The 142,911-nt window shown below is 34.8% G+C and overlaps 14 protein-coding genes and 1 long non-coding RNA gene across 21 annotated transcripts; 5 read left to right on the forward strand and 10 right to left on the reverse strand.

The window, feature by feature from the left end:
- Positions 1-2,429: 2,429 nt before the first annotated feature.
- On the reverse strand, positions 2,430-3,538 carry LOC116112116 (VQ motif-containing protein 22). The gene has a single exon (XM_031398305.1). It carries the CDS (start codon positions 3,470-3,472, stop codon positions 2,729-2,731), a length of 744 nt encoding a protein of 247 aa, XP_031254165.1. The 5' UTR covers positions 3,473-3,538; the 3' UTR covers positions 2,430-2,728.
- A 6,754-nt stretch (positions 3,539-10,292) lies between these two features.
- On the forward strand, positions 10,293-16,783 carry LOC116112057 (cytochrome P450 97B2, chloroplastic). Its single transcript, XM_031398236.1, has 14 exons — positions 10,293-10,571; positions 10,878-11,058; positions 11,531-11,638; positions 11,762-11,846; positions 11,953-12,191; positions 12,408-12,581; positions 13,198-13,245; positions 13,387-13,446; positions 13,837-13,923; positions 14,118-14,206; positions 14,824-14,915; positions 16,015-16,076; positions 16,288-16,437; positions 16,528-16,783. The coding sequence occupies exons 1-14, from the start codon at positions 10,426-10,428 to the stop codon at positions 16,750-16,752; spliced, it is 1,746 nt and encodes a 581-aa protein (XP_031254096.1). The 5' UTR covers positions 10,293-10,425; the 3' UTR covers positions 16,753-16,783.
- Positions 16,784-16,953: 170 nt separating this feature from the next.
- On the reverse strand, positions 16,954-20,769 carry LOC116112056 (protein FAR1-RELATED SEQUENCE 2). 4 transcript variants are annotated; one of them, XM_031398233.1, is made up of 9 exons: positions 20,660-20,769; positions 18,160-20,322; positions 18,012-18,068; positions 17,835-17,903; positions 17,673-17,738; positions 17,504-17,572; positions 17,338-17,403; positions 17,184-17,258; positions 16,954-17,095 (listed from the first exon to the last, which is right to left on the reverse strand). In XM_031398233.1, exons 2-9 carry the CDS (start codon positions 20,263-20,265, stop codon positions 17,021-17,023), a joined length of 2,583 nt encoding a protein of 860 aa, XP_031254093.1. In that variant the 5' UTR covers positions 20,266-20,322; positions 20,660-20,769; the 3' UTR covers positions 16,954-17,020. The 4 variants fall into 4 exon arrangements, with proteins under 4 accessions (XP_031254093.1, XP_031254094.1, XP_031254092.1 ...); XM_031398234.1 differs by having other exon boundaries at positions 17,184-17,252; positions 18,160-20,306; positions 20,660-20,765; XM_031398232.1 differs by having other exon boundaries at positions 18,160-20,306; positions 20,660-20,765.
- Positions 20,770-21,363: 594 nt separating this feature from the next.
- LOC116112078 (protein FAR-RED IMPAIRED RESPONSE 1) lies at positions 21,364-25,691 on the reverse strand. The gene is made up of 8 exons (XM_031398267.1): positions 25,531-25,691; positions 22,948-25,177; positions 22,760-22,819; positions 22,517-22,585; positions 22,341-22,409; positions 22,178-22,243; positions 22,022-22,069; positions 21,364-21,932 (listed from the first exon to the last, which is right to left on the reverse strand). The coding sequence occupies exons 2-8, from the start codon at positions 25,096-25,098 to the stop codon at positions 21,876-21,878; spliced, it is 2,520 nt and encodes an 839-aa protein (XP_031254127.1). The 5' UTR covers positions 25,099-25,177; positions 25,531-25,691; the 3' UTR covers positions 21,364-21,875.
- A 677-nt stretch (positions 25,692-26,368) lies between these two features.
- LOC116112069 (protein FAR-RED ELONGATED HYPOCOTYL 3) lies at positions 26,369-32,787 on the reverse strand. Of its 2 annotated transcripts, none has more exons than XM_031398254.1 (9): positions 32,642-32,787; positions 28,078-30,295; positions 27,933-27,989; positions 27,587-27,655; positions 27,426-27,494; positions 27,258-27,326; positions 27,127-27,177; positions 26,954-27,031; positions 26,369-26,851 (listed from the first exon to the last, which is right to left on the reverse strand). In XM_031398254.1, exons 2-8 carry the CDS (start codon positions 30,250-30,252, stop codon positions 26,975-26,977), a joined length of 2,547 nt encoding a protein of 848 aa, XP_031254114.1. In that variant the 5' UTR covers positions 30,253-30,295; positions 32,642-32,787; the 3' UTR covers positions 26,369-26,851; positions 26,954-26,974. The 2 variants fall into 2 exon arrangements, with proteins under 2 accessions (XP_031254114.1, XP_031254116.1); XM_031398256.1 differs by lacking the exon at positions 32,642-32,787 and adding an exon at positions 31,852-32,053.
- Positions 32,788-36,744: 3,957 nt separating this feature from the next.
- Positions 36,745-46,343, forward strand: LOC116112091 (probable protein S-acyltransferase 19). Of its 2 annotated transcripts, none has more exons than XM_031398288.1 (9): positions 36,745-37,169; positions 41,233-41,346; positions 42,241-42,645; positions 42,988-43,056; positions 43,164-43,235; positions 43,321-43,449; positions 43,544-43,624; positions 43,908-44,108; positions 44,873-46,343. In XM_031398288.1, the coding sequence occupies exons 1-9, from the start codon at positions 37,125-37,127 to the stop codon at positions 45,962-45,964; spliced, it is 2,208 nt and encodes a 735-aa protein (XP_031254148.1). In that variant the 5' UTR covers positions 36,745-37,124; the 3' UTR covers positions 45,965-46,343. The 2 variants fall into 2 exon arrangements, with proteins under 2 accessions (XP_031254148.1, XP_031254147.1); XM_031398287.1 differs by lacking the exon at positions 36,745-37,169 and adding an exon at positions 40,134-40,346.
- Positions 46,344-48,052: 1,709 nt separating this feature from the next.
- Positions 48,053-53,956, forward strand: LOC116112175 (gamma aminobutyrate transaminase 3, chloroplastic). The gene is made up of 19 exons (XM_031398351.1): positions 48,053-48,206; positions 48,717-48,847; positions 49,049-49,133; positions 49,249-49,321; positions 49,509-49,606; positions 49,823-49,915; positions 50,120-50,193; positions 50,293-50,331; positions 50,413-50,501; positions 50,588-50,664; positions 50,764-50,838; positions 51,546-51,593; positions 51,704-51,787; positions 51,881-51,968; positions 52,044-52,122; positions 52,605-52,695; positions 52,791-52,869; positions 52,978-53,093; positions 53,766-53,956. The coding sequence occupies exons 1-19, from the start codon at positions 48,147-48,149 to the stop codon at positions 53,838-53,840; spliced, it is 1,554 nt and encodes a 517-aa protein (XP_031254211.1). The 5' UTR covers positions 48,053-48,146; the 3' UTR covers positions 53,841-53,956.
- Positions 53,957-54,100: 144 nt separating this feature from the next.
- On the reverse strand, positions 54,101-54,638 carry LOC116112021. Its single transcript, XM_031398188.1, has 2 exons — positions 54,476-54,638; positions 54,101-54,381 (listed from the first exon to the last, which is right to left on the reverse strand). The coding sequence occupies exons 1-2, from the start codon at positions 54,569-54,571 to the stop codon at positions 54,268-54,270; spliced, it is 210 nt and encodes a 69-aa protein (XP_031254048.1). The 5' UTR covers positions 54,572-54,638; the 3' UTR covers positions 54,101-54,267.
- A 4,636-nt stretch (positions 54,639-59,274) lies between these two features.
- LOC116112026 (putative leucine-rich repeat-containing protein DDB_G0290503) lies at positions 59,275-67,066 on the forward strand. Its single transcript, XM_031398193.1, has 7 exons — positions 59,275-59,397; positions 61,695-61,805; positions 62,295-65,540; positions 65,630-65,872; positions 65,986-66,144; positions 66,306-66,449; positions 66,578-67,066. The coding sequence occupies exons 2-7, from the start codon at positions 61,731-61,733 to the stop codon at positions 66,836-66,838; spliced, it is 4,128 nt and encodes a 1,375-aa protein (XP_031254053.1). The 5' UTR covers positions 59,275-59,397; positions 61,695-61,730; the 3' UTR covers positions 66,839-67,066.
- A 1,397-nt stretch (positions 67,067-68,463) lies between these two features.
- On the reverse strand, positions 68,464-71,074 carry LOC116112193 (pentatricopeptide repeat-containing protein At5g61990, mitochondrial-like). Of its 2 annotated transcripts, none has more exons than XM_031398368.1 (3): positions 69,219-71,074; positions 69,032-69,130; positions 68,464-68,630 (listed from the first exon to the last, which is right to left on the reverse strand). In XM_031398368.1, exon 1 carries the CDS (start codon positions 70,899-70,901, stop codon positions 69,477-69,479), a length of 1,425 nt encoding a protein of 474 aa, XP_031254228.1. In that variant the 5' UTR covers positions 70,902-71,074; the 3' UTR covers positions 68,464-68,630; positions 69,032-69,130; positions 69,219-69,476. The 2 variants fall into 2 exon arrangements, with proteins under 2 accessions (XP_031254228.1, XP_031254227.1); XM_031398367.1 differs by having other exon boundaries at positions 68,464-68,645.
- Positions 71,061-80,339, reverse strand: LOC116112150 (pentatricopeptide repeat-containing protein At5g61990, mitochondrial-like). Its single transcript, XM_031398329.1, has 4 exons — positions 79,009-80,339; positions 76,308-77,190; positions 75,990-76,209; positions 71,061-72,559 (listed from the first exon to the last, which is right to left on the reverse strand). Exons 1-4 carry the CDS (start codon positions 80,337-80,339, stop codon positions 71,082-71,084), a joined length of 3,912 nt encoding a protein of 1,303 aa, XP_031254189.1. The 3' UTR covers positions 71,061-71,081.
- A 6,907-nt stretch (positions 80,340-87,246) lies between these two features.
- On the reverse strand, positions 87,247-89,035 carry LOC116112019 (scarecrow-like protein 23). The gene has a single exon (XM_031398186.1). It carries the CDS (start codon positions 88,901-88,903, stop codon positions 87,554-87,556), a length of 1,350 nt encoding a protein of 449 aa, XP_031254046.1. The 5' UTR covers positions 88,904-89,035; the 3' UTR covers positions 87,247-87,553.
- Positions 89,036-93,525: 4,490 nt separating this feature from the next.
- On the reverse strand, positions 93,526-94,157 carry LOC116112167 (60S ribosomal protein L27). The gene has a single exon (XM_031398343.1). The coding sequence runs from the start codon at positions 94,077-94,079 to the stop codon at positions 93,672-93,674; it is 408 nt and encodes a 135-aa protein (XP_031254203.1). The 5' UTR covers positions 94,080-94,157; the 3' UTR covers positions 93,526-93,671.
- Positions 94,158-97,173: 3,016 nt separating this feature from the next.
- LOC116112192 lies at positions 97,174-98,145 on the reverse strand. Its single transcript, XR_004125182.1, has 3 exons — positions 97,820-98,145; positions 97,599-97,734; positions 97,174-97,492 (listed from the first exon to the last, which is right to left on the reverse strand). It is a non-coding gene; the product is annotated as an uncharacterized LOC116112192 (long non-coding RNA).
- A 12,572-nt stretch (positions 98,146-110,717) lies between these two features.
- Positions 110,718-112,668, forward strand: LOC116112151 (leucine-rich repeat receptor-like serine/threonine-protein kinase BAM3). Its single transcript, XM_031398330.1, has 2 exons — positions 110,718-110,740; positions 111,201-112,668. Exons 1-2 carry the CDS (start codon positions 110,718-110,720, stop codon positions 112,666-112,668), a joined length of 1,491 nt encoding a protein of 496 aa, XP_031254190.1.
- Positions 112,669-142,911: the final 30,243 nt, after the last annotated feature.

The raw sequence follows: 142,911 nt of genomic DNA on the forward strand, positions 1-142,911 counted from the left end.
ATCATTATTCTTAAAATATTATTTTATATTTTTTAATTTCTTTTAAACCTTTTTAAATTTGTTAATTTAACTAAACATTCCCAAATATTTTTTTTAAATTACAAAAACACTCCGACTACCCTCCGACGGTGGTGGCCAGCTGTCCGTATTTAATTGACGGGTTAGAGGTATTTTTGTTAACTTTTAATACTTTATTATAGGGGTGTTTAGTAAATAAATAAACATATGGGGTATTTTTGTTAATTTTTAAATCCTACATCGTAATACCTACCCAATTTAACTTTTTTCAAAATATTATTCTAAAAACTATTATAATAATGAACCAAACGGACCCTAAATATCTGCAAATTCTGAATCTAACATTACAGAGTTATCCATAAAGTTATAAAAAGAGTTCATAATATAACATAATGAGGATTTTTTTTTTTTTTGTGTAATATAGAATGTCGAAGGTCTAATGTAAGTATCCGATCAGTCACAACATGTTAATATACATAACGTACGTGTGTATGTGTATATATATATTAGTTGTTCAACTGCGACAGATCAGCATGTGTGATACATTCACGTGCCGTGATTGGATCATCGCACATACATTAACCTAATTGAAAGAATTTCTCAATAACCTATAGAATACTTGTGTAAATTAATCAGGTTCTTTTTCATAGGTTGAATATTTTTTTGCCAAATATATATGAACCGAATTTTTCTTCTCCTTCATTAATAAAGGCCTTTATATTATGGTCAAATCCAAACCCTTTCCTTTAATTAAATAAACCAATAATTTGCGTCAACAAGCCCAATTGGGAAATACAAAGCCCAATTTCCATCCAAAAGTGTTTTCATTTTCCTTTGGAATTTGGCAACATTTCAATTTCTTGTCTTACAAAATGACACCACCAACAACAATACAAAACCAGAAAGTGACAACATGTTGTTCAACAACATTTGTGGTGCTATTTCAGTCTAAGCAAAGGTGAACTTGTTCATCACCAATCCATTTTATAATTAATTAGTTAAATTTTATTCTTGTATTATTATTAATAATACGCTTAATCCAAATTTAATAAACTACCAAACGATATTTTGTTTAAAAATGGTCATCAATAGAGACATTCTCCTACTACTAGTTTATTTAAAAAATAAATTAAATGAGGGTTTCAACAATCTAATAGCAATTTAATTATTGTATCAAAAATTGAAGTGGTCAAATTCCAAAACTAATCTTAAATAATAAAAGGTTAACGGGTTAAAAGGTCAAGACGGCTACACCTTTGATGAGTCACGAGGTCAAAAATAATCAAAACTTTAGGTTTAAAAAATGCACGTGCTTGACATAATACAATTTGAAAATAGAAGAGGGATTATTAAATTAATGGATATATTGTAATGTTGTAGTATTAGGCAATTAGCCAATTAAAATAAGTTGTAATCTTACAAAATCAAAAGGCACCAAATTTTAATTTCAAATAACCAAAGATTAAGGCATATTTATTTGACTTTATGATATGAATTTTCTCCTTTTAGATGCTTTTTGGACCCCATCAAACGCTCACATTCACCCCCTCTTCCCGCCCCATTTCTCACTCAAACCAAGTCCCTTTCAATCTAGTATTACTGATTAATCATCAACTTTATATTTTTATATAAAGGATATTCTCGGGTGCGAACGTTCGTATTTTAAAAAATACAATCCTATATTTATCAACGGTAACTAACGTTCACACGTATTTTATAAAATACAGTCTTATGTTTGTTGACGTGCCATAACTAACACTAAATCGGTTCATATTTATTTAGGAACATTTGAAATGTTTTTTACATTCAAAAGTGTTTTGTAAGAAAACATATATATATATATATATATATATAGTACCTTTTAAGAAAATACTCTTATGTATATATATTTCTTATTAAAAAAGCAATTTTCTACATTTTAACCAAATTTTATATAAATGATATACACATTTTTTACTATTTAAAATGCACCTACCTTTGACATGCTAAACTTATTCTAGAATAATCACCATTAGTCTTTCTTATATACGCAATCCATCGTTAGATATTGAAAAATAAAAAGCAAGGAGAAGATAACCGATAATATGACATATTCTCGTTAACTGATTGTTAGAGATTGAAAAATAAAAAGCAAAGAGAAAATTACCGATAATATGACATATTCTCGCAAACTAATTGTTAGATATTGAGAAATAAAAAGTAAGGAGAAGATAACCGATAATATGACATATTCTCGTTAACTAATTGGATGTGTAACCGATATACATAAAGATTTCTTTAAATTAAAGATAATAAGGAAAAATTATTGTGCATATACAAACAACCAATTATATAGAAAATGTTTTTTGTTCGTACTGGTATCAACACTCTTATAAACTGATTGTATATGCAACGGATAAACAATAACATGATGAAATGAGAACCCAACTTGTGGGTTTATATATTATATAGTTTTAATATCAAACAATAGATTGAGGTCCACTTCAACAAATAAATTCCCAAGAAAGGCACATGGTTTTTCCAAAGCAAACAGCAAAAACAAAGAAAATAAAAACAAAAAAACAAAAATTAAAAACTTAATTAGTCCCCCCCCGCAATTAGATTAATGTAGCTAATTAACTATCATGTGTAATGAAAAAGATTTTTATTTACACAAGTCAATGGTTCTCCCTAAAGACAAGTCAGTACCTAACTTTCTCCTTTCTCTCTCTTAAAACATGAAACTGTTACCCCTATTCTCATTGGAACCAGGCCTTCCAGGATTTGGATTTCCACCTACTTGTGAAGAAGAAACATTACTATTCATGTTTTCCATCATAAACCCATCTGAAATCTCCATGTTTGGCCTCGGATTTCCTCCCAATCTCTGAAAAAACCCATCTCCTCCGGAACCTGGAATGTTACTATTCCCCAGAGAAATCATGTACCCACCGCCGCCCTGGTTTTGTTGCTGCTGGTACCGCTGCGCCTGCGCCTGCGCCTGAGCCTGATACTGAAAATGATAACCTGGAGGCACCATAACGTTTCCAGGGTTGTTAACCTGAACCTGGCGACCTCCTCCAAGCCCAAAATTGAACCCTGAAGGCCCTCCGGGGTGCGGCCCGGATGCGAAAGGAGCTGTCGGGCCGCCTGTGAATTGTTGCACCATGGCCCGGAAATTGGTCGTGTCTGTGTTAAGTAACGTTGTGGGGGTTCTCCGGGAGGCCCTGGAACGTCTCCGTACGGGCTTTGAGACTCGGCCATCGGGGCTGAGGTTTCCGATATTTGACCCCGAGGCAGCTGCAGCTGAAGCTGAGGATGAAGCGAGAGAGGTAGTGACAGAAGTAATCATGGAATCGGAAACGGGAGAGATTCCTGAAGAGGGTCGACCTGGAGGGTTCATTTGGCCCGAACCTGAAACATTTTGCTGGTAGAATTGAGTCCAATCGCCTGGAGAAGACATGGTTTCACTCATGGCCTGAGGGGCCAATTAATTTAAGAAAGTGTGAAATGTATTTCTTTGGTAAGAAGGAAGGAATGCTAAAGGCTGATGGTGTATTTATGGTGGCTTTCACCTTAGTCAAAAATATGACCATATTGAGAAATCCTGACCCTTGATTTCATATCAATGGAGATTCCATTAGGTGTAACGTGATTAGCACGTGGGGCTGTGGTTGAAAATCAAATTTCTAGTTTCCTCCCTAAAGGTTTCCTTAATTCCGAACAGAACGACTACTTTTCATATGTGAAAAGAATAATACTAGATAGTAGATACAGATAAGATTTAAAGTCATCGAACTATGAGACTTAATATAATCACAAAAATTTCCACAAGGTTTTCGAAATAACAAAAACCCTCCTACTATTACTAGACTGTTAATGAGCCGTCACAATTTACACTATTATTATTTCAGAAACACCAAATGGATGTTTTCAAGGGGATTAATGTTATTTACTCTATTAGATTTATAAACTGTTTATACAACCTAGTGTAACACAAATAAATATAAGAGTGTATATATATAATTGATCAATAAAAATTCAAGAAACGATAAAAAGTTATTGCATTATTCTTTGTAAAATGGGTCAAGATTCCCTTATGGTTAGATCATAAGAAAATTAATAAAAGAATATACTTTGATCACATCATGTATAGAAATAGATCCTTACCATAAGAATGTTCTAAGTTGAGTTAAGAAAATAACAAAATTCTCTAACAATAAGCAAGAACCTTCTAATGAAATTGTTCATCTTCTTCGTTTACTTATTATATTTGTTTTTCATGTTGAGTTGTTATATGTATAGAACCACCATTTTTTTTTTTTTTGATAATCGAGGTGTTCATACCAATTTGTGCGTACCTCAAACCCAATGAGCTAGGTCAGTCCCAAATGTGATAGATAATCACTTTGCAAGACTCGAATACAAGACCTCTAGATAACTCACTCACATTACTAAAGTCATGTCGTCCGGCCACAAGGCTAGTGGTTAAAACTACTGTTTTTTGAAATGATATCTATATGAGATTTTTTAAAAGGAATGAGGCAAATGTGTAATTAAACAAAAAGTAAAGGGGTTGGAAAACAATAGATTTGTGGGTTGGTTTGTTAAGGTTCTGGAAGTTTTTAATTAAATAAATGAAAATAGGGTTTAATTTATTTATTTATAATTTTATAAATGCATGGTTGATTTCGGAGAAGGAAAGAATGGCAAAATCATGGTGATGTAATGGAGAAGAGTGGCCACGTCATCAGTGGATGACTGGTGGTGGTAGGTGACTTGTCTGACTTGGAGTCTTTACGAAACTCCTAAGTACCTTCCAAGCTTATCAAAGAAACCAAATTTTATTAAAATTAATTAAAAATTTGATTATCATGATTATTAATTACTGTTTAGTTATCATAACTGTTAATTAAAAGCAATTTTAATGCTTTCACTCATGGACCACCCATCATAAATTCAATGGTTAAATTCTTATAAATATTTAACTAAATAATTAAAATTCACACCATTAATTAATAAAAGGAACCCAAAATCCCTAACTATAATATTAGAATAGTTTTAAATCTAATATATTTGTTTATAATCTAGAAAATCCTTAACCTCTTTCTGCGAACCTTTGTTTAAAACCGAGTCTCCGTCAAACTCAAAGGATTCAAAAGAGGAAAACAATGATTATTGATAGTAATTCTAAGAGCTACTATAATGGAATAAGTCTCACTAACAACCGCCCAATAATGATTTTTTTTTTTTTATAACCAAGGTGGTCGGCCCAGTAATCTACTACCATGACCCCCTCACTTAAATCGCAGATGCTCAGATAGGAAATCAAATCTAAAACCGTGCATATGTTCACACTATCCTTAATTTATCTTAACCATTTGGGCTATCCACATATGAGTTATGTCAACACGCATGTGTAACACCGACTTTTTTTATTGGGGCGGTTATACATGCAACTATGCACGGGTAAAATTGTAATGTGAAAAAGGGTTACGAAAACATCTCTCAAGTTTTTTATTATAAAAAATGTGATATTGGGGAATCACTATCCGCAAAACATGTAAACTTTAGAAACTATAATGAAGCTTGACTAACAATCCATCCAACTTTTCCTTTCATTAATTGCTACAAACTTGCCACTGAATTTTGTGAAAACCTTAAGAGTTTAGAAACACTAATGTCTCATTAATGCCATCATGATACTAAAATCTAAAGGTGATCATGGAAGGTTGCTTGCTTAATTTAAAGTTTTAATAACCACTTTGCCAACAACACAATTAACCCTAATTAAATCCCACCACAATCATTCAAATTCTCAACATATACATAACACGGATTAGAATCATTTTCCAGATTCAGAGTTTTACTTTAACTTTTACCCGATGATAGTATGTATACATTAATGAACTTTATATTTTCTTTACATAAAGATCTTATTAGAAGAGAACCCTTGTGTAAAGATTTCATATGAAAACGAAACTTCTCTTGCTGAGTTGGTTTTACAAAAAATCCTCGAATTTACTTCCAATCGAAGTTTACTATATTTAGGAAACGAAAACCTATAAACCCTAATCCCTAATACCCTTTTGAAACTAGATTTAGAAACCTATGATACAAAGCTCAAGAAATTCCACCAAACAAAACTAGATAGTGTTGATTTGTTTAATAGTTTTTTTGTTTGGTCAAAGAAGAACAAACTGCTCAAGTATTAGAAGGAAAAAAAAAAAATCAATGAATAATAGTCTTGTAGAATTCGAAGACGTATACTATGCTGTGAGTGAGAGCCACTTGTTTTGACTCATTCAATTTAAATTGCAATATTGTAATGTATTGTCTCCTTTAACGCCACCTCTTCTTCCTCAATCTATGGCAACCTTAAATTGACTGTCGTTTGTCCTAAGCCATCAAACAAGGTCTCAACCAGTTTCTGCCCCATTTAGCTCCAATTTCAATGCTCATATAAAACTCTAGCTTAAACCGTTGAATTATAATTTATGATTGACAATGAATTAATGTCTCAAATTAAGTCAAAAGGTTCAATTAATATAGTCTTATCCTTTACGTATATATATGAATATGACTACTAAGATAAAACGTGGGTTTGAGTATAGTTTCCTTGAATCTGTTAGGGTGTATTTAGGAGTTTCATGGTAACGGTTATGAGGGTAAATTATTATAGTGGTTTTGATGATAAACCATTATAACAGTTTTTAAAACATCCAACTTATGGTTGGGAGTTTATTTTTCAACGATTCTGACAATTTTTTAAAATGATAAATTTACATATACGCTCATAAATATACATCAACTTCAACTGGTACTTGAGAGTTTTGTTTTTTCTATTACAAGGTAAGGGTTTATTATTTGTTTTCTACTTATTAGTATTTTATAACTTCAAATATGATAAAGTCTCCTTATCTTTCTTCATCATTNTAAAAATTAAAGAAAGAGATTTGGAATATGGAAATTGGAAATATGAATTGAAAATTGCAAAACCTAATAAAAATTAAAATAAGAGCAAATTGATAACAAAAATATTAAGAGAATAAATGAATAATTGAGACTTGAGAGTTGAGAGAATAGAGATTAGAATAGAGAATATGAGAAAATGAGAGAATTTGAGTTGTGAGAAAAATATGAGAGTTTAGGGCCAATTTATAGAAAAAAATAGGAAAAAAAATGACGAAAAAGACCCCTCCAACGGCTATATTTCAAGGGTAAAAGTGTAATTGAAAAAAATAAAAAAGATTTACATTTTTTTTTTTTGTGGGCCAACCCGGCGGGTTGCGGGCCTCTTGCAAAGAGGACAAATTAGCAACCCGCGGGCCGCCGGGTTACCATTGTGCAACCCGGCCCTCCTGGGGGTTGCTGGCGGGTTGGGCTCAACCCGGCCCACCATTAAGGCGGGCCGATTTGAGCCCTCTTTTTTACGGGCCGGGTTAGGGTTGGCCCGCCTAACCCGACCCATTTTTTCCACCTCTAGTTAGGAGTTTATTTTTCAACGATTCTCACAATTTTTTAAAATGATAAATTTACATATAGACTCATAAAAATACCTCAACTTCAACTGGTACTTGAGAGTTTTGTTTTTTCTATTACAAGGTAAGGGTTTATTATTTGTTTTTTACTTATTAGAATTTTATAACTTCAAATATGATAAAGTTTCATTATCTTTCTTCGTCATTCTTTGCAGCATCTGGAATGATTGACAAATTATAGGTCTACTTCTCCAAGAAAGCATCTAGAATTGAGATTTTAATAATTTTTTTTATTATGATTGCTTAAAATTATTTTATATTTAATATGGTTAGAGATGCGCATAATATGGTTAATTTTTTTTTCTATAATTGCGATAGTTTTGTAAAGGATAGAGTATTTGTGGAATAAAATTTTAAAACCAACTAAACACCCCGATTTGGAGGTTTTATAAACCCCTAAAAAATACACTACATTGATTCTAGAGGGTTTTTGAACCAATTAAAACCAGTGCATAAAAATCTGGCAAGTAATGGTTTTAGAATGCCTCAAAACCAGTCTAATTAAAAATCCTCCAAAACCACTATGACTACTAAGATAAAACATCGAGTTTGAGTGTAATTTCCTTGAATCTATTAGGATTTTACCTCTCCCCTTGTAACTGGATGGTAAATCAAAAATCAGTGTTCTGAAAACCAGACCGCTAGCCAGCGGCATATCTGGTATGGTATCCTCTAAAAACCAGCATTTTCAATCAAACCGGATTGAGTCGTCGTTGGACCGTCGGAATAGTATCGATTCGTGGTTCAATCGCAACTCAATCCCACCAGATTCCGGCATCGTTCGAGGGNAATTAAAAATCCTCCAAAACCACTATGACTACTAAGATAAAACATCGAGTTTGAGTGTAATTTCCTTGAATCTATTAGGATTTTACCTCTCCCCTTGTAACTGGATGGTAAATAAAAAATCAGTGTTCTGAAAACCAGACCGAACCTTCCAGTCAGACTGGTTCGACCGGTAGCTAGCGACATATCTGGTCCGGTATCCTCTGAAAACTGGCATTTTCAATCAAACCAGATTGAGCCTTGGTTGGACTGTCGGAATAGTGTCAATTCGCGGTCCAATCGCAACTCAATCCCGCCAGATTCCGGCATCGTTTGAGGGAGAAAACACCACCATTAGACTTGACGACATCTCCATGACAAAACCCAACCATTTTCAGTGGCCATCGTCCAACCTTCGTCGCTCGCCGTCCACCTATAGTTCACGTGACCGTCGGACTTCTTTCTTGATTTCGGCGAGTTCCGATGGCGATGGAACTCCCTAACACCACCATCAGATTCACTGGCACCTATACATCAAAAGCTCCATGATTCCAAACTTCGATTGGCCATCGATCGTCGCTGTCGCCACCATCACCAGTCTCTTCGCGCGACAAGGGTGTTTTGGACAGATTTCAAACCTTAAGGGAGTATTATAGGAGTGTTTTTGATGAATTTCAAACATTTGGGAACTAAAAATAATTTTACAGAATACGGTCTAATCGACCGATCCAACCGGTCAAACCAAAAACTGGACCCTTGAACGGGTCATAGTCCAGTCCGGTTTTCAGAATATTGGTAAACCCTTTAGCCACTTGAGTCAGTTATACTCAGAGGTCTTATATTAAAGTCACAGGAAAGACGATTACCTATTTAGGGTTTTAAAACGAGTCCCACCTGTTTAATTTGTTTTTATGAAATCATTATTGATAATTGAACATTTTTTAATTTAAAAAAAAAAATAGAATATCTCTACTTGGACTCAGAACTGTTAACATCTCTTGCATTGATGTGTTGATGATTCATGGATGTCTCATTTTTATTCTTGATTTTTAGTTTATAATGAATTGTAGACAATGGTAAAAGCAATTCAATTCTATAGGCTTGATCTTAGTGAGCCCAAAACAACTGCAAGGCCCATTCACTAGTTTAAATGAAGGCCTTGAACAATATAAAAATTTTCAATGAATTTTTTTTTTTAATTGATAAAAGATGGAATGATATATATAATATAATATATATATTTTGGGTGACCAGGGGTGTCCAGGTAGCTTGTGCGCAAGCTAAATAATCACAAGACCTTGAAGTTGACAGCGGATAAATCCCGGAATGGTCACCCCTATTAACAACCCATGTGAATCGAATTCAGGACCTCTTAAGAAATACATCTAAAAGTCCTAGTTGACCGTGATACCACCCAATGGTAATTGATGGAGTGAATATTTAATCCTCACTTGCTCACAAGCTTGTTCCTTTCTGTTTGAGCAAAATATATTACACAAAATATTCATACAAATTGATATAAACTTAAGTGTTTATTATTTATATAATTTATCACAATTTTTTTTTTGTTTTTTTTTTTTTGACATAAAGGCATAAAACGAGAAATAAACCACAAACCCCAGAGTTGAGTGACCACGAACCACATAACATTAAAAATAAACCACAAACGTAAAATATGGATGAAGCTCTAGTAGGTTATCACAGTTTCATATAAAGAAAACTTCGACTTATTTAAAAAAGAAAAAAAGATAGTACATGATTTGTCTCATATGTATAAATGGGAATTGGGAAGTTCACCATTTTTTTTTTTTTTTTAAAATCCTAACATGCAAAGCATTTACCTGAAAAAGATTATTACTATATATATGTATGTTGTGTAAACTGCAAAGTGGGGAGAGCACTTATGTAGGTGTGGATTTGTGTTAATGTGGTTTGATAATGTGGCCGGTTAGGCTGAGACAATTTAGAGGTGCGGTTTATTTGGTGGGTTTGTTTTATTTTCATTATCTGAAGGATAAAGAGAGTGGCGGTTTAAGCGCTTCACATGGTAGACATGACATCACACTTCACTTATTTATAAGTCAGTGGCTTTCCCAAAACCTGTCGAGTAAATTTTGTTTCAATGGCAACTTCAATTTGTGCCTTACACCTCTCTTCAACTGCCTCTTATGGCAGTTTTCAGACAGCACAATCTTGGTTTAACTTGTGTTGTCACTCAAATATTGTTCATCTTCTCGCTTCCAAGCCAAAAGGGTCTTCTTCTATCAGGTTCTTTGTTAAGTTCCCTTGAGAAATTGTTCTGAGTTCTGGGTTGGACTTTGTTTTTGGTTTCATTTTCGTTTTCCTTTTGCCAATTAAGTTCTGGGAAAGTTTAGTATGTGGAGATAAAAATCTGGTACCATTATGGGATTATTAGTTTTAGTAACTTACAGTGTCGAGAAGCAACCAGATAGTAGAAGCAAAATATGAGTTTTAAGCGTAATTTTGCATGTTAATTGCCGATGTTGTTGTGAAAATTCATTGAAGTTGCTGTATTTGTGTGTCGAATTCATTGAACTATTTGTGGTGTTGTAGATGCCAGTCCACCAGCACTAATCAGCAGAAAACAAAAAGGAATCTTTTTGACAATGCTAGTAACCTTCTCACCAATTTGTTAAGTGGGGGAAATCTTGGTTCAATGCCTTTAGCTGAAGGTGCTGTTTCTGATTTGTTTGATCGCCCTCTCTTCTTCTCCTTGTACGACTGGTTTTTAGAGGTATTATGATACTTAAACTCTTTGCACTTCTTTTGTAAATACATACCTTTTTTTGTTATTTTTGGGTGTCCAGCCGGCTTACGCGGCGCTCAATTAATTCTCCAGTATCCTGAAGTTAACAGTCGGGTAAATCCTCTCGGCTACTACTATTAGTAGCCCAGGTGGATCAAATTCAGGTCATCTTGAGTAGTACACCCAAATGACCGGTGGGCATACTACCCAGTGGTGGTTTGTAAACACATACTTTGGTTGGCATGCTAACTTCCCATCACTAGTTTTTGCGGTGTGAAGATTCAATTGGATTTTCACTAGCTTATTTTGTATTGATATATAACAAATTGTAGCCTAATTGTTGCACATAGGTTATTGCTGCCTCTTGCCGCACGCTACATGTTTTGTCGTTGGTTATAGTTGATATTTGTTGAGAATCCTATGTTTTGTCCTCTTTGTTGACATCTGTAACCTCTGGCAGCATGGTGCGGTGTATAAACTTGCGTTTGGGCCAAAAGCTTTTGTTGTTGTATCCGATCCTATTGTTGCAAGGCATATTCTTCGAGAAAATGCATTTTCGTATGACAAGGTAAATCTTAGAATTTGCTTGTACAATTCCTCACCTTAGAAAGATTTTGTTTTTATTGTTGCATTATAATCAAAGGTTTGCATTTTTTTAATCCATTTACGTAAAGTTTCATATTTTAATTAGGGGGTTCTTGCTGATATTCTAGAACCAATAATGGGGAAAGGACTTATACCTGCTGACCTTGACACTTGGAAGCAAAGAAGAAGAGGTGAGCAGAACAGAATTATGTTTTCTCGTACCTATGCCTACAAAGACACATTGTATTTAGTTGTTGTAGCTAAGTTCATTTGCTTTGTTTCAAAAATAATGTGCAGTTATTGCTCCTGGGTTCCATTCCTTATACCTGGAAGCTATGGTCAAAGTGTTTACAGATTGTTCAGAAAGAACAGTGTCGAAATTTGAGAAACTTTTAGAAGGAGAGCACTCACGTGGAGGAAGTGCAATTGAGTTGGATCTTGAAGCAGAGTTTTCAAGTTTAGCTCTTGATATTATTGGGCTTGGTGTCTTCAATTATGACTTTGGTTCTGTTACAAAAGAGTCTCCTGTGATAAAGGTTTGAGAAAAAACTTTATATTCTTAAGATTCTGCCGTGTTGTTGCATTCATATTCCACTGAAATTTTAACATGTTTCGCTTAATAATAATGACATAATTTTGGTAAAGTAGAGTAATATTGATTTTTTTCTACTCACAACTAGCCTTTCTGAAATTGATGTAAGCTGCAATTTGTTGTAACAATTCATGCTTGCAATTACACAAATGCATTCCAGGCAGTTTACGGTACTCTTTTTGAAGCTGAGCATAGATCAACTTTCTACATTCCTTATTGGAAAATTCCTCTAGCAAGGTGGATAGTACCCAGGCAACGAAAATTCTACAATGACCTTAAAGTTATCAATGATTGTCTGGATGGACTCATCAGAAATGCAAAAGAGACTAGACAGGTGAGAGTGTAATTTTTTTTACTTTAAAAATGATCATATGATAGTTGATTATACTGTAAGTGTTTTTGTTCTTCCTTTTTAGGACACTTATAAAGTTGCTGTTGTTGGACTTAGGAAGTTGCATGTTGCTACTCTAGAAATGCCCAAATACCACTCACTAGTATAGCTCAAGAGTCTTCAGAGGAAACAAAATAGGAAGATTTTTTTGGACGTAATGAGACCTAAAGTGACACTGTGTATCAACCATACTAGGGTGTCTATAGTCTCATTTGGGACTCTTTCAAATAAATTTGGTTGGTATGAGTTTTTGGTTGTCTACTCCATAATAGCTTTTCAACAGATGAACTGTCAAGTCAAAAGACAAACAGGGTAAAAAGGATAAGGAAAAGCAAAATGCAATAAATTATTATGTTTTCTTCTCAACAACCTAAACTCGCCTTACTATATGATATGGGTATACTTTTAATATAGTATTTCTTGGTATCTCATGTACAATAATATGACCTGGCCCTTGTCCATGTTAGTTGAAGCTAATTGCATGTACCATGTGCATAAGCAGCCTGAATAATTTAATTGGACAGATTGCTTATACCCTGATTTTGATTGCTTGTGACAGGAGACAGATGTTGAGAAACTACAGCAGAGGGACTACTTGAATATTAAGGTGGGCATATATCCTCATATATTGTCTTCTTAGCTAAATTCGTTTGTTACTTAGTACATGGTTATAATGTAGGTTCTACAATCTATATTCTACTTATTTATTTATTTCAAAACTCCGGCAGTATAACTATAAGTTTTGCAGGATGCAAGTCTCTTGCGTTTTCTAGTTGATATGCGGGGATCAGACGTTGATGATACTCAGGTAAATATCTGTAAGTGCCCAAATTTTTTTTTTTTTTTTTGGGTAGGTTAGTGCCCAAATTCAATGCTCCCACAAATGGCGTTGCTGGCTGCAGTATTCAGTTGATTGGACATACCAATACCATAAGTGCTTGTTCATCACCTTATTCTGGTTCTCAGGACAGCATCTATAAATTTTATCTTTTAATGTCATAGCTAGCAAATATGGATAGGTTTAAAATTGTTTGTGCATGTGACAGTGTCAATCCACTTTCAGAGGGGAACCTTTCTTAAGCATACTTGTTCCCTTAATGCATTTTCTTCACTTATTTGGAGAACAATCACATGTGAAACTTTGCAAACCTTTGGTTCTTATTAATCCTTCATTTAATTTTCTATTTTTTTTCAACAGCTAAGGGATGATCTGATGACAATGCTTATTGCTGGCCATGAAACGACCGCTGCTGTCCTTACTTGGGCAGTTTTCCTTCTAGCTCAAGTATGATTCTTTATACCACCTTCTGAATACAATTCTTTTTCTCAAATAAACTGTCGTAGTTTTGACTTCTTTTTGGATCTTTTCTTCCAGAAGATTTATATCTCGTGAGTCGAGTGAGCATATTGTTACTCCAATAAATAATAAATAAAGATTTTGAGACCATGCTGATGCATGTTAAATTTCCTATACTGCAGAATCCCTCCAAAATTAGGAAAGCTCAAGCTGAGATTGATGCAGTGCTGGGACAGGAGAAACCAACTTATGAGTCGCTTAAAAAACTGCAGTAGGTCTCCAAGTCATTCACTTCTATTACTTTATTGATGGTAGCCATGTCATAAATTTGTTTTCTGTGTATTCTTAGAAGGTTCTTCAAGAGACATTATGGGACAACATTGTTCCATGATCCTCATCTATAATTCTGGTTCTTTACTTATCTATATCATTTGAATGCTATCTAACGTCTTTAGTCTAATAATTTTTCCTTAATTAATCATTCATATCTCAGTTCTGGGAAAACTGTAAGACAAATTGGATTCTATTTTGAGACATCGCTTGAGATAGAGAATAAAGGATTTTTTTTTTTTTTTTTGTTTCACTCCTTGTATAGTAGCTGATGGAAACTTATTCCCTAGGTTTTTCAAGGTTCTTTATCCAAAAGAAATAAAAATAAAAATAGAGTATTTGCTAAAACTTTTAATTTTTAAGGCCATATTTCTTCTTCTTTGGTACGAGCTGCGGCCAATATCTATACTGTAGCCAATAGCTATACCTGTATAGATAACTTGTCCTGACTGTTTTTGGCTAAATGAATTAGGCAATGCAAAAGTCCATTTTTTTGGTTTTAATTGGCTATAGTAGCTCAAAATAAAAAGATATATATGATATGTTCCATGTTTTTAGGTACATAAGAGTTATTGTTGCAGAGTCGCTACGGTTGTATCCTCAGCCCCCATTACTTATTAGACGTGCCCTTAAACCAGATTTATTACCAGGTATTTTTACTGCCAACACTTGTATGATTCCTTCTTGGAATTCCTAAATATAAATTTATTCTCTCTGGTTTCTTGCCTTTTTTTTCCGTTTTAAAAGGTTGTGAACTTGCTTTTTGGTTTGTTTAAGGCAGTGTCGAAATGCCACATATTCACATCCTTCCTTCAGATTTCACTTTTAGTTTATGTTAATTGATGAGTTTATGCCTAACATTTCCTAATTTCTAAAAGTTTTATTCATCGATTCTATTTTTATTAGTGACTTTTGTACTATCCGTTTTAAGAGTTCATATTCCTCCCTCAAATAGGATTGCCACAGGGCAGTATCAACATGTTTAAAGAATAGCAATAAATAGCATGCTAAACAAACAAAGAATGATGAAATCTCAGAAAAAAAGTAAAAAAAAAAAAAAAACATTGGTAGGTCGGACTGTAGGAGCATCATGTCATATGTGCACTTGTCTAGCAATATAACATCATATATGTATTTTTTTTTTTCTCTTTTGTCCAACTAATCAGAATCATGATTAGTTGGCTTTAAAGTGAATGCATATGTGGTGCAATATTATTGGAAATTAAAAATCTTAAGTAGGACAGATGTAACACGTCGTCGATATGTTTATCCAATAAAATCCCATTATACATGCATTTTTTGTTTTTTGCATGCTCTTTCACCTAACTAACCAGATCATGATTGGTTGGTTTTAAAATGAATATGTATGTGGTGTAATATTATTGGATAGGAATACGGATGACGTGATATGTCCGTTCTACTTAAGACTTTCACTATAATCTCAAGCATTGCTCTTTGCTTTGTCATATAAATGAGAAAATCTTAGGTGAGACTGACATATAATGTCATTCCAATAAAATCCGGCAGAATATTTATTTATTTCAAACTAATCCAATCATAGTGGTAATCAAGTGAAACATACAGAGGTTAAATGTGTAGGATTTTAGAGGATAACCTGTTACACCGTCTTACCCAAAAATTTTCCTTCACATATTTAACTCATGGCTCCCTCCCTCAACCCCATAGGTCTATCATGTGTTCGATATTTGTCTCATTAAATCTATGATAAGCCACAGACTTATTATGCAGGAGGATACAAGGGTGACAAAGAGGGTTACCCAATTCCTACTGGGACTGATATCTTCATTTCTGTAAGTAGCAGCAGTTACATTTGCATTATTTGTTTATTAATCACATTTGCATTATTTGTTTATTAATCACATTTGCTATGCATATCTGAGTAATGTTTGCGAGAAGTAATTCATAAACTTGGAATTTAACTTGTTGCTCGCAAGCTCTTTCCTCCGGTTTCTTATTCATAACATTTTGTAGATAGCTTTGGTTATTAACACATTCTTTCAGGTGTATAATCTCCATAGGTCGCCTCACTTTTGGGATCGACCCCATGAATTTGAACCAGAGAGGTTTTTAGAGCAAAGGAAGAGTATAGATATTGAAGGATGGAATGGTTTTGATCCATCTCGAAGCCCCGGAGCATTATACCCAAATGAGGTTATGCCCTAGTCTTTATATGCTTGAAGCCTTAATATCTTGAACTCAACATTCTAAGATCAAGTTTGTTTTGATGGTTGCAATTACCAGGTTGTATCAGATTTTGCTTTCTTAGGCTTTGGTGGTGGACCAAGAAAATGTGTTGGAGACCAATTTGCTGTGATGGAATCAACTGTTGGTCTGGTAATGTTGTTACAGAAGTTTGATGTTGAGCTGAAAGGACCTCCAGAGTCTGTGGAACTGGTTACCGGCGCAACGATCCATACAAAGAATGGGTTGTGGTGCAAATTGACCAAGAGATCTAATGTCCATTGAATTGTACTTATAATTGTGCTCCATTCCGAATAAAGAATATTGTAACAGTTTGCAATATCAAATTTTCCCACTTCCATTCCAAAAAAGATCCGAGTCTCATTCTCATATATTGTTCCTAAATTGTAGATATTTAAAGACAAGATGATCTTGTACTAACTTATACAACAAAACGATTTTCTACATTTATATGTGCAACTTTTGAGAGATAAATTTACATCTAGAGGATTAGTTGACAAAAATTCTTGTGTATGGATGCCAACTGTTTCAACTACCGGGAGAGATGCTTCTCATGCAAATGCTTTGATGCAATGCCCTGAAACTGGGTGGAGTCTGGGGGATTTTGCTGTATTTAGAGAAAGAACCAAATTAGGAAAACAATCAAAGAGAACATTTCCAAATTAAAATGAACAATTGATTCATATGTAACACACCATATCTTGTAAACTATCCTGAATGTCAAAACACCCGTGCATGGTAGATGTTCTAAAACCAAGCTGTCCCTGCAACTATAGAAATCTCAATACATGAGACATTTATAAAGCCAAGTTGCTGCATGAAAACACAATAATCTTTTCTATCAATTACCAGTCCCTGTAAGCTCTGTTGAGTTCCATAGTGACTAACACGCGCTGGAATGGAATGTAATTGTCCCTGAATAGTAGCAAAATGAAATTGTCAGAACTAGATGAACTATACTGCTAGTGTTATATTATGTGATATATCAAAGACATAATAACAGCAACCACCATACCAGTCCCTGTATGCCCTGTTGATTGCCATAATAACCTTCCCGGATAGGAGAAACCGAGTTCAATTGTCCCTACAATAAGTATAAGATGAGGCTTAACCATCACCATGTACAAGACACAAAATTATATTCTTGACTTATATATTTGTAGTTACGACCAGAGATTCCATACCATGCCTTGCATACTTTGTTGAGAATCATAATAACCATCAAGAGTTGGTGCTCTTGAGGCTGCTTCCTACAAGAAGCCAAAATGAAAAACACTAGAATTAGAACCACACAGCAATTAAGTACATGGAAATGAACTTTTTCTCGCAATACATTATGGTCATACCATCTCTTGCATGTCCTGCTGAGGAACATAGCAATTATTAACAGTATGCGCTCTTGAATTCATCAACTCCTACATATAGCAAAACCCACAAGTTTTATAGTTATATAGCAACTGATGGCCTTTAATGCTTACGAACATAAACTACACAAAACTTCTATAATAAGTATTAATGCAAACCATCTGCTGGCAGCTGTCTTGCAATCCAATAACTGTTCTCCCAGGCTCTGGACATACCTAAAATATATAAAAGAAACCTAGCTCAAAGGCCAATTATATAATACAGCAAAGGAAAAGTTATATCATCAAAACTGAACTCTTGATAGACCTTTCTTTTCTTGTATGCTTTCTTTTTCTTGGATGACTTGGCCATATTGTTGCCTCGACTCTCCTCTTCAATGTCAAGAAAACCCTGACCAGACAATGTGTTTGCCTCCAAAATACCCTTGACAGAATTGTTCACACCCACACAATGTTTCAAGGCTTCTTCTAGTGCCTGAAATGCAATATCATATGCTACTTGAGATAAAGAACCTTCTTCACCCAATCTGATAGCTCGTTTACAGAGATCATTAAAACGCTGCACCCGGTAATGGAGTCTACTTGATATTTCACTAACATTTTGACTCATCTTTGCATCTCTGGTCCAGCGCTTTAGCATATAATGAGATGGGATTTCACAAAAACCAGACATTTGGAGAACAAGAATTGCATGCTTGCAAAGAAAGCCTCTATATTCAAATGAATGACATAAACAACATATATCCAACTCTGCTTCATTCCAAGCCACATAGAAATTCTGGCGTTCTTCAAAATCGTCAACTCGAAAGACTGCAGTTGTCCCATCTTCACTTTCCTTTTGCAGACGACAAGAAACCGCTCCTAAAACTTCAACCTGAAATTTCTTGAATATTGCATCTGTATAAATCGTTGACATTTGTTTCTCAAAAGCTGAGAGTGATCTTAATCCAGGTTGTTTATTTCGAGATTCATGATCAGCTTCAGCTTCCATTTCATATCTATATTGCAAAAATATTTTATACTGCCCAATGAACTCTTTGAATGTAGCTTCCTTGTTCATGTACTTGTCAAAGAAAGAAGTGATGCTTCCAGATCGCTCAGCCGTAGACATTCCAGCTAAAAATGCATTCTGCAGGTAAGTTGGGACCCATTTTCCACGATCTTCATACAATGAGTGCACCCATTCATTTTCCCTGAGTTCAAATTTATCAACCATCTTCGACCATCTCTTTTCAAACTGTTCATCCGTCCAAGATCGATAAATGCATTTATTAAATTTTGCCATGAAATTTTCATATTGATTTATAACACAACCCAAATTTGCAGAAATCATACTTAATACATGCCATAAACAAAAACAGTGTCGAGTGTTTGGAAAGACTTCTGCAACTGCTTCATTCAAGCATTTATCTTGGTCAGTGATAATCACTCTAGGAGCCTGGCCACCCACTGCTTTAAGCCATGTCTGCATTAACCAAACCAAAGTTGAAGTAGTTTCATCCCCAATTAATGCACATCCCAGCAAAATGAACTGGAAGTGATGATTTACTCCAATAATAGGAACATATGGAATTTTATAGTTGTTTCTGACATAAAAAGTATCAAAGAAGACTACATCGCTGAAATAGCTGTAATCATGCCTACCTTTCGCATCAACCCAGAAAACACTTCTCAAACGTTTTTCTTGATCCAAATCTATCGCATAATAGAAGTTAGGATTATCATTCTGCATACACATAAAATGCTCAAGCAACACTTGTAGATCTCCTTCATCAAGAGCCAGCTGCAAACCTTTCTTTTGAGAAGCAACTACACCAGATTGCTTGTTCCGCCCTCTCATAGCATGATAAAAATCATCCGGACAAATCTCATGATTGTGCTCTTTCACAAAACTATATATAACCCATTTTTCATCCTGCCTCCTCTTCATATGTAAGCCTGCATTACAGCCTGTCTTGGGACAAGATCGTGGATTGACAGTGGTACCAGACTCTCGCTTGCTTCCAAATCTAGAACATGCAATTTTCACATCAATAAACTTTCCAGACCTTTTTGAGCGTCTACTTGCTTTTATTGTGATGCCAAATCCCACAGACCGAGCATATTCTCTGTAGAAAGAATAAGCTGCCTCCTTCGTTTCAAATTCCAAACCATTCTGGGGCTCACAAATTAACCCTTTATGAACAACATTGGCTCCCACCGCATTCACATCCACCTGATCCCCACCACCAGTAACACCTTCACTTGCGCTTGGCACGCAGCCTTCCTCAACAGGTTCACTAGTCGAAGGAGAATTCATATCTCCATCCAACACATGTATCCTATCCACTCCATCCATAAAATCCTCATTTCTACTTGACCCATTCTCTAACTTCTCCTGCTCACGTGAAGGAAGTTCAAGATCTATCTCCATGAAAAATAAATAAATTTTTCACATCATTTCACTATAGCCACCTGAAATATATATATTTTTTTATAGAAAAATAAAATAAGAGATTGAAATTAGCCATGTCAAGAATTAATCATCAGCACAATATTTAACGCAAATATCATTTATTATCAAATTTTGTTTATCTCACACAATAACTATCATTGTTTTAAATGAAATTAACAAGAGGCTGCACTATAAAACTAGTTCTTTAACTAAAATCTCTTCCAAAACTGAATGGGTTGTTCTCAAAAACTTCATAATCTATAGATACGACCATATGCAGGAAAATGAACAATACCCAGTTAAGAGAAATGCAAAACTGAGACATCTAAATGGAGTTAGGGTTAGAACTTGACAGAATCAGTTTAAAACTTACTGTGTTGAGGAAGAGACTTCTATTGAGAAAATATTATGCGATTAAGAAAGAAAGATAGCCATTCTTCTTCTTCTTCTTCTTCTTCTACTCCCGCAAAAACACTAAAGAATCAAATAATTTATATTAATTCCAAGGTTTTATCTTATAACATCTAATTTAATATATATAATAATATCATAAAATATATATTTTTATGAGTTAAAATAAAATTTACATTAATCATGTTATAAAAATATAAATATGAACTTTAGGAGTTCAAGCTGTAGATTTTATTTTAATTTAAATAAATAAAAATTAATTGCATAAATAATGTTTTATTTGGTAAACATACCATTAACCCACCTAAAATGTGTGAGATGGTCCCATATGATTAGGGCAAATTTGAATGTATCCGATTTCAGGTTCGATTCTCCGTCTAAACATTTGCAATTTAAGAGAAGTTTAAATGGAGTGAAGATCCGTGACGGTGGATTGTTATACTCCCCAATATTAGTGAAGATGTGCATAACTTTATTAATTGATTATATGTGCAGTATAAAAAGGCTAGCTTGTTAACCTGACCAATAATGAAGGCATTACCTCTCTTTGTTTACTAGAAAGTAGAAATATGAGGCATAATCTAAAATCTTACTATCAATGTAATGAGAAAAATAGGCAATCAATCTGTTTATATCAAAAGGTAGCATAAATGCTATAAAGGGCATTCGACGTATAAATATTTCTGCATTGCTAAACTATAAATTCCTGGTACCAATACAAAATACACTTCAGAAGACAATAAAAGAGTTGGAAGAAAGGAGGGTTCTGATTAGAGTTACATGTATAATATACCACAACATCACATTAAATTTTCGAACATAGCTCAAATACAAACACCATTTACACAGATTATTGCAAAACTATATTAATGGCGACCAAACAACTGAATTCCCTGCATTATTGAATTTTTCCGAAAGACACGAGGTGTCGTCTAGCATTTGACGATTAGGGTTGATATAGGTTGCTCAAGTTCCAGACAGCAACTTCCTGTAAAGAATCGACTAGGAAGCCTTGTATCTACTGAGTTAGATATTAAAGATTTTGGTTCAACTAGAGTAATTGTATTGATCTTCTGCTGCCCGTTTATTGGAGGCTTTAAACTATTATTCTGACTTCCAGTTACACTCCCAGGTCAAATGTTATTCAAATCCATGAGGCAACTGTCTTTTCAGCGTATTCAGGGATGTCTTGAAGCACTACCATGCAACTGTGTTGATCTCAAATGGGGATTGTCCTGCAAATGGCACCATACAGCAACCATGCATTATGAAGCGCCATGTCTACAAGAAAGCTACATAAAAATACCTTATCTTCAATACCAACCGGCAAACTATAACTGAAACTAGTTGGAGGTCGGAAATCCATTTGTCCCTATACCAGTGAAAGCACAATTTAGGAAATTTCATCTTCTAAATCATATTGTCATAATTAAATTTATCTTCATGTCCATTATGTCAGATATAAGAAAAGCAGCAATACCAGCCCGTGCATGCTGTGCTGAGTCCCAAAAAAACCATCATGGGGAGCCATTGAAGTCAATTGTCCCTACAGGTACATGAAAACAACCTAATATTTTACAAAACGTTCACATAACCATTCTTTACAGATATAAATATGACAGTCTATATCAAGCACAATTTACCAGCCCCTGCATGCTCTGTTGATTAACATAGTAACCATCGTGGGGTGGCTCCATTAGATTTAACTGTACCTGCAATCAGATCCAGTCAAATACAACCATAACTGAAGCTCTGGTACTTGGATGAGACTGCATATCATAGCTTGTTAAATAGTCAAAACTAGAAAGAAATGCAATACCAGTCCTTGTACATTCTGTTGAGCACCATAAAAACCATTAAGTGTCATCCCATCAGAAGTTAGTGTTTCCTACAAGCATAATAAATTGAGATATCAATATCACACAAGACAAACTGCAGGTGGAACTAATTATTAGATTATGATAATTGGAATCATACTGCAGGTGAATTTAAATCCATCATGCTTCCTATGTGATTTTCTATTTAAAGTGCGTAGGGTAGGTGGAACAAAAATAGGACAAACCATTTGCTGCTGCAAGCTTTCTTGTGCCTCCACAAGTAAGACATCTGGCTCTGATTGTACCTGCAATACGAGGAAACATTCTTCAATAACCTTTTTCTATTTTCTCTTTTTTCTTTAAAATTTACACAAGAACAATAAAATCATTGTAGGAATATAAGCAAATTAATAATTCCAGTTGAAGAACAAACCTTTCTTTTCCTGATTGTATTCTTCTTCTTATTTGACTTCGTAGCAAGGCTTCCTTGATTTATTTCTTCAGCTTCTCGAAGACCTTGAGCGTGGTTACCATAGTCCATCACAGTATTATTAGAGTTGTTCACATTCACACAATTCTTCAGTCCATCAACTAATGCACGAAAAACAATATTGTAATTCTCCTCAGATAATGATCCTTGTTCACTCAAATCAATGGCTCTTTTACACAAATCATTGTAACGTTGCACCCTAGTCTGCGATATTTCCATGCCTTCAGCTATCAAAGGCCTGTTCTTTGCATCTTTTGTCCACCTTTTCAAAATGTAATGAGGTGGGATACTTGGGAGACCACAAATTTGTAGCACAATCATTGCATGTCTACAAAGGAAACCTTTGTATTCAAAAAGACGACAGAAACAAGAGACCTCTAACTTTGATTCATTCAACATTACCATAAAATCTTCATTTTTTTCACAGTCTTGAACTTTATACGTTACAATTGTTCCATCTTCACATTCCTTTTTAGGATGGCATCCAACTACACCCAAAACCTCCACTTGGAACTTCTTAAAAATTGCATGTGTGTAAACTGTTGACATTTGCTTTTCCCAAGGTGAAGGAGATTTCAGAGCAGGTTGTTTGTGCCATGTATCAAAATCTGCTATGGCTTCCTCTTCATACCGATTTTGCAGAATACTCCCATACTGCTTCACAAACTCTTTCAAAGTAATTTTCTTATGGATGTATTTATCAAAGAAAGAGTTTATACTTTCTGAACGCTGAGTGGTAGACATTCCAGCCAAAAAAGTATCCCCCATGTAAGTAGGCACCCATTTTTTACGATCTTCATATAGTGATTGAACCCATTCATCATCTTGAAGCTCAAAACGAGTCACCATTTTCCACCATCTCATGTCAAATTGCTCATCAGTCCATGATTTAAATATGCACTTCTGGAATTTTGACAAGAAATTCTCATGCCGTTTGATTACATGAGCAAGAATTTCAGGTATTTTCTCCCAGATATTCCAAAGAGAAAAGCAATGACGTGTATTCGGAAAGACTTCTTCAATTGCAGATTTCAACGTTTTGCCTTGATCAGAGATTATGACCTTGGGAGCTTGCCCACCCATTGCTCTGAGCCATGTCTTCATTAACCAAACAAAGGTAGATCTACTCTCATCAGCAAGGAATGTGCATCCTAGCAACATTGACTGACAGTGATGATTCACTCCAACAAATGGAGCAAAAGGCAGTTTGTCATTGGTATTGACATAAAAGGTATCAAAAGAAACAACATCATTGAAATAGATATAATCATTCCTACTTTTTGCATCAACCCAGAACAAATTTCTCAGGCGTTGCTCTTCATTTAAATCTATTGCATAGAAAAACTTGGGATTCTCCTTCTTGATACGCTTAAAATACTCGAGCAAAACTTGAGCATCTCCTTCATCCAAAGACAAGTACCGGCCTTTATCAAATTGATTATCTATATGAGTTGAGAACCCAGCATTGGGATGCCCACCAGATTGTCTCGACATGTCGACATATATCTTTCTTGTCCGTTCACTAACGGCATGCAAAATGTCTATATTATTCTTTTCAGCTAATTTTACATTCCTTTGAATTCGAAAATGATATGCTAGGGCAGGTAAAAGCTCATGATTGTGCTCCTTAATAAATTCATGAATAATCCACTTCCCATCAGGCCTTCTCTTCACATGCATACTGGCTTTGCAATCTGTCTTCTTAACACTTGATCGCCGACTACTACCACTATCCGATTCTGGTGTGACCCCATACCTCGAACATGCAAATTTGGCATCAATAAATTCTTTTGACTTCTTCGAACGCCTACTATTCTTTATCGAAGTAGTAAATCCCATAGACTTGGCATACTCCTGATAAAACGAGTAGGCTGTTTCATGTGATTCAAACTCAATCCCATTCCGCAGCTCAAAATCCGCTTCCCCTTCAAACCCCACAACAGGCAATTTAGGTGAATCAACCACAAGATCTCTCCCATGTATTTCATCCACAACATCAACCATATTTTCACTCACACCAACACCAAGCATATTATTCCTACCACCACCCACCATATCCTCTACCACATTTTGACTCCTCCCTAACATTATCATTTTTCACCAAAGACTATTTTAACTCTATTTCCATCAACCATTTCCACTCTAAGCAGCACATCATTATTCATAATGCTACCTGAAAACAAACTTATTATTCATTTAATTTACTCAAACAAAGTTTTCCATCATAGCGCAGTAATTTTGTGTACAACAGTAATAACAAAGCAATAGAATTTTACATACATAATCAGACTAGCTCAAAATTAACAATTAAAACAAACAGCACCCCTATATCACCCATCCTCTGTTTAGTTGCCGAGAAAAGGAGAGAAATTACTTTCTCAGATTTTTCTCGGCACACAGAAAATGAAAGGGGAAAGAAGTTCAGAATCATAAGTGTCAATTGTTTTTCCCTTTTTTAAAATTTTCTCGGCAACCAAACAGAAAATTACGAGGGAAATAAAAAAATTGAAAGAGGGAGAGGGAGACCTGAAGTGAGATCAGAGCGAGTGAGGAAGAGGCGAGTGAGGGGGCGAATTAGGGTTTGATTGCACTCGCTCACTCGCCAACTCAACTCATCTGGATTTTGATTTGGAATTTGAATCTGATGTTCTCCACTCGCTTTTCTCACTTGCTTCTTTCGTTCGTTTCTTCTGCGCGCGTTAAGCCCTTCGTTTTTCCTTATCTCTTCCCTTATTTGGTAATCTTTTTTGTCTTTTCCGTGGGACCCACATCAGCTTGCGTGGCGCTTCCTTTATTTTATTTTTTTTATTTTGCAGAATTAAGAAATAACAAACGTCCACCAGGCACCAACTCTAAGCTTTAATGTAATAATAAAACTTTTTTAAGTTTTTTTAAATAATAAAAAGTGTTGCCATTGATGAACGTTTGAGAGATGATAGAATATATGTTATTATAAATTAATAAACATTTATTAAATTATCCTCGTATTGTTTATTTAAATTAATAAATATTTACTAAATTTTATAGGATTATCTCATAAAATAAAAACCAAATATATAACATCTGTGCCTCATTTTATAATAAAGTTAGAATAATACTATACAGTAATATTTTTATACATTTCTCATATAACATAACATGACAAAAGATGATTATCCACTATGAAAAATGATATATAAAAATATTATATGCATAATATTATGAACAAAGTTAAACCACCCAATGTGAGTTAATAATTTTATCACTTTTTTTTTTTTTTTTTTTTTTACAATTTTTTGACCTTTTAATGAGAAATTGACATCAATATTTACTTCATTCCAAGAATTTAGAGAAATATAACATGACAATAATTGGGCGCATCATAAAGCTTCCTAAATTACAAGACAAACACAAGAAATGGGTTGGGCTGCCTGATTTTTCCACCAACAAGTAAGAGAGCACTATAGCAAGTCAGATCCGCCTTCTAAAAATCATCACTAGGCTACACAATGGCAAACAACAGTACTTTGATCATATGCTGATCAAATGGACAATGTTTTTTTTTTTTTTTTACCTGATTTAACTGACCCTATTTAGGCGTTATTAAGTTAAGCCACCTGCGATCACAGATACTGTATAATATTACAACAACCTTTACAAGAGATCGATTAGCCCTAACCCAAATTCGTTCCGACGCAACTACATCGTTATCGTAGATGTTGGAAGTTGAAGATGAAAACAACATCCTATTCAACCTTTTATCTTACAGTAACCAGAAAAGTGCTTCTCTGTAGTTTGATCCTTCCATCCACAATGCATTATACATTTCTTGCTTTACGAGCATTCGGGGGGAGTACATTCTTCAGTTCTACCCAGAAAATAGAGTACATTATTTTCTGCTTGCTAAAAAGCAAAATATGGAATACTCCTTGCTGGATTCAAAAAAAAGATGCTACAGCAAAGAACTTACTTTACAAGAAGGAAGTGCTTTTTACGCATGTCTTGATGTGTCGTCATGTAGCTGTGCCGGTCTCACACTGGGATCATCCTGCAATTAGGGGGGTGGAGCATGAGGGGCAACCATTCTAAGTAAAAATGACAAAGATCCTATCTTTCTATCAGAATGATATCTGGCAAACTCACACGAATACCGTAGGCAAAACCAGTTTGTGCCCGAAAGAAATCCATTTGTCCCTGAAATAATTAAACCCCGATAAGTAATTATTTAGGTTCCATGATATACATAATTACCAACAGCTCTGCAAAATACATACCAGCCCATGCATGCCTTGCTGTGCGCTATAGTAACCATCATGGCTTGGTGCAATTGTGTTCAGCTGTCCCTAAGTACATAAAACCCATATCTTAAAGTTACATTGTGATCTGAGCAATGAAATTGCCATTTTTTTTCATTCATTATATTTAACATTCTTATGATATACCAGCCCCTGAATGGTCTGTTGATTCCCATAGTAATTATCACGTGTTGGAGCCATTAGGTTAAGCTGTACCTGCAAAACAGTGACATACTGTATTCAATTAAAATAACCATGATTTGATTCATTGTATTATCGAAAGATAAATGAATGAAATCGCATCATACCATTCCAGGCACACTCTGTTGCGTGCCATAATAGCCATCCAGGGTTACCGCTCTTGCACTTAATTTGTCCTACAAAAATAAGGTTGCAATTGCCGAGAAACTATCATAAGATAGTACAAATTATTTGTAAATAAAATTTTCGTTCTCAATTCTATATGAGTCATTTGTTATTTTCATTAGCATCATCTTGCTTATCCATCAAGTAACATCATACACATTATGGGATACTGCCAGTGGGATTCAGGAAGCCCAAAATTCACAAATCAGTTTAAATCATAATTCTATTCAACACGCATCCTAATGCATAAATATGTTTATTACTGACTAATAGTAATAGAAGACAAACCATTTGTGGCAAGCTGTCTTGTGCCCCAACAGCCATAACCTCCTGCTCCGAGTTCACCTGAAATTAATTAAGGAAATCAATTTAAGAAGCATAACCACTGCATAACATGAACATGAGCATGCAATCACCATCCAAAAAAATTTACCTTTCTTTTCTTTGTTGGATTCTTTCTTTTATTTGTCTTGATCATACTTCTACTTTGGTGATCTTCTTCCATGCATATTAGACCATGAGTTGGTGATGCAACAGCTTCCACGAGACTCTTACTAGAAGTATTTACACTTACACAGTTTCCAAGAGCTTCTTCTAGTGCACGAAATGCAATACTGTAACTCTCTTGAGACAATGATGCCTCTTCACTCAATTTCATTGCACGCTGACATAAATCATTGTATCGTTGAAGTCTAGATTGCGCCTGATCAGATTCCTCTGCCAAAAGTTGCCTGCTCTTTGCCTCTTTTGTCCATCGTTTCAAAATATATTGAGATGGGATGGAAGAAAGGCCACGAATTTGAAGAACAATCAATGCATGTCTACACAGATAACCTTTATATTCAAATAATCGGCATACACAAAAAACTTCTGACTTAATTTGATTCCACATAACAACAAAGTCCTGAGTCTTTTCAAAATCTTGAACTCTAAAAACAATGCTGGTCTCATCTTGACTTTCCTGTTTAGGATGACAAGCAACAGCCCCCAAAACCTCAACTTGAAATTTTTTGAAAACTGCATGAGTGTACACAGCTGAAACACTCTTCTCAAAAGGTGATGGAGATTTTAATGTAGGTTGTTTGTTGCACGTATCAGAATCTGCCTTTGCTTCCTCTTCATACCTATCTTGCAGAATAGAATCATACTGTTTCACAAACTCTTGCACGGTGGTCTTCTTATGCACAAATTTATCAAAAAAGGAGTTCACACTCTCTGATCGTTGAACAGTGGACATCCCAGCCAAAAAGGTATCTCTCATGTAAGTTGGCACCCATTGTTTACGGTCTTCATACAATGACTGCATCCATTCATCTTCCCTGAGTTCAAATCTCTCAAGAAGTTTCCACCACCTTCTCCCAAACTCTTCTTCTGTCCATGACCTATAGACGCATTTTTCAAACTTTGCCATAAAGTTTTCTTGTTGCTTAATTATGTGACCCAAATTTTCAGAAACCTTCCCCAGTACATGCCACAAACAAAAGCAATGAGAAGCTTCAGGAAAGACCTCTGAAACAATTGATTTCAAGGTCTTATCTTGATCAGTGATTATTACTTTTGGGCCTTGTCCACCCATTGCTTTAATCCAAGTATGCATTAGCCAAGAGAATGTTGTTGCACTTTCATCTGATATCAGTGCACATCCAAGCAACATGAATTGATAGTGTTGGTTCACACCAACAAATAGAGCAAGAGGCATTTTATATTTGTTTCTAACATAGGTGGTATCGAAAGAAACAACATCACAGAAATTACTATAATCATGCCTACTTTTGGCATCAGCCCAAAACAAATTCTTCAGCCGCTGATCTTCACCCACATCTACCGCATAGAAGAAGTTGGAGTTGATATTCTGCATCTGCATAAAAAAATCAAGCAAAACCTTGGCATCTGCTGCTTCTAATGCCAGATTCCGACCTTTATCAAATGGATTTTTGGGATCATTCTTCAGACCTACCACATTTTTATATTCAGCAAACTGTCTAGCCATCGCAGCGTACATCTTTCTGGTTTGTTCACTCACTGCTTGGGCTGGCAAAAGGTCATGGTTATGCTCCTTCACAAAACTGTGTATAACCCATTTTCCATCTGGCCTTCTCTTCACATGCATGCTTGCTTTACAGTCTGTTTTTGAACATGATCGTCTACCAGTAGCATTTTCCTGATCTTGCTTACTTTGCCTGGCACGTGGTCGATTATAGGACTTGTCATACTCTCGCTTGGTCCCATATCTAGAACAAGCAAATTTTGCATCAATGAATTCTCTTGATGTTTTTGAACGGCGACTATTTTGTATAGCAGTGTTGAATCCCATAGACCGAGCATATTCTTGATAGAAAGAATATGCTTCCCCATGTGATTCAAACTCCATACCCGAAAGTGGCTCAAGATTTGTATCCTCTTTAAACACTACTGCATCAGCTGCAGGAGAATTAGCATCCCCATCTTCAGTACGTAGCTCATCTCCAACAACCCCAATGCCTCCGCTCTCTAGATCACCATTATGCAGTGCCAGTTTTTCTTCAGCATCCAACATGTTATCAATACCATTTTGTTCTTCCTCTTCCTTATCATGTTCGCCAGAAGGCAACCTCAGATCTATGTCCATGATGAAAACTTATTGACTTCAGCAGCTGTATTATCAAGAAAACCTGGAAGTGGTAAAGGTAGACTTTAAGACCATGTTTTTCCACATACCACAATTAACAATGATGATAATAACAAGTGGTAAAGGTAGACTTTAATACAGCAGCTGTATTATCAGGACTTCCGGTGGCAACCTCTGATGACATGTATTTTGTGCAAGAAAACTGGTTTGATCACGCATTGTTTGATATGGAATTATGATAATCATTTTTGGGCAACCAGGAAGCTAATTCACTTAAGTAGAGCCGGAACAGTTTTCTTTATATTTACTTTCGTCGTGATGCTGCTGGTTCAGTTTCTTTACTTTTCCCAAGTTTTTAAGCATTACAGAGTGTTTAGTAATTACAAGAATATTCTGGAAAGGGGCTGAGGGTGGACCATTGATCTCAGCTGAATTTACAAAAGATGGTGGGATTTTTATTCAAATATTTGAGGTTTTCTCCAAGATTTGATGATAAAAATCTTCCTTCTACAAAAAATTAAGAAACAAAGTCCTTCCCAACTATCAATTATAAAAATTAATGAATGAGCAAAGTTTAACAATTCATTAGACCTCTCATTAAGGTCTGCTTTCTTGTTCTATAAGCGTGATTATTTACAACCTAGCTACTTAGCTAAACCTATTTTCTTATTTTCAACTTTGTTATTCTGTTTAAAATTTCCTGCTTTTCCTATAACAACCACTATCTGGCTTTCATATTATGAAACCACCACTTACACTCAAAACTCTTCAAATTAATCCCTAATCAATCATTTCTAATATAAAAAATGTACAATCCTGATTTAAAGCTACAGCACTATCGCATATCAACTGCTCATGACTTGTTCCAAGATTTTAAACAAATGAAAATAATCAATAAATAAATTCATAACATCAAAGTAATCAACTCCACTGTGAGCAACCAGCACTAAACTCATATGATTTCTTACCTAGCAAGATACTGATATGATTTCTCACCTAGCAACCCAAAGACACATGACTTTTCACCTAGCAAGATACTACTATAAACCAGTATCATCAAGGACCTCAATCTTAGTCGCTGGAATTGCATAAGAAAACACCAGCTTAGTATCTATTATTCTACAATTCCCACATAAAGACTTGTAGAATTCATGATTCAATTTCTTACTGTATGTATCATAAGATATTGCCGTAGGGGGAGAAGAAAAATGCATTCACAGATTTTCATTCAAAAATTATAATAAAGAATTCTCTTCGTTTTTTCTTCTCCTTTTAGTTCAAGTATGATGACTACTCTTCTCGATGTTTTTTCCATTCCAGAAATATAAGTCTTGTGTTAATTGCTTGAAGACTTTTTTTCTCCAGCTATAATCCATTTGTAAAACATTATGCAGATACAAAAATATAATCTTGATTCTTCCACACTATAAACCATGGAGACTTGTAAGTATTACACCTCTTACTCAATTCCTACCATAACAATATTTCTTACTGATCCAGAATCCCCTACACTAATACTATACTAATTCTGTCAAAAATTGTTCATTTCTAGGATCATAAAAACATGAGCTTGTTTTTCAGTTAGGTCAAAGCGGTAACCTTTGACAATAACTGCATAGAGCTTGAGTATCAACCAATAACTCTCACTTTGTCTCACTTTCACATAAAATGCGTTACAGAACAAGAACATCTACCACATCAAGGCCTAAAATCCACCAGAACACCTACCTGGCATAAAAAGTAAACAATAGACAAGTGCCCAGTTACTCACAATTCTAACGTATCACATTAAACCGAAAAGGAAGTCCAGTACCACAAACCCCTACAACAATTTCCATATTCAAATAAACTAATATAATCCACTTATAACATTTCCCCGCAGATAAAACCGCACATTTCGTACACATTCACAACTTAGCTCAAAAATACTCCAAACAACCCGATCGGAACTCATAAACAGCTTCTTTCACAGCTTAATCAATTTATACACCTATTTAGTGCACTTCTCACATTCACAAAGTAAATAAACTCAGTTCATAACATCTCCACTGGTAAAGCAAACCTAAACCGGAACAAAAACGAAACGCAATGCTACTAATACTACTAAATCAAATCATTTCTTCCAACCAATTCGTTTCTTGATACAATTTAAAATTGAAGCAAACTAACATCACTCAAACTCAGCCGAGCTGACCTGTTTAAACAATTGAGCTCACACCACAATTCAATAACCTAACAACAAGAATTACACGTCAAAATGTTCAAGTTATCAATCAGTTCAAGAAATTAAATCAAGAACAAAAGCTCAATTCACACAATTCTTTAAACGCATAAAAGAAAGCGAAAGGTTAGTAATGAGAGAAAGAGAGAAAACGAGTGAATGTTGTACCTCTCTCTTTGTATATGAAGAAGAAGAAGAAGAAGAAGAGCAGCTTCGATTTCGATCTGTCAGAGCGAGCGAGAAATCTCACGCGACGGGGTTGAGCGAGTGGTGAATGCTTCGTTGTGCCCAAATTTTGCGCTCTGTTTAGGGTTTCGTAATCTCAATGTCTCACTCTTACGCTCGCTTCATCTTTTTGTTAACTCACTCGCCTCCTGCACGCCTCGCGCGTGCCGACACTGCTGGGCGTATTTTCGTAATTTTGTATCTGTATACAATAGCGCGTGTGACGCGTGCCCAGAAGTCTGGCTGGCATCCATTTTGTAACTGTTCAGCCATCTTTTAATTGTTAAATTTATTTAAAAATAAAATAAAATGTTTCACGCGGTGTTTCCCCACTGAAATCACGCACTCTACTTAACCAAAATAATAATTAATATATTTTTAATTTTAAGTATTTGTTAGAATCAATTTATTTTATTTATTTATTTATTTATTTATTTATTTATATATTTCTGAACCTAATTTCTAATTTAGTTGTATATGCAGACAGCCGCACAATTACACATTGTATAAAAACAATGCATTATAAAATAATACACTTACTTGATTACACCTTACAAGCCACTGTTTTGATGCACTATGATGGAATAATCTCACATTTGTCAATCCCAAAGAAATTTTTGTCCAATCCAATCATAGGTTGGACAAATATATGTTTACAAATTCCGCTACATATTTCAAATTGACAACACAAAGTAGGCCAAGGCAGTTCATGGTCAACCATCACTATGTAATCCGATAATAAAAGAGTAAAAGAGTTCAACATAAGTTCTTAAATTCAAGTCCTCATAAGTATTAGTAAGGATAATTATTGAGAGAATTTACCCGGTGAAATCTACCAAAAAAAAAAAAAAAAAATTGCAGCTCATGGTCATGAACGATAAATATAGTATACAACAATCGAACAATTATACATTTGCAAATCCATTTTCTTTTTGTCCAATTTGAACGTAAAACTATATGAATATATATGTACATGTTTAAATACATTTTTTTCCCAACTTGCACGTATCTCAATAAATCTCAGGGTTTATTGAACATCCTACAAACTTAATAGACTAATTTGCACATACCTTAACTAATTTTGGGGTCCATTAAATACTTTACAAGCCTAATGGGCAAGGTAAGTCACAAATATTGTAGGTGAAGCCAGATAAGTCACAAATATGGTAGGTAACCACTTTATGTTGTTAGAATAAGTGCACTAGAGCTAATGTTTTAGCTCTTGTAAACTCATTTCAAATAAATGAATAAAAAGGCATTGTTTATTTAAGAGCATATATACTGTAGCATCTTTTTATTGTGTGTAAAGAAAATAATATATATATGTCTTTAGAAAGGTTAAAACCAATGACGGGGGAATTAAATGTTATAAATCTTAAGGCCAAACGACTTGCGCATACTCAAAGTTTGCCGAAACGATAAGTTGGTACCCAAAAGGTTTTGAAACGAGAAACAGTTACCTTCTGTCATGTGCTGTTAGTGATTTCTGATTGTTCATAGTGAAAAGACTAAAATGCCCTTAAAATTTTGATACTTTAGTTTTTTATAAATGTCTAAAAAACCCTCTAGGTTTGTTAATTTAATTAAACACCCCATATATAAAATGTTTGTTAAATGACAAAAACACCCCCACACCTGCAATGCTAGATTCCGGCCACCACTGTCGGAATCTGGCCAGAAATTGCGTTACGACGTAGACCCCGTTGGATCTGTGTCATAACGCGTCGATCTGGCCTTTTTCGGCCAGATCTGTGGTTGATCTGACCAGAAAAGGCCAGATCTACTGCCAGATCTGGCCGTCAACGTCGCAAATGGAGTTTTGCAGCCACGACGGCCAGATCTAGCTGTAGATCTGGCCGTCAAGCTGCAAAACTCCACCTGCTGCCTCGATGGCCAGATCGACACATTACGACGCAAATCCGACGGGTCTGTGTTGTAACGCAATTTTTCGGCCAGATTCCGGCGGTGGTGGCCGGAATCTGGCACTGCGGGTGTGGGGGTGTTTTTGTCATGTTTAGTTAAATTAGCAAACCTAGGGGGTTTTTTAGAAATTTTTTAATTTATAAAAAACTAAAATATCAAACTTTTAATGGCATTTTAGTCTTTCCACTATGAACAAACAGAAATCACTAACAACACACGACGGAAGGTACCTGTTTGTCGTTTCAAAACCTTTTGGGTACCAACTTGTCGTTTCGGCAAACCTTAGGTATGCGTAAGTCGTTCGGCCTAAATCTTAATTATGAAAATTTTATGAGCACAAATGGTGGCCCTTCTTAAACTGCCCGCATTCATAGTATAAATATGACCAAGGACATAGATTATACGAAGAGAGTATCATCGCGTTGAACAACCCTATCGAAAAGTAGTGACAAATCTCACATGTCAAGATTGTGGGCATTAACCAAGTGCAATGCATGAGTGCTTACTTATGCAAGTACACTGGACTAACCCATTAGAGGATTCCACACAAGATGGTAAACTTAGTGTCTCTAAAATATATTCTCTTACGGATGGTGGTGCATGTGGTCCTTCGACTTGAGATCACCAAAGCATCGTGTGTAAATATCAATGTGATTTGACACTAGCCTAACATCGTCTCTTTTAGGGATTACCATAATGGTGGTGATTTGTTACATCAAGAAGTATACTATGACTATGGTGGATTAACAAAAGATTCATTACTTCTGGTTACAAGAGATTTTATCTCGACGAGATATTTGGTTAAAGAACTATGACCCCAAATCTGTGGCCACGGTGAAATCGAGTTGGTGCTCAAATCTAATTTTATAGTCATCAGATTCAAGAACCAAATCTATAACATGTCTAGGTAGCTTTTGAGGTAGACACTATTTTTGTACCTCCAACCTTGATGAGATAAAAGATGATGAAATTGATCAAATTGCACGATAACCATACCGTAGACAAGGTAAGCCTAAATCATCGATTCTTCACTTACTGGGGAATCATGATGCTTTGCTAGAGGTCAATCTTGATTGGTGCACAAAAGCACTAATGCTTGATGTTTAATTAGTTATCGAGACACTTCCAACAAAGTGAGAAGCCTTTGAGTCACACACATAGAAGATAGTTAAGTGAGAAATGGAAATGGAAGGACAACTTGTCCTTAGGTCGAAAAGGATATTCTGATAACTTAGGAGTCTAGGGACATTTTTGTCATTATGGGCAAAAAAGACACTTTAGTAATTTTGCTCAAGGATTGACGCCATTATCTAATTTATTGGAAGAGTTTTTAGCAAAATTAGATTCATAATAATTTTAATATATATATATATATATAATTTAATTAAATATATTAAAACCCAAATATTAAATATATATAAACTAATTAAATATATTTATTTCATTAGTTTATATATATTTATGGAATTAAATAAATAGGTTTTTTTATTTAATTAAGTATTTGATATTTAAATAGGATAATATCTCCTTTAGGATTAGTGGAATCCTACCAAAATAGGGATTCAAGGATTGTAATCCTTTATTGAATTCATATTTGGATTTACACTGTAAAAGGAGGAGGGTTTTTAGTTTAAATATGAGAATTCTTTGGGGAAATATAGTTGAATAAAATCAAGCTATTTTCTCTCTCTCCCAATAAAATCACATAACGTTGTATGGTTATTTTATGTTGATTATTCAGTCGAAATCGTGATCTTGGTTAATGGAATCATATCATAGCAAGAAATTTTTTTTTTTTTGTTGTTATTTAGCGCTTGCCACACATGGTTCTTATAGATGTGATTTAAATGCAAGACCTTTACACATCTGAACTAATCTCAAGCTCATCTTAACTAATCTTATGATCCATTAAATATACTATAAATTTAATAGATCAAGTAAATAAAAAATGTAGTAAGTAGTTACAAGAGCCCTCACTAACATAGAAGTCAAGTGGTTAGTTTATTGCATACGACATACTCTAATATAGTAAGCCAAGAGGCCCAGCCATGAAGAGGGAAAGAATAATATAGAATGGGGACCCAGGTCACCCAGCAGTACTCTCCGACAAAATTAACGCACACAACCCAACACTCAAACCTAATCTCTTTTCAGTAAACAAATACCTAACACAAAAGTACTCAACTATTACTTAATTTTCTCATTTTTTTTTAATTTTTAATTTAAAATTGATTCATTTCTTTCTTTTAACTCATTCATTCATTGCGTCAACGCCTTTTTCTTTGTTCTGTCACTTGTTTATTTCTTTAACACTCGTTTCTTCTTTTTTGTTTTTAGTTTTGTTATTTTCTTTTCCTTTCCTTTTCCCTTTTTCATTCTATTAGAATGAAAATGGAGCTTATTTTCACTTGATGTTGTCTTCTCTAGTTTGTCTCTCTGGGTCTGCATTAGGGTTTTTGTGGGTTTTTGTTTGTTGTTTTTAAGGTCTGAGAGGCGGGCAGTTATGGTGAGAAAACATGGGTGGCAACTCCCTGCACACACCTTTCAGGTATTTACTTCAACATTTTTCTCTGTTTTTTTCGTGAGTTTGACTAGGGTTTCTTTTATTCACTGCTTTCATTGCTGTGTTTCTTTGTATTTAGCTTAAAGCAGTTCATGATCCGTGTTTCCCATGTGGGTTTCATTTTTTCTAGGTTTGTGGTGTTCTAAATATAGGTTTTACTTGTTTTGTGAGTGTGTTTAGTATGCGTTATGGGTTTAATTCTGTTAGGGTGTTGTGTTTATATATATTTTTTACTGGTTGTTGTGTAATGTGTGGATAATGAGGATAAGAAAATCACTTACAAAATCACATGTTGTAATTTTATTTCATTTTTTTTGTAGTTTTGTTATTCTTTGCCATATTGAATTAGACCTCTGCTAATTTAAACTTTGAGCATGTCTTTGTGCTATTTTTAGGCAATAGTTGATCTGATTAAGTTATACATTTGCAAATCCATTTTCTTTTTGTCCAATTTGAACGTACAACTATATGAATATATATGTACATGTTTAAATACATTTTTTCCCAGCTTGCACGTACCTCAATAAATCCCAGGATTTATTGAACATCCTATAAACTTAATAGACTAGTCTGCACATACCTTAACTAATTTTGGGATCCATTAAATACTTTACAAGCCTAATGGACAAGGTAAGTCACAAATATTGTAGGTGAAGCCAAATAAGTCACAAATGTGGTAGGTGGCCACTTTATATTGTTAGAGTATGTGCATTAGAGCTAATGTTTTAGCTCTTGTAAACTCATTTCAAATAAATGAATAAAAAGACATTGCTTATTTATGAGCATATATACCGTAGCATCTTTTTACTGTGTGTAAATAAAATAATATATGTCATTAGAAAGGTTAAAACAAATGATGAGGGAATTAAATGTTATAAATCTTAATTGTGAAAACCTTATGAGCACAAATAGTGGCCCTTCTTAAACTACCCGCAGTCATAGTATAAATTCGACCAAGGACATAGATTATACGAAGGGACTATCATCACTTTGAGTGACCCTATCGAAAGGTAGTGACATGTCTCACATGTCAAGGTTGTGGGCATTAACCAAGTACAACGCATGGGTGCTTACTTATGCAAGTACACTTGACTGACCAATTAGAGGATTCCACATGAGATGATAAACCCAGTGTCTGTGGAATATATCCTCTTACAGATGGTGGTACACGTGGTCCTTCGACTTGAGATCATCAGAGCACCGTATGTAAATATCGATGTGATTTGACACTAGCCTAACGTTGTCTCTTTTAGGGATTACCATAACGATGATGATTGGTTACATCGAGAAGTATACTATGGCTATGGTGGATTAACAAAAGATTTATCACTTCTGGTTATAGGATATCTTATCTCAGCGAGATATTTGGTTAAAGAACTACGATCTCAAATCTGTGGTCACGGTGAAATCGAGATGGTGCTCGAATCTAATTTTATAGTCATCAGATTCAAGAACCAAATATATAACATGTCTGGGTAGCTTTTGAGGTAGACACTACTTCTGTACCTCAAACCTTGATGAGATAAAAGATGATGAAATTGATCGAATTACACAGTAACCATACCGTAGACAAGGTAAGCCTAAATCGTTGATTCTTTACTTACTGGGGAATCATGATACTTTGTTAGAGGTCAATCTTGATTGGTGCGCGAAAACACTAATGCTTGATGTTTAATTAGTTATCGGGACACCGCAAGCAAAGTGAGTCAATCTTGATTGGGTCACAAACATAGAAGATAGGTAAGTGAGAAATGGAAATAGAAGAACAATCTTGTCCTTAGGCCGAAAAGGATATTTCGGTAACTTGGGAGTCTAGGGATATTTTTTTCATTATGGACAAAAAAGACACTTTAGTAATTTTGCTAAGGGATTGACGCCATTATCTAATTTATTGGAAGAGTTTTTAGCAAAATTAGATTCATAATAATTTTAATTAATATATATATATATATTTAATTTAATTAAATATATTAAAACCCAAATATTAAATATATATAAAGTAATTAAATATATTTATTTCATTAGTTTATATATATTTATGGAATTAAATAAATAGGTTTTTTATTTAATTAAGTATTTGATATTTAAATAGGATAATATCTATCGTTTCCTTTAGGAGTAGTGGAATCCTACCAAAATAGAGATTCAAGGATTGGTAATCCTTAATGAATTCCTATTTGGATTTACACTATAAAAGGAAGAGGGTTTTTAGTTTAAATATGAGAATTCTTTTGGGAAATATACTTGAATAAAATCAAGCTATTTTCTCTCTCTCCCAATTCACGCCAAAAACACTCAATCCTATATTGGAGAGATCCGGAGGTAAAATCACATAACCTTGTATGATTATTTTATGCTGATTATTCAGTCAAAATCGTGATCTTGGTTAATGGAATCATACCATAACAAGAAATTTTTGTTGTTGTGATTCAGTGCTTGTCACGACATGCTTCTTACATGTGTGTCTTAAACGCAAGATCTTTGTATACCTTAACTAATTTTAAACTCATTTCAACTAATCTTATGATCGATTAAATATTTTACAAGCTCAATAAATCAGGTAAAGTAAGTAGTTGCAAGACCTCTCACTAACATACAAGTCAAGTGGTTAGTGTATTGCATACGACATACTCTAATATAGTAAGCCAAGAGGCCCAGCCATAAAGAGGGAAAGAATAATATAGAATGGGGACCCAAGTCACCCAACAGTACTCTCCGACATAATTAACGCACACAACCCAACACTCAAACCTAATCTCTTTTCAGTAAACAAAAGAGTAACAAATACCTAACACAAAAGTACTCAACTATTACTTAATTTTCTCTTTTTTTTTTTAATTTTTAATTTAAAATTGATTCATTTCTTTCTTTTAACTCATTCATTCATTGCGTCAACGCCTTTTTCTTTGTTCTGTCACTTGTTTATTTCTTGGACACTCATTTGTTTTTAGTTTTGTTATTTTCTTTTCCTTTCCTTTTCCCTTTTTCATTCTATTAGAATGAAAATGGAGCTTATTTTCACTTGATGTTGTCTTCTCTAGTTTGTCTCTCTGGGTCTGCATTAGGGTTTTTGTGGGTTTTTGTTTGTTCTTTTTAAGGTCTGAGAAGCGGGCAGTTATGGTGAGAAAACATGGGTGGCAACTCCCTGCACACACCTTTCAGGTATTTACTTCAACATTTTTCTCTGTTTTTTTCGTGAGTTTGACTAGGGTTTCTTTTATTCACTGCTTTCATTGCTGTGTTTCTTTGTATTTAGCTTAAAGCAGTTCATGATCCGTGTTTCCCATGTGGGTTTCATTTTTTCTAGGTTTGTGGTGTTCTAAATATAGGTTTTACTTGTTTTGTGAGTGTGTTTAGTATGCGTTATGGGTTTAATTCTGTTAGGGTGTTGTGTTTATATATATTTTTTACTGGTTGTTGTGTAATGTGTGGATAATGAGGATAAGAAAATCACTTACAAAATCACATGTTGTAATTTTATTTCATTTTTTTTGTAGTTTTGTTATTCTTTGCCATATTGAATTAGACCTCTGCTAATTTAAACTTTGAGCATGTCTTTGTGCTATTTTTAGGCAATAGTTGATCTTCATTTTGTTTTTAGGTTGCGGTTTTGTATATGTGCTAGAATTTGAGCAATATTGGCGGACCCTTTCATATGGTCTTATCAGCATAAGTTTTTTTTTATTTATTTTTTTATTTTTTAAATTGAAGGTTACTGAACATGATATTAGAGCCAAGTTGACAGAGTTTTGTGTTGAAATCAACTCGTTCTTTTGGTTAAAGTATATACATAGAGCATGTGGGACACCTCTTTGGATCCACTTGAAGTCCAGTAATTAAGCTCAACATGTACATGGGATGATGTGAGATTTTAAATGCTATTATAATTTGTGAAGTAGTTAATTAGTCACATATCAGTTGCATCCATCAAGATTGCATTCAATTATTTTCAACTTGTAGATTATGGTTGTGCAATTTGTGTTAATTGATTTCGTTTTCCTTTGATATCTTTTAGTTTCTGATGCATCTTTGGCCCTACCTTTGATAGGTTGTTGCAATTACTGTATTCTGCTTGTTAGTGGTTGCATTTTACGCTTTCTTTGCTCCTTTTCTTGGAGGCCACACTTGGGAATACGCCTTGTTTGCTGTTTACTCTCCAGTGGTATGTGAATTCATTCTATATGATTTTTTTAAGCGAATTGGAAACAGTGACCTGGACATGGACTCAAACAAGAGAAGCGAGTCACTTGGTCAATCCACATGTTAATATATTGACATTGAAAACTTAATTTTACCAATTCAAGGACTGGTCCTTGGTAGTGTTTGGAAAAAGGTTTTACTCTTATCAAGTGCATGCCTCGTCCTTGTTTCTTTTCCTTGTGAGTGGAAGGCAGTTATGGGTCAAACCTGAAGTGCCTTCATAAAAATTGATGGCTTGGTTTCAGACCAAGTACAATGTAAAGTACTAACCAGATTGAGCACAGGATTGAATTTGCTGGTCAGGGTCAACAAAAGTCTTAGAAAGTGCTTAGTTGAATTATATGTTTCAGATGGCTTCTCTAGATGAATAGTAGACCATGATTATAGAATTTTCCAACCACCCTCATGTTTGAAGCACAAAATGCAGAATAGAGTTGATTGAATTCTCCCAAATGAAGAAAAATGTGTTTGTCTTTTCTTTTTTCAGTGGCCTGACCACAGACCTGTAATAAATGTAATATTTTGCTAACCCCAAGGGTTGGGTTTACTGGTTTCCTTTAGTTTCTACTGAGAAGTTAAAATTTCAAATTTTTTTGGGGCCACCTACTTGGGATATTATGTCCCATGAGTTTGTTGGCCACCAAGGTAATAGGGTTTCGGAGTAGCTCCACTTTAGAAGCTGGTGAGCTTCTAGGGAAGGTTGAGGGATTTTTAGGTTTCAAAAAAATAAAAGTATCATGTTTTATTGCACTCATATTATTGTGTCGTCAAAGCCATTATTTATACATTTTTCCGCATAAAGAAACATAGCCTTCATGTCTGATGTTGTTCCTGTATTAATGTCATGTCATGACAGGCACTTCTCGTATTCATTCTATATGCCCGTTGTACTGCAATTAATCCTGCAGATCCTGGCATAATGTCCAAATTTGATGGTAAAGTAACAAACAAATCTAACATAAAACATGGGTTATCAGCGAAGGACCTACCTAGAAAATTTGATGAATTTGGTAGTGGGGTGCACTCTTCCCCATCATCACTTTCAAGAAGTTCCATAGGGGCAGCAAACTCTAGTAAGAAAGGTTCAGTAGGAGATAGTGTGGGAGTAGATATTCCAGGAGAACCAGCAACCAGAAAATCTCATTGTAACATTGGAGGAATCTTGTGCGCGGTGTGTGTTCATGAAGATTGCCGTAAAGAGGAAGAGACAGCTGAGCAACAGGGTGATGATGCATTGTTCTGCACACTGTGCAATGCTGAGGTATTACATCATAACTAGTACATTAGGGCAGTGGTACATATCATGTAGATATAATATTATAGTAGAACAAGATTTTTTCTTTCCTGATAAGAAATACAAAAAATATATTTACTTGTGCAATGCTTGTATCACATTCTTGTTCTACAACATCCCGGCGAACTTGCATGCCTACATATTTACACAGAAATATAGTCAGTGGGGTTATAAATCTATTAAAGTCTATAGTCCTATAATAGTAATCCAAATAATTGGTGCAATTCCCTAACAGAAAACTGATATTTATTGCCTACTTTATTCTGTTATTAAAAGCTTTTTATGTGAAGCCTGACTTTCGTGCTGCAGGTCCGCAAGTTCAGTAAGCATTGCAGAAGTTGTGATAAATGTGTGGATGGTTTTGATCACCATTGCCGGGTATATTTTCATGTTGCATCTTGAATTATCTTTCCATTTATTCTGAGTAAACGTCATTTAACGGTTTAGTTACTAGAAACTAACCTCGTTTTATTATATTGTTGCAGTGGCTTAACAATTGCGTGGGACACAAAAATTATATGACTTTTATCTTTCTTATGGCCATCAGTCTTGTTTGGGTTTGTATTTTGAGTAATAATTGATCTATAAAAAAAATATGTTTTCAAACATTGATGGTGCTCTCTTCGTCTGTGTGTGATTCAGCTTGTTATTGAAGCAGGAGTTGGTATTGCTGTCCTTGTGCGTTGCTTTGTTAATAAGAAAGGCATGGAAACTGAAATTGTTGACAGACTTGGAAATGGTTTCTCTCGTGCCCCATTTGCAGTAGTTGTGGTACATCTCATGTCACAGACTGAAACTGGCATGTGTTTATCTGTATATCCTGGTCAAAACTCTAATGCTAATTCTGGATCTAAATTTTGTGTAGTTTATATGTACCGGTGTTTCCATCCTGGCTTGTATACCTCTGGGTGAACTTTTCTTTTTCCACATGATACTGATAAGAAAGGTCAGTGGCCAAAAACTTTATTTTGCTTTCATTTCTCTTCGTGTTTTGTGTGGTGCTTATATGATTGAGTAATAATTTGGAATCTTACAATCATATCTGTGTTGGGAAGGTAGTAAAATTTCTACCCTTTTGGTAAGTAGATATAGTTAGATAAAAAAAATAAAAAATAAAAGAATAAAATAGATGATAACAGATACAGTAGACACATTGAGTAATTTTTGTGCAGATCTAAAATTTACCTCTCTAAAAGTTCCTTTCTACCATTTGATTTATATGAAATTAGGGTATCACAACATATGAGTATGTTGTGGCAATGAGAGCAATGAGTGAGGCACCTGCTGGAGCATCTGTGGATGAGGAAGTGCCAAATTTGTTATACTCTCCAACTGGATCTACCACAACTGGCATGAGTGGCGGAAGTTCTCTGGGCTTGCCGTATAAGGGGGCTTGGTGTACCCCTCCAAGGATATTCGTCGATTATCAGGTACTACCCTTTAGTGTTTACTTTTTCATTTTAACTCTCCATGTTACAAAACCTTCGGTGAACCTATTGAAGGATCCTGAGTAGGCTTTTTAGAGTAGATATGTTATCTGAATATTAAATTATTTTAGTCATAGATTGTTCGTTTGATGGCTTATTGTTTCTCTATCGAAGTGTTCAGATGACAACTTTGCTCATCACTGCAATTTTTATTTTTAAAATATAGTTATTATATAACATAATTGGATATGAAATTATTAATGTTTACTCCACCTCGGATATTATTATTTATTTATTCTTTCTTCTAATTTTAGAGCTGTATATATCCACTTTTCTATATATAGTTATGTTTATAATATACGGAAAAGGGATTGAACTTTCTTATTCTACCCGGATCAAACTTATAAGCCCAAAAAAGTTTTCTGCTTCACTCATAAATGACACATGATAAATGTAATCTTAACCATTCAAAAGACATAAATGTAATGGCTTATAAGTTTTGTCATATTCTATGTAAAATGAGGGCCATTTATCCAAACCTTTCATTATTGTTTCCATATAAATGATCAATTACATAAAACCAGCCTGCCTCTAATTCTATAATTGGAGGCACATGCCCTAGTAATCTGTTTGTTCTATTTTAGCAGTGTTAACAACATTTCCTGCTGAGCTAAGCTTCTAGCTTCTATCTCCTTGTTTTATACAGAAACAAAGTCTCAAAACTGGTTGAGGCTTTTAAAAGATTTGTTTTGAATATGGTTTGTCAGGATGAAGTTGTACCCCACTTGGAGCCTGGAATGGTCCCTTCAACTGTTGATCCAGATGCAGCTGGAGTTGCAGAAAGAGGGAACAAAGTGCCCAAAAGACCTGTTCGTATTAGTGCTTGGAAGCTTGCAAAGTTAGATTCGAATGAAGCCGTGAGGGCTGCAGCTAAAGCTAGGGCATCGTCATCTGTTTTACGACCTGTTGATAATCGCTGTGTGCCCGATTCTGAATTCAGCTCCAGTAGCAATCTGAGTGTCAGAAGTAGTGTGAGCACAGATATGGGGGCAAATAAAGAGAACAAGAATGAGCTGGGATTATTGGCACTTAAAAATTCCTTTGCTCCAAGTCAAGGAAGCCGTGATGAGTATGAAACTGGGACTCAAAGTGTGAGTAGCTTCAGCAGTCCAAGCCAGATTCATGAGCCAGTCACACTTAGCCCTCTGCCACAAGCTCATGCTTTTGGTCATTTTAACGCAACTGCATCAGGTCCTGGTGTTCCTGATTGTCCTGCAGCTTCTAAGGCAGCAGCAGCTTTCACTAGTATCAACAAGTCAACAACCAACACTTCATCAGGATTTGATGAGAAGATAATGCAGAAGGGAGGCATTACCGATCCATTACTGCTGTCTGCTCCTGCTGCTTCTCTTCTTAGAGATGTTAAGAGGACATCAGTTGTTTGGGACCAAGAAGCTGGGAGGTATGTATCTGTTCCAGTATCAGCATCAGAAACTCGGAACAGGTCATCCTTACAAATAGGATTACCACATTCTAGTGCACAAATTAATGGTCAAAATAGAAGACCAATTATTCCACCCCAAGAATCTTCTTCTTCAGCAATGCAGGCTCCAGTACAGCAAGCGGAGAAGCTGATGTACACAGGAGACTCTATTTTCTTTGGTGGTCCAGTTTTGAGTGCCCCGACAAGGGATATTCTAAAAAATGAGAGAGGTTTGAATCCCAGAGAGAGCCAAGAGAGGGTGGCACTCAACTTATCTCGAGAATCCAGATTCAAAAGGGATTCAGTCTCGAACCAGCTTCCTGTATTCGTCCCAGCAAGTACCGGTCACAAGCATGCATCTGGATCTGGTTTGTAGATACGCTTGACTTAACCTTGAACATGGGTGTAGAATTTTTCCTTAAATCATCTGGGTTGACAAGTGAAGTGGAAAACAAGTTGAAGAAACCTCTTTAAATGAGCTGCTTGACCCCTGGAACCTTTTTCAGTTTTGATTATGTTGCTAATACAATTGTGTTGCATGGTTCAAGCAAGTTCTGTGTTCTTCAACGGATGAGGTTTGGTAAATGACATGTCGGCTTTAGAAGTTTGTAAATGAGGTGATTTTTTAGAAAAAACAACAGACAGTCAATCTTTCATTATGGCTAAAGGGTTTCATTCAAATCCTTTTTGACCCTGTAAACCCGACCTTCATTGTTGCTTTACTGAATTATTGGTAATCTAAGTCTCATTCAACACTGGTTTGTTTACAATGTGACATGGTTTACAGTTTTTCATTTCAGTATGTTGCAGCCCCTTTTTTCTGTTTTTGGATAATCAAGAACCAAACTTCTTTCGCAAATCGAGTTCAAAATTGGAGCTTTTGTTGAACCGTTCAATCATTGAAAAATGAGATACAACGGTTTTTCATGTAACAGGTGATCAGGGGGTTCGAACCCACGATATTGTGGGAGTAAACCATATACCTCATGATCGGTTAACCTGTCGTGGGCTTGGTATCTACAAAAAGCCCTTCATTAACGGTTGTCATATTTGTCTTTGAGATTTTATCTCTAAGGGATGTGATTTTGATGTAATGTGGATTAGTATATATGACGTCATAACTTTCAGATCTAAAAGGGATTGGTCTGATAATTAAAAAAGTTTGTTTTCTTTATTAATTTTTGGGGTTTGAATTCTAAGGCTATTTATTATATTTGTGACTTATCTTTTTTTTTTTCTTTTTTTTTCGGTATTTGAAGATATCCAGATCTGTTTACGCACACCTTAATTATTTTTTGGTGTTCTGAAATTAACGGATAGATAAATTTTTAATAGTTATCCTTCATTAATAGTTGTAAAGATTTAAATTTATGATTTTTTAAATTTTAATACATCTAAAAATCTCAATAGAACTATTATACTATTTAAAAATAGTTATTTGTGATTTATTTGTAACATTCTATTGGTAAGTTTGTGCGTTTGAGACTTTTGAGGATGTGAATGAAAAGTCTTTGATAAATTTGATGGTGTGACAATTTGACAATGACTAGATTGTAACCCTTAAATATAATGGGAACCAAGGTACCCCACGCAACAAGTATCCAACCTTTAAGGACATCATCAATTTTACCTTTTTTTAAGCTATTAAAATATTCTTTCTTTTTGTAAGAATAAAAAATTAAAAATCTTCGCATTAATTCACTCCCATTTATTACATCATTTATGGTATTAATTAATTAATAATTTCAATTTTATATGTAAATATACATTGTATTTAGAATTAAAATATGGTAAAATAAATATAAATTTTATTATGGCTTTGGTAGTTGTCTAAAATTGACTAATTTGCCAATTGAAATTGATCCTTATCTAAAAAAAAAAAAAACAAAAAAAACAAAAAAAAAAATAAAAATAGAATTAAAATAACTTTATTATTATTATTTTTTTTAATATCCTTTTGCCTTAAGGTCCCCCCATTGTTAAGTATGATTTAATTATTAAATTAATGGATTTTGTTAATTATTTTAATCCCCTCATCTTTTCTCGTAATCATTACATGATCCAAGAAATTACCATATTACCCCAACTCATTTTAATATTTTTCATAAATATATTGATATGGAAATGTTACTCGTACAATTCAATTCTTTATCTATAAAATTTGTTTATGAATATAATTTTATTTATATTTTACTTCAAGATCATGAATCTAACCCTATTCAAGACTTCATTCGATAATGTTATTAAATTTATATAATTTCTAAAAGAAAATCCAATTTTATTGGAATTTGGTTGGAGAGTAAATAATAAATAAATATCTAGTGATGACGGCAGAGGATAATCTGGTAAAAACACTTGTTAGTGGAGAGCTTCGTCACGCTTGACTGTAATTCTTGTCATTATTTGCATTAATTAAATTAAATTAAATCAATCCTCGATTTAAGGTGAAGCTATAGTCCAATAACAATAAAAACAAAGAATCGTGGCTGACTGTCACTCTGTTTCAGTTACTTTTTCCTATCTTCTTAAAAACTTCTTCTTCTCCTTCTTCTTGTTGCATGTTGGAGCAAGGCAACATGGTGATCAGACAGCTTCTTAGATCGTCTCTTCGAGCACAGGTATCACTTTTCTTTGACAACTTTTTGTGTTTCATGCATGTACTTGCGTTTGCTTCTTGAAAATTATTTTTCATTTGAGTTTCCAGATTTTGATAGCCTTTTGGCTTCTTCTCAGATTTCGCTTGCTTTTGGTTTTGCTTAGGTGGAAAGAGATTAGAAAGTTTTTATCTTTTTTTATTAGATGGTTTTGTTGACTTCATTTGTGGTTAACTACTGTTATTTTATTTTATTTTTTTCTGGAAATCAGTGAGATTTTTAATCACTTAGAATAGTTAATTTGTCTGATGTTTGTTTTGTGATGTATCTTTTTGAAAGCCATCATTGATTTGCATTTGAGTTATGTAGGTGTTGAACTTAGAGTGATATGATTTTAATTTTGTGTCTAGTAATGGATCATTCATAAAAAGTAATTTGTGCAAAGCTTGGTTCATTGTTGACTTAGTTCCTTTGTTTTATTGCTTGTCGTCCTTAATTTATCTGTACTATTTTTGTGTTTCTTCTTACTCACAGCTTGGTTCATATCAAAAGCATGTTGCTGCTTCTAGAAGTTTGCAAGAGAACTTGTGTCGAGTTCCTTTACTTGCTAGATTGTATGGCACTGAGGCATCTTTGCAAAAGGAAGATGATTTGAATGTTAAAGGGTATGTGCTGCTTCTATGAATCACACAAACAAATCCTCATTGCAGTGAGGATGTGGTTGAATATGTCAAATAATGGATCTAGTTTGATGATAGCTTAATATGTATAAAATATATGTCGTGTTCTTATAATAATGGACTATTCCTGTATAGTGTCCATGATATCTACTATTCATTTGACACTTCTACATATTTTTCTCTCAGATTTAAAGGGCATGATATGCTCGCACCTTTTACAGCAGGGTGGCAAACTAATGATTTGCATCCACTGGTGATAGAAAAATCAGAGGTATGCTTCTTAGATTTATATTCTATAACCGGTATATTTTAGTTTATTACTAATTGTGCGCACTCTTCTTCTTCAAATGTATAACTAGCTAACTTCAACTTGATCAATGGTCCAGGGTAGCTATGTATATGACACTAATGGGAAGAAGTATCTGGATGCTCTTGCTGGTCTATGGTGCACTGCCTTAGGTATCAATAGCATGTCTCAAAGACATTTTTCTTTGCTTCTCTTGTTAGATGTGTAAAATTCACTTCTTTTTTTGTTATTTCAGTAGAAAAAACCGTACGCATAAGGGCATATCTATTCTTAGTCCAACTATGCATTTGATTATTGTGAAAAAGCATCTATGATTTATATATTTCTGAATGTTTTCAGGAGGAAATGAACCTCGACTTGTGGCTGCTGCTACTGCACAATTGAATACTCTGCCATTTTATCATTCATTTTGGAATCGTACAACAAAACCTTCTTTGGTATGGATATATTTCTTTAAGTTCATTTAATATTAATAAACACTGGATTTTTTTTGGTCTCTATATTTCCTCTCATTCTGAATCTTGCACAATATGTAGATATCTTTTCTTTTCCTCCACAATATGATCACTGTTGTTCCTCTTGTTTCAAAATATACAAACGGCATCTTTTTAAAGTTGCTTCTAATGGCATTTGAATCAACATTTATCTCACAGGATCTTGCAAAGGAGCTTCTCGATAATTTTACTGCAAACAAAATGGCAAAAGCTTTCTTTACAAACAGTGGATCGGAAGCCAATGACACTCAGGTTTTCTTTATTTGATTAAGCACTTGGTTTATTACCCTCTTTTGCTTCCAGCATTTGAATAAAATTCTTGATATATAAGAACTTGGATTAAGGAGTTACAGAATAAGGTTCATCTTCATGTTGTTTTACTTCCACTTTGTCCCTTGAAATATTCATGAGAAGAGCACTGATGATGATGGTGGTGAACTGAATTATATATTGTAGGTGAAGCTGGTTTGGTATTACAATAATGCTCTTGGAAGACCAAATAAGAAGAAATTTATAGCACGAGCAAAATCGTAAATTTCAGCACTAATTTGATATTATTTTCATATATTCCTCTTTAAGTATTGTTACCAGGTAATCAGTATATTATGCTATCTATGACTCTGTTTCAGGTACCATGGTTCAACTTTGATTGCAGCTAGTCTTTCTGGGTAAGAAAAACTTACTACTAAAAGTGTGGTACCTATTTTATAAAACTATTGAGTTTATTAACAAGGGAAAAACCATTGCAGCCTTCCGGCTCTGCACCAAAAATTTGATCTGCCTGCACCATTTGTATTGCACACTGACTGTCCTCATTATTGGCGCTACCATCTTCCAGGTGGTTTTACACTCTTATTGTTGTGATTTTTTAAAATTTAATGCTATGGTGTTGCAAAATATTATGCATGCTACTTTATATTTCAGGTGAGACAGAAGAGGAGTTTTCAACGAGATTAGCCAAAAATTTAGAGGATCTCATCCTCAAAGAGGGACCAGAGACGGTAAAGTCTAGCTAGCATTGTGTACCTTGTATTTGAAAAGTTATTTTACAACTTGAAGGGTTGGATTACTTTGTAACTTAATATGGTTGTTGATTTCAGATAGCCGCATTTATTGCTGAGCCTGTCATGGGGGCAGGAGGTGTGATACCTCCTCCTGCAACTTATTTTGAGAAGGTGAGTTTTTAGTAAGGTAGTATACTGACTAAACGGTACCCTCAACCTCTGACTTTAAAGCTGAAAAGCAATGTTGCCAGTTTCTCTAGTGTTTTGCTCATATATATACATATTTGAGGAACACTTTTATCCATAATGAAATGTGAATACGTTCATAATTTGACGTATTCACATACAAAGAGTCAACTGCCCTTTTTTTTAACACTTATCACATAGACATCGGCTCAGATTGCCAGATGAATAAAAAATACCCTGTATGCTGTGTAATAATTGGTAGTTATTTTTCTTATATCAATGTATGTGATTAAAATATGAGTGTATGCCAGCTTGCAGAAAGGTTCAGGCCATATCTTATGTAGGTTTAAAATAAAAACATATCATTTCATTAATCATAAAAGATACAGAATACTTGTTTTGATACAAACTTGTGTAGTCTTTGCTAGGAATAAAGTAGCCATATTAATGTTTTACATGCACGACGCACTGTGGAGTTTGTTAGTACTTAATATTTCGGTGTTTAGGTTAAAGAATGTATGAGTGCTTCAAAGTTGGCACTTATTTTTTCTTAATTCAACTTTATTCATAAATGCAACATGCGACTTCTGCATTTCGATTGTTATTGTTTTATTGTGCAATAGTGGACAAATACCTACCTCTCTCTATTTCACTTTCATTTTAATTATTAAAGCTTTTCAACTATGATTCAGATTCAAGCTGTTGTGAAAAAATATGACATACTCTTCATTGCAGATGAGGTACTTCCTTTTCTATTTTTGTATTACTGAATGTCTAACACTTATAGGGAAAGTTCTTTACTGTTGATTTTCAAATTTGGCCTCACTTTCTTCAGTATGATATATTCTAGGTAATTTGTGCATTTGGAAGGCTGGGGACCATGTATGGTTGTGATAAATACAATATTAAACCAGATCTCGTTTCTTTAGCAAAGGTATAAATGGATAGAATTTAAATGCACGGATAGGATGCTCATATCCTCAGACAGTATTTGTTATTGAGCATTATACTGATATCATGTTTCTAGGCTCTTTCTTCTGCTTATATGCCCATTGGAGCCGTCCTTGTGAGTCCTGAAGTTGCAGATGTCATTTACTCTCAAAGCAACAAACTTGGTATGATAGTTATACTCGCTAAATTTGACTAAATTCATTGTTCTTGGATAATATCTCTAATTTCCTCTATGTCAGGTACTTTCTCTCATGGATTTACTTATTCTGGGCACCCTGTATCCTGCGCTGTTGCCATTGAAGCACTCAAGATTTATAAGTGAGTTTCTTTCTGTCCATCTCTAGAAAATTCAAAAAAATTGATTTCAATGTCAAGTTTCTAGAGCATAAAAACTTTAAATGTATTCTTTTGGGAAAACTTCAGATTTCATTCTATCAAATCTTGAAATTTGGTTGGACCCTTTTAGACTAACTGGAAAGAAGACAATTAAGGTGACTGGATAATTATATTCAACAATAGTAAGCTACATGAGCAAATCCCCATTAAATGGGACATTTTTCAGTACATTAAACTCTACATAAACGTGGTTGGTGGCTGGTGGACCTTTGATATAAGTTATGTAAATTTATGCATTCTGCTGTACATTGTACTTCGTATGATCTTATTTCTTTGTTTTTATGGGTGAATGATGGGAATTGAACTTGTTCATGGTGTGTTCAAAACCAACTCCTGTGATCCTCTTGCTACACTAGTCCTCATTAAATATTATAGTGACTAAAACTTGTTTTACATCTTTGTAGGGAAAGAAATATTGTTGCGCAAGTAAATAGCGTAGCACCAAAGTTTCAAGATGGTATAAAAGCCTTCTCTGACAGTCCTATTATTGGAGAGGTAGATTTTGTAGTTCGTGTATCTTGCTTTATTTGGTTGATAAAGACGTTTTAAAATTAGATAGTTACCACTGTTACGCTCATCTGATTCTGCAGATAAGGGGAACTGGCTTGATTCTTGGTACAGAGTTTGCAGACAACAAGTCTCCAAATGATCCATTCCCTCCGGAATGGGGTAAGTCCCTTTTTTCTTTGGTATGTGGGTAGTTATTGGTGAGAATAGAACTGAAGCATGAATCGCCTCTATTTTCCTCATAATAGTACTTGATAATGGGCATTACAGGCATAGGAGCATACTTTGGAGCCCAGTGCGAAAAGCATGGTATGTTAGTTCGTGTTGCTGGTGACAACATAATGATGTCTCCTCCATTTATAATAACTCCGGAAGAGGTTGATGAGGTCAGTTTAAGAGGGTTTTCCTTTTTTCTGTTTGCTTTGCTAGTATTCAACTAGAGAGTATATATTTCCTATTTGATTGGAATGATGTTTGTTTGTGATCCTTCAGAACTAGGAATGGGTTTACTGTTCACTGAAATTGCCTAGTGATGTTGCGACCTTTATTCCTTCATGATTACTTGAATCACAGACCAGTATTAGATTTTGAATATCATTACTTTTCTAGTTCATAACCCTTAAATTTCTGACACGTGTTTAATCAAACTTAGAGTATGAAATTGAAGCCCCTACACAACTATACAATCTTTTGCTGTCTGCTCATTACTTTAAGAGCAATCTCCTGCTCTTGCACAGACGCCTTAATAGCCTTTCTCTGAAATTTCGAAGTCGAAAATGACATAATTCTGTGTTTATATATGTGCTCACACGAGCATGCATAACCACAAGTCCTTTTCTAATTTCTTGTACTGCTTTTCAAAAGATCATCCACTTCTCCAAATGTGAAACTTAATAGTCTAAAATGTTTGAATGCAGTTTGTGTTTATGAAATAGCAAATATAGAAATAAAATATTAAACATGGTTGTTTTCGACAGCTTCTTCAAAGCCGTCAGAAATTATACCTCGTAGTTTATATGTATGCAACGTTTTGACTTCTTTTTTGTATTGATTTACAGTTGATAAGCAAATATGGGAAAGCACTGAAGGCCACCGAGGAGAGGGTGAAGGAACTCAAATCTCAGCAGAAGTAAATGATAATGGTTGATTATGATGAAAAATCTGTAGTCTTTCATGTAAATCAAGCTTTGTTTTCAGTCTGTTAACTTAATAAACATATGGATTATCTCAATAAAGCACATCTTTCAACTGTTTCCATTTGCTCTCTCCCAACTCATTCATTATATTTGATGTTGTTAAATACTGTTAATAAGCGATTAATCAGTCAAAGGCAAGAAATAATAATCCCTACTGAAATTAAGGTCTTCCAGAGTTTACCCAAAAGTTGCAGCCACTGAAACTATAAAAAGAAGTACTTTTGTGATGTCAAACTCTGTAATATTATAAATTTTCAACAAAAGCAAAAGCAAAGGCATTTTGCTAACACAGTCTAAGATATGCAAGAAAGCAAGTGAAAACCAAAAAGCACCTTTACAAAAAAAAAAAAGTGCTTCCAGTTGGTCAATTTTTAGCTTGTTTATCAGCTTTCTTTCTGGCCCTCCTTTTCCTAGAGCTCAGAGATGTTTTGAACCCTCCATTTTCATCTTCTTCATCTTCCAAATCTCTAAAAGATTTCTACACACACAACAATTAACCCACTAAAGAATGAGAAGCAATAAGTTGATTAAAGAAGAAAGAAAGTGAAGAATAAGCAATGAAATTGAAGTACCTCTCTAATCTCATTAAAGCTTACTGCATAGAATGTTACAGCTGCAGCTGCTACAATTCCCAGAACTGGAAGGCCCATCTGCATAATCCCATCCATTTTTCTCTTTATTTATTTATTTTTTTGGTTAAATTTGGTGCTTTGGCTTTCATATATATGGGTTTCATGATTGATGAAGATTGAAATTTGAATGGATAAGGAAAAGTTGTAGAGAATCACATTTTCGTCCTTGTAGTTTCGGTGTATATCGTCAAGGACACTCATTTCAATACTAGTACAGGACGAAAAATATATAATTTCAGGCCCATTTTGAGCCCAAAGCTCATATTTGGAATGAATAAAGATAGATTGATAAATATTTTTTACAAACTTCTCTCACAAACGTTGATGTGACAGTTCATATTTGGATAAACGGGACCCATTGTTTGACAGACGAGACCTATTGCGAGCTGACCAATTACAAACTGACACGTCGCGTTTATGAGAGAAAGTTAATGAAAAGAGTTTGTGAGTGTAACATTACTGGGTGCGTTTGGTTTATTATTTCATACCCTATTTCCAATCTTATTCCCAAAATATTTGTTTGTTTAATTATTTAGGAAATATTATTATATTTTTTTAATTATTTTAGACCCCTTAAGTTTATTAATTTCATTAAATACCCCTAGAAAAAAGTTTAAAAATTAATAAAAACACCCCCACCCACCCATAGTTGCCAGATTCCGGCAACCACTGTTGGTGGTAGTCGGAATCTGTCACAACAGCCTACAAACGATCGGAACTAGCCTGTAAAAAAAGGGTCATCGTTGACCGACAACGATGACCATATCTTTGGCCGTCAACGATCTAGCTTTTTGCGGTTGTTGACAGCCAGATTGACGCACGTTCGGCCATATTCTGGATTTGGCCGGAAAAGGTCAGATTGACGAACGTTCGGCTAGATCCGAATGGTATGCGTCATAACGTCAGATTCTGACCAGATTCCGGTGGTGGTGGCTAGGATTTGGCACTGTGGGTGGGTGGGGGTGTTTTGATTATTTTACAAAATTTTTATATATTGGGGTGTTTAGTTAAATTAGCAAACCAATGAGTTTTTTTTTATTAATTTTTAAATTTTACCTCGTAATAATCACCATATTCAACTATCCAATATTATTTTCAAAATTCTATCCAAAATAATAAACCAAACGGACTCACTGATTTGGAATATCAAATTGGGCCAACTTCAGCCCAGCCAAGCCCAGATTCTGGCCCACATAAGTATAGTGACATTTCCTTTTTTTTTTTTTTTTTTTTTTGTTTTTTTATTGATAATGTATGGAAACTATAGGTTGTCCTATTGAAAGTTTGAGGTGTTCAAATAATTAGGCAGCTTATTTGTTAATTTAAAGTATAAAATCAAACTTTTCTCAAAAGTTTGATTATAAGAAATTTTAATATTATACGCCGGCAACAATTTGAGTCAGGATGAGTCATTTGACTATCATAAAGGAATTTGAATTTTATAAGGATGATGACAAGTTGGTTGAATCATGCCTTTTACACACAAACCGAACCTTAAACCTAGACTTATCCGAATGTTATGTTCTGTCCAAATCCACACTTATAGGCCTAATTCATGTTTAGACCCAGAAATATACTAAAGGAATCTTTTTAAAAGCTTTCAGAAGATTCATTCATTCAAAATTATTTATCATATAACTCCCAATGAAAGACATAAACACCATGATAGGGATAGCATTTATCTATCCGTAAGGTCAATCAGGGGCGGATCTAGAGTACATTGAGGGTGGACCATGATTTAAAAAAAATATTTATTTTATTTTTTTTCTTTTTATGTCAATTTAAACTAAAAACATAGGATATGAATATTATATGTTATTACATTTTATTTTGACCCATTCTAACAAATATTTCTAGATCCGCTATGAGGTCAATCACACCTTTCACTTGTATTGGAATATATATATATAATTATTATGTCTTATTGTTTTTGAAAGCAATAATAATACAATAAAAATATTTTATAAAGTTTTCAAATCATCTAGATGCTTTTATTTTTTTTTTGGTGTGTGTGAGTATAATGAAGGTGTTCAGACAAACTTAAACACATTGGACTAATTCTCAGAAAAGACTCGCGTAACACCCATTATCACAACCTTCACTTAAATTTTGAAAGTTAGGAAGATTTGAATTTGAGACCGTAGATTTGATTAATATATATAACCTAACTCAATTTGTTGGTGGCTACTAATTATGATTTTGATGGTTGACAAATAAGGAGGGTCCTTTGATTTTGATTATGATTATTGTAGTCTAAAACTACCAGTCAATTTTCAAATGCTTGTTGGCCGGCGCCGCGATTATTATTTTATAAAGTAATATAATAAGTCAATACATTCTCTTTTTTCAATTTGCATACAAGAGTTGCCATATTTTTTACATCTCTGTATTTGGTCCTTAAATTTCCTCAATTTTATATTCTATATCCTACTCACAGCCCTCTCCATTAAGAAAAAAAAATGAGTTTGCCGCTCATCCATCGCACATATAACCAGCTAATAAAAACAATGAGAATGTCACACGTTCCAAGGAGATCAAAATCGATATTTGGGTGTGTTTGGTTCATTATTCTATCAATATTCTCAATCCTATTCTCCAAATATTGTTTGACACATTATTCCAGAAATATTAGTGTATTTTTTAATTACTTTTAGACCTCTTAAGTTTATTAATTTCACTAATATCCCAAAAAAAGTTTAAAAATTAGCAAAAACACCCCCCACCCACCCATACTTGCCAGATTCTGGAAACTACCGTCGGTGGTAGCCGAAATCTGTCACAACGCTTACACTACGACTGAAACTGCAGGTTATTCATCAGTCTAGCCGCAACGACGGCCAAAGAAGGACCTTTGCGGCCGTGACGGCCACATTCGGCTGTAGATCTGGCCGAAAAAGACCATATCGAACCAAAATCCTATCCAAAATAATGAACCAAACGCACCCAAATGACCAATTACGACTATCACGTCAGAGTTTATGAAAGAAATTGTAAGAAATGTTGTTAACATAATTTTATTCTAAATAAGTCAAAGCGAATATTTTTGTTTATATTTTAGGTTCGAATTTTAGGTCTAAAAGCAAATTAATTAAAATTTGACATAATACTAAAAAGGGAAGAGGAAAAGTCATAATCAGGCGAAGAAGAGAAAACAGAGTCGCATAGGAGGGCGGTTTGGTCGGTCGCTGGTGGCCGCCACCTTTGAGACCATAAAGCTTTCATTTTCTTATCTTTGTTCAATTATTATTTTGCCCTCTTTTTTCTTTCTAATTTCATAATTATTAAAAAAAAAAAAAAATATAATTGTACTAATAAATAATTAGAGGAGAAAATGTACACATGTTTAGATCAGATCTAAGATTTTAATTTTGATTTGAGTTGATTATGTTGGATCCGATTAAACATTCTTTAGAACAAAGTATTAAAATAATAATAATAATTATAATAATGACCTTCATTATCGTTAAAAATGGTTTTGATGGTATTAGAGATATATTTAATTTAATTTTTTTAAATGTGACATAATTGTGTCTTAATATTGCAATTATATTTGTATTATAATTGTGTCTTACTATATATTATATGTATGAACTGTAATCACCATGTTATTTCACCTCCATCGTCACTTTACCGCTAGATGCTAGCCAAATTAATTTTTTGTAAGCTTCTGCCGTCAATTGAAATGTCATGTGAAGTCATGCTTACCGTTTTAGATTTAATTTTAATTATTTATTTATTTATTATTATTATCTTTTATAACAAGGGTGTTCGGGTTCATTGAATACTCGGACAAATCCAATGAATTAAATAAGTCACAAATATAATAGGTGATTAATTACCTTGTGTGACTTAAATACAAGACCTCTGAATATTTCACAATTTTGTCATCCGATCACAACCCAAGTGGTTATTTTAATTAAATTTAATTGTATTAAGCTTATTAATTTGCATAATTTTAAGCCTTGTTAATTAGGTAATTTAAATATGCACAAAATCAGGGAACATGCATGTTAAATGCAGAAAATAATAAATATGATAATGTGAATGGGAATATTTTGAACTTAGTTTTGCATTCACAAGATAAATGTATTTTCCGATTTTAGGTACCGTTCGGTACGATTTTTGAATCATGTTTTTCATATTTAAGATCTAAAAGTTATTGAAAATATGTTGGATATTTAAGTATTTTGTAAAAAAAATTTAATATAAAAGAAACCAAAATCATAATTTTGGTCATTTTCAAGTTTTAAGTGTTTATTTATTTAAATCGTTTATAAAGAAACCATTGATTTATTATTTTAAACCGTTAGTTATGCTTCTTAAATCTTATTCTTAATTCTTAATTATATCATCATCCTTAAATTTAATGAAATAATGGTCGTTTTCTAGATTGCAAAAACTAACGTGGACAACTCCATTAATATGAAATTGTAAATTACCATCGTAAAATCAAAACTGATATACGGAGGACGGCAACCGGTGGGCGGCAATGTGATCAGAACATGGACTTAAGAGAATTTCCGTATATTTATATAATTAATTTTGTATAAGATGGCAAGGAAGTAGTTAAAAACAAATGGAGGGGCAAAAGTGGAAATAGAAAAGGAAAACGGCTGCGTTGGGAGGCTCCCATTGTGTGATTGGGTATTGAATAGACCCCACACCTGACACCACTACTAAGTGGAGCCTTACTTCATTTCTTGAGCTACTTTATAAACCACCATTTCTCCCTCTCCTCTCTCTCTCAATTTCTCTTTCCCTTCCTCCTCAACAAACTAAATCTCTTATTATTTAAAAAAAAAAAAAAAATAATCACAATCTAAACGCTTCTTAAACGCAAAGCAATTCAACTTTCCATTCAGGCAAGCAATCTCTCAGCTCTGAACTCTCAACTCTCCTTTTATTATTATTATTTCATTTGATTCAGTTTGGTGAATGAATGTATGAAAATGATGATTAGTATCATTATCTTTTACCTATTTCTTGCTTCTTGTTTCACGAACTGTTGCCTCTGTTCCTGTTTTTTGTGTTTTTGTTGTGATCTTTGTTTACTGGATTTATGCGATCATCTTCTTACTCTGTTTTTACTTGTTCTATGAAACTGTTGCCTCTGTTTTTGTTTTTGTGTTGTGATCTTTGTTTGTTTACGGTGATTACTGCTTCTGGATTTATATGATCAACTGTTTTGAATCGGCTGTGTTTGAATTTTGATGTAAATTTATCATGTAAATGTTCTTACTCTTCTACTAGCTTCTTCTCTATATGTTTTTTGAAACTGTTGCCGCTGTTTCTGTTTTTGATCTTTCTTTCGAATCGATTCTTATTGAAACCAGCTCCATCCGAGTTCTTTTACTGATTAGAATCCGAGTTCATCTGCTCTTTCACTCTCACTTTGAGTGAACTGGACACTGATTTATGATCTTTAATTTAATTTGATTTGATTAAATTCACCGTATAATTTGTTTGCTTTTGAAGAAAAGTAATGCGATCTTTGTTTGTTTCCGATTCTTTTCATCACTTTTTGACTGCATAAAACCTCTGAAAGTAACGCATCACCTTAATGGAATCAAAATTTCATAAACAAAAATTTAACCTCTTTTACTTTTCATCTTTTTTTTAAATAATTATGCCATATATTAATACTGTCTTTGGACTGCTTGTAATTTAGGCTAAAATCATGAATTTCAATGAAAATAGCTTTCAATTTCTATTTTTATAAGAAATTCTTTATTGCATACTTTACTCTTAAACGCATTATAAATTAGGTTGGCATGGAAAAAATAAAGGGCTGATAGCTATAAGATTGAGCTGTCAAGCGCTTTAATTTTGCAGTTGAAATAAAGATTAAAGAACAAAAATTAAGCTAAATAGATTGGCTGCCTACTACTACTTTAGTGGGCTCCAATCTCCGTGCTTTCTTTTTGGTGTATTTGCACAATCAAAAGCAAACTTTGATCTTATTAAATCTCGTTTCATTATTTGTCTCTCAATATTAGCATTTGTAGGTCCTGCACCGCCAAACTGATGCTATTATTTTTCTTTTGAAAATCATTTATGACATGGAAATATAAACTCTCGGTTACAATTTCAGCTTAACGTTTCATTTGTTATAAATATGACATTTATTATCGGTTTTATTGTTTTATGATGGTAATTTTTGAAATATGTTTAACCTTTCTATATGATAAAGGTGATATGTGAATTTATTGTTTTTATGGTGGCAGTTATTGTGATCTGCCAACTCAAGTGGGTGCACATGCCCAATCACATGTGGTTTTGGATTTTATAAGTCAAAACAGTTTTCAAGTATTTTCCTATAATTCCTTTACAATTTTTATTTTTTAAAATAAATAACATAAAAGTGATTTGGGTTTTGTTGATCTTTTATAATCTTCATTCATGATGTGTCCATTGGTATATGGTTTCAATTGTATTTTCTTATAATTCTTTACGAAAAGTTATATATAAAGTTATAAACACATCGATCTGGTACAAGTTACCTGGCTCTGTACTATAAAATATCTAGGCCCGAAATGACTTATTGGTTCCCACATAAATTTAGTCAAGGTGCCGAATCGAGTATTGCCAAATTTCATTTTTCAATTATATGAACCATGAGAGAAAAGCTGAATCTTACACGTAACGTAATGCTAAGGACCGATGGCAAAAGATGGAATAAACTATAAATATTCCTTAAATTTAATTTTGAAGAACATATTGGTACGCTACTAGGCTTTTAGAGTTTGATCGAAAAAGCGAATCAAGGCTAGAAAAGAAGCCTAAATTTTCCACGTCAGGTAAAAAGGTATAGGACAAAATAAAACAGGCTGTTATGAATTATAAATTTTGACGCCTACCAACAACACTAAGATGCCATTGTCATCCTCGGCACACAATCCAAAGTGAAATCATGCTACCAAATTATTTACTCTACTCTTAAATCTTAATCATAATTCATTTTTTTGTTTTCTTAATTTTTGTAGCAAATGTTTACCAAAATTTCTTGTAAAATATACTGAAAATCTCTTTGCAAGGATGGGTATTAATACACTAACCAAACCTAAGAGAGTTACCATAAGCCCATAGATATTTAGAAATTTTTACCAAATTTAGCTTTGCATTACTGTGAAGTAACACTATCAATTTGTGAAATTTGCAGAGAGAAAAGTCCAGGTAGCTGCAGTTTGGCTTTAACATGGAAGAAGAGACACAAGTGAGTTCAGAAATCCCAGTGATAAAGTCAGTTGAGGACGTTGCTGTTCCAGTTAAGGTAAACACATATTCCTTTTATTTCTGTACTTTTACATGGATGCTTTTTTGTGGTTACATTGCAACGAAAGATTGTTAGGTGAAATGGGTATAAGAGACAAAAATCCCCGAATGGTTAGTTAACAAGAATAAAACTGCCAAAACTCATAACAGAGAACTGAATGAGTTGAAGTTAATAATAGAATAACATAACAACAGAAACAGAAACAATATGATAAATAAAATTTGTGTAAGACCTTAAAGCCAAAAATTTATAAGACCTTACAATACAACCGAGGGAAGGGAGGATAAAGGTCATGGCATTTGTATCTCTGATCATGATTCAATACTTAAACATGAACATATAGAGATTTGGTGATGATTTATGTCACAACAATTGACACATAAAGTGCAAATGAATTTGTTCGAACCAACTTATACCACCTAGAAAATAAACATTCAGGATATTCATGTTCGATAGCATAGATCATTGATTTTGAAACTCTCACAGGTAATAAACGGAGACATGCCAAATGTTGGAAAAGAAGGGAAGAAAGAAGAGGAGGAAAATACCTTTGATGGTGAATTTATAAAGGTGGAGAAGGAATCTTTGGATGTGAAGGATGTTTCTCATGTAGCGGATACAACATCTGCAAATGATGACAAGCCATCCGTTGTTCAAAGAAGCTCAAGTGGTTCCAGCAGAGAATTACTGGAAGCCCAAGAGAAGATGAAAGAACTTGAGCTTGAACTGGAAAGAGTTGCTGCTGCATTGAAGCATTCAGAATCTGAGAATACGACACTGAAGGACGAGGTTTTACTTACAAAAGAAAAGTTGGAAGAAAGTGGGAAGAAAGACGAGGAGCTTGAACGCAGTCACAAGAAATTGCAAGAGCAGATTGTTGAAGCCGAGGAGAACTACAGTTCAAAGCTCAATGCTTTGCAAAAAACTTTGCAAGCTCAAGAAGCAAAGCACAAGGAACTGATAGAAGTGAAAGAAGCATTTGATGGTCTAAACCTTGAGCTGGACGGATCAAGAAAGAGAATGCAAGACTTGGAGGATAAGCTGCAAACCTCTATTGGAGAAGCTCGGAAGTTTGAGAAACTGCACAAACAAAGTGGTTCACATGCAGAATCTGAGACACAGCGGGCCTCGGAGTTTGAGAGGTTGCTTGAAGTGGCGAATGCAAGTACAAAAGAAATGGAAGGTCGGATGGCTACACTACAAGAAGAACTCAAGGGCCTGTATGAGAAGATTGCTGAGAGTCAGAAAGTAGAAGAAGAACTAACGAGCACCAAAGCAGATCTTTTTGCAGTTCAAGAAGGTTTAGCACTTTCAAAATCACAAGTGCTGGACTTGGAACAAAGACTTTCTTCAAATGAAGCTCTTGTAAGTGAACTGACTCAGGAGTTGGAACTCAAAAAGGCATCAGAATCACAGGTGAAAGAAGAAATCTCTGCTGTCAATGATCTGCTCGCCTTGTCTAAGGAAGACCTTCAAGCAAAGATTTCTGAGTTGGAAGATATCAAGTTGAAGCTACAAGTCGAAGTCAATACAAGGGAATCAGTTGAAGCTGGTTTCAAAGCCCAGGAAGCACAGATCTCAACTGTACAGGAAAATCTGGCTAAAGTAACTGAAGAGAAGGAAGCACTTGAAGCAGCCATGGCTGATCTTACCAGTAATTTAGCAATCACGAAGGAGTTGTGCAGTGAACTTGAGAAAAAATTGAAGGTTTCAGATGAGAATTTCAGTAAAACAGATTCTCTTTTGTCTCAAGCTTTGTCTAATAATGCAGAGCTTGAGCAGAAGTTGAAGTCTCTAGAGGACCTCCATAATGAGTCGGAAGCTGCAGCAGCAACTGCTACTCAAAAGAATCTTGAGCTTGAGGATGTAATCCAAGCTTCAAATGAAGCAGCTGAAGAGGCAAAATCACAATTGAGAGAGCTTGAGACACGCTTTATAGCAGCAGAACAAAGGAATGTGGAACTTGAGCAACAGTTAAATTTAGTTGAACTTAAAAGCAGCGACACTGAGAGAGAAGTGAGAGAATTTTCTGAGAAAATCTCTGAACTCAGTGCTGCATTAAAAGCAGTCGAGGAAGAAAAGAAACTACTGGGTGACCAAATGCAAGATTACCAGGAAAAGATAACCCAGCTGGAATCAACCCTAAACCAGTCATTCTCACGGAATTCAGAGCTTGAGGAGGAGTTGAAGATTGCCAAGGAGAGAAGTGCTGAACACGAGGACAGAGCCAACATGAGTCATCAGCGCAGCACTGAACTAGAAGATTTGTTCCAGACATCCCATTCCAAAGTAGAGGAGGCTGGCAAGAAAGCGAATGAGTTGGAGCTGTTGCTAGAAGCGGAGAAGTATAGGATTCAGGAACTTGAAGAGCAAATAAGCACATTAGAGAAGAAATGTGAGGACAAAGAAGCAGAATCCAAGAAACAATGTGATCATGTATCTCAACTGGCATCAGAGTATGAGGCGTTCCAGGCAAAAGCATCAAGCTTAGAAGTTGCGCTGCAAATGGCAAATGATAAGGAGAGGGAGTTGACAGAATCCCTGAATGTTGCAACAGATGAGAAGAAAAAGTTAGAAGACTCATCGAATGGCTACAGCGAAAAGCTTGCTGAAGCTGAAAATCTATTGGAAGTCTTGAGGAATGAATTAAGTCTGACACAAAATAGGCTGGAAAGCATCGAGAATGATCTTACTGCTGCTGGATTGAGAGAAAGTGAGGTAATGGAGAAACTTAAATCTGCTGAAGAGCAACTGGCGCACCAAGGTAAGGTGTTAGAGGAAGCTACTGCCAGAAACTCAGAGCTTGAATCAGTACACACATCCCTGACAACAGAGTCAGAGCTTAAACTACAAGAAGCATTAGCAAACTTCAGCATCAGGGACTCTGAGGCAAATTCTTTGATCGAGAAACTGAAGCTTCTTGAAGATCAAGTGAAGATTTATGAACAGCAGGTAGCCGAAGAAGCTGGAAAATCTGCATCATTGAAGGAGGAGTTGGATACATGCTTATCTAAGCTAGTTTCTTTAGAGAGTGCAAAAGTAGAACTTGAAAGGCAAGTAGCAGAAACAGGAAATAGAGCTTCCATCTCTTCCTCAGAGAATGAACTTTTAGTTGAGACAAACAATCAGCTCAAAAGCAAGGTTGCCGAACTTCAGGAATTATTAAATTCTGCAATCTCTGAAAAGGAAGTCACTGCCCGACAACTTTCTTCTCATATGAACACTATTACAGAGTTAACAGATCAGCACTCAAGGGCATCAGAACTTCATTCTATAACTGAAGCTCGCATCAAAGAAGCAGAAAGTCAATTGCATGAGGCTATTCAAAGATTTACTCAGAGAGATACAGAAGCCAATGACTTGAATGACAAGATAAATGTGCTTGAAGGCCAAATAAAAATATATGAAGAACAGGCTCAAGAGGCATCAATGATTGCTGAAACTCGGAAAATTGAGCTGGAAGAGACTGTCTTGAAGTTGAAAAATCTGGAAAGTATTGTTGAGGAGCTGCAAACCAGGTCAGGTCACTTTGAAAGAGAGAGTGGAGGATTGGCTGAGGCAAATCTGAAACTAACTCAGGATCTGGCTACGTATGAGACCAAACTCAGTGATTTACAAGCAAACTTTTCTGCAACCCTTGTGGAGAAGGATGAAACTATTGAACAGATTAATGCATCAAAGAAGGATTTAAAACAGCAGCTAACTTCTGAAATTCAAAGACTGCAATCTCAGGTTTGTGCGAGTGATATATTCTGATAAATAACAATTCGGTAACGTATTTTTCACATAATATTCTGAAATGATGTATTGTCTTCCTGCAGATTTCTTCAGTCATGGAAGAAAACAACCTGCTTAATGAAACATATCAAAACGCTAAGACGGAACTTCAGTCTCTGATATCACAGCTTGAAGGACAACTGCAACAACAGAAGGCAATCGAAGTCACTTTAAAGTCCGAGATTGAAAGTCTCAAGTCTGAGGCTGCTGGGAAGTCGGAGTTGGAAAATCGTCTCAGGGAAGTTGAAGAGCAGTTGGTGACAGTTGAAACTAAATTAAAAGAAGAGGTATTACTAACTCCAGAAAAAAGTTTCCGATATCCAATTAAACTTGAAATTTTATTTTGTGTATATGAACAGAAACTCGGATGATTTAATTCGGACTTTCATGAACTTTGTAGGTTGAAAACGTTAAAGCAGGAGCTGCTGGAAGAGAGGCAGAACTTAATTTGAAATTGGAGGATCATGCACATAAAGTCAGTGATAGAGATGTATTAAATGAACAAGTGCTGCAACTACAGAAAGAGTTACAACTTGCCCAGACAGTGGTTGCCGAGCAGGTTAAACTTAGACATGGCTACAAAATTATCTACTTTTATTTTGATTTTGCTATTATGGTTAAATAATTAGCTGATCTTAATCTACTAAGAGGAAACTCATAATACGTGTGTAATGAATGATCGACCATTAACTGATTTAGTTCATGTTTCCAACCTAACAGAAAGCGGCAGATTCTCATAAAGAAAGTGAACGAGAAGCGGCCCTGAAGCATTCCCTTGAGGAGCTCGAAGCTAAGAACAAAGAAGTTGAAACTCTAGACAAGCAAGTGAAAGAGCTTGAGCAGAAATTGCAAGCTAAACTGAAGGTCAGTTTATACTCTAACTCAACAAATCGCTTTTAAGAAACAAAAAACAAATGGATAATTTGAGAGTATTTCTTTTACAACAATCTATATCTAGATGTATCGTATCTAATGTTTAAATAATGTTGCAGAGCGAAGTGGACAGTCCGACAGAATTGAAGGAAGTAACAGAGGTGAGATCCAGAGACATCGGATCGACTCTTTCGACACCTACAAAACGAAAAAGCAAGAAAAAGTTAGAAGCAGCAGCAGCAGCTGCTCAAACTTCTTCCTCCTCCTTGGAAACACATACTCACGGTCACGATGTTTCTGCTGCCACAAAAATCAAGTTCATCATCGGAGTCGCCCTGGTGTCTGTGATCATTGGCGTAATTCTTGGGAAACGATATTAGTTTTGGGATTGTGGATTTGGGTTTTACCTTTTGTTTCGTATAAATTATATGCACAGAAGAATCGAAAGCTTTGTTTGTATGGTTTCTTTATTAAGGTTTTGATTTTGATTTTGAGGTTGGTCAGGGAATTTGTTTTTTGATTTCTATCCCTTGCCTGTATCAAAGAAAAATGCAAATGATTCATGTAATTTTATCAGTTTGATGTATGTAATTAAGCATTTAATAATATTATGTAGTTTGGATTCCAAAAAAAAAAAAAAAAAAAAAATCGATGTATTTATTATTTTGAATAAAATTTTGGAGAAAGTTGATGAGTTGAGTTATTATTATTATTTGAAAATTAATTAAAAACACATATAGGTTTGTTAATTTACAAACACCCTTGGTTCGTGAATTTAACTAAACAGTAAATACTTTTATAATAAAAAATTTGAAATTAATAAAAACACACGTACTTATCTACATATACTAGATTTCGACTGCACCATTAGAAGGTGACTGAAATCTATGGTACACAACCAGTTGAATATGATCGATCATACAATATGACTTTTTTCGATCAAATTCATTATAGATCTAGCTGAAAAATGTCACATCTAGTAGTCAACAACGACCAAAGTATTTAGACAGAAAAAGCTAGATCTAGTTGTCAACGACGACCAAAGATATGACCGTTGTTGACGACTAGATGTGGTTAAAGATCTGACTTTTTTTTACTAGATTCATGGTGAATCTGATCGAAAAAAGTTAGATCGATGCACTATCGACATATCCAATCGATAGTCTGTTATGACGATAGATTCTGACTACCTTCTGACGGTGGTGGCTAGGGTCAAGCAAATGTGAGTGAGTAGAGGTGTTTTTGTTAATTTATAAACTTTTTTTGGTGGGGGTGTTTAGTTAAATTAATAAACTTAAGGAGTTTAAACTAGTTAAATAATTTAGGATTGGATTTTGAGAATAAGAAACTAAGTATATATTTTATGAGACAGGAAAAAAAAAGTAAAACAAACAGACCCGATGGGCATTCTAGATTTTTTGATTGAGAACCAGTAGGGTTCAGGCATTCTAGATCTTCTTCTTAACCGTGGTTAATGCGGTTTGATACATATGTGAATATTCTCAATAATCAACTCGATAACTGGGTTCGACAGGCAGGAAAAATGGGTACTAATCAAATATAAAGTATGATCAGCACCAACGAAAATTCAATCATATGATATTCTAAAGATAGAATGTGTAGGAATGCATGGTAATTTGTACAGTAAATGGTCAGAAATCGGTCAATTACTTGGGGTTCTTGAGGCTGATAACACGAGAGAGGCTCATTTCACATGCTGAAGAATGCACCACCCATAATAGTTCAGAGTCGTCCAGTGCATTTGGTGTCGTAAGTATGCTAAAAAACCCTGCACAGTGCTAAACCCACAAAACTGCACATTGGGCTAGGGGAGTGCTATTAGTTCTGCAGCTGCTTATTTTCTTCTGGTTCGAGTCATGGCCTGAAGGTTTGCGACCTATATGATTAAGCAATATAAATTAGAAATAGAACTAAGTTGAAAGGAAATCGAAATACTAATGATTAAGGCTGATAACACGAGAGAGGTTCATGTTCACATGCCAAAGAATGCGCAGGCCAAAACAGTTCAGAGTGGTCCAGTGCATTTGGTGTCGTAAGTATGCTAAAGAACTCTGCACAGGCTGCATCCACAAAATCGCACATTGGGCTAGGGGAGCGCTATTTAGTTGTGCAGCTGCTTATTTTCTTGTAGCTTCTGGTTCGAGTCATGGCCTGAAGGTTCACGACCTATATGATTAAGCAATATAAGCACCCATGACAAGTAGAAGGCTTAAAAGTCCTCTTTTGATATATATATCTATATTCTATATCTATATATAATCTATATATAGTTCACAAAATCATTTATTACCAAAACTTATTCCATGATGAGATGAACCAATGTTGTACTCAAATAAAATGAGAACATCAACCTTGATAATAGCTTAAAGCAAAAGCAAAAAATTTTATGCTCTCATGAATAGCATCTGTTTCTCAATATAAACCACATGTTGTTGGGTGAGAAGTTTTATTTGGCATCACCAAAGAGATAAAAGGTATAGACCATCTGTACGGTAACTGTGACTACGATGTAGAATTACAGATATACCTCAATAAAATTCAAATACTATCACCTTTGACACAATGCGAAGATCTGCAGAGCTTGTGATTCTCCACTTCCGGCTACAATGAGTACCGGTGTAGGTACTTTAGCTGGCCTAGCCAGTTGATAACTGCAAGAGGAAACAAATTTTTAGCTCCCAAAGGAGAGCCACTAATCCAATAATAATGTAAGATTAGAGTGAAATTAGATTTCGTTACCTGTGCTAACCTCAAACATAATATTTATATTTGGAATATCTAACATAAGATGGCAAACAGTGTGGATGCAGCATGTCAGATGCAAAATGCAAAGCTTCAGCTTATGCATGAAGCACTGTCCCATTAAAAAGCTGATCCCTTGATATTCAAAGTCCACTAGTTTTGTCTGACCTCAATCAATTAATGGTTTACTTTTATGGGGGTGCAGAGCAACTATGAACAGAATTGCAAAACGTTTGTGGTTTCCCTCTGCAGTTCTCAACCAAGGTCGCTCCCAAGTGATGCATTATTTATGCTAGTATCCACAGCATTCTGATCAATTGGATGCCTAGTCACTAATTCACTCAAACTAGTATCATCTGAAACCCATCCATGATTTTTCAAATTCCCAAGTACCCCTGTAGCTTCATCTATTTTGCCTCCTTCATGTAAACCACAGACTACGGTACTACATGTACCAAAACTGGGCTTAATCCCTTGCTGTCTCATTTCGTCAAGCAGCCCTACAGCTTTGGAAAGATCTCCCTTCTTGCAAACAGCATCTATCAGTGAATCATAAGCAGTTCCCTTAGAAAGCAAACCCTTCCCCAAGAGTTCCTCCTGCAACTTGAAAGCTTCAATCAAGTTATCTTTCTTGCAGTGAACATCAATAAGTATCTCATAAGTTATTGCATCTGGCTTGACACCCCTTGCCACCATACTCTCATATAATGCGAAAACCTCAGATGTTTTCCCTAATTTGTGGTAACCATACAAAAGTGAAGTGTAAGTTACTACATCAGGCATCACATTCCTCTCCTGCATCTCCAAGAAAAGATGGTATGCTTCCTCCATCTTCCCTGTCTTACAAAGATAATCAATCACAGTTGTGAAAGTCACATGATCTGGTAAAATCTGCTTTTCTATCATTTCCTGTAACAAACAGTTGGCTTCTTGCAGGTTCCATAACTTACAAAACCCATCAATTAAAATATTATAAGAGACTGTAGTAGCAAAACCTTTCTGCACCATTTCATGTAACAAATTCAACGCCTTCTCCATATCTTCTTCCTTGCAACACCCATACAGAAGGGCATTGTACACAAAACTATGTGGTTCAACCCCTTTTGATTGCATCACACTAAAAAAATTGAAACCCTCAGCCAAATCCCCAGCTTTGCAGTATCCATCTATCATTGTTGAGTAAGTTACATTATCAGGTGCCAATCCCTTTTCTTGAATACCATCAAACAATTTTCTCGCTCTCTGCATATCTCCCAGCTTGCACAGTCCATCAATTAGTGAGTTAAAGATATAAATATTTGGATCAATACCTTTAGAACACATCTCATCATAAAGTTGAATGGCCTTCTCAATCTCAGCCTGTTTACAGAATCCTGAGATGACAGAGCTGTAGGTGACAACGTCAGGAACCAAACCCTTTTCTTCCATTTCCAAGAGGACCGGAATGGCCTCTTTGGTTTTCCCATTCTTACAAAGACCATTTATAAAGACACTGTAAGTTCGCAAATCTGGAAGCACTGCCAGCCCAAGTATGCATTGGAATGCTGCAAACGCTTCCATCAAGTTACCTGCTTTGAAGTGTCCATCAATCAAAACAGTGAAAACAAGATTGTTTGGCTTGAAACCACAATCGAGCATCACATTAAAATACTTTGTTGCCTCCTGCATCTTGCCTTTCATACTGTACACACAGATCAAAGCCTTATAAGTAACAGCATCTGGGGTTAAACCCCTCTCCAAAATTTCCAAAAAACAAGCCTCTGCTTCTTCAATTTTTCCAGCTTTGCTGAGGCATGTTAAGATAGGGTTATAACAAAATATATCAGGTAGAATTCCTTAATCATTCATCTCCTTTATAATCTATTTTGCCTCCTCAGCCTTACCTTCACGAGTATAACACATAATGAGAGTTCTACAGATAGCAACACCAGGTTTTAATCCACCAGCAAACATCTTCCTCAAAAGGTCACTGGCCCTTGAGAGATCCTTAGAATGGCATAACTCATTAATAATTGTGCAGTAAGTCCCCTCGGAGGGCACCAAGTTCCTTCTTTCCATTTCATTAAGCAACTCAAACACCCTGCCTGTATTATGTTCCCGGCAATATCCTTCTATCAAACAACAATAAGTTTGAGAGTTGGGTTTGCAGCCCATTCTTGTCATCTCATGCACAATCTCGACTGCCTTCCCAATCTCTCCATACTTACAAAAACCATGAATAATCGCATTATCGGCAGCCAAATTTAGCTCCATGCCACTGGAAATCACCTCATCCTTCAATCTGAAAACCTCATCTATAGAGCCTTCCCTCATTAACCCATCAATCAAAGCTGAATACATGGAATAATGAGGCTTCAAACCCATTTCAGTCATCTCCTCCATCACCAATTTTGCATCTTTTAGTTTCTTCCCTTTGCAAAGGCCATGAATAATCACATTGTAAGTATAGGCATCAGGAACCAATCCCTTCTCAACCATAGAATTTTTCAGCTGAAATGCACCATCAAAATCTCCAACATGGCATGTACCTTCAATCAAAACATTGTAGATAAAAAGACTAGGACTACATCCCTTTTCATCCATCTGAGTAAGCACCTTTTTTGCTCCATTCAAATCCCCAACCTTACAAAGTGCATTAGCCAAATTCGTATATGTATACAAATCAAAATCCATCTTGGCAACCAACATTCCATTATAAACCTTCCAAAATAACTGTATCATATTACCCTTCAACAAATCACTCAACAAAGTATTACAACACCTCAAACTTGGCAAGATATGACCACTTTTAACACCCAAAAATGTATCCACGGCCTCAACTAGCATACCCATCTTCCTATAACTATCAATCAATATATCAAACACTATCGGATTAGAGCCTCTACTATTCCTATAGCAACAAATAATTGAATTAAAAATCGAAGAACAAGACTCACGAGTTTTTATCATATTATTCAACACACCATTGGCCGGTCCAAAAAGATTGGAGTTGCAAAGCCTAATAGCAAGAATGGAGAAAGAATCCAAAAAATGTGGGATACCCGTTTGAGATTTTGACCAGTAGAAGAAATCCAAGAGGCGTTTGAGGTCACCAACTTCATTTTGAAGAATAACAGAGCGAACCACATCTGGGTTTAGCTTATTGGGAATGTGTAAATTGGCGATGAGTGTTTGCCAATTGTTTTGTCTAAGTAAATCTGATACTTGTTTGGAGAGTTGTTGAGTTTCTTTTGCAGCAATGGAGCTGAAAAACTCTAGTGATTTGAAGGGTCTAGCTGATGTTGTTGTGTGTTGGTCTGCAAAGAGAAGAGGACATCGTTGAGAGAATCTCAGCATCCCTTACTCTCAACAAATTACCAAATGCCAAAACTCTACGGGTTGTACCTTAATTTTCTGTAAAAATTTATAAAATCTGATAATACCTGCAAAAGTGAGTAGCAACCCGTAAAAATATAATAATAACTGGAACTAAATGCACAATTCAACAGTATATAACCGCCAAACTGAAAATTTTAAAACTCACAAAAAAAAAAAAAAAAAAAAAGACCACGCTATCTTTTACCTGAACAGCCTTAATTAAGCAAGTTGAACATCATCTCTCATTACTAAAACTCTAAATCACCCATTAATATCATTTAAATGAATGCCATCATCTAGACATTTTTTTTTTTTTTTTTAAAATGTCAACATTCATGAACCAGTATCAACGGACACAATAATAACATTAAGTGATTCTTGATTCATTGACAGATTTTGTGATACTACAAACCTCCCAGACATTTCATCGAACAACTTAAGGGCAGGAACTATTAAATTTTCCCATTGTTAATACATTTGATTATAAACCCACAATACCAATTAATAATGAGCAATCAAGTTCAAATTCACAGCCACCAAAAACACAAGAATGCTTATTAATTTACAGAAAGCTTAAATTTCAGCAGCGTTAATCCAAGTAAAGAGAAACCAATCACAGGGAACAAAGATTTTCATTAAAAAAAAAAAAAGATAAATGAGTTCAATAAAACTTACAGAAACCGAAAATGATGATGGATCGGACGAAAATTGTTGAAGAGTTGAATCCAAATCATGAGAAACATTTTAAAATAGGCCGATTTTCGTCGACCCCTGAGGTTTAATCAAATACCAAATATCCCCCTGATATTTCAGAAATCAGAAATTTCCTATGTTAGTAAAACGTTAATGTGCCGTTAGAATTTATAACATGATAAGTTTATGCCGTCCATTTTAACACCAAAATCTTAAAAGCACGAGGATTTCTGTTATTACTACAACCAGAAGAGAATTGTTTTTTGTCATCTAACTATACTTTACAGGGAAACCCTTTCAAATATTTGATTTAAAAAATCAAGGTGAGTCTTTATATCATTATAAGAAGTAGTGGGTCAAGTAATTATAGGCCTAATGTATTCTGAGATTGGTTGAGGTCTCATTGTTTGATTGGTTAGACTTAGGGGGCGTTTGTCTAAGCTTATGAAAATTAACTTATAAGTAACCATTGCTTATAAGCTAAAATTAACTTATAAGCATTTAAAATTTTAAGTAATTACGTGTTTGGTTAAAGTACTTATAAATGACTGATAAGTAATTGACGTATTTGGTAAAATGTGGCTTATAAGTACATTTTATTATAAAATTACTAAAAAAGGTACTACATTAAACAATGACATATTATGGAATTTTAAAATTAAACAAGGATAATGTGGTAATATACTTGGTTAAACTAGCTTATAAGCAAAGTGCTTATAAGCCAAAAAAAAAAAAAGTACCTCCCCCCAACTTATTTTTTTTAGCTTATAAGCTCAAAAAAATTATAAACAAACAGGTCAGCTTAATTTTAGAGCTTATAAGCAAGTTTGACCAGCTTATAAGCTTAGACAAACACCCCCTTAGATATGATTTTTAGATGAAAACGGTATTATAAGTAGTTTAGGGTCTATTTGTTTTATTATTCTCTATCTTGTTCCAAAAATACATGTTTGTTTAATTATTTGGGAAATACTGTTATATTTTTTAATTACTTTTAAACCCCTTAAATTTATTAATTTATAAACACCCCTAGAGAAAAAAAAGTTTAAAAATTAACAAAAACACCCCCATCCACCTATAGTTGCCAGATTCCGACGTAGAAACGACCGAAACTGATCGATAATTTGCCGATCTAACATTTTCTGGTCAGATTCACAGTGGATCTGGCAAAAAAAAACCATATCAATGCACAACTGGCCAGATCCGACCGGTCTGCATTGTAACACCATTTTCCAACCAGATTCCGACGGTGGTGGCCAGAATCTGGCACTGTGGGTGGGTGAGAGTGTTTTTGTCACTTTACAAAAAATTTATATATTGGGGTGTTTAGTTAAATTAGCAAACATAAGGGTTTTTTTGTTAATTTTTAAATTTTACCTCGTAATACTTACCCTATTCAACTACTCAATATTATTCCTAAAATCCTATCAAAAATAACAAACTAAACGGACCCTAAATGTTTGAGTGGAAAATTGACGTATTTGAAGTGGTTTTTTTAATGAATTTTTTTTTGTATTTTTAAATATTGAAAATGATTTGAAAAGATGAAAAGTGAAAACAAATTCCACATATTTGTTTGAAAACAATATTTATAATCAAGAAAATGAAAAATTTGACATATTTGTTTGAAAATACATAAAAGAAAATTAAAATGACAAAATTTATCACTTTCACCACCAATAAAACTTATTTTGTTCGTCTTAATGGGTGTGTCTAAATACGTTAATTAATAATTCTCATTTACAATTTTACGTTAAAAATCTTAATTTGAAATAAAAGTTTTAGTTCTAAGAAAGAAAAAAAAAATATGAAATTTAACCTGTACTGAGTGGTCCAACGGTCAACTAAGACTCTTTGGTGTATTACTCAAGAGGTCTTGAGTTCGATCCACTTGGGTTGCTAATAGGGGTGGCCATTGAAAGGATTTACTTAACTGTCAACTTCAAGAACCCTTAAAAAATCCCGAAGGATTAGTTAAGGTGCACCCAAACTGGCTCGGAAAATCCTATCACCAATATATATATATATATATGAGAAAAGAAAAAGAAAAAGAAAAATTCTTTATTCAAAAGTTGCTTTCTCTTTCTGCTAGAATGAACTTTACAATTTTTAAGCATAAAAATGAAAACAATATGCACCTTTGATTTTCCATCAAACCGAGCTCTATAATCTATTATTGACTACCTTATAAAAGAGGCTATTTTTAGGCAACCCAATTAGCATTTTGAGTTAGCACCTATAATCTATTATTGACTCATAATTTGCATTATTTTATCAAAATTCCATGCTAGATTTTTTTTTTTTTTTTGATAGGGGGTATCCAGACCAACTTGTGTGTACCTCAACTAATCCTCAAGGGCTCTAAACTTAACAGTCAGATAAATCCTCTCGTTTGCCACTCCTATTAACAACTCAAACGAATCAAACTAGATCGAATAATACACCCAAGGGTCTTAGTTGACCGCTGGACAGTGGTGGTTCTATGCTAGACTTCACTGTTTATGTTATCTCACCGTTTGATACATGTACAAGAAGACAAAAGAAAATAAAAAAGGAAGTGATCCTTTATTGCATATCCTTTTCATCTATTGTACACATATCAAATGGTAAATGAAACAGAGAGTAGTGTTCTAACATTCCTGTTGCTTCATCTATTTTGCTTCCTTCACGTAGACCACGGACTCCAGTGCTACTGACTACTACTACTACTACATGTACCAAAACGGGGCTTAACCCCTTGCTGTCTCGTTTCGTCAAGGATCCCTACAGCTTTGGAAAGATCTCCTTTCTTGCGAACACCATCTATCAGTGTATCATAAGCAGTTCCCTTAGATAGCAAACCCTTCCCCAAGATTTCCTTCTGCAACTGGAAAGCTTCAATCAAGTTATCTTTCTTGCAGTGAACTTCGATAAGTATCTCGTAGTTATTGCATCCGGCCTGACACCCTTCGCCACCATATTCTCATATAATGCGAAAGCCTCAGAGGTTTTCCCTAATTTGTGGTAACCATACAAAAGTGAAATGTAAGTTATTACATCAAGCGTCACATTCTTCTTCTGCATCTCCAAGAAAAGATGGTATGCTTCCTCCATCTTCCATTTCTTGCAAATACAACCAATCACAATTGCGTAAGTCACACAATCTGGTAAAATCTGATTTTCTATCATTTCCTGTAACAAACAGTTGGCTTCTTGCAGGTTCCGTAACTTACAGAACCCACCAATTAAAATATTATAAGAGAATGTAGTAGCAAAACCCCTCTGCACGATTTCATGTAACAAATTCAATGCTTTCTCCATATCTTCTTCCTTGCAACACCCATACAAAAGGGCATTGTACACAAACCTATGTGGTTCAACCTCTTCTGATTGCTTCACATTAAATAAATTGAAACCCTCAGCCAAATCCCCAGCTTTGCAGTATCCATCTACCATCGTGGAGTAAGTTACATTGTCAGGTGCAAATCCCTTTTCTTGAATACCACCAAACAATTTTCTCGCTCTCCGCATATCTCCCAGCTTGCACAGTCCATCAATTAGTGAGTTGAACATATAAATATTTGGATCAATACCTTTAGAACACATCTCATCATAAAGTTGAACAGCCTTCTCAATCTCAGCCTGTTTACAGCATCCTAAGATGACAGAGCTGTAGGTGACAACATCAGGAACCAAACCCTTTTCTTTCATTTCCAAGAGGACCATAATGGCTTCTTTGGTTTTCCCATTCTTACAAAGGCGATTTGTAAAGATATTGTAAGTTTGCAAGTCTGGATGCACTGCTAGCCCAAGTATGCATCGGAATGTTGCAAATGCTTCTATCAAGTTACCTGTTTTGAAGTGTCCATCAATCAAAACAGTGTAAACAAGATTGTTTGGCGTGAAACCACAATCAAGCATCGCTTGAAATACTTTGTTACTGATAGGATTCAGCAACTCAACAAACCCAGCAATGAAATGTAACAGTTAAAAAAAGAGAAATGTAACAGAAAATTCAAGAGTTGAAGCTTGTATTGGAATGATTCAGACTGTGTATTACACTTTTAGAAATGCAAACAAAAACCAGAATAAAAGCTTACAACGTACTCAAAAAAATTCAAAGAATAAAAGATAACACTGCTGTGCTTCGAGGGCCAGCTGCCTCCCAAAATTCCTTGTCCTCTCCTACCCCTTTTCTCATATCTACTCTCTTTTTGTAATACCCAATATAACAGAATGTTGTACTGCTCCTCTCCTATATTGCCATCTATCTAGCAGTCCACTAACAGAATGTTGTACTGCTCTTCTCCCATATTGCCATTTGTCTTATGCTGACTGTCCTCTATCCTGTTGCCATCTGTCCTGTACTATTTTTCCAGCCCAGCTTGTGATCCTCTGCTATGCTTCCTTTGCCTATTGTAGACCTGTATTGCGTGTGATCTATCATTACCCTCCCCAAGAAGAGCCACCTTGTCCTCAAGGTGGAAAGAGGGAAATTGAGTATTGAGGGTGTAGATGTCTTCCCAAGTGCTCTCAAATTCCAGCAGTCTTTTCCAGTGAATGAGAACTTCCCATTGCCCATTCAGTAGTTTTCGTTTTTTGAGAATTGATTGGGGTTCCACATTCAAAACTAAGTTTTCGTTGAGGTTATTCGGAAAGGGCTGGCCATTGGAAATTGGAAAAATGGCTTTCTTCAATTGAGACACATGAAAAACATCGTGTATGCGAGCTGAAAGAGGAAGATCTAATTGGTAAACTGCTGCCCCGATTTTGTTTTTGATTACAAATGGACCATAAAATCGTGGGCTAAGCTTTTCATTGTGGCACCTTGCTAGAGAGCATAGCCTGTATGGTTGAAGTTTCAAATAGGCTAAGTCCCCCACCTTAAAATCGACTTCTATTCTCTTTTTATCTGCATACATTTTCATGCGATTTTGGGCTTGAACCAAGTTGTACTTTAAGTCTTGGAGCATGTAGTTATGGTCCTAGAGTTGGTGGTGAACTTCATCAACTCGGGAGGAATGATCTGTCTATTTTAATATTGTCGGAGGGTCACGGCCATACAATGCTTTAAGGGACACATACCTGCCGATACACTGAATGTGGTGTTGAACCAAAATTCTACCCAAGGTATCCATTTCGGCCATTGTTGCTGTTGCCCATTAACAAAGCACCTAAGATAAGTTTCCAAGCAACGATTTACCACCTCTGTTTGCCCGTCCGTTTGTGGATGATAGGCAAAACTCATGTGGAGCTGGGTCCCCGATTAGCGAAATAACTCACCCCAGAAATGACTCATAAAGATTCGGTCTGGATCAGAAATGATTGATCGTGGAAACCCATGTAGGCAGACTATTTCCTTAATAAATACCTCAGCGACTTCCTTAGCGGTGTAGGGATGCTGCAATGTGATGAAATGGCTATATTTCGAGAGATGATTGACCACCACTAGGATAGTATCTACCCCTCTGGCCTTCGGAAGCCCTGAAATGAAGTCCATAGATATATCTTCCCAAACTTGATTCGGAATGGGTAGTGGTTGCAACAATCCTGCAGGACTCAAGGCCTAGTATTTGTTCTGTTGGCAGACCGCGCAAGCTTTCACAAAATTCTTGATATCCTTTCTCATCCCTCCCAATAAACCACATTGCCAATGTGTTTGTAGGTTCTAAAAAATCCGGAATGCCCCCCTATAGGTGAAGAATGAAACTCATGTATAAGGTTTTGTATGTAAGGGCCTATTTTAGGGACTACTAACCTGCCCTGATAGAGTAAGTGATGGCCTGCCAGTTGGAAGGGAGGTCGGCCCTTTGGATCAATCAGAAGTTGTTGAATAATGTGACACATTTTCTCATCCTTTTGAATAGCTTCTTCTAAGTCCTTCATACCTGCACCCACGATTATGGCATTATGTTCCGCCTCTTTTTCTCTGTGAGACAGTGCATCAACAACCTTATTTTCTGTTCCTGATCGATACTGTATGACAAAATTCAATCCCAGCAGCTTGATGACCCATTTCTGTTGACTTTCACTGAACAATTTTTGGTCAGTCAGGAAGTGCAGGCTCCGTTGGTCTGTTCGGATAACAAACTGCTGTCCCAGGAGGTAATGACGCCACTTTTGAGTGGCTAGCACCACAGCCATGAGTTCCCGTTCATAGACTGACTTTAACTGAGACTTCATCGACAACCCTTTACTTATGTACGCGAGTGGCTGTCCTTTTTGCGACAAAACTGCCCCTAATCCATTGCCCGAAGCATCTGTTTCTATCACAAACTTTTTGGGAAAATCAGGCATAGCTAGAACCGGAACGCTAGTCATAATCCTCTTCAACTCTTCAAATGCAGTTTGGGTTGCTTCATTCCATCTGAAAGCATCTTTTTTAAGTAAAGTTGTTAGGGGTGCTGCGATCTTACCGTAATCTTGGACAAAACGTCGATAGTAGCCTGTTAAACCGAGAAACCCACGGAGTGCTCTCACATTCTTTGGTACCGGCCACTTGATGATGCTCTCTATCTTGGATGGGTCGACGGCTATGCCTTCAGCTGAGATGACATGCCCCAAATACTCTATCTGTCGCTGCCCGAACAAACATTTTTTTATGTTCACTATCAACTGATGTTCCAGTAGAATCTGAAGGACAGTTGCCAAATGTCCCAAATGCTCATTCATCCCCTTACTATAGACGAGTATGTCGTCGAAGAAAACAAGTATAAACCTGCGCAAGTGCGGCTTGAAAATTTCATTCGTCAATGCTTGGAAAGTGGAAGGTGCGTTTGTTAATCCGAAGGGCATAACCAAAAATTCATAATGTCCTTCGTGAGTCCGGAATGTCGTCTTGTGGGTGTCTTCAGGGAGGACTCGTATCTGGTGGTAACCTGACTTCAAGTCCAGTTTGGAGAATATCGATGCTTCTCCTAGTTCATCAAATAATTCATCAATTGCCGGAATTGGAAACTTATTTGGTACTGTAATTTTATTCACGGCCTTGTTGTCAACACAAAACCTCCATCCACCATCTTTCTTTTTCACTAGTAGCACGGGACTTGAAAACGAACTCACACTGCGTTTGATGATCTTGGAAGCCATCATCTCTTTAACAATACGCTCTATCTCATTCTTTTGATAGTATGGGTATTTATACGGTCGAATATTTGGGGGTTGGGTTCCTAACACTAATGGAATTGAATGGTCTTGAGTTCTGATGGGTGGTAATCCGGCCAAGGGTTCGAACACCTGTCCAAACTTATCCAGCATCTCCACCAATTTTTCGTCAATTCTCTTTTCGTTTCCCGTTTGTCTCTGAGTCTCCCCAAACTCGATTAACACTCATTGTCCTTCCCTCTGTACAGTCTTAATCATGGCCTTCAGAGACACTAGTGCTTTGCTTAAGGAAGGATCCCCTCGTAGTTGTACCATTCGCTCTCCTAATCTGAACTTCATAATCTTCTTCTTCCAGTTAATTACTATTTCCCCTAAAGTCTTCAACCACGCCATCCCGAGTACTACATCAGCGCTCCCCATTTCAAACAAAAAAAAAATCTTGAACTATAACCATTCCTTGTAATTCCAGTGGAACCGCTTTACATTCCCCTTGACATGTCACCCGATAACCATCTCCCACTCTGACTCTGAAGGATGGGGTAGTAACCAATGGTAAATCCAACCTACCCATTGCATCCAAACCAATGAAATTGTGGGAAGCCCCACTATCAATCAACACAATTAATTCCTTACCGTGGACACTCCCTTTAAGCTTCATCGTTTTTGGCCCTTATATTCCCACCACCGAGCTGATGGATAGCTCCACATGGCTTTGATTTTGTTTAGCTGCAACTTCCTCTTTTTCCTCTTCTTCCTGCAACTCTGGATCGTCATCTTCTCCCTCAAGCAAAACAATCTGAAACTGTTTCTCACTGCACCTATGCCCAGGTGAAAATTTTGCATCACATCTATAACATAACCCCTTTTCTCTCTTTCTCTGGATCTCGGATTCTGTCAACCTTCAGAAAGGAAAATCTCGTCAAAAGTTGGAAGATCTGAAGGTGTCTGCTGGAGTTGACGTGTAACTGGAGTTGTTCTCGGTGGAAGCACGCCTGAAATTTGTGTTTTGGGGCTGAATCTTTGTATTATAAATTGAATGTGTTTGGGTGGTGCTGGGTTGGGTTATATGGGTTTGGGTTATGTGGGTGTGGGCTCTTTTTTGTTCTTCCCTTCCAGTTGGGTTTAAGTTAAAATGTGGGCCATGACTAATTCTCCCAAATTTTCCCTGTCGGCCCAACCCCCCATTTGGCCTCTTCCAAAATTGAATTTCTTTCTTCCACTCTTTGGGCTAGAACTGAAATTTGAGTTAAAGAATTTGGCTGACCTAAAATTTCTGGTTGTTAGAGCTTCACTTCAGCTCCAATCTCAGGTCGCAACCCATTCAAAAACACTGCAGAAAGTACATCCTCCCTTTCTCCTACTGTCATTGCCGTAATTTCTTCAAATCGCCGACGATAATCCAACACAGTTCCTGTCTGCCTCGTCAACATAAGCAGTTCCAGCGGGCTGATTTCTTGTGCGCTGCTGAATCTCTGTAGGAAAGCTACCTTGAACACAACCCATGTCAGTCCCAGTGCCCTGGATTTGTTCCATTGATACCAATGGAGGGCCTCCCCTTCCATGCACAACACCGTGGGGAGGACCTTGCTCTCGTCGGCAACTTGGTTAAGGGCGAAGTACCTTTCCGCACGAAAAACCCAGCCATATGGATCTTCGCGGGAAAAAAGTGGGAGCTCTAATTTTCTACCTCCCCACTCTCGTCGGTTTCCTCCTTGGTGGTGGTGATAGCCTTCGTGGTAAGGAGGAGGTGGTGGTGGTGGTTCATCGCAATGGTTCCCCGTGACTGAGTTGTTGTCTTCTTCTTGCCCAGCCATCCTCCAGCGAGTCTCTTCTTCAGCCTTTTGTCTTCTTTCTTCTTCTGCCCTATGGTGAGCTTCATCCTGTTCATCCTTACGCCTTATCCAGTTTTGCACATCCATCCTTATTTCCCTCATGGATGCCACTGTTTCTGTCAACTTGGAAATGTCTCTCTTCACCCCAGTAACTTCCTTCTCAACAACATCCATTCTATTTTCCATTTGAGTACCGACCATACCCCAGCGAGCAACCTCGCTCTGATACCAATTGATAGGATTCAGCAACTCAACAAACCCAGCAATGAAATGTAACAGTTAAAAAAAGAGAAATGTAACAGAAAATTCAAGAACTGAAGCTTGTATTGGAATGATTTAGACTGTGTATTACACTTTTGGAAATGCAAACAAAAACTAGAATAAAACCTTACAACGTACTCAAAATCAAGGACTCAAAATACTTAAAAAAATTCAAAGAACAAAAGATAACACTGCTGTGCTTCGAGGGCCAGCTGCCTCCCAAAATTCCTTGTCCTCTCCTACCCCTTTTCTCAGATCTGCTTTCTTTTTGTAATGCCCAGTATAATAGAATGTTGTACTGCTCCTCTCCTATATTGCCATCTGTCTGGTAGTCCAGTAACAGAATGTTGTATTGCTCCTCTCCCATATTGCCATTTGTCTTATGCTGACTGTCCTCTGTCTTGTTGCCATCTGTCCTGTACTGTTTTGCCAGCCCAGCTTGTGATCCTCTGCTATGCTTCCTTTGCCTATTGTAGACCTGCATTGCATGTAATCTATCAGTTACCCCCTGCATCTTGTCTTTCATACTGTACACACAGATCAAAGCATTATAAGTAACAGCATCTGGGGTTAACCCCCTCTGTAAAATTTGTAAAAACCACACCTGTAATTCTTCCACTTTCCAGCTTTGCTCAGGCATGTTAAGATAGGATTATAACATAATATATTAGGTAGAATTCCTTTATCATTCATCTCCTTTATAATTTTTTTTGCCTCCTCAGCCTGACCTTCATGAGCATAACACATAATGAGAGTTCTAAAGACAACAACACCTGGTTCAATCCACCAGCAAACATCTTCCTCAAAAGGTCATTGGCCCTTGAGAGATCCTGACAATGGCATAGCTCATTAATAATTGTGCGGTAAGTCCCCTCATAGGGCACCAAGTTCCTTCTTTCCATTTCATTAGGCAACTCAAATACCCTGCCTGTATCATGTTCCCGACAATAACCTTCTATCAACCAAAAATAAGTTTGACAGTTGGGTTTGCAGCCCATTCTAGTCATCTCATGCACAATCTCAACTGCCTTCCCAATCTCTCCATACTTACAAAAACCACGAATAATCACATTATAGGCAGCCAAATTTAGCTCCATACCACTGGAAATCATCTCATACTTCAATCTGAAAACCTCATCTATAGAGCCTTCCCTTATTAACCCATCAATCAAAGCTGAATACATGGCATAATGAGGCTTCAAACCCATTTTAATCATCTCCTCCACCAATTTTGTATCTTTTAGTTTCTTCCCTTTGCAAAGACCATGAATAATCACATCGTAAGTATAGGCATCAGGAACCACTCCTTTTCAACCATAGAATTTTTTAGCTGAAATGCACCATCAACATCTCCAACATGGCATGTACCTCAAATCAAAACATTGTAGATAAAAAGACTAGGACTAAATCCCTTTTCTTCCATCTGAGTAAGCAATTTCTTTGCACCATTCCAATCCCCAACCTTACAAAGTGCATTAACCAAATTCGTATATGTATACAAATCAAAATCCATCTTGGCATCCAACATTCCATTATAAACCTTCCAAAATAACTATATCGTATCATCCTTCAACAAATCACTCAACAAGGTATTACAACACCAAACGCTTGGCAAGATATGAGCTCTTTTAACACCCAAAAACGTATCCACGGCCTCAACTAGCATGCCCATCTTCCTGAGACTACCAATCAATATATCAAACACTATCGGATTAGAGCCTCTACTGTTCCTGTAGCAACAAATAATTGAATTCAAAATCGAAGAACAAGACTCACTAGTTTTTATCATATTATTCAACACACCATTAGCCTGTCCAAAAAGATTGGAGTTGCAAAGCCTAAGTGCAAGAATGGAGAAAGAATCCAAAAAATGTTGGATACCCGTTTGAGATTTTGACCAGTAGAAGAAATCCAAGAGGCGTTTGAGGTCATCTCTCATTGTAGACTTATTTATTTATTTATTTACCTGAACAGCCTTAAATTAAGCAACTTGAACATCATCTTCTACCCCTCATCACTAAAACTCTAAATCACCCATTAATATAATTTAAGTGAATGCCATCATCTAGACTTATTTATTTATTTATTTTAAATGTCAAGATTCATGAACCAGTATCAATGCACACAATAATAACATTAAGCTATTCTTTTGACAAAGTTTGTGATACTACAAATCTCCCAGTCATTTCATCGAACATCTTAAATGTAGGAACTATTAAACGTTCCAATTGTTAATACGTTTGATCATAAACCCAAAATAAAAATTAATAATGGGCAATCAAGTTCAAATTCACAGCTACCAAAAACACAAGAACGCTTGTTAATTTACAGAAAGCTTAAGTTTCAGCAGCGTTAATCCAAGTAAAGAGAAACCAATCACAGGGAACAAAGATTTTCATTAAAAATAAAATATGATAAACGAGTTCAATAAAACTTACAGAAACCGAAAATGATGATGAATCAGATTAAGATAGTTTAAGAGTTCGAAGCTAAATCAATTTGAACTTTGAATAGTACAATACTATACTTACCACCGATCTCACAAACTTTCTCTTATAATCTGAAGTGATAATTCGATCTCACAAACTTTTTTTTATAATCCGAAGTATAATTCGTACTGGGTTTTGCTTTTCGAATTATGACCTCGCCAATTACCAAATGTCACGACACTGTAAACCAATCTTTATTGTTTTGATTATAAGGAGGGAGAATTAAACAATATTATATTTACAATTGCAATAATATTACACTTACAAATAACTTTTACAAAGATTTTCATATAAAGTAAAATGATAAAAAATAAATGAAAAAATTAAATAAAAAGTCAAACTTATTATATTCACTCTTCTATTTATTTTTTGTTATAATACTTTATATAAAATTTTTTATAAGATTTTTTTGTAAGTGTAATATTACTCATAAAACTGAATCATTTAATAAGAAAAAAAAATAAAGGGTATAAATAGTTATTTTATACAAATTTTGCATAATTTTGGTAAGAAGAATTTTATGACGTGATTTGTATTTTAAAATTGAGTTTTCTTCGACCGGTTTAGTCAAATAATATCCCCCTAATATTACATAAATAACAGAAATTCAACTGTTGTTAGTGGGTAATTAATATACCGTTAAAATTTATAATATGCCGTCTATTTTAACACCAAAATTTTAACATAATAGAACTAAAAACTTAAGCTGAGTGTTTATATGAAGTACCGGGCCGAGCAATTATGGGCCGAATGCATTTTGAGATTAGTTGGAGTGTCGTTGCTTGATTGGTTAGACATGATTTTCAATTATACAGCAATCCTCTGATTTGATTTTAGTAAAATCTCTTTCTAGCGTCTAATTTTTTATTTTTTTTAAAATAAATTTTGTGTATTTGCTTTTTTGTATTTTTTTAAGTATTGAAAATGATTGGTAAAGACGAAAAGTGAAAACACATTTTGTATATTTATTTGAAAATAGTATCTAGAAACGTGAAAAATGAAAACAAATTTGACATATTTGTTTGAAAGTTTGAAAATACATAAAAAAAAATAAAAAAAATTTATCATTTCCACGTGGATTAAACATCTTTAAATTATCACTTATTTTTATTCGAGTCTTAAAAAATTTATCTAAAATATATCAATTGTTCTCACTTACAATTTTGGGTTAAAATTTTTAATTAGAAATGAAATTTTTAACTCTAAGAAAGAGAACAAAATTATGAAAAGAAAAATGTGATCGTACCTAATATTCAATACCTTTGCATTTTATAAAACCTTAACTCTAGTGGTTAATTTATCATGTTTTAATTAATATTCAAAAACTACCTTATAAAATAGGTTATTTTTAGGCTATGCAATTTCCATTTCGACTCATAATTCATTAATTTGTAATATTTTATCATGAGTTCCATGTTAGATTTGATTGATCATTTAAACCAACCCCTAGATGGTCGAGTGATTTGATAGAGACTCTTAGATGTATTACTCCAAAAGTCTTGAGTTTGAGTTATTCTTCGGTTGCTAATAAAGGTAATTAATGGAGTTTTTACATGAGTTATAGTTTTAAAGTCTCGAAGGATTAGTTGAGGTATAAGTAAACTGATCCAAATACCTTAAATTATAAAAAAAAAACAAAAAAACAAAAAAACACTTTTATCAATATTGTTTTCGTCATTTTGGTAGACTTCTTTGAGAAATATCGACAACACTCTCTTTTCTACTATTTTTCTTACTTTTTTGCTCGCCATTTGATACGGGTACAAGAAGACAAAGGGAATGATTATTTATTGTATATATTTTTTGCCGTTTGAGCATATATCAAATGGTAAACGAGAAAAAGAGTGCTTAATAGAGTGTTTTTAGCACTTGTTCTAATTTCTAATCGTATATACATCAATATACACAAGTGATGATTCACCTTGTTGAAAAAAATTTGATTTGAGGAGCAAAGCTTTGGTTTTGAAGGGGGCCTGACAATTACATATATGGACTCATTTGTTTGGCTTTACCAATCCATGACTCACGCGTTGTTCAACTTTTGTCATAACCACTGGTCTCTTCTTCCATTTGCAATTTTAATATCAAAGTAGGCTAGCCCTTTCCTCTCCTTTCTTTTGGACTATTCAAATGCCCCTTGATAGCAAAATCACAAATATATCTACTCCCCAATTATTCCATTCGCTACCCTACGACCAATTTTACTTTGTTTTTGCATAGCCCACTTCACCATTATAATTCTACCAATTTTTAACAATAAGAATCATACGCTACCAAAAACAATGAAAATGTCAATGATTTTACTTCAAATCAGCATTTTTACAATTACAAATTTCAGGAACTAGTTGAATTGAATAGGATCAGTTAACCACTATCCTTTTCCTTTTTCTCTCTATTTCTTTTCCTCCCAAAAATTGATGGAACATAAATTAAATACTCTCCAATCGGCTGAGTCTTCCAAGCATAGATGCTTAAAAAATTGTACCAAAGGATTATAAACAAATACATTCTCACCAACCATGACCCACTATTCAATGTTGATCATTTACTCAAAACGACAACATTTTCATTCGATGAACCCAATCATTGATCCATTGGATTCAGTCTAGTTATATATTTAATCCGACGGCTGCCAAGCCGAAGCTGTCAACAAAGACAAATCCTTCCAACCCAGTTTCAATGACCCGTTTTCCTCCACTAAAGTGTACCCTTTCCACGGGAACATCCCAAGTAACAAACTGGCTTGTGCAGCCGGGTTACCTCCAAGTGAAACGGGTTCAAACCCGAACCGTCTTAGTTCATCACCCCATTTCTCTACTTTGACTTCCCCTGTTCTCTTGGGCCCACCAACTGCCACGATATTTCTGATCTCACAACCAAACAACTGCTGCTCCACCGTGTGCCTCTCTACACTGTCCACACCCAATCCATCCCCTAACGCATCAAACAGTGCGCTATAATAGTGTAATGCTTCCACGAACCTACCTAAAAAACTACCCCGATGGCTTAAATCTTGTTCGACGATCGTGATCAATTTCGGCCTCAACAAAGTCAACAATCTCAACGTCCCTAAATCACTCCCCGTTATATCGTACAAACAATGATGCATCCAATGGACCACAATTGCCTCACTCGGTCTCACCCCGAGTTGACTCAGATCAGTCACATTTCCTATTTTGCCTTCCAGTGGATGAAACTCGAATGGTAATCCCAGTGAATTGGCAAAGTCAGCAAGTCGTCTCCCGGTTGACTCCAGCAACTCAGAGGAGGATCCGAACCCAGTTATTCTCATGGATCGGATCTTTTTAGACCGGGAGGCGAGGATGTGAAACAGTCCTGGCCATTGAAGGCCTTGCATGATATCGAGATCGATGATATGGACGTAATCCGCGCCGGCCAGAGCTTGGAAAATTGCTTGGTTGGCGGTAAAATGAGAGAACTTAATCAACGGACAGATTGAATTGTATGATTGCAAGGCGTTGAAGATCTTCTGAGACTGAGATAACGTTAACGATTTCGTGGTGAGAGGCGAGTAGGTTCCTAAACATGAGCTAACAACGCGCGCCTGGAGCGCGTGACCGAAGTACGCGCCGACGCGTTCCGGCGAAGAACCGAACGGAGAGGATAGCTCGGAGATTTCAGGTAAGAGATCAGTGGCGTCGTCGAGATTGTCCATGGCGACACACTCAGCGCATTGAAGCAATAAACCTAAGAGTTTCAATCCGGTTGACTCTCCCTCCAATTCCATAACCACCTGTTCAGCTTCCGACGCTTCCTCTTGCTGCTCGTGTGGTTGCTGAGTTTGACTTTGAGTTTGTTCGATGTTGGCGCGTTTCATGGAAGGATCATCGACGTCGGTGATGTCGGTCTCGCGGTCGACGCGCTTGGTTTTCATTGCGGAAGAGTTGTTGTTGTTGTTATTGTTATTGGAGTTGATTGGAGACTGAGTGACTAAGCTCTGAAGCATGATAACAGAGGAGCAGAGAGATTCGGGAGGGGAAGAGCTTTCGGAAGAAAAGTGACAAATCAGAGAGAACGACAAGGGAAGAATGTACAGAGAGTTGCAGAGGTGTGTCAGGTAAAATTATAATTAAAAATTAAAGGAACTGAATACTACAAGCAGTTGTGTTTGGGGAGAGAGAAAGTGAGGGAAAGTTTGAGAGAAAGTGAAGTAACTTTTCTTCTCCAATAGAAGAGATGAGATGGATTTTGATATTGTGGTGTCGTTAGGTACTCCGTTTGAGAGTGTCGTTAAGTCCGTTCGTTTATGGGAAAAAGTTTGATTAAGGAGTTTAATTAAGTGATTAATTAATATATAATAGCATCGTCATTGGATTCTCGGGATGTTTGTTTTGGGTAATATTAAGGGAGGGCTATTTGTCTTTATCATAAGGAGACATCAATATCTCTAATTAATATATTATTTATTTCTGCGAATCATACTTAAAACTGTGTGTCTATCCACGTTATTTTTAATTCACCATAATTATTGTGAATGAAAACATAATGTAAATTTATAAGATAGACTATCATTACAAGTTGAGAATTCACTCGTCGTAAGTACCCACGAATGAGGACATAATGTAAACTCATAGGATAGGCTATCATTGCAAGTTGAGAATTCTTGCTTGAGTAATATTGTAATTATATTTACAATTCAATCTTATAAATTTTCCGTTACAATCTTGATGTGACAGTTTACAAATGAGTCTTATCTGTTCATTATGGGTCAAGCGATCATTTGCAAGCTATCACTTTAAGATTGTAAGAAAAAACCTATAAGATTAACTTTGCTATGGGTCTCCAAAGCATTATCTGATAGGAGGATATGTGATCACAAGTTAGCTTCTCTAGCAAAAGGTGGGTTCTATTTATAACAACTTTAGTGAATTTATGATACAAAATTGGGAGAATGCCTTATCCATGATGTAGGATGTGTGGACTTCCTTGGAAGAAAAGACTATTTGATATGATATAAGGAGTTAAGATTGTGCATTCACATGGCATTGTAAAGTATTCCAATGAAGTCAAAGAAGAGTGAATTATTGGACGAATCTGCCAAATTCTCAAGAGATTCCATAGATTTTCAGGGAAAATTTTATGGGTTTTGTACGACTTGTATAAGGATTTTATTTGATCTTCCTCGCGTCACTTAAGATGCTTCAGACTTGTTTTTGAGATATTGTTCTATAGATTAATAGAGAAATTATTTGTTTAATAATCTCTGAAAAGTGTTGCTCTGGCTGGTTCTGAACTTGGAACAGCCTAATAAAATAAGAATTAATGACCCAACCAAACAACGTGACGGAGACTGAATTTTATATGTAGACCTAAACTCTGTTTTCCTTATTAAATTCTAACATCGCTCAACTGACACAAGAATTAAGCATACCAAGACTTATGCCTTGCCAACCAAACTTCAGTCTGGTTCTAGCTTCTAGCAAGTCTATTAGATGTGGTGCTAAATAACGTGCAATAATTATATATCCGACCCCCACTTTTTGCTACATTTTTACAAACGAGTTTTGTTGTTAATACAACACAATACAAGGTGTTTCAATGTTCTCAAATTGGGCTAGCCTGGAGAACTCAAAATCTAGTTATGAATATTCAAGAAATTGAACAAGCAACATTGAATCTTTGATGCACATATCACCCTGAAAATCAATTAGGAACAAAGGGATTCTAAAGGGACACAGACATATTCCCACCCAAAGTTTGGCAAAATGATACTTTTATATCCGTTAAGTTTCAAAATGACAATTTTACACCCAACATTAAGTTCCGTTAGGAAAATCTATTATCTAATATGTATAAACAGTATAAAGACGAAAATATCCTTCTCTCTTCTTGTTTCTCTTTTCTTCTTTCTCCTTCGCCGTAGATGTTGCCGATTTGCATCTGCCCAGATGAAGCTAGAAGACACAAGACCCTTGGAAGCCTAACTTGGCTTTAGGTTCACTAGATTGTGTTACATTATTAAGATTACAACAAGAAACTGATTTTAAAAACAAATCATCCTCTTCAAAGCTGCAAATGGTATTAAAATATTTAACTTAAAACGAGTATAGAAGCTTGAACATAGAATTGGATTTTCAGGAATACGAAGCAAAACTTTCATGTGGTATAACACGGGTTCAAGCAAAAGTTTCAAGCCAAAGTTCTCTACTTAAAAAACTACACTAAAATTAGAAATGGAGATAAAAAGGCAAAACTAGCTGGGAACTGTTGATTGTTTCTTCCCCTTCTTGCTCCCACGGGTTGTCTCCCCTCCCCTTATCATTCTGGAGAGTATATCTGCTTGCTTTGTGTTCCCTTGTTGATTAAGGCTAGCAGTCAAATCCTCACAGCTCTTCCAATCAGTGGATCCTCCTTTCGCGAGAATTTTAAACAATAAAGAATATGCATTGAGAGTCTTCCCTGCTGCTAAGAAAGCATCCAACATCTTCTCATAGCTTGAAAAGTCTAAAATGCAGTCTCTCTCCAAACAAAAATCCAACAACTTAAGAGCAACAACGGTTTTTCCTTTCTCAAACAAAATAGATAGAGACTATCAAAATTGGGTGCACAACCACTGTACATCAGCAGATCAATGCGTCCAAGGGCTTCCTCAACATGACCTCTCATGAGAAGAGCTTAGAAGAACTTGGTGACCGAATTGCATCCGGCCAAATCGACGCGGATCTGGTGCAATTCCGTTTTTACCATCCCTTCTCCCATCCCATCAATTTCCCCAACAATTCAATACACAAAAAACAACCCATTATCCCAAATAACAACAAAACTAGATCCGGGTTTGAATTTGGCTAGATGCACTTCAGCCAGATGCGATTCGACCGAAATCACGCTCAGCCTGGTGTAAATCCAACCAATTAGTGGGGTCGACCTGAATCGCACCTGGCCAGGTGCGATTCCGACCAATTGGTGAGGGAGGCGAAATGATGAAAGCGATATCATTTGGCACAGAGTAATGTGTCCTGAGTGAGAAGGAGAGAGAGTTAGTTTGGCGGATGAACTAAGCGTAGGTGAGAGCTTGACTAGTGATGGCATTGACGAGAAAAATAGTAGACGAAGTGGCGGTGGGGTGGGGAAGGAAGCGTTTGAATACAAAAAGTTTATATACAGCTTACAAGATAACATAATTAGCCTTTGACTGTTTTTTAAGTTAATCATTCTATCCTTTTCCAATTAAAATTAACAGACTATAGATAGAAAAATGTCGTTTTGAAACTTACTTAACGAATTTTGAAACTTAACGGGTAAGAAATTGTCATTTCACTAAACCTTGGGTGGGAGAATGTGGTTCTCCCGATTCTAAACTATGAAGTTTGATGTGTACATATTTGTAGATATATTGGTACCATATAAGCGCTATATGTGAAAAGTTTATTACATTTATAAAAATGCGGGTGCTTTTTTAAATTGAAAAAAGAAACAGAAACAAGGCCATTTATGGAATTAAGGTAAATCTAATATCAAATTGGGACTCCATAGAGAATTAATGGGGGTCATATAGCAACTCTTTAAAGTACATTCTGCGAAAAACTAACCAAGAAATACTTGTATTAGCATATATATAAGTGTAGTGCGATTGCTCACGACACAAACACATTTAACAACTAAACATATTAGAAAATATAGTTGCAATGTGACATTGATATCAAACACAATGAGATTTATATAAACAAAAACACAAAAACATGTGCAAACCAAACCAAACACATGCATCAATGTCTCAAACACAATGAGACATTGATGCAATAAGAGATTTCAAAACCTGATCAAAACAATCTAAACGAAGACAATACCCTTTTGATTAGTTTGAAAATCATATAGTTGATATCATATGATATACACAGAACTACAACTGCAGAAATGTTATCATGAACCTAACCTCTATAAAATCTATTTCATTAAATTCAAAACCAGAAAACACATCAAATAGAATAAAATTGTAATTAATAAAAACCAAGAAATACTTGTATTAGCATATATTTAAGTGCGATTGCTCAAGACACAAACACATTCTCAACTAAACATATTGGAAAATATGGTCGCAATGTGACATTGATATCAAACACAATGTGATTTATATAAACAGAAACACAAAAACATGTGCAAACCAAACAATCATCTATAGTATACTCATGTACAGAAGAACCTTCGTCCTATGTCAAATTGTAACAAGTGGAGCAAAGTATTTACAAATGCATCGACACAATAAGAGATTTCAAAACCTGATCAAAACACTCTAAACAATCAATACATTTTGATAAGTTTGAAAATCATATAGTTAATATGATCTGATATACACAGAACCACAACTGCAAAAATGTTATCATGAACCTAACCTCAAAATAAAATCTATTTAATTAAAACCCATCTTATAACAGTAGAAAACTATACACAATAGCTCATCGCAGTCATCCATTAATACAATCAACTACGCAATAACTTACTATATGAATATAAGCCTTCAACAGGATAACAGAAATCAAGCATTATATGAGCAAATCAATCCAATAAACGGAGATGAAAATAAACATAATAACATGAGCAATTTATAGTAATAATCTTTAAGAAGCATTATAAAACCAAAAATGTCTAATGGAAACGGACCCAGATCCAAACAAAAACAAGTTCACAAAACACTAAATAATCCTCAAAATCATCTTAACAACATTAATCAACTAAGTAAAAACAAAACGACGAGCCGTCCCTACAAAATAAAAAACTTAAAACCTTAGTTTGGTAAAGAACCAACGATTCTTGCCGGTCTTGAACCTCTCCTCCAACCTGTTTTTAGTCTCCTTACAAGCGGTAACCTTCTTGTCCTTGCTCTGCAGACTATCGCCGGTGACAACGTCCTTCAAGTCGACATCGAGAGTGTAGCGAGTGGGCATCAGGTGCTGGTAGTTGACGAGCTTGACGAAGGCCTTGACGCGGGACTTCTTGGCCGTCTTCTTGGTCGAATCCTTCCTGATAACCTTGCTCGGGTACTTCTTTATCCCCGCAACCAAACAGTGGCCGTATGGTCGCTCGCGGGTGCCATCGTCAAACGACTTAATGATCACCGCCTTGCGGCCGGCGTAGCGGCCTTGGAGAAGGATTACGGCCTTGTTCGGCTTGAGGAACTTAACCATCTTTCTCTTCTCTTTGTTCTTCTCTCCTCTGGGATCAAAACCCTAGTTACGAAGAAGCGGCCTTTGGGATAGGTTTATAGCGTTGGGAATATATTTATAGCGCTCTCAAAAAAAAAAACCCTAGCTAAAGTGATGAGTGCTAATCCTAAGGGCCCTCGGATCTGCAATCGGAATTTCAGATGGAATGGGCTTTCATGGGGCCTTGCATCTGGAATGGGACTCTGATAAGAATGGAGTTTATCGGGCCAATAGTCTGGAATGGAATTTTGACAGGGAATGGGCTGGACCTTAACCCCACCTTCAAACACACAATGTAGTGGATGAGATCGGGGACTCATCTTGGCGAGGACTGGGTTGTGGATGTCATCATCGATCCTTGACCCCAATTTTTTTCATTCCTACTTATATACCCATAAATAAAAAAAAATAGATATTAAATGCAAAGCTAATATATGGATTGAAAATCCATTTTTAAACCCTTATAGCAATCAATAATACTAAATTCACAATCCACGACGTGATAGTTCATTATTCATTAGTTCGTAAATAAGTAGACAAGACCCATATAAGTAGGTAAAATCAATTTTACAAGCTAACTAATAACGAACTGTTACATCAGAATTATAAAATTAAGTTGTGGACCTAATATTACTTTATTGCAATAGATAACTCTTACCTTTATTGAATACTAAACAAAATATCGTATAACAATAATGGAGTTGGTAAGACAAAAAAAAAAAAAAAAAAAAAAAAAAAAACATTAAATATGGAAATGGGTAAGCAATAGTAAAGTTGGTAGAAAGTATGAATTTGTTGAGAGTTGTTGAGCAAATTTAAAAGTAGATAAGGAAAACTATTTTATAGGGTTTTTGAATTGTAGAATTTAATTTTTGAAATTCTTATATTGAATATACGTATAAAATCAAGATTGAGAGTGCACAGAGTCTCATACATTTATTAGTGATAAATTTCCGGAAAAATTACAAATTCTTGAGTCGTAGGAGTCCCCTCTTGCACAAATAGGGGTATAATGATATAAAATATTTAAAAAATCTACTCAAGCGAAACTAATATCATTATACCTCGTTTGTGCATTGCAAAATTTAATTGCTAAAATTTATTCATTAGTTTTTTGGAAAAGCCATTTTTTAACCAAATTTAGTCTCTCTCTCTCTCTCTCTCCCTATATATATATATATATGTTTTACATTTCATATATCTTTTTAACACTATATTATTTCAAAAAATCATAATATTCTAAGTTTCAATCTTAAATTAAAAGTATTTTGTCATTTTCATGGATGCAATGGTATTAATGTGATTAAGTGTGGAAAATAAGGGTAAAAATGTCCAAAAATCTTATGAAAAGGCCCTCTTTATAAAGTCATTTAAAAAGTTGGATTCGACTTTTTAAAAAAGATTAACCAAATAAAATTTCTTACAGTGAATTGATGATTATTGCCTTATTGGTTAGTGTAAAAATCAAGTCAAATATTTAAAGTCGATATAACCTAATCTGATAATTATATAAGTGTACCTATAGGTAAAATGTAGCTAATGGCAACCTATAGTCTAACAAAAAATTTATAATTATGTATACAATAAAAACTATATTAATTTAGCCTCTCTTATTCATTAAATCCTTACTTTGGCCCCCTAAAATCAGTAAAATGTGCAATTTTCAATTTTAAAATTTAGTCACACTCATTCACTGCCGATGTTTGTTAAAGCCAAAGCGGAGTTTTTTTTTTTTTTTTTTTTTCTGAGCAAACCCGATAATTGTCTTTGCTTGTAACTCGAAATATAAAATCCTTAAGTATAACTAACCTTACTAACTAAAATCTTTGTCATCCGATCACAGGGCGAGAGGTAAAGTGGAGTTTCAATATTCTTATTTATTGCATTACACTATTGCTAATATTTTATAGAAAAATCTTTCCATATCATAGTATCTAGGATATTTGAGTATTCTTGTTATTATATTGAATAATGCAACCTTTGGTAAGGAAAGCCAAATTAAATATTATTTTATTTGGAAGCAAATCTACAATGGTATTCAAAACTTTGGAGAATTCCATTGAAAATAATTAACATACCCCATTATTTAATATTGCGTGAAATGACGATAATACCCTTAGACTGTTATAGTAGATAGAACGTTTTTTCTAAACCCTACTAATTAAATGGTTTGTCATTCGATCACAAAACGAGAAGTAAAGTGGAGTTTCAACATTCTTATTTATTGCATTACACTATTGTTAATATTTTATTGAAAAAATCTTTCCATATCATAGTATGGAGGATATTTGAGTATTCTTGTTAATACATTGAATAATGCAACCTTTGATAAGAAAAGCCAAATTAAATATTATTTTATTTGGAAGTAAATCTACAATGGTATTCAAAACTTTGGAGAATTCCATTGAAAATAATTAACATACCCCATTATTTAATATTACGTGAAATAACGATAATACTCTTAGATTGTTATAATAGATAGAACATTTTTTCTAAACCCTACTAATTAAAGGGTTTGTCATTCGATCACAAAACGAGAAGTAAAGTGGAGTTTCAACATTCTTATTTATTGCATTACACTATTGTTAATATTTTATAGAAAAAATCTTTCCATATCATAGTATGGAGGATATTTGATTATTCTTGTTAATACACTGAATAATGCAACCTTTGATAAGGAAAGCCAAATTAAATATTATTTTATTTGGAATTAAATCTACAATGGTATTCAAAACTTTGGAGAATTCCATTGAAACTAATTAACATACCCCATTATTTCATATTGTGTGAAATGATGATAATACCCTTAGACTGTTATAGTACATAAACCTTTTTTTTTCTACACCAGTGGTGGTAACATGAATAAAGATAGGCTAACAAACACTTTTCACAAACAGAGTTTGTATTTGGGTAGGCAAGACCCATTATTAGACAGATGAGACTCTTTATAAACTGATCAATTACGAATTAATACGTTGTATTTATAAGAGAAAGTTAGAAATAAGGGTTTTGGAGCTTAGTATTATTGGTAATAACATATACGTTTACAATGGATTGTATGGGAAAATGTAATTAATTGGTCTGATGTTAATTTATCCTTTGTTTCTTCTGTGAATAAAAATATTAAAAAAAGCAATGGATGAGATAGACAAGCAAGAGGAAGTTTATTAGAACAAGAAATGTATCAAATACAAACAGAAAGAGTTACAGAGACAGCTCAATTACTAAAGATAAAGAAGAAAAGGAAAGAATAATACAAAAAGCTTCCACCCCCATCCTCTAAATTACACAAATAAATAAATATCAATCTGCAGAAACCACTCTGTAACATTAGAAATCTTGACGACGATCAAAAGCAAGCATCCAACACACAGCAGCAACACAACGCAGCACAACTGCATAAACAAAAGTAACCAATCAATCAACTGTAATTGCTGATATATTCATTAGAGAAACAATAAAGGAATCCAAAAAAAAAAAAAAAAAAAATCTTAAACTTACCATCCCTTCCAGAAACCATCGCCTCTGGACTTGGTTTCCACTGGAGCTTGATTCTGATTGGCAGAATTATCCATGGTTGGATAACCAGGTGGCGGCGGTGCTACGAAAGGTCCGGTTGAGGTTGGCGGGCATGTCACTGCAATTTCCATATAAATAAATTAATATGACTGAACACTATTGTATTGAAACAATCGCAAAAGATTATAATTCTTTCGACATACCTGAAGGCTGGTTTTGATTGTTAGAAGAACTCATGTTTGAACAAACGTTAAGGCGGATACGCAAAGGAAATGATGAAGAGAGAATAAAGTTATAGGTTGTAGATGAAGAATAATTGAGTAATGGAGAATATGAAGAGAAAATAAAGTTACAGGTTGTAGATGAAGAATAATTGAGTAATGGAGAATATATATATATATAGAATGATTGATTATTTATGTTGGTTCTTAGAAGGAGGAGTCTAATCGCGGTCGGTGGTTGATTCGCTGAGAACCGCGTAAAGAATACAATATTAAAGCCAACACACTTGAAGATTCTAAAGTTCCATTTTGCTGGCCGCAGCCTGCCCTAATATCTGTTTTTGGTTTTCTTTTATTATAATCTAAATTTGTGTTCACATCATGTCATCTTTTGTTGGGAGATATTATCTAATTGACCTTCGCTATGGACACCTGCCCTCAATCAATGTTATCACGTCAAGCAACTCTCAAATTATGTTTGACCAAAATACCTCAAATGTATGAACACTCCTTCAATAATAACACGTTATGTGTATTAATATTTAATTAAAAAGATATGCAAAGCTGATATCTTATGTCTTAAGCAAATAAGAAGAGGAGTTGATGAGTCTTATACCGAATCACGCCCTCTTCTTAAAAAACCATTACTTTGTTTTAAAATTTTGACTCAGATTTTGCTTTAAGAATTCAATGTTCTTAATACCATTATCATATATATTCTACTCCGCGTCATCACCGTATCACAATAGCATTATGGGAACTTTTAGCTTTATCTAAATCTCTAATGGGCCCAAATCATGCAGGTTCATCCAACTATATGTTACTAAAATACAAGGGCTCTTCTAACCCATGGAGCACAATAATGCTCACCAAAGCCCAATGAACTGGGCTCTTCAAAGCCACAAAAGCCCAATTTGAGAGAAGGCAAATGGCTCTGTCACCCCCAACGTTATACATACACACATACACGAGATAGTTGATTTGGTAATTGGTAGTATGATATCTCTCTAGTTTAGGAATTATCATATTGCGACTTATAATTTTAAAGAAGATATATATGTCTAACAATACTTATACGAGACAATCTCATAATTTCATCATATTAAAATAGTGAAACTATTTAGTTAAAATTACTCATATTGCGACTTATATAACGGTTTTCCCTTTAAAAAATAACTGCGATCATAGTTACTAATGACGACTTCTATGATCAATGCTCCACATATCTATTAATTGAGCCAAATTCCAATCTAAGAGGGTAATTAGAAGAGACTATTTTTTTTAGCTTTTTTCGAAGAGGTTCTCTTAGATAGGAATTATCTGCAAAATATCTCTCGATCTGGTAGGAAAATTAACACTTTCACAAAATATTATTGGAATATGATCTTTTTGAGCTTATTTAAAGTGTTGAAATTTAAAAAATATTTAAAAATAGTCTTATTCTAGTTTATAAATTTAACTTGATCTATTCTTGAATATTAAAACCCCATCAATATTAGAAAGCTCTTTTACATTCTCCTAATCGAACAATTATCAAAATTTTCATAAAAAACTTTAATACAATAAGCTCTTCTCTTATAAGTTGTACTAAAAAAAGCCATACCATTCATTAAACAAGATAAATAAATTAATCTGTAAACCATTATATTCATTCAAGAGCATTAATCATGGACAACTATATTCGTCTCCCTTTATGTTGTTGTAATTCTTTACTTTCTTAAGCATTGGTGTATTTTTTCATACTTGTTTAAGATCACTCTCCTAAAATAAAGGTTTTTGACATATCTAGCCAACTCAATAATCAAAATATTCAAAAATGTGAAGATTTTATTAAAAGAACAAATCTAGTCTTAAAATTCATTGACTTACATACTATACCATTTAATGAAACAATATATGATATGCCATCTAACATATAACGCTAGATTATGCAAGATTCGATAGTCTAACATTTAGTAGTATGGTTTAACACTCTAATTATAACATGTAGACCATGGTAGAGGTGTTATACTTGATGGTCTAGTGTATTCCGGCTATTTTCTATTGATGACAATTAATTTAAATCATGTGATTCTTCATTTTATTAATTACTAAAACTTCTTATGTTGGGGTGTTATTATCTCTATCAATTCACCAAGATATCCTCCAACGTCTTATTATATATCATATTCATATCTTATTATCCATTTCATTTAAATTCAGTATTGTAGGTTTTATATTATTTAAAAAAATGTGATTGGTACATGAAAGCAAAGGTGATTTCTTATGTGTTCAGGAAATAAGAAGAGGAGTTAATTAGTCTTATACCTAATCACGCCCTCTTCTTAAAAATTCATTACTTTGTTTAGAAATTTTTTACTCAGATTATTTTGCTTAAAGAATTCAACTTTTAGCTTCATCTAAATCTCGGCCCAAATCCTGTAGGTTCACCCATGATCCATCTGTATATAACTAAAGGATATACAAGGGCCCACAATTTGGCCCATTCAACCCGAATATAAGGGCTCTTCTAACCCATGGAGCCCAATAAGGCTCACTGAAGCCCAATGAACTGGGCTCTTCAAAGCTACAAAAGCTCAATTTGAGAGAAAGCCAAATTGGCATGAGCCCCCCCCCCCCCCCCCCCCCCTTCTAATAATTAGGTAACGTTATACATACACGATAGATATCTCAAACTTGTACACATAGATATCTCAAACGTGCCCTAACTCATGAGAGGGTTGATTTCGGTGGCATCTCTTTAGTTTAGGATACCAATTTGGGATCTCAACATTATATGTATATATATTATTCCAATTAATCAAAACACATCACGGAGGATGATTTAGTACTATTTAATTAACTCATGTATTCAAATAATTAAAAGATTTCCTAGTACTATTAAATCATTAAAGACAATTAAGTTAATCATGATATTATAGACTAATTCTAAATTTTAAAAAACCTTTACAACATTTTAAACAAATCTACCTTTTAAAACAAGGTAAGCAATTTAGCTTCTAGACTTTGGCTACAGCAAGGGGATTTGCTAAAATTAACGAAACTTCTGAAATCTGAATCCACTTTACAAACTCTACAGCCAACTATCACTTCCCAGATGCAATTCAATTGCTCCAAAAAACCCCGATTGCTATCGCACTTAGGAACTTGAAGCTGCTTGAATTTCTTGACTTGAATTCCAAAACGACTTGGCGAATGACAAACTTGGTGAAATTCTTTTTGAGCTTGGGAACTTGTAGTTGCTTGAAAATCTTAACTTGAATCTCAATCTTCTTTTGTGTTCGATTCTGAAATAACTAACTTGGTCCATCTTAGCCTCTCCGACAATGTACTCACCAAAGAAATCCCATATTCATTCATCAATTAGAATTCAATAGTGATTATAATTACAGTAATTATTGGTGATGCTGTGAGTGTCACCATAGTGAATGATTCATTCAATAAACATTATTGAAATTAAATGTGAGATTAGTCACTATAAACTTCTTGATAAACTCTTTGAAATATTGGTGATAAAAATCTACCACTTACAGTTGCAAAAAAAAAAAAAAAAAAAAAAACTTAATTTATCATTATTCTTTAATCAAATGACCTTAAAACTCCGTCCACCCTAAGTCCACCACCCGGCCCATCTAACCCCATTGAAAATTTACACGTCCAAGGCTTAATTGGGATTACGGTAGCTTTTCTCTTAATCACTTTTTGTCAAATTTCTAAGAATAGAGGAAGGTACATGGAAGAAACAAAAAAGATTTGGTGAAGTGTTGTCACACATCCGACACGACCCTCTTTGACGGTCGGGGGATTGGGTCATACCCGTGCCCGTTGAGTCGTACCTCGCTTGTATTTGGCTGTACCTTGTCCTGACCGAATGTGGTTGTTGAATTGCAGTTGCTGCCTTTGGAGGAAAGGGTGAAAATGAATTGAACCCTTTCATTTCTTCGATGGATGAAACGTAAAACTTATTTGGAGATGATCCTCCGAATGCATCATTTTGAAAATCCATTATGAATTTATGATAAAATAATAAATAATTAAAATGAAAAAAAATTAAATAATAATATGAATAAGAGATGATATTGAAAAATAGAAAAAAATTGAATAATCTAAATAAATAAATAATAATATGAATAAATTATAAATGTAAATAAAAATTGAATGAGAATTTAATTGGAGATTTGGAGTAGAGAGTGGAGAGAATGAGAGATTAAGTGGTTTAGAAAAAAATGAGAGATTTGGGGGATATTTTAGTGTAGTTGTGGGATTAGGTTTTCGGGCCGGGTTTTTGGACCCGGTCCCAAATGCCCAGCTCTACTTTAATACAATAGATCATTTCATAATCAAATTGGTAGATAATCACTTTTCAAATTAGTTTACCAAACACATTTTAGATTATAGATTATGAAATAAATGATTGTTCTTCGTGAGGGTCGAGGTGAGTGGTTTGTCCATGGAGCTTGCTCCATTTGACGCATAATTTGCTATTGAGATGGGGCTGTCTATTAAGGGAATTAGGATTTTTATTTTTTTTAACTTTTATAATTTCATTAATTTTTATTAGTTATAAAATTTAAAAGTCCATTATTGTTTTTACTCATTGTTAAAACTAGCAATAAAACACTAACGTTGACATACGTGGCACGGGTGGGAGTGCACGAGCACGAGGCCGACAAGCCCTCGATGTTAGGATAGGTTCGTGGGTCTTTTTGCTAGATAGGTTTCGACAATGATCCTTTCGTAGGTTCATCTCCTGAAACCTTGTTACGACTTCTCCTTTCTTTAAATAATAAGGTTCAATGGACTTCTCGTGACGTCGTAGGCAATAAACCGCCCGTGTCGCCATGATCCAAACAATAGAAGGACGTTGTAAACTATTCTTCGAAGAGTTTCGTATAATAGTAAAAATAATATTTCTTTAGGGATTGGAAACTAATTATTTCAAAGAGTTTCATAAATTAGGAAAAATAATAGTTCTTAGCGCGTGAAACATAGATTAATGTCTAATTGACTAAAGTAATTATAAAAATTTCCAAGGTATACTTCAGTCAAAATCATGCTTCACATGCAAAACTTTCAAAGATCTCACTCAATAACTTTGATTAGCTCTTAGATTTTCAATCTATTATTTGAGAATAGAGGAAGGTACATGGAACAAACCAAAAAAGATCTTCTCATTTTATGATTCATTATAAAAATATATATAAAAAAAAATGAGATTTCAGTCCTCTATATTTTTTTGTTCATATTTTCAAATTTCAAATGAACATTGGTTGGTCCTTCTTATATGAATATATTTTCGTCTGTAGTTGTCAATTTACTAAGTTTTGAATTTGCAGCCTGAAACAATACTGAAAAAGTTGTGCATTGCTTAATTTTAGCATAATTTTTTTTTTTTTGTCACTGCGGAAACTGTTGATCACTAAGAGTATCCAGACTAGCTGGCACGCACCTCAATTAATCCTCTGGGGCCCTAGAACTGCCAACTGGATAAGAGTCTTAGTGGCCATCCCTATCAGTGCTTGGAGCTAGAGGACTCGAACTTAGGAGCTCATGGAACCTCCATTTGCTCTTTTACTATCATACCACCAAGTAGTGATAAAAACCCATTGCAAACGTACACATCTAAGGTTTAGTCTGGGATTACTGTACTTCTCCCTTAATCGCTTTTGGTCAAATTTTAAGAATAGAGGAAGGTACATGGAAGAAATAAAAAAGATTGGTAAGTGAGTCAAAATATTCTCATATTAAATTAAATTGAGTAAATAAAAAAAATTATATATAAAAAATGTGATCAGTCGACCTTTCCGATGTGCTGTTGCGAAACATCACCACCATTGGCCTCAATGATGACTCCATTGGATAATTAGCTAATGATCTATCTAATGGAGTTGATGGTTTTGCCAGACTCTTCATCGTCAATAGCGTCTGGTCATCACCGACTAGCAACCCCGTCAGTCAGGTCTTAGTTTTTAGAAAATAAATATTATATTTAATAAAATATTAATTTAAATTAAATTATTATTTTATGAAAAATATTTTGAAATTTATGTTAATAAATAGGGTATTTGTGTAATTAACATTTCATAAGCAACTTTTGATTTAAAAAAGCAACTCAAACCTAATTTTAGAGTCCTTTAATACAATAGATTATTTCATAATCAAGTTGTTGGATAACTACTTTTCAAATTAGTTTATCAAACTCATTTTAAATTATAAATTATGAAATAAGTGATCACGGGAGGAACTACAACAACCCAAACTAAGCCTAAAATAAAAGTGGAATAAAAACTGGACCTACTACGAAGTGAGGTACGTGTGCAACAACCCCACTAAACACAGTCACTCCCGACCTAGTAGTCTCACAATCACCCAAGGCAAACCACTTCATTGTAACACATTTTAATGCTACACATTCAACGGTGAAATAGAAAACACACACAAAAAAAAAAAAAAAAAAAAAAAAAAAAAAAATTCATTGGGTGAGACAATTTTTCGTAACGGTTGAGGCGAGTGGTTTGTCCATAAAACTTGTTAAATTTGATACATAATTTGCTATTGGGATGGGGCTGTCTAATAAGGGGACTGGAACTTTTATTTTTTAAACTTTTATAATTTCATTAATTATTATTAGTTATATAGTTTAAAAGTCCGTTATTGTTTTTACTCATTGTTAAAACTAACAATAAAACACTAACATTGATATACACCACACGGGTCGGAACGCACGGGCATGAGGCTCGCAAGCCCTCGGACAGGTTTGCGGGTCATTCTGCTTGGCAGGTTTCGACAATGATCCTTCCTCAGGTTCACCTACAAAACATTTTTACGACTTCTCATTCCTTTAAATGATAAGGTTCAATAGACTTCTCGAGATGTCCCAGGCAAGGAACCACTCAAGTCACCGTGATCCGAATAGTAGAAGGACTTTGTAAACTATTGCTCCAAAGAGTTTCATATAACAGTAAAAATAAGATTTCTTTAGGTATTAGAAACTATTATTTCACAAAGTTTCATAAATTAGGATAAATAATAGTTCTTAACGCATGAAGTATAAATCAATGTCTAATTGATTAAAGTGATTATAATCAATCGTTTCCACCTTTCAAATGCAAATGATTTCCAATTAAAGTGATTATAATTAATAGTTTCCACCTTTCAAATGCAAATAATTTCCAAGGTATACTTTAGTCAATAAGTAATACTACACCCACAACTTTCAAAACTTTTAAAGTGATTATGGGTGCGTTTGTTTTATTATTCCATATCCTATTCCCAATCTTATTCCCAAAATACCTGTTTGTTTTATTATTTGGGAAATACTATTCTATTTTTTTAATTACTTTTAGACCTCTTAAGTTTATTAATTTAATTAAACACCCCTAGAAAAAAAAAAGTTTAAAAATTAACAAAAACACCCACACCCACACCCACCTATAGTTGCCAAATCCAGCAACCACCATCAGTGATTGTCGGAATCTGTCACAATAGCGTAAAAATGATTGGAACTGGCCGGTAATTCGTCAATATTACTGTCATTGTCGGTCAACGATGGCCAAAGATATGACCGTCGTTGACAGTCAATGACGACCAAATCTTAGCCATCGTTGATCGACAATGACGGTCATATCTTTGGCCGTCGTTGACGGCCAAATTTGGCCTTTTGCGGCCGTCGACGGCCAGATCTGGCCATACATCTGACATTTTTCGACCAGTTATATCGACGCATGATCGGTCAGATCTGACCGGTTTGCGTCGTAACGCCATTTTCCAGCCAGATTACGGTGGTGGTGGTGGCCGAAATCTGGCACTGTGGGTGGGTGGGGGTATTTTTGTCATTTTATAAAATTTTTATATATTGGGGTGTTTAGTTAAATTAGCAAACCTAGGGGTTTTTTTGTTAATATTTAAATTTTACCTCGTAATACTTACCCTATTTAACTACCCAATATTATTCACAAAATCCTATCCAAAATAACAAAACAAAGGCACCCTATGATTTCCACCTTTCAAATGCAAATGATTTCCAATTAAAGTGATTATAATTAATAGTTTCCACCTTTCAAATGCAAATAATTTCCAAGGTATACTTTAGTCAATAAGTAGGGCTAACCTCATAACTTTCAAAACTTTCAAAGATCTCACTCAATAACTTTGATTAGCTCTTAGATTTTCAATGTATTATTTAACAATGGAGGAAGCAATTATTGAAGTCATGCAGGCTTTAATGATAGGGTTGAGAGAGAGAGAAAGCAAAGAAAATAATTATATAATTTTATCTGACTCAATTATTATTTGGTGGGACCATTTTACCCTTCACTCATATAATTGCCACACCAGCTACTACTCCTTTCTCAAAATTAGGCATGGCAATGGGCCGGGGCGGGGCGGGGATCTCATTTACCGTACCCATCCCCACCCTCAAAATCATTCCCCACCCCCGCCCCATCCCCGTTACGGGGATGACAGGAGTTCCTCTTCCTCGCCCCAAAAGGGAATGTTAGAGGCCCGTCCCCGTCTCGTTAATTTTATATAAACATAAATTAATTTGAGCATTACCAAACATAATAGTTAATTCTTGTCTACATGACAAACACTTAAATTAATCGTTTAAACATAATTAATTATACATAAATATGGGTCAGGTTTGTTCTTGTTCAATTGTTTAGGGTGAGGGAAATTAGGAAAATATAAGTTTATATAGGTAGGATAACTATGTAATTAAGTGAAATATAGGGGTATTAGTGAAAAGTAAATATATATATATACATTTTTTTAATTTTATATATTATATATGGGGCGGGGCGGGCCGGGGGAAAGGCATCACCCACCCTCGCCCCATCCCCGAGGACGGGGATTAAAACACCCCCCACCCCCGCCCCTATCCCCAAAAAAACCGGGGCTTCCCCACCCCATATGGGGCCGGGTGGGACGGGTCCCCGAAATCCCGGGGAACATTGCAATGCCTACTCAAAATACCCTTCTTTTAATCATTATTATTGTTAAAAAAAAATTATATATTTTTTAGAATATTTTTTAAGTTACATATATAAACATAATTATTTTTAAAATTATATTTTATAAAAATATTCATACTTGAAAATTAAATTAAATTATAATATCCTAGCATAAAAATCGAATTAATGGTTATTTTTATGTCGTTAAAAATTAAGTTACAGTATCCTCACTCTTTTATAGATTGAAAACATACTCTTATATTATTATCTTATTCAACTTTATTTATTATACATTTAATTTAATTTTTATATTAATTTATTTTTTTAGTCAAATAATATCGTCTGCAAAACTGTAAATATGCATATGCAATAAGCCTTCTCTAGAGCGATACTCTTTATACGAATAGTCTTTAAGTAATCATAAAAAATTATGATTTCAACTTGGTCTAGTTATAAATAAGAATAAATTCTACATTATAATAAGTTATGATTTTTAAAGGTTTAATCTTAAGTAACTTGCTTCTACATAATAATAATTACTTATATATTGCAAAAGATATATACTATTTACCTTAAAGGTTTAAAATAAAATAAAATATTTATCTAAAATTGTTTGAGACAATGATTTATATTCTAAAGTTGTTACCACATCTTTGAACTTGCGGGTACGTAATAATTGGTCAGTATCATCACCTTCTTGTTGAAGTCAACATATTTTTAAGTTCTTAAGCATGTTTAGAGTTTCTTGGTACGAAACTTTTTGTATTTTTGTGTCTACTTCTATATTGCTTGCACTAAGGATAACTAAGTCAAAACAATAATTTTTGTAACTACATATCAATTATGTTATAACATTCTCATAGTAATAAAATTAGTTTAGTTTCACCATTATACTTTATTAAACCAAGTAAATATCATATTTGAATTTCAAATTTATTCCAATATCATAAATATGAGAAGTTAATGTCGAAACCTAATTTGTAGGTTTATCATATGCAATTATTATAGTTGTTGAGCACCTCTTTAATTTCTACAATTCCTTACGATTTTATTTACTGAGGTAGAGCAAAATTACCAATCATCCTAATTAGCCATTTAACCGAGTATTTATAATTATTTACTAAGTTACCTTAATGTGTACCTTAATAATAAATGCGTCCTCATCTGCATTTAATGTTTCAAAAGAGAATATTGTTTCAGCATGACTTGTATTTAATGCTCATGGCTAACACTTATTGCGCAAAGACATGTCTGTCAGATAAAGTTTATTTTATTGACCAAAACAATTGTCAAGTGCAACAGATAACATCTGCAGAGGTCGTTCGAATGAAACACTCTTCTCCATGTGTTAAACTCGAAGCAAAGCGATTCTCAACTTTCGACAGTAAAGTGTCCTAAGTATTTTCAGGTCACGAATGACAAATAGAGTTCAAAACACATTGTCATAGCACTGAGCAAGGTCCGACATAGGTTGTTGAACCTTTTTGAACTATCACTCAGGTTGCTTATGTAACTCTCAAAATCCATGTCGCGGTCTCTATTCGGCTCGCAGGTCAGGTCAAGTCATCAGCCTCATGTCGTTCGTAAACGATGTGGCTGTTATCGGCTATTTGTTCGAATAGACATTCCTCATAATCAATTAGGTCGCGACATAATCATAGAGTTCTCAAGATTCAATTCTTGAACCTTAAGAATTGGGGAGCTTCTGTTATGCCTAAAAAATCAGGGCTAACGTAATCTTATATTAACAGACACCAATCAGAGTTCAGAAAGACTTTGTGCCATCTAGGAGTTGCCACATCGCCTGAAGACAGAAAGAATACGGTTGTCACCAACTTGGCAGATCCAGGTTTTGTCTATGAGTGAATGAAAGCTGCACACTTGTCCAAGCCCTAGGTAATTTGAGGATATTTCCTAAGTTATCAGTCAATGAGAGGCAAGGAAGGACTTGCACGACACATACCCATTTGCAGATTTGTAATCATTATCTTGAATTCCTCTATTATAAATATAAGACTTCCCTTCTCATTTTCGGGATTCTGAAATTGAACCCACATTCTGATTGTAATCTCTAACTTTCAGAGCAAAGATAACTTACGAGAAAGAAACTGACTTGATATTCTATCTGAATAATCAGTCATTGTAACTTTGCTTGCTGTTCGCTATATGTGACCTCTTGTAATATCTCATATATAAAAGAACAGTGGATGTAGGATTCGCTTTAAGCATCCGAATTGCTTTAAAAATCATCTCTCTTTTATTATATAGTCTTTGCATTTGATTATCATAATCATTCGCATGTAATTTTTAAGGGCAGCTTAACATTTTGCACGTGTAAGTTATTGGTGTCAAAATCAAGTATCAACAGTAAAAATAATATTTCTTTAGGGATTGGAAACTATTATTTCAAAGAGTTTCATGAACTAGGATAAATAGTAGTTCTTAACGCGTGGAATATAGATCAATGTCTAATCTATTAAAGTGATTATAAAATACAAATACTTTCCAACGTATATATACTTCAATCAATATCATGCTTCACATGCAAAACTTTCAAAGATCTCACTCAATAATTTTTTTTTTTTTTTTTTTTTTGACCAAGAGTATTCAGGCTACCTTGCGTACACCTCACCTAATCCTCCGGGACCCTGGAGTATTAGTTCTTAGATTTTCAATGTATTATCCATGGAAGAAACCAAAAAAAGATAGTGAGTCAAAACATTCTCGTATTAAATTAAATAGAGTAAATATAAATAAAATGTTAGTCCTTTATATTTGGTATGCTCAGAGGTATCTTATAAATAATTATCTAGGGAGAAAGAACATTATGGATATAGAGAAAATTTCGGATAGAAATATTTTGATGACAGAATTATTAGTTTTTGTCTTACAATTAAGTAAAATTGATGTTCAATCATGGGTAGTGATGGCAATGGGCCGAGTCGGGACCAGGTACCCCTTGGCCCAGGCTCAAGCCCGACCTCATGACAAAGGCCTAAGCCCGACTTGGGCCCGTCACGAGTATGATAGGTAAAGCCCAAGCTTGACCCGACGAGCTTATTGTAACCTCAGGCCCAGCCCAAGCCCGCTCATTTTTATAATGTGAATTTTTAAATATTAATAAATTTCAATTTTTTTATATTTTTAATTATAGAAACAATTTTTAAATATTAATTTATTTTTTAATACTCACCAAATATATAAATAAGTTTCTACAAAGTGCATCCATCCATCCATGTAGGGTTTGGAAAAAATGAGTATATATATGTAGAATAATCTTGTAATTAAATTATAGTATAAGAGTAATTTAGTATAATTAATACTAAAATTATCGGGCCGAGCCTGAAGATATACCCAGGCCCAAGCTCATGAATATCGAGTAAAGCTCGACCTTTTCAGGCTAGGCTGGGCCAGATACCCAAAAATATCGGGTCTATTGTCATCTCTAATCATGGGTTGATATTGATATTAGTATCGACAATAATAAAATAATAAGATTGGGGTGGATATAATGATTAATTGATGAAATTAATAATCAATTTTTTTTTATCTTACAATTGATCAAAATGAAAAAATGATTGGATGGGAATGAATGACAAAATTCGTAAAAGAATACACTCGCAGTAATCTTATAGAAATCATAAAAAATCACAATTTTGTAAAGGTATTAAAAATTAAAGAAAATAATTAATTCATAAGGTAATAAAGAATAAATATGTTTTATTTATTTATAATCTAAATTTTCATTTAGTTGTTTTAATAAAATTTTATTTAATATGTTTTTGTGTTTAATTACTTACGGTAGTAACTGTAATTGTATAAAACATTGTGTGCCTAAGTTAATAACAGTGATATCACGCAATTTTTTTAAAAAATCCTAGGGACGGTGTTGGCCCACCCTGGGCATACATTGACTTCACCAGAGGATGGAGGGGACAAATTTCGCCAGGTATTGCACTTATTTTAATCAATTGTTATTTAATAAAGATACAAAGGTAACTATCCTCACGCGGGAGCTCGTGGATGTATTTTTTCTCGAGTTTAAATTCATTATTGAGTGCTAATAGGGATAATTATTCAAACTTTTACTTAATTAATAATTCTAAGTCTTAGGGATTAATTGAGATGAAATAAATAAAATAAAGATACAAAATCGGGAGTTACCTAATATTATGGAAATTAAAGTTCTCTTTCATTTTCATTTTGTTAATAATGTGTATGAATACTATCCTTCCTTTCAATCACTTTTGACTGTAACTTCATTTGCTAGAAAATGTTTACTCACCCAAGCGTTTAAATCTCTTTGTTATTGCATTAAGTCCTTCCAAACTCAACTGTCTTTTACAAAATTTCCCATATCTCAAAACATGGTCTTTTGCATTCTTTTGTCACTCCTCTCTTTTCACCAGTGCCATCTCTTCTTCCGTCTTTGTTTCTGCCTTTTCTCCGGTGAATGATTTTCACGTCCTGGTTTCTCTTAAACAAGGATTTCTATCCCCTGAACCAGCTTTAACCTCCTGGAATTCATCAAATCCAAGCTCAGTTTGTTCTTGGGCTGGAGTTCTTTGCTCCCAAGATAGAGTTGTTTCATTGGACTTGACGGATTTGGACCTTGGTGGTTCAGTTTCAGCTCAAGTTTCAAGGCTTGATATGCTCATCTATCTCTCTCTTGCAGGAAACAACTTCAGGGGCGGCATTGAGATTGCTAACTTGAGTAGTCTTCAATCTCTTAACATCTCACACAATCAGTTCACTGGTGGCCTGGATTGGAACTACTCAAGTCTTTCAAACTTGCAAGTTTTTGATGCTTATGATAACAACTTCACTGCTTTACTTCCTCTTGGTGTTCTCACCTTGGAGAAACTCAAGTACTTGCATCTTGGTGGCAACTATTTCTATGGAAAAATCCCAAAAAGTTATGGAAAATTAGTGGGGTTGGAGTATATTTCACTTGAAACGAATGATCTTCGGGGGAAAATTCCTGGTGAGTTGGGGAATCTGACAAACTTGAGAAAGATTCGTTTGGGTTATTGCAATGTTTTTGAAGGTGGGATACCGAAGGAGTTTGGCAAATTGGTGAATTTGGTAGTCATGGATCTCGCGAGCTGCGGTTTAGATGGTCCAATTCCTCATGAGCTTGGGAACTTGAAGCTGCTTGACAGTCTTTACTTGTTTGATAATCTTCTTTCGGGTTTGATTCCGAAACAGCTTGGAAACTTGACCAACTTGATGAATCTTGATCTCTCCGAGAATATACTCACAGGAGAAATTCCATATTCATTCATCAATCTCAAGCAGCTCAAACTTTTGCAATTGTTCAAGAACAAGATGCATGGTTCAATTCTTGACCGTGTAGCTGACTGGCCTAATTTGGAGATCTTGCAACTGTGGGCTAACAACTTCACTGGTGTTATTCCTCGTAACCTTGGCCAAAATAAGAAGCTTCTACTCCTTGATTTGTCTTTCAATAAGCTCACTGGTAGAATTCCTGTTGAGTTGGGGAATCTTACAAAATTGAGAAAGATATATTTGGGTAACTATAATTATCTCGCAGAAGGAAGGCCAAATGAGTTCGGCGATTTGGTGAATTCGGTTTACAAGTATAATTTGCTTTCCCGCAATATTTATAAAGGTGGGATACCGAAGGAGTTTGGGAATCTAGTGAATTTGGAATACATAGATCTCGCAAACTGTGGCTTAGATGGCTCAATTCCTCGGGAGCTTGGGAACTTGAAGCTGCTTAAAGTTCTTTTGTTGGATCACAATCTTCTTTCGGGTTGGATTCCAAAACTGCTTGGCAACTTGACAAACTTGGTGCGTCTTGACCTCTCCAATAATGCACTCATCGGAGAACTGCCATATTCATTCATGAATTAGAATTTCGACAGACATTATAATTATGATAAATATTAGTGATGATGGTGACTGTGAATCAGAAAAGGAATGAACTCCCTACCTAGTTTGAGGGGGAATGCGGACCTAAGTGTCAAGTTTCAAAGATTATAGATTTTTGTAATTTAGCTGAAATGAGCTTAAAACGATGTAGTTTTGTATTGCCTTGTATCACTATTTGTTGTCTTCAACCTCTGCATATAAATTCAGCAGTGGTCTGCGTTTTTTGTGTTGGAGTTGTCGACTACTTCAGCATTAATGGGTAACGGAGACGCACTCGGGGGTCCCGCTGACCTAGGAATGTAAATGAAGCAAGAGCCATGGAAGATGCAAATCTGTGGGAGGTTGCAATGAATGATGAGATGCAGTCACTGGACAAGAATAATACATGGATCCTATGTAAATTGCCTAAGGATAGAAAGGCAATTGGTTGCAAGTGGGTGTTCAAAAGAAAGTTGCAGGCAGATGGGCAAATTGCAAAGTATAAGGCGAGACTCGTTGCAAAGGGATTCTCGCAGATTGAGGGTGTTGATTATGGTGAGATTTTCTCTCCTGTGGCCAAGTTAACATCAATCAGGTATGTTCTATCTATTGCTGCTGCGTTTGATCTTGAAATTGAACAACTTGATGTAAAGACGGCATTTCTACATGGAGATTTAGAGGAGGAAATTTACATGAGGCAACCTGAGGGGTTTGTATGTGAAGGGAAGGAAGACTTGGTGTGTAGGTTGAAGAAGTCTCTGTATGGGCTTAAACAATCACCAAGGATGTGGTACCAAAAGTTCGACTCCTATGTTCTTCAGCATGGTTTTAGCCGCAGCAACGTGGATCACTGTGTGTATGTAAAAAGGTTAGAAAATGTCTTTGTTATTTTAACCTTATATGTAGATGATATGTTGCTGATAGGGAATAGCAAGGAGTTGATAAATTCTGTGAAGGGTTTGTTGGCTGCACAATTTGACATGAAGGATCTTGGGGCTGCAAATTTTATTTTGGGTATGCAAATTAATAGAGATCGTCAGAGTTGTAAATTGTGGTTAGGGCAGAGAAAGTACATCGAGGAGGTGTTGAAGAAATTTAACATGGTAGACTGCAAACCTGTGAAGACTCCTATGACTTTGGGAGTGAAATTGTCTACTGATCAGTGTCCTAAGTCTGAGGAAGATGCTGAAGAAATGACACATGTACCATATGCGAGTGCTGTAGGTAGTTTGATGTATGCCATGGTGTGCACGCGACCCGATATTGCACAAGCAGTGGGAGTTTTGAGTCGCTTTATGTCAAATCCTGGTAAGGAGCATTGGAGTGCTGTAAAGAGGGTTCTTAGATATCTTCGTGGGACCTCGGATTTATCATTATGTTATGGAGGCATGGCGACTGGGGATGAGTTAGATGTGATAGGTTTTGTGGATGCTGATTGGGGAGGTGATCTCGATAGTAGGCGTTCCACAAGTGGGTATGTATTCTCTTTATTTGGTGCTGCTGTTTGTTGGATGAGTAAAAGGCAAAGTACTGTGGCTTTGTCATCGACTGAGGCAGAATACATGGCATTGACACATGCTGGCAAGGAAGCTATGTGGCTTCGAAGATTGAGTTTAGAGCTTGGTTTCAAGCTTGATGCTGTGAAGATTGGATGTGACAATCAAGGGGCTATTTACTTAGCCAAGAATCCTGCTTTTCATTCGCGATCAAAACACATTGACATACAATACCATTTCATCAGGCAAAAGGTGGAGGAAAAATTGGTGTTGTTAGAGAAGGTTGATACACTTGTTAATGCTGCAGATTTTCTTACCAAGGCTGTGAGCTTAGCAAAGTTTACATGGTGTGTTGATGAGGTAGGCCTTCATTGTGTGAAGTATTCGCCAAGTGGGAGAATGTTGGAGTTGTCGACTACTTCAGCATTAATGGGTAACGGAGACGCACTCGGGGGTTATTAATTAACATTTATATATACTTAGAAAAAAATCTCTAATTAAGTAAGAACACATACTGATATATCTCACGTATGGCTAACTATTGATCGTTATTGTTGATGCTTGATTTTGGACACCAACAACTCGCACGTGCAAAGTGCTAAGACAGTCTTATAAATTACAAGTGATGGATCCTTAAGATTTGAATATGATGCTGAGAATATATATGTTACAGAAACATAAATAGACAATTGCAAAGAGAGATTTTTAAAGTGGTTCAGATGCTTAAAGCGAATCCTACATCCACTATTATTGTATTATTCTCTGGCTATTTCTATGATATTGCCCGTAAGACATACAAAGATGGAGAAAAGGTTTGTTTACAGAAAGAAAAAATGAAGCTTAAATCTATGTCTAACTCTCATATACTCAATCTTCTTTTTTTGTGAAGAGAAGTGTCAATTTATACACCTCTGAAGTCAATGTATTGAGTGTTTTACAAATTGCCTTGACACATGAACTCTCATCCGTTCTTCTCTTAAAATGAGACATGATTGATATAAGATATCTTTAATGTGGTATGAACTTGACAAGAAATACAATTTGTCTTTTAAGTATTTATTGAGCTGACATCAGCGTAACTTTTTAGGTATAACAGTTATGATTATTAATTTCACCACACAAATTTCATCATGTAACTATGAGAAATCTAACTATACCCAAGTATTTTGTTTGAAGATGGGGCCATTGTAGACGCAAAGAATTGTAGCTGTAGATGAAACAATCCTACGATGTACACAACTTATCATATTTTTATATAAAACATTGTGTGCCTAAGTTAATAACACGATTATTTTATTTTTAAATCCTAGGGAGGGTGTTGGCCCACCCTGGGCATACATTGACTTCACCACCAGATGTTGGTGACAAATTTCGCTAGTTATTGCACTTATTGCAGTTAACATTATTGAAATTAAAGTTTTTTTTATTTTGAAGGGAATCTTTCATATAAATAAAGAGTATTTTTATTAATTTTTAAATTTAAAAAACATAATTTTTGTTCAAATCTAATAAACTTCTTAAATTTAATGGAAATACTCTTTATTTTTAAGAAAGAAACTTAATGGGAGAGAGAATTAATAAATAAAATACATAAGAACTTGTAGTTTATTAATTAAAATTAGGATAGAGAGTGAAATTTAACTCTCTAAATGTGGAGAGTCAAACTCACTCTTTAATTTATATTTTAAAGATAAAGAGCATATTGGATTCTTTTTTTTATGGATAGACTCTTTATAATAAAGAGTTTGGATCATATAAAAAATCATTTGGAGATGTTCTTATAACTGGAAAAAAAAAAAAAAAACAAACCCCTTAATTATCATTATTCTTTAATCAAATGACCTTAAAACTCCGTCCACCTAAGTCCACCGCCCCCTCATTAACCCCATTGAAAACTTACACACCTATGACTGAACTTGGATTATTGTAGCTTTTCTCTTAATCACTTTTGGTCAAATTTCTAAGAATAGAGGAAGGTACATGGAAGAAACAAAAAAGATTGGTCAATTGCCACCATTGGCCGCGATGATGACTCCATTGGATAGATTGACTGATGATCTGTCTAATGGAGCTGACGGTATTGTCAGACTTGTCCTCGTCAATAGCGTCTAGCCACCACCGACCAACAATTGTTTCAATTTTGATAAAATAAATACTATATTTAATAAATTATTAATTTGAATTTAATTATTATTATATAAAAAAATATTTTGAAAATTTATGTTAAGTAATAAATAGGGTATTTGTGTAATTAACATTTCATAAGCAGCTTTTGATTTTAAAAAAGCAACTCAAACCTAATTTTAGAGTCCTTTAATACTTGATTATTTCATAATCAGATTGTTGGATAATCACTTTTCAAATTAGTTTACCAAACACATTTTAGATTATAAATTATGAAATGAGTAATTATGGAGAAATTACAACAACAATAAAAGTGAAATAAAAAGTGCCCCTACACCCCCTCTAAACACAATCACTCCCGACCCAATAGTGGCAAACCACTTCATCGTAAAACATTTTATTGCTATACTTTCAAACGTGAATCAAAAAACACATACAACCAAAAAAAAAAAAAAAAAAATCATTGGATGTGACAATTCTTCGTGAGGGTTGACCAGAGTGGTTTGTCCATGAAGCTTGCTACGTTTGATCCATAGTTTGCTATCGGGATGGGGCTGTCTATTAAGGGGATTGGGATTTTTATTTTTTTAACTTTTATAATTTCATTAGTTATAAAATTTAAAAGTCCATTACTGTTTTTACTTATTATTAAAACTAGATGCTGATAAAAAGTAGAAGGACGTTGCAAACTATTGCTTCAAAGAGTTTCATATAATAGTAAAAATAATAATTTTTCAGGGATTGAAAACTTTTATTTCAAAGAGTTTCATAAATTAGGATAAATAACGCGTGGGATATAGATCAATGTCTAATCGATTAAAGTGATTATAAAATGCAAATAATTTCCAAGGTGTATAAACTTCAGTAAATATCATGCTTCACACGCAAAACTTTCAAAGATCACACTAAATAATTTTTTTTTGTTTGACTAAAAATGTCCAAGCCAGTTTGTATGTATCTTACCTAATCCTCTGAGACTTTGAAGTATTAGCTCTTAGATTTTCATTGTATTATTTAATAATAGAGGAAGGTACATGGAAGAAACAAAAAAAAGATAGTGAGTCAAAATATTCTCATATTAAATTAAATAGAGTAAATATAAATAAAATGACATTTCAGTCCTCTATATTTGGTAAGCTAGGAGGTATCTTATAAATAATTATCTAGGGGGACATAATATTATGGATATAGAGAAAATTTCAGATAGAAAATATTTTGATAGTAGAATTATCAATTTTTGTCTTACAATTAAGTAAAATCGATATTCAATCATGGGTTGATATGGATATTAGTACCGATAATAATAAAATACTAAGATTGGGGTGGATATAATGATTAATTGATGAAATTAGTAAATCAATTTTTTTATCTTACAATTGATTAAAATGAAAAAATTAAACCCATTTCAAATGGATGACAAAATATTATGGGCCTGTTAGTTTATCTTTTTTTTTAACGGAATTCGTAAAAGAATATACCCTCAATAATCCTATAGAAACCATAAAAAATTATAATTTTCTAAACATATTAAAATTAAAGAAACAAACTAATTCATAAGTTAATAAAGAATAAATATGTTTTATTTATTTATAATCCAAAATTTCATTTAGTTGTTTTATAAAATTTTATTTAATATATTTTTGTGTTTAATTACTTACGGTAGTAACTGTAATTGTATAAAACATTGTGTGCCTAGGTTAAAATAACAGTGATAACAAGTAGTTTTTTTTCTAAATCCTAGGGACAGTGTTGGCCCACCCTGCGCATACATTGACTTCACCACAAGATGGAGGGGACAAATTTCGCCAGGTATTGCGCTTATTTTATTTTATAATCGTGGATATTTAATAAAGATACAAAGCTATCCCTCAAGAGGTCCAATAATTTGATTGAAGCTTTTGGCTATATTCTTTTTTTTACTTCAAATTCATCCTTGACAGTTGATAAAGATGGTTATTCAAAATTAGGAGTTACCTAACATTATGGAAATTAAAATTCTCTGTCGTTTTCATTCTGTTAATAATGTGTATGAACACTATCCTTCCTTTCATACCATGGTTTAATCACTTTTGACTGTAACTTCATTTGCTAGAAAATGTTTACTCACCCAAGTGTTTAAATCCCTTTGTTATTGCATCAAGTCCTTCCAAACTCAACTGTCTTTTACAAAATTTCCCATCAAAACATGGTATTTTGCATTCTTTTGTCGCTCTTCTCTCTCGTCACCATTGCCATCTCTTCTTCCGTCTTTGTTTCTGCCTTTTATTTGGTCAATGATTTTCATGTCCTGGTTTCTCTTAAACAAGGATTTCTATCCCCTGAACCAGCTTTAACCTCCTGGAATTCATCAAATCCAAGCTCAGTTTGTTCTTGGGCTGGAGTTTTTTGCTCCCAGGACAGAGTTGTTTCATTGGACTTGACAGATTTGAACCTTGGTGGTTCAGTTTCAGCTCAAGTTTCAAGGCTTGATATGCTCACCTATCTCTCTCTTTCAGGAAACAACTTCACGGGCGGCATTGAGATTGCTAACTTGAGTAGTCTTCAATCTCTTAACATCTCACACAATCAGTTTACTGGTGGCCTGGATTGGAACTACTCAAGTCTTTCAAACAGCTTGCAAGTTTTTGATGCTTATGATAACAACTTCACTGCTTTACTTCCTCTTGGTGTTCTCACCTTGGAGAAACTCAAGTACTTGCATCTTGGTGGCAACTATTTCTATGGAAAAATCCCAAAAAGTTATGGAAAATTAGTGGGGTTGGAGTATATTTCACTTGAAACGAATGATCTTCGGGGGAAAATTCCTGGTGAGTTGGGGAATCTGACAAACTTGAGAAAGATTCGTTTGGGTTATTGCAATGTTTTTGAAGGTGGGATACCAAAGGAGTTTGGCAAATTGGTGAATTTGGTTCACATGAATCTCCCAAGCTGTGGTTTAGATGGTCCAATTCCTCATGAGCTTGGGAACTTGAAGCTGCTTGAAAGTCTTGACTTGGGTGACAATTTTCTTTCGGGTTCAATTCCTTCTGAGCTTGGGAACTTGAAGCTGCTTGAAAGTCTTTACTTGGGTTACAATTTTTTTTCGGGTTCAATTCCAAAACAGCTTGGGAACTTGACAAAATTGGTGAACCTCACTCTCTCCAACAACGTATTTACGGGAGAGATCCCTTATTCGTTCATCAATTAGTGACATTAAGGATGACAATGGTCAATAATAGAATAAACATAGGTATGTGTGTTATAATAAATTAAAGGTGAGATTATTATTAATTGTTATAAAGATAACTTCTCCAAACTCTTACAGATTTTCTGTTGATGTTAGTAATAGCTTATAATTACCAACCGCTTGTCGAACTTAAAAGCTACCTTCTACAATTGCAAAGGAAAAGAAGTTAATATCTCATGTTATTTTTTAATGAAATGACCTCAAAACACACTACCTCACACATGAAAAGGAAAAAAAAAAATACCTTGTTCCCAGCGTGATATAAATTTAAATACAGTTGTTGATGCGGGATTTTGGGCACCAACTAACCGATACGTGTGCAACGTTGATTGATCAAAAAGCACACGTGAAAATGAACATAAAAAGAGAAATAAGTGCTATGAGAGTTTTTAAAGTGGTTCGGATGCTAAGGTAGCATGCCCTGCGTCCACTGATTTGTATTGATAGTGATAGTATGGGTCAGGTCGCAACAGCGGATTGACTTACAAGAGGTTTAGGAAAAAGTAAATGTGTTGTTTACAGGAGAGAGAGAGATCGATTTTTGTAAAAATGGTCGAATCCCCTTAATGAAGGGGTCTTCCTCTTTTTATATCAAGCTGAAGCGTGTAATCATCATTAAATCCTTGGGTTGGTGTGATTGTCAGGATATAATCCGGCTTTATGTCCCATCACCTTCTTCCCAAGCTGACTTCGCACGGTTTACAGTAGGGAAATGGACGCGTGGGAGCTCCATATCGTTTGGCAGGCCTGACGTGTGTTTGTTGTTCTGACGGGAGCAGGTCATTCTCCACGTGACCCTCCCACGTCAGCCCTTACTTTCCCAGGCATAACAACAGTTTTATGTTTTTGAAATCATTTGAGAATCATAACTTAATTTCTCTTTTTATTCTTTAGTGAAAGGGGTTGGACGATTCCTTGTGAGGATCGCTGTGTGTGGCTTGTCCACGAAACTCACCACAATTTTTTTTTTTAAATTATTATTATTTGTAATTTCATTAATAAATGGTTGAATAATATGTTGATTAATTTAACTCATGATTGAGTTATCAATGAGTTTTAACTGTTTGATATTCGGTGTTTGTTGCTGCGTATCTTTCTTTAATTTAGTATATTCTATTGCATCAGTGAGTGAATGACTATATTCGCTCTCATATTAATTTGAGTAAAATTAAAATATATAAAAAAATTGAGATTTCAATCCTTTGTATATAATTTGGTCAGCTTATTATTATCCTTTATCCACCCACTTAGGAAATAGCATCTAAAAAAGTCGACATGAGCAAATTTACAAACTAAAATACAAAAGTCAAATGGATCATAGGTTTTTTACATAATTAATCAAATCAGTTAACGGTTTCAAAGTAATTATATACGTAAGATATATTTTTTACTTTTTATTTTTTTTATCCAATATCTCCCCTTCTTCTTCATCTTCTTTCTCTCATTCAGAAACAATCTCCTTCTACCACCTTTCTTCTCTCTCTTCCCTCTCTTCTTCATCTTCATAATCGTCTCCTCTCTTCTCAAATTAAAACTTTGCATTCCTTTCTCTTTCCTTCCTCCTGTTTATTTTAATCTTTATCTGAAAATTGATAAATCAAATTGATTCCTGTCTAGAAGCAAATAAAGCAGATGTCATTTGTTCGTGAAAATTGGTCAGACTGTTGTGTTGTCGTTCTAGTCTTATCTCATGCTTATAAAGCATAAATTAAGCCTCCTGAATACTTACTGTACTACTGTTGTAAGTCAAGTTAACAACCACTGCATCATACTCTGGACCAAGACCGTCTAGAATATACAACAAAAGCTCCTCATCACTAAGATTAACTCCACTAGATACCAGCTTGTCTCCTAACTCTTTCATTTTCAAGACATACTCATTGATGCTAGATGAATCTTTCTTAGTAGTTTCTAACAGGTTTCTTAGATGCAGAGTCCTAGCCTTTGAAATAGATTGAAAATGTAACTCCAAGGTGTTCCAAATTTCATAAGAGCTCACACATTTTGCTACATGTCTGAACATAGCTTCAGATATTGACGAAAACAACCAGCTTACCAAACATTGATCAGTTCGTTTCCAATTAAAATACTTAGGGTTTGACCTTTTTATAATATCTTTAGAATTATCAGACTTTTCAATAACAAGCATAGGTGGACAGATTTTCTCACCTGTTATAAATCCATCAAGATCATGAGATGCAAGTGCTGGAAGAATTTGAGAACGCCAGTGACTGTAATTCTTTTCTCCAAGCTTTACTGAAACCATAGGAAGCGATGATTGTATACTAGAATTGACTCCAGTTCCAGCACAGGTTTGTTCTATCTTTGATTTTGAAGTGAAATTAGAGGATTCAGAAATCAATTGAGGCATTAACGTTTGTCTATCCGTCAACGAGTTTTAATTGTTTGATTTTTGGTGTTCGTTGCTGCGTATCTTTCTTTAATTTCAAATATTCTATTGCATCAGTAAGTGAATGACTATATTCGCTCTCATATTAATTTCAGTAAAATCAGAACATATAAAAAATTGGGATCTCAATCCTTTGTATATCATTTGGTCAGGTTATTATTATCCTTTATCCACCCACTTAGGAGATAGCGTCTAAAAAAGTCGACATAAGCAAATGAGTCAAGGACATTTAAGTAAATTTGCAAACTGAAATACAAAAGTCAAATGGATCATAGTTTTTACTTTTTTTACGTAATTAATCAAATCAGTTAAGGGTTTTAAAGTAATTATATAAGTAAAATACATTTTTTCCTTTTTTTTTTTTTTTTTTTTCCCAATCTCTCCCCTCACTCCTTTTTTGTCTCTCTCTCCTTCTTCTTCTTCTTCTTCATCTTTCTTCTCTAATTCAGAAACAATCTCCTTCTACCACCTTTTTTTCTCTCCCTTTCTTCCCTCTCTTCTTCATCTTCTAATCGTCTCCTCTCTTGTCAAATCAAAACTTTGCATTCCTTTCTCTTTCCTTCCTCCTGCTTATTTTAATCTTTATCTGAAAATTGATAAATCAAACTTGTGTGGTTGCTCTAAGCCGGTTGGTTTTCTAAAAGGTAAAATTTGAAATGCAAAAGCATTTGAACCTCTTGAACAAAAAACCATGTAAAGCATTCGGTTTTGTTTCTTTTTAGTATTTTAGTGTTTACTTACCTTTTCTCTCCTGAAGTTTACTTTTTTTTTTTTGGGAGGGGGGGGGGGGGGGGGGGGGGGGGGGGGGGGTGTGGTCATTTGTGTGTGAGTGACTTGATAAAATATTTTTGTCTCCTGGTAAACCATCAGTTGATTCCAAGTTTTTAAATGTTTTTTGATCAAGACCCTCTCAGAAGCGATGTTAAAACAGTAAAGGACTAAAAAAAATCTTAAACTTACCATCGCTTCCCGAAAACGAACCACATGATGGATTAGATGAACAATATCACAAACCCTAATTTATTCTAGCCTCATCGATCTGAAGTTCATTCTACCTAATTAAAAGTAGCTAAATGTTGGCTACGATCTGCCTACTGTATTCATCGTCTATAGTCAAGATATACTTAGGTCTGAACTTTAATTGTAATTCAGTCCTCAAGTTCGCATGATTTTAACTAATTTTTCTCTAAACGCCTCTTGCATATTCTTCTATTCTTCTCGACAAGTTGTCAAGATGGAAGGGATGAGATTGAAGTTTCAGAATTTCCATGAATGATATCATTTAATCGTGTTTATATATAGATATGTTACTGAATTTTTCTATTTTTACAAAAAAACAATCCTCGTCTCACCAGAGATAGAAAGCGTATATAAAACTAGCTACCTAGTTGTTATTAGTGTTAAGGGCTCATATAGCGGAAAATATACTTTCGAGATAAATAACATAGGATTAAAATCATATCACACGATATACAAAAGTACATAACACCATAAACCCGGTACATAAAACAGAGCAGAAACATCTCTAACCACGCTCAACCCAGTAACTAGAGTGGAAACAATCCCAGTTTCTAAGACACTCTTCCCATGGTGTTTAGTAACTCTTACATCAAATACCATGTGTTATCACATTCTCTCATAACTTTGAATTAGTTCCCACCTGTATATTTATAGGTAGTATATGGGATATTCTATTTTTAACAAGATTCATATTTCAATTCCTAATAGGACTCTCATAATTCTATTCCTATTTAGAATTGTATTCTTTACTAAAGAGTTTTCTGAAACAATTTTACATGGAAACAAATAGGAAAATGAGCCACAATTAATATCCCAACAATCTCCACCTTGGCAAGTTTTCCATCACAATGATGAACATGATGAAGATAACGCTCCATCACCATGATGTCGAGGTTAACCATGTTGAATTTTGCTAGCATCCAGGTCGAATAGTAGCCATGCTAAATTTTGTCATCAAGATTTGAGAACCACTCACCTACAACTTAGACCTGTTGTAGTCTGTCTCTTATGTGCATCAACCATCTCGAAAGAACTCATCTCCCAGGTTGCAACCTCGAACTCTAATACCAGTTGTTAGGAGATCAAGTAGCGACAAATATACTTTCGAGATAAATAACATAGGATGAATAAAGAGACACAATATTTACATGGTTTGGCATAACCGGTCTACATTCACAGATGAGAGAAATCCACTATAGTTTCATGAACACAATATACAAAAGTACACAACACCATAAACCTGGTACATAAAACAGAGCGGAAACATCTTAGTTTCTGACTACGCTCAACCCAGTTCCTAGAGTGAAAACAACCCCAGTTTCTAAGACACTCTTCCCATGGTGTTTAATAACTCTTACATCAAATATCCTATGTTCTCACGTTCTCTCATAATCTTAAATTGGTTATTACCTCTATATTTATAGGTAATATATGAGATATTCTATTTCTAATAGGATTCATATTTCAATTTCTAATAGGATTCTCATAATTCTATTCCTATTTAGAATTTTATTCTTTACTGAAGAGTTTTCCAAAAATTATACAATTTTACATGGCAACAAATAGGAAAACGAGCCATAATATCCCAACAATTAGCTAGGCAAAAGGTGTGTGCAAGTTCACAAAAGATTATCACCAAAGGCTTTAGCTGAGAAAGTTCTGGAACTGAGAAAGAGGACTGTTCTGATTAAGATCAACAGAACTAATTAACTATTTCCAACATCAACTCTATGAACTTTGAGTTGAACTTAAGCCATTCTCCAGTTTAAAACAATCTTATCTCAAGCCAGCATCGTTTTCTTCATTATTATCCCATGTGAAACTATTAAAACGCAGCAGCACTAACAACATTGGCATTAAGAAAACGTCAATGAGAATTCTAATCAAAGAACATACTACAATTTGATATTTAGCTTCAAACTTTTTATCTGAAGACGAACTAAGAATCATTTCAATTATCAAAAGTGGTTTAACTTATTTCATTCTTTCTTTCTAGAGAGGCAATTAATTGCACCATCATTTAAATGGGTGAATAATCTATAATTTGCTATGTTTATTTGCTGAAATTGTATTGAACCGAAAAAGGAAATGGAAATGGATACATATTCGAATAATGAATCAAGGATGAAATACATTATAATTCCATTGTTTACTTATAAGAAGAATTCTGAGGGAATGAAATCAAATTCTGGTATGTGAACAAAAATACCCCATCTGAACGAAATAGAGACAATAACAGGAATAAAATATAATAGTAAAACAAAACAAACAGTAAACAAAGAAAATAATATGCGCGATTTACCCTGGTTCACCCAATGTGGGCTACGTCCAGCTGAGTCAATATTATCGTAATATGCCTCTGTGAGTTTTGATAAGAATCGAAGAAAAAACTTAGGTAAATTGAAGAGAAGATTTGATTCAATAATAGTGTGTAAAAGCTACTGTTTCTCAGCTTACTTTACTCTTTTATATGTGAAAGAGAAAGAGTGAGTTGAGTTTACAATTACGTTTAAACTGAAGCAGGTGTAGTTAAAACTACACCGTTTCTGTACAGTTTCACACAAGCCCTCATACGTTTGACAATTATCAAACAACACCCAGTTTGTACTATATTCTAACATTCCCCCTTAAACTGATCTGGAGTAATGTTCTGGGTATCCTGCTTTCCATCTTCTGCTAATTCTTATCAGCTTACATTTCTCTGACTTTTCATTCTAACTTTCTTCCTTAAACCAATCTGGAATAAAACAACCAATAAACTTGCATTTGCTGCAGTTCTACATTCACCTCATCAATATTTTCCTCAAGAACAATCTTCAAAAACTGTAACAGCCAGATTACATTCCCAGAAATTTCTACATTTTGTAGAATCTTCAGCAGCTGCAACACTTACATTCCACAGTAGATTACTGCAACACTTACAACGGCCAGATCCCAGAAATTTCTACATTTAGCAGAACCTTCAGCAGCTGCAACACTTCCAACAGCCCACTGAATTCAACTACAAACCACACATGAATTCCAGATTGCTCCAAATTTCATTTTCTCAGCAAATACACATCAACTACAAACCACATTATTCTCCCAGCAACAATACTGAATTTCAACTGCAAACCACAACATTCATTACATTTAGCAGAACCTTCAGCAGCTGCAACACTTACAACAGCCCACTGAATTCAACTACAAACCACACATGGGGGGAATTCCAGATGCTCCAAATTTCATTTTTCAGCAAATACCATCAACTACAAACTACATTATTCTCCCAGCAACAATACTGAATTTCAACTGCAAACCACATATGAGTTCCATACTGCTCCAGAATTCATTTTAACCACAAATAAATTTCAGGTTGCTCCAGATTTCATTTTTACAGCAAAAACACATCAACTACAAACCACATTATTCTCCAGCAAAAATACTGAATTTCTATGCAAATCACATATGAGTTCCATACTGCTCCAGTTGTAGTTCACAGCAAAACACATCAGACAGAGTTTCAGCTACTTGATTCCACTGCCTACAATCACCAAAACAACCAGTCATCAGTATCAAACAGAACAAAGCAACATCATCATCAAACAGAATTCAAAATTCAGATTCTTGATTCCACTGCCTCTTGACTGATAACATTCAGTTTACTTTTTAATTCAATGAACTGAGTAACAGACAATGCTTCGTCAGTAAGTCAGCAATCTGCAGTTGGAAGGCACATATTGGTAGTAACTTTTTGCAGTAATTGTTCTCTAACATAATGAGCATCTATCTCTATATGCTTAGTTCTAGCATGAAATACTGGATTGGCTGCCAAGGCTGCAGCGCTGATATTATCACACCAAATGACAGGTGTGACTGGAATGGATAATCTAATTCTACAAACATGCTTTGTAGCCATGCAATTTCCGTGGCTGTTTGAGCCAGAGCTCTATATCGGTCTCAGTGATGAAAGAGCAACAACCTTTTGTTTTCTAGAGCTCCATTGAATAGTTTGGCCATATAGACACAACATCCACTGGTTGACCTTCTGTCTTCCATGTTACTGCCCCAATCGCATCAGCATAGCATTCTATAGTTAAAGTGCTTGCTGCCTTAAAATGCAGTCCATAGTTCAAGGTCACTTTAATGTATCTCAGAATTCTCTTACATGCTGCCATTGAAGATCTGTGGGAGCTTGCAAAAACTGACTTGTTTGTTGACTGGAAAACTAATATCAGGCCGTGTAAGTGTCAAATATGCAAGGCACCTACTGTACTCTTGTACAAACTTGGATCAGCAAACAACTCACTATCAGTGGAATGTAACTGGTTCCTACTACCATTGGAGTTGTACACGCATGACAATCCATCATTCGTTTTAGACAGCAGATCAACAGCATATTTCCTCTGTTTCAAATGAATTCCAGCAAGTACCTCGTAATGCTTCCAGTCCAAAAAATATGACAAAGATCCAAGTGTTTTAGGGAAAATTCAGCATTTAAATCTTCCATAAGCTGAGTGATGAAGGAGTTATTTGACCCTGTTATAAGGAAATCATCTACATACACAAGACACTAGGTTAGATGGAAATTCTGTTTGACACAAATAAACTACTATCAGAAACTGAATTCTGAAACCCTTTGCTCAGGAGAGTTGTTTTCAGCTTGTCAAACCATGCTCTTGGAGCTTGCTTGAGTCCATATAAGAGCTTTATGCAGTTGCATACATAGGTTGACTTAGTAGGATCCTCAAAACCAAAAGGTTGTTGCATGTAGACTTCTTCATTCAAGGTTCCCTTTAGAAACGCATTGTTGACATCCACTTGTTAATGTCCACACTTTAGTAACGGCTAAGGTGAGTATTATTCTAAGTGGAGGCTTTAACTAGGACTAAGGTTTCAAAATAATCAAGCCCAGGAGTTTGTTGAAAACCCTTGGACACAAGCCGAGCTTTGTATTTTTGGAGAGAACCATCAGAATTGAACTTGGTCCGAAATACCCATTTGTTTCCTACAACATTTTTATCTGAAGGAGCAGGAACTAAAGTCCAGGTTTCATTTTTAAGCAGGGCATCAAACTCACTCTTCATGCATGTTTCCACTCAAGACTGTTCAGTGCTTCAAGAACAGTGTGAGGTTCAGGATTATATGGTTGTGAATTAATACTTTGAGAATGACATGCGTTTCTGAAAATTTTCAGAGTGATAGAACTGAGAACTAGTGGCTGGATTTTGTGACAAGGAGCATGGAAATCAGTGACTGTGGTGGTTATTAAGGCTGCAGAATTTTCAGAACTAGAACCTGAATTCCAGTAGTTGGTAAGGTGTCACAGTAACCAGAAGCTGTGTTTTGGATCGAGTTAACATGGGATGTGTGTTGTAGCTCAGTCTTGTCAGTGTGCAATTTTGCAGGAACCTTGGATTGTAGTGAGATCAACCTCAAGTGAGCATATGGAAAAGAAAAAGAGGATGGTATAGTAGGGAGAGTAGAGACTGATGTATATGGGGAGGAGCAGAGTTTGTTAACATTATGGTTTGATTCATCATGGAGGATCTGTTTGAGGTGTTTGGGAGGATGATAAGCTATTCGTGGGGAGAAACAGTTTGTGGAGGAATAGACCTATGGGGAATTGCAGAATTAATGTCCATTGTTGTGCCATTTTTGAATAGTTTGTCAGAACTAGTTACTGCAGAGGGATCCTTCAGTGTGCATTTTGTATCCAAACTGTTAGGAGCAGTGTATGGAAAAGAGATATAGGCAGGATATTTGTCAAGAAGAGTTGTAGGATCATTGGTTTGTTGTTGAGAATTGAGGTAACATTTAATCTAAAAGGAAACTCTGTGTCATTAAAATTGACACTAGGAGTGATAACGATTTTTCCATCCGGTTAGACATTTGTAACCTTTATGGATGAGACTATATCCTACAAAGACACAATTAGTTGAGTGAAAACTGAATTATGCGATTAAAGACTCTAAGAAAAGGAAAACAAGAAACACCAAACACCTTCAGGTTTTCATAGACCGGAGCTTTATTAAACAATTTTTCATAAGGAGATATATTATCTAAAACTGGAGTAGGCAATCTATTAATCAAGAAAACAGCAGTTTCAAAGACATCCACCAAAATTGAAGAGGCATAGATGCATGTGCAAGTAATGTCAGCCTTTCAACTATATGTCGATGTTTTCTCTCACAACGTCCACTTTGTGATGAACATGAGAGCATGAGTGTCTAAATTGAATCCTAACTCTGTAAGATAAGAATGAAGTGCAATGAATTCTCCACCTTGATCAGAATGAAGGCATTTTAACTTAGTATTAAACTGTCTTTCAGCCAAATGATGAAACTTAATGAAAATGGACTAACCTCAGCTTTGTTCTAAGCGGAAATAACAAAGTAATCTACTATAATCATCTAAAAACTGGATATAAAAACTAAATCCTTCAGACGATGTTAAGGGTGCAGGACCCCAAACATCACTATGGACAATTTCCACGGAGCTAAAGCTTTAGTATGTGAGATAGGAAAACTAATATTATGCATTTTTCCCAGTTGACATGCATCACAAAAAGAAGTAAAATTGCTATCATAATCAGATTTGACTTTTGCAAATACAGTATTTGGGCAGTGAAGACAGATTCTATGCATAACACTAAAGTGAGGATGTCCTAACCTTCTATCCATGTTAAAGTGAGAATATTTTGTTGGTGGTTAAAATGAGATGCAGAATCATGCACAACAAGTTTCAGCAATATTATTTTCATTAAAGAGATGCAGAATCATGCACAACAGTTTCAGCAATATTGGTTGACTTAGAAGAGAAATATCAGTAATACACACGTCACACCAGAAGTATCAGTCTGAATTATAGGTAAATCAACACAAGAATTTTCAGAATGTCACTTTTATTTACAGGTAACATAGTACTTGTACAGGAAACATGTTATTAGAATGATCAAAAGTGGTAAGAGTAACATTTGGACTAGAATTAACAACAGTCTGAGTACTAAAACTATCCTGACTACCCAACTTGAACCATTATGACAGTGTTTTTACGGTGAAAACTATAACTATTTGAGTCAGGGTGAGGAAAAGCAGATGATAAAGTGGAAGCAGGTTTTGGATGGGAGATGGAATGGGGAATTGCAGCTGATACAGTCCACCTTTAAGATCCCCTTGCAGTAACGTTGCTCTGGTTAATGATCTTGACAACACAACAATCAGCATTAAACTCAATAACACATTATGTCCTTAGTGAACCTAGAAATACTAAGCAGGTTTTGGTTATTTTAGGAACAAACAAGATATTTTTAAGGTATAGGCATTTAGAAGAAACCGGCTAGGCAAAGATGTGTTACCAGTATGAGGGATATTCAGGTGCTCACCATTTCCCACTTGAAGTTGACTCACACCACCATATTCCTTGCTAGTTGCAGCGACTAAGATCTGAAGCTACATGATCAGTTGCTCCCGAATCCATGTACCAGGTGGGATCAGAGAAGTGAATGAGTGGCATAAACGGGCTGAGAATTGTGAAGGTACCAGTAGAAACAGCAGCCATAAAAGCTTGATTGTGACTGAGTTAGCGACTGTTGGCTAGGTGGTCCAAAAACTTGTTCTTGTGAGTGACCACTGTAATCAGTATAAACCAGGGTGCCCGGATGAGTGCTATACTGTTGTGATCAGTGGAGACAATTGCTTGGAAGCAAAGGCTGAAGTAGGTGAGTACTGGACAGTGTTTGGATTCGTAGGTGAGTACGGACAGTGTTTGGATTGTTGTTTGTGTGTGTGGTTGATAGGAGAGTGAATTAGGAAACTGTGGATGTCCAGACAGATAATCTGGTGCATATTACCATATACGCAGAGTTGAATCTGTGGTAGCACTGAGCAGCTGAGTGACCTGCTTGTGTACAGACTTGGCAGATTAGTCTATTTCTGTTATAACCACGGCCTCTGCCTTTCCATACTGAACAAAACCAGGTCCTTTAGGATTAAAATTAGAAGTGTGGTTATAGGGAAAATGGTTAGAGATAAGTGGTGTATGGCAGTGGATATGTTTTGTGGATGTGAGGATTCCCTAGGAGTTTAGAGATGGAATAGAATTAGAGTTCCCGCAGCAACTCCATGATTTTTGTCACTGGTCGTCCAGAGTGTCCACTTCCACCCTCAATATTATTATAGTTGCAAGTGAGCTGAACTATTATATAGATCAACGAATTGAACTATCTAACCTAACTTCTTTTTGAAGCAAAAATTGTGCTTCTTGAAGCGTTATTGAGCATTTTCGACAAGCTAGACGTAAGTTTACCACCACAGGATCATATTCAGGCCCTAATCCATCCAGGAATACTGTAACAAGTCATCATCAGATATAATCATACCGCTAGATAAACTTTCACTAATTTCTTTCATCTTTTAACATATTCAAAAATGCCAAATTGTTCTTTTGAGTTGTTGTAACAGATTCTTAAGAGTAATGCCTAGCCTTTGAATTGTAACAAATTCATGCTCTAGGACTCTCCAAATATCAGTCGAAAACCTACATTTGACACTGTACCAAAAACATACTTTCCGATATGAAGCTAGCAGCCAACTAACCAAAAACTTATCGGTTCTCTTCCACATAATGTAACTCGGATTAAGTTTGTCCTTAACTGTATCATTCTTAACCCTAAGTTCTCCACTCAGTTGACTCAACTCATTATCAACATTCATATCAGACAAAATTAAGGGAGAAGGACATGGAATTTTACCAAGCAAGTGGTCCTCGAGCTCATGCGATCCTACAGCAAACAGAACTTGCGAGCTCCAAAATCTGTAATTATCTCGAGTAAGTTTTGGATTTATCACCGGTAGACTTGAAGCCACCGAAGATGACGATCGACTTAACACTTCCTTCAGCATTTCCTCAAGGCTATTAGGCAGAGGATTTGAGCTTAAATCAGGATTTTTAGCCATCGACGTTAGTCAAGGCTCTGATACCATGTGAGTTTTGATAAGAATCGAAGAAAAAACTTAGGTAAATTAAAGAGAAGATTTGATTCAATAACAGTGTGTAAAAGCTACTGTTTCTCAGCTTACTTTACTCTTTTATATGTGAAAGAGAAAGAGTGAGTTGAGTTTACAATTACGTTTAAACTGAAGCAGGTGTAGTTAAAACTACACCGTTTCTGTACAGTTTCACACAAGCCCTCATACGTTTGACAATTATCAAACAACACCCAGTTTGTACTATATTCTAACAGCCTCACCTCTCTCGTTTATAATGAATGAATTGCTCTCACACACATAACAAGAGAAAAGTATGATTATATATTAGGTTTAAGAGATTAAACCTAGTTTTACAAGGATTCCTATTCCTAAGTCTAACCCAAAAAGGAATTAGTAACTTAAAAGAAATCCTACAGCGGTTATACATGGAAAAGCCCAAAACCGCCTACGGGCTCGGGGGCGCTGCGTTACCCATTAATGCTGAAGTAGTCAACAACTCCAACACCATCATTAAAATATTTCAAATAATAGTTATTTTAACTAAAAAATCAAAATTTAATGATTGGTTAACACCGGTCAATGGCGGTTAATAACGGGTCAGCTGTAGGTTAAAGATTGGTCAACATTGGTCAATTGCAGTCAACGGTAGTCAACAACCGCCAACTCCAATCAACTATTCAACAAATGTCAATAACTAAATTATAAAATACTAACCATTGAAACAAAAATCTTAAAAAAAAAAAAAAATTAAATTAAAAAATGGAGTCGAAAAGGTAAATTCATTGGATTCCCCCCTCAAGAATTAGGATTCGTTGTATAGTTTTAGGATTATCTTTGTTTTATTTTATATTGATCATATTAATTTTCAGTAGGATTAGATTTATATTATTTCAAGCTTATTTTTATATAAGATCCCAAATAACCTTGACTGATGATTTGGTATATCCCTCTCATGTATGCTTTTGAAGTCAGCTACTGACTTTTATTTGGTATGTATAATCAGCCAATTGTTAGGTATGTGTATTCATGCACACTAACGTGTAGGGACATAGCCAGGATTCTGAGTCAGTGGGTTTAAAACATCAAAGTTGATAAATTTACAATAAAATATATACCGAAGTAATAAACAAAAAAAATATACTTTTAAAAGTTATATATACCAAATTATAAATTTTATAATTGTCCTCGACAATTTTTCGTATTCTGAAAACATTGCATAATTGTTTCATTAACAATTCCATCAAATATATTTCTCTCAATATATGTAATAAGACAATCATTTAACAATTGATCTTTCATTTGTTTCTATAGTCGATTTTTCACAATCTTTATCGCAGAAAATGTTCTTTCAACACTTGCGGTTGTAACAAGTGGTATTAATGCTAATTTCACAAGTGAATAAACCAAGTGATATATCATGTTCTTCTTTGTTTGAAACAACTTTTGAGCAAGAGTACCAATTCCATTTAATGTCAAAAAATCATTATTAGAGTGCATATCAAGAATATAAGTATCCAACCACTATAGCAAAATTGTTCTACGGTAACATGCCAAAAGTGCTAATGTAGATAACCGATAGCATTTTGAGCATGCTGTTACAACCCATGTTACTAAAAAAAATGAGGCTTTGGTAATGCTTGTCTGTAGTTACAGATGCTTTTAGCTAACACTTCGTAAATGCTGTAAATTTGTTTTCCATAATGTTTTTAAACTGTTATAGCTTACTTTTTTGTAACATTCTTAAAATATTATAGATTTGTAATCTATAACATTTTTAAAATATTGTAAATAAGTTTTTCGTAACATTGTTAAAACGCTATAAAATAATTATCAGTAAAAATATAATATGAGAGAAAATGAGAGGAAACGATTAAGAGAGAAAAGTTTAAAAAGTTTTAATTAATAATTCATTTTATAAGGTCAACATGAAGTTAAATGGGGTAAAAATTATAAAATCTATAAAACATTAATATTTTTTTGAAATTTTTGAAAAGTTGAGTGAGTTCAATTGAACCCACAACTCATTATGTGGCTACGTGCTCATCGGTGAAGCTTGTTAAATTTGATACATAATTTGCTATTGGGATGGGGCTGTCTATTAAGGGGATTGGGATTTTTATTTTTTTAAATTTTATGATTTCGTTAATTATAATTAGTTATAAAATTTAAAAAATTGTTACTGTTTTCACTCATTGTTAAAACTAGCGATAAAACACTAATATTGATATACATGGCACAGGTGGGAGTACACGTCCGCGAGGCCCCCAAGGCCCCGTTGTAAAAATTAAGTTAATTTAAGCTTTAATCAAATAAAAAAAATCCTTTTGAAATTTTAGAAATAAAAAAAATTTATGTGCCATTCATATACCCTTAAAATTCATAGTATGATAAGTTAATAAATATTTACATAATTTCCCCTAAGTTTTTTATTTTAACACTAAATAACTAATGGTAAGAGAATTTTTGTTATTTTCAAAACCATAAATAATTTATGTCATTTAATTATATCTGAGGGAGATTTTAGTTGTTAATCATTAATTTAAACGGCCCAAGGGCAAAAATATGAATGCATTAGAAATATTCTGTAAATATATTTTAAACTAAAGAATTAAAACCCTAATGAGTTTGGTAGTCAACCTAAACTTTCGTTTGAGAATTTAAACCCAGCAACCCGCTACTTATTCATGTAAGCTGCCGCCTTGCTTTTAGATATCTTATCATCATGACTCATACCTCATCGCCTTCCAACTTTTTATTTTATTTAATCTTAATTTTCTCAATTTAATATATGTACTCACTCATCAATTCTCCTTCCTTGTTTCTTCCATGTCCCTTCCTCTATTTTTAAATATTGCATAGAAGATCTAAGAGCTACTTAAAGTTCTTAGGTGATATCTTTTAAAATAATGCAAAGTGGAAACAATATGATCTCCACTAAAGAATGCCTTAGTAATAAAAATGGAGTTTGGATGTGAGATGATTCTTAGTGGGTTATATAGACTTAAAAAAAAATCTCTGAACAAGTAGGAAAACATATTGATATACCTCATCATGTGACTAACTGTTGATCGTTATGATTATTGATTTCACCACACGAATTTCATCATGTAACTACAAGAAATCTAACGATGCCTGAGTATTTCGTTTGTAGATGGGGCCATTGTCGACGCAGAGAATTTGTAGCTTTAGATGAAACAATCCTACCATATACACACCTGATCATATTTTTATTATATAAAATATTGTGTGCCTAAGTTAATCACGAACTTTTTTTTTTTTTTGGGAAAATCCTAGCAAGGTGTTGGCCCACATGTTGGTAACAAATTTCGCTAGTTATTGCACTTATTATATTATTTATAAGATTATGAAAATATTTTCAAATAAATGGTTATCTAATAAAGATACGAAGTTAGGAGTTACATAACATTAGTGAAATTAAAGTTTTCTTTCGTTTTAACTCTTTGAAATACCTACCACTTACAGTTGAAAAAAAAAAAAAAAACCGTTAATTTATCACTGTTTTTTAATCAAATGACCTTAAAACTCCGTCCACCCTATGTCCATTACCCCTATCTGATCCCATTGCAAACTTACACATCTAAGGCTTAATAATAATTTGGGATTACTGTAGCTTCTCCCTTAATTACTTTTGGTCAAATTTTAAGAATAGAGGAAGGTACATGGAAGAAGCAAAAAAAGATTGGTCACTGAGTCAAAATATTCTCATATTAAATTAAATTGAGTAAATAAAAAAAATAAGATTGTTTGACCTTTCTTGATGTGTTGTGGTGAAAAGTCGCCGCCATTGGCCTCGATGATGACTCCACTGGATAGTTTGGTTGACGATCTATCTAATGGAGCCGACGGCATCACCGGACTCATCGTCATCAATAGCATCCAGCCACCATAGGCTAGCAACCCCATCGGCTAGGTTTCAATTTTTAGAAAATAAATATTATATTTAATAAAATTTTAATTTAAATTAAATTATTATTTTATAAAAAAATATTTTGAAAGTTTATGTTAATAAATAGGGTATTTATGTAATTAACATTTCATAAGCAGTTTTTCATTTAAAAAAGCAACTCAAATCTAATTTTAGAGTCCTCTAATACAATAGATTATTTCATATCCAAATTGTTAGATAATCAATTTTCAAATTAGTTTACCAAACACATTTTAGATTATAGATTAAGAAATAAGTGATTGTTCTTTTTGAGGATTGAGGTGAGTGGTTTGTCCATGGAGCTTGCTACATTTGATGCATAATTTGCTGTTGGGATGGGGCTGTTTATTAAGGGGATTGGGATTTTTATGTTTTTAACTTTTATAATTTCATTAATTATTATTAGTTATAAAATTTAAAAGTTCATTATTGAATTGTTTTTACTCATTGTTAAAACTAGCAATAAAACACTAACGTTGACATACGCGGCACGGGTGGGAGTGCACGAGCACGAGGCTGACAAGCCCTCGATGTTAAGATAAGTTCGTGGGTCTTTTTGCTAGACAGGTTTTGACAATGATCCTTTCGTAGGTTCATCTCCTGAAACCTTGTTACAACTTCTCATTTCTCTAAATAATAAGGTTCAATGGACTTCTCGTGACGTCGTAGGCAATAAACCGCCCATGTCGCCATGATCCAAACAATAGAAGGACGTTGTAAACTATTGCTTCGAAGAGTTTCATATAATAGTAAAAATAATATTTCTTTAGGGATTGGAAACAATTATTTCAAAGAGTTTCATAAATTAGGAAAAATAATAGTTCTTAGCGCGTGAAACATAGATTAATGTCTAATTGACTAAAGTAATTATAAAAACTTCCAAGGTATACTTCAGTCAAAATCATGCTTCACATTCAAAACTTTCAAAGATCTCACTCAATAACTTTGATTAGCTCTTAGATTTTCAATGTATTATTTGACAATAGAGGAAGGAACATGGAACAAACAAAAAAAGATCTTCTCATTTTAAATTAAATTGATTCATTATAAAAATATATATATAAAAAATGAGATTTTAGTCCTCTATATTTTTTTGTTCATATTTTCAAATTTCAAATGAACATTGGTTGGTCCTTGTGATGTGAATATATTTTTGGTATGCAATCGTCAATCTACTGAGTTTTGAATTTGTAGCCAGAAACAGTACTGAAAAAGTTGTGCAGTGGTTAATTTTAGCATAACTTCTAATTTTTTTTTTTTTTGGTCACTGTGGGTACTATTGATCACCGGGGGTATCCAGACTAGTTTGCACGCACCTCAATTAATCTTCTGGGGCCCTAGAATTGTCGACTGGATAAGAGTCCCAATGATCACCCCTATTAGTGCCTGGAGCTGGAGGACTCGAACTTAAGAGCTCATGGAACCTCCTTTTACTCTTTTATTATCATGTGCCACCAAGAGGTGATAAAAACTCATTGCAAACGTACACATCTAAGGCTTAGTTTGGGATTACTGTAGCTTCTTCCTTAATCACTTTTGGTCAAATTTTAAGAATAGAGGAAGATACATGGAAGAAACAAAAAAGATTTGGTAAGTGAGTCAAAATATTCTCATATTAAATTAAATTGAGTAAATAAAAAAAAATTATATATAAAAAATGTGATCAGTCGACCTTTCTCGATGAGCCGTTGTGAAACATCACCATCATTGGCCTCAATGATGACTCCATTGGATAATTAACTGATGATCTATCCAATGGAGCTGATGGTGTTGCCAGACTCTTTGTCGTCAATACCGTTTGGTCACCTCCGACTAGCAACCCCGTCGGCCAGGTCTCAGTTTTTAGAAAATAAATATTATATTTAATAAAATATTAAATTAAATTAAATTATTATTTTATGAAAAATATTTTGAAATTTATGTTAATAAAGAGGGTATTTGTTTAATTAACATTTCATAAGCAACTTTTGATTTAAAAAAGCAACTCAAACCTAATTTTAGAGTCCTTTAATACAATAGATTATTTCATAATCAAATTGTTGGATAATCACTTTTCAAATTAGTTTATCAAACTCGTTTTAGATTATAAATCATGAAATAAGTGATTATGGGAGGAGCTACAACAACCCAATCTAAGCCTAAAATAAAAGTGGACCTACTTCAAAGTGACGTACGTGTGCAATAGCCCCACTAAACATAGTCACTCCCGACCAATAGTCTCACAATCACCTAAGGCAAACCACTTCATTGTAACACATTTTAATGCTACACATTCAACGGTGAAATAGAAAACACACACACACACACACACACACACACACACACACAAAATCGTTGGGTGAGACGATTTTTCGTGAGGGTTGAGGTGAGTGGTTTGTCCATGAAACTTGCTAAATTTGATACATAATTTGCTATTGGGATGTGGCTGTCTTATAAGGGGACTAGAACTTTTATTTTTTGAACTTTTATAATTTCATTAATTATTATTAGTTATATAGTTTAAAAGTCCATTACTATTTTTACTCATGGTTAAAACTAACAATAAAACACTAATGTTGATATACACAACACGGCTGGGTGTGCACAAAAACAAGGCTCGCAAGCCGTCGATGTTAAGACAGGTTCGCAGGTCGTTCTGCTTGGCAGGTTTCGACAATGTTCCTTCCGTAGGTTCACCTACGAAACATTGTTACGACTTCTCATTCCGTTAAATGATAAGGTTCAGTGGACTTCTTGCGATGTCGTAGGCAAAGAGCCATCCACTTCGCTGTGATCCAAACAGTAGAAGGACATTGTAAACTATTGCTTCAGAGAGTTTCATATAATAGTAAAAATAATATTTCTTTAGGTATTAGAAACTATTATTTCACAAAGTTTTATAAATTAGGATAAATAATAATTCTTAATGCGTGAAGTATAAATCAATGTCTAATTGATTAAAGTGATTATAATCAATAGTTTCCACCTTTCAAATGCAAATGATTTCCAATTATAGTGATTATAATTAATAGTTTCCACCTTTAAAATGCAAATAATTTCCAAGGTATACTTTAGTCAATAAGTAATGCTACACCCACAACTTTCAAAACTTTCAAAGATCTCACTCAATAACTTTGATTAGCTCTTAGATTTTCAATGTATTATTTAACAATAGAGGAAGGTGCATGGAACAAACAAAAAAACTTTGGTCAGTGAGTCAAAATATCCTCATACTAAATTAAATAGAGCAATTATAAAAAAATATTAAAAAAAAATGAGATTTCAGTCCTATATATTTGGTATGCTAGGAGGTATGAGGTATCTTATGAATAACTATCTAGGGGGAGATAATATTATGGATATAGAGAAAATTTTGGATAGAAAATATTTTGAGCAATAATTATCAATTTTTGTCTTACAATTAAGTAAAATCGATATTCAACATGGGTTGATATGGATATTAGTACCAACACTAATAAAATATTAAGATTGGGGTGGATAATTATCAATTAATGAAATTAATAATCAATTTTTTTTTATCTTACAATTGATCCAAATGAAAAAATTAAACCCATTTTGATTGGATGGGAATCCGAATGAATGATGAGGGCCCCTTGGTTTAACTTTTTTTACAAAATTCAAAAAAAGAACACAATCTCAGTATTCCTATAGAAACCCATAAAATATCAAAATTTTCTAGAGGTATTAGAAATTAACGAAAAAAATTAATTCATAAGGTAATAAAGAATAAATATGTTTTATTTATTTATAATCTAAAATTTCATTTAGTTTGTTTTAGACTTAATTATATGATTGAATAAAATTTTATTTAATATGTTTTTGTGTTTAATTACTTAAGGTAGTAACCGCAATTATATAAAACATTGCGTGCCTAAGTTAATAATGCACGCAATTTTCTTTTTTATTTTTTAAATGCTAGGGAGGGTGTTGGCCCACCGTGGGCATACATTGACTTCACCATAGGATGTTGGTGCAAATTTCGCCAGTTATTGCACTTATTGCATTTGCCCCTAGCGTTATTGAAATTAAAGTTTCCTTTCTTTTTTTACTGTAACTTCATTTCCTAGAAAATGTTCTCACCAAAGTGTTTAAATCCCTTTGTTATTGCATCAAGTCCTTCCAAACTGAGCCGTCTTTTACAAAATTTCCCATCAAAACATGGTCTTTTGCATTCTTCTGTCGCTCTTCTCTCTCTTCACCATTGCCATCTCTTCTTCCGTCTTTGTTTCTGCCTTTTCTTTGGTCAATGATTTTCATGTCCTGGTTTCTCTTAAACAAGGATTTCTATCCCCTGAACCAGCTTTAACCTCCTGGAATTCATCAAATCCAAGCTCAGTTTGTTCTTGGGCTGGAGTTTTTTGCTCCCAGGACAGAGTTGTTTCATTGGACTTGACAGGTTTGAACCTTGGTGGTTCAGTTTCAGCTCAAGTTTCAAGGCTTGATATGCTCACCTATCTCTCTCTTGCAATAAACAGCTTCAGGGGCGGCATTGAGATTGCTAACTTGAGTAGTCTTCAATCTCTTAACATCTCACAGAATCAGTTTACTGGTGGCCTAGATTGGAACTACTCAAGTCTTTCAAGCTTGCGAGTTTTTGATGCTTATGATAATAACTTCACTGCTTTACTTCCTCTTGGTGTTCTCACCTTGGAGAAACTCAAGTACTTGCATCTTGGTGGCCACTATTTCTATGGAAAAATCCCAGAAAGTTACGGAAAATTAGTGGGGTTGGAGTATCTTTCACTTGAAACGAATGATCTTCGGGGAAAAATTCCTGGTGAGTTGGGGAATCTGACAAACTTGAGAAAGATTCGTTTGGGTTATTGCAATGTTTTTGAAGGTGGGATACCAAAGGAGTTTGGCAAATTGGTGAATTTGGTTCACATGAATCTCAAAAGCTGTGGTTTAGATGGTCCAATTCCTCATGAGCTTGGGAACTTGAAGCTTCTTGAAAGTCTTTACTTGGATAACAATCTTCTTTCGGGTTCAATTCCAAAACAACTTAGGAACTTCACAAACTTAGTGAACCTCACTCTCTCCAACAACTTACTTACGGGAGAGATCCCTTATTCGTTCATCAATTAGTGATATTAAGGACGACAATGGTCAATAATAGAATAAACATAAGTATGTGTATTATAATAAATTAAATGTGAGATTATTATTAATTGTTATAAAGATAACTACCCCAAATTCTTCCAGATTCTCTGTTGATGTTAGTAATAGCTTATAATTACCAACTGTTTGTCGAACTTAAAAGCTACTGATATGTGCCACTTTACACGCACCAGACCAGTCCACAAAGTGTAATGGCAAGATGGAAGACTTGGTCTAATTTGTTTGTTAGTCATTGTTTGTTGAGTCTGTTACGTGGGTGCTATCCTTTAGCATTGTTGTTATTTTCCCTACTAGTTGTATGGCTATATATAGCCTGAATGAATTCAATAAAGATATGCAGTTTATTCTCAAACAGTCCCTTCCTTCTTCTATTCCTTTCTTATTCTAAATTCCTTCGTATCAGTGGTATTAGAAAGCGGTTTCGACCATGGACACTTGTGGCAAAACGAATGCAGAATTCCGCAACGAAGTCAACGAAACATTAGCACGGCATGAATCAAGCTTCGATCAGGTGAACGCTACCTTACAAGCGGTGTTAACTGAGCTTCAAGCTCTTCGAACCTCACGTACCTCAAACACTAGCTCTTCCGAAACCAACTCATTACACGTGAAGAATCTTCACATCCACATACTTCTCGTCCTAATCCCATCAATGACCACCATCACCAACACCTCAAATTGTCCTTTCCTAAGTTTAATGGAGATGACCCCACAGGCTGGATTTACAAGGCAGAACAATACTTTGATTTCAAAAATGTGGGACCAGACCAACAAGTTCAGCTGGCCTCCTTCCATTTAGAAGGCATCGCTCTACAATGGCACAAATGGTTGACGAAATTTCGTGGACCACTCACATGGGATGAATTTACCATGGCTGTACAACTTCGATTTGGTCCAACCAACTATAAGGACCCGTCGGAAGCTCTGCCTCACCTAAAACAAACCACAACTGTGGTCGCTTATCAAGAAGCTTTTGCAAAACTCTCCCACCGAGTTGACGGCCTACTCGAAAATTTTCTAATTGGTTGTTTTATTGCAGGACTTCGAGATGACATTCGCATCGACGTAAAAATCAGACAATCCAGAACCTTGGCTGATACGATAGGAGTGGCTCGACTAATCGAGGAATGAAAACAGCTGCAAAGGAAACCAGTCCAGCAAATTCGTTCCCAACCAGCCTTAGTGACACCAAGAGCGTCACCCAACCCAACAGCTGGTGTACTAGGACCTCTACCAACCCAACGCATAAACCAAAGTTCCAATACTCAACCAGCAACCTTCCGCCAAATCACCAATCAAGAGGCACGAGAACATCAAGAGAAAGGGTTATGCTATTATTGTGACGGGAAGTTAGTTCCAGGCCATCGTTGCGAACGACCGCAATTGTTTATGATTGAGGATTCACCCCATACGGGCATCGAGGATGTTGAGGGCGTTCAACCAAAACCTGGACCTCATGAAGCTCTACCTAAAATTTCTTTTCATGCAATTGCAGGTATCGAACACCCACAAACAATACGCGTCCTTGGCAAGTTGAAAAACAAGCATGTAATGGTGCTAGTTGACGGTGGCAGCACTCACAACTTCATTGATCAGGCTATAGTCTCTAAGTTCGGGTTACTAGTAATCCAGGATAAGAAATTCCAAGTCATGGTTGCTAACCGAGAGAAGATAGAATGTGCTGGACAATGTCAGGCGCTCACCCTCACCATTCAAGGACTTCTCGTCATCGCCGACTGCTATATTCTTCCTGTCGCAGCATGCCAGTTGGTATTAGGAGTGCAATGGCTTGCAACTCTCAGACCCATCAAGACTGACTATAAGCAACTCACCATAAACTTCAATATGGCAGGAACTTCCCATACATTCCAGGGATTAGGACGAACTAGCATTGAAGCCTTAACTGACAAAGAATTCAATGGATTACAAGGCACTGG

This window comes from Pistacia vera, unplaced genomic scaffold (genome assembly GCF_008641045.1).
Source record: "Pistacia vera cultivar Batoury unplaced genomic scaffold, PisVer_v2 Contig656, whole genome shotgun sequence".
In the NCBI taxonomy this organism is placed as follows: Eukaryota; Viridiplantae; Streptophyta; class Magnoliopsida; order Sapindales; family Anacardiaceae; genus Pistacia; species Pistacia vera.

Excerpts from the sequence above, each read along its gene's own strand:
- LOC116112116 (XM_031398305.1), bottom strand. The coding sequence starts at position 3,472 with ATGAGTGAAACCATGTCTTCTCCAGGCGATTGGACTCAATTCTACCAG.
- LOC116112078 (XM_031398267.1), bottom strand. The coding sequence starts at position 25,098 with ATGATAATGTTAGGGAGGAGTCAAAATGTGGTAGAGGATATGGTGGGT. Across the intron at positions 22,410-22,516 it reads AACAGAATGTACAAGGACTG|GTACAGTTAAATCTAATGGA; the intron begins GTATTGCATTTC and ends ATCTGATTGCAG. Across the intron at positions 22,070-22,177 it reads AGCACAGCATGCACGGGCTG|GGACAAATGGATTTCCGACC; the intron begins GTATTGCTGCTT and ends TCACTGGTATAG.
- LOC116112151 (XM_031398330.1), top strand. The coding sequence starts at position 110,718 with ATGGAGGGGACAAATTTCGCCAG. Across the intron at positions 110,741-111,200 it reads GAGGGGACAAATTTCGCCAG|TGCCATCTCTTCTTCCGTCT; the intron begins GTATTGCACTTA and ends TCTTTTCACCAG.
- LOC116112069 (XM_031398254.1), bottom strand. The coding sequence starts at position 30,252 with ATGGACATAGATCTGAGGTTGCCTTCTGGCGAACATGATAAGGAAGAG. Across the intron at positions 27,495-27,586 it reads AACAGAGTGTGCCTGGAATG|GTACAGCTTAACCTAATGGC; the intron begins GTATGATGCGAT and ends ACTGTTTTGCAG. Across the intron at positions 27,327-27,425 it reads AACAGACCATTCAGGGGCTG|GGACAGCTGAACACAATTGC; the intron begins GTATATCATAAG and ends TTATGTACTTAG.
- LOC116112091 (XM_031398288.1), top strand. The coding sequence starts at position 37,125 with ATGGTGAGAAAACATGGGTGGCAACTCCCTGCACACACCTTTCAG. Across the intron at positions 37,170-41,232 it reads TCCCTGCACACACCTTTCAG|GTTGTTGCAATTACTGTATT; the intron begins GTATTTACTTCA and ends TACCTTTGATAG. Across the intron at positions 43,236-43,320 it reads TGGCCATCAGTCTTGTTTGG|CTTGTTATTGAAGCAGGAGT; the intron begins GTTTGTATTTTG and ends TGTGTGATTCAG.
- LOC116112193 (XM_031398368.1), bottom strand. The coding sequence starts at position 70,901 with ATGAAAGGCAAGATGCAGGAGGCAACAAAGTATTTTAATGTGATGCTC.
- LOC116112026 (XM_031398193.1), top strand. The coding sequence starts at position 61,731 with ATGGAAGAAGAGACACAAGTGAGTTCAGAAATCCCAGTGATAAAGTCA. Across the intron at positions 61,806-62,294 it reads ACGTTGCTGTTCCAGTTAAG|GTAATAAACGGAGACATGCC; the intron begins GTAAACACATAT and ends AAACTCTCACAG. Across the intron at positions 66,450-66,577 it reads AATTGCAAGCTAAACTGAAG|AGCGAAGTGGACAGTCCGAC; the intron begins GTCAGTTTATAC and ends ATAATGTTGCAG.
- LOC116112019 (XM_031398186.1), bottom strand. The coding sequence starts at position 88,903 with ATGCTTCAGAGCTTAGTCACTCAGTCTCCAATCAACTCCAATAACAAT.
- LOC116112021 (XM_031398188.1), bottom strand. The coding sequence starts at position 54,571 with ATGGATGGGATTATGCAGATGGGCCTTCCAGTTCTGGGAATTGTAGCA. Across the intron at positions 54,382-54,475 it reads GCTTTAATGAGATTAGAGAG|AAATCTTTTAGAGATTTGGA; the intron begins GTACTTCAATTT and ends TTGTGTGTGTAG.
- LOC116112056 (XM_031398233.1), bottom strand. The coding sequence starts at position 20,265 with ATGGAGATAGATCTTGAACTTCCTTCACGTGAGCAGGAGAAGTTAGAG. Across the intron at positions 18,069-18,159 it reads AAGCATACAAGAAAAGAAAG|GTATGTCCAGAGCCTGGGAG; the intron begins GTCTATCAAGAG and ends TATATATTTTAG. Across the intron at positions 17,259-17,337 it reads AACAGAGCTTACAGGGACTG|TTGCAGGGACAGCTTGGTTT; the intron begins GTAATTGATAGA and ends AGATTTCTATAG.
- LOC116112175 (XM_031398351.1), top strand. The coding sequence starts at position 48,147 with ATGTTGGAGCAAGGCAACATGGTGATCAGACAGCTTCTTAGATCGTCT. Across the intron at positions 48,207-48,716 it reads GATCGTCTCTTCGAGCACAG|CTTGGTTCATATCAAAAGCA; the intron begins GTATCACTTTTC and ends TCTTACTCACAG. Across the intron at positions 50,665-50,763 it reads TCAAAGAGGGACCAGAGACG|ATAGCCGCATTTATTGCTGA; the intron begins GTAAAGTCTAGC and ends TGTTGATTTCAG.
- LOC116112150 (XM_031398329.1), bottom strand. The coding sequence starts at position 80,339 with ATGGCTTCCAAGATCATCAAACGCAGTGTGAGTTCGTTTTCAAGTCCC. Across the intron at positions 77,191-79,008 it reads CACTTACTCTATCAGGGCAG|TAACAAAGTATTTCAAGCGA; the intron begins GTTAGTAGTCCC and ends GAATCCTATCAG. Across the intron at positions 76,210-76,307 it reads AGAAGAATGTGACGCTTGAT|GCCGGATGCAATAACTACGA; the intron begins GTAATAACTTAC and ends GAAGGGTGTCAG.
- LOC116112167 (XM_031398343.1), bottom strand. The coding sequence starts at position 94,079 with ATGGTTAAGTTCCTCAAGCCGAACAAGGCCGTAATCCTTCTCCAAGGC.
- LOC116112057 (XM_031398236.1), top strand. The coding sequence starts at position 10,426 with ATGGCAACTTCAATTTGTGCCTTACACCTCTCTTCAACTGCCTCTTAT. Across the intron at positions 11,847-11,952 it reads TTGGAAGCAAAGAAGAAGAG|TTATTGCTCCTGGGTTCCAT; the intron begins GTGAGCAGAACA and ends AATAATGTGCAG. Across the intron at positions 16,438-16,527 it reads GAGCATTATACCCAAATGAG|GTTGTATCAGATTTTGCTTT; the intron begins GTTATGCCCTAG and ends TGCAATTACCAG.